The following is a 121,619-nucleotide window of genomic DNA, read 5'->3' as shown; positions in this document are numbered from 1 at the left end:
ACGGCAAAAAAAAATTGATGTTTTAAAACCCCAAACACTAGTTCCTCGGTATTTCCTCGAAATATTCCGATGAAATTCCGAGGAACAATATAAATTAATAGAAATACATGCACAGGATATTCTTTTTCCTCGAATTAATGAAAATATTCCGAGGAAATTCCGACGGATATTTAAGTGGCCGTCGGAATTTCCTCGGAATATTTAAGTGGCCGTCGGAATTTCCTCGGAATATTTTCATTTAACCGGGCAAACAAGCCGCCAAATATTTCGCGAAAATTGAAATTGAAAATACTGAGGGAATTCCGACGGAAAATATCCGTTACATAACACCCGTACTTGTTTTGCAATAGAGCATGTAAAAACTATATGGTTCACAGATTCCCCTCTGAACCCACATAGTTGAGAGCAAGGATCCACGCTTAGTCCTCTTTTGGCTAGAAGTTCCCCATCAAAAATATCATTCGAAAGTGCTCGCCACATGAATGATTTAATCTTAGCATTTGTATCCACTTTCCAAATAGCTTCTTTGAGCTCATTTAATGATGGTCTCGTTTCAGCTTGATGGCCTCATTTATGTAACATTCCTACCCCTTAATTACAATATGTTTCTCTATATATCATCTAGTAACCAAACTTTGACAGTATACATCCCATTTCTGTTATGGAGTCAAACCCAGTAGTCATCCTCGTCTGTCGTCGGTTTCATCTTCATTAACCTGGTTATGTTCTCCTCATATAACAGTTTCTAGAGTTTATCCATCTTCCATCCTCTGGTTTGATGATCTATAAGCTCACTGAACTTCTATCTGAAATCCCTAAAATCTTTTGCATTAGAGGTCTCCTCACTGGTTCACCATGAATTCATTTGGACACCCCACATTGTGATTGATTTTCCATTCCCCGCACATGTGTTTGAGGCCCTAAGCTAAGAGTTCTTTACCAAATTGTATGCTTCTCCAACCATAAAATGGTCTTAATTAATCGTATTTTGGCTGATAGGAAATCACTATTTTTGAAATATTTGCTTGTAAACTGATGTATCTTGGTATTTACTAATTATTTATATATATTGTTTTTAGTGATTTTTTTTTTGGTTTTTAGTCTTTTATCTATGTTTTCAGATACTAAAGGTGTAGATATAAGAGTTTAACTTAAACAATAAATAGATAATACATAGATATAGATATAAAAGTCTATTTATGTTAATGATTTAATTTTTTTGTATAATAATATTACAATTATTATTAAACCGTTTTAGCGGTGAATGATATTTATTTAAATTAAATCAATTTTAAATAATAAAACAGATTAATGTACTACTTTAATATAATTTTATCATAGTTAATGCATATGGTAATTTTATTTTAATATAATATAGACTATAATTATAAAACTTATAAGAGCAGCATAGAATTTTTTTTATTATATTACATATTACAAAATTAATTAATACAATAGTTTATAAAAACTATTTGAAAATTTTAATAAGCTTTTTGTTAGATTTTCTAAATAGGTTATGTTATAATTAAAAATATTATAGATATCTATTTATTAATGTGAATAATTAATAATAATGAAATGGTCATACTATGACTTTTGTACAATATATTTTTTTAGTGACTTTATATTTTTTTGGAATAAAAATGACTCTATTTTGATAAAATATATTTTAATAAAATAGATTAATAAATATGTAAGTCATATAAGACATAATTAATGTTTAACAATTATATTTTCATTTCAAAAATCATATCTAAAATCTTACCGCTGCAAAAATTACATAACATAAATTTAACAGCAAAAAAAATTAAAATCACGGCTTCAACCAATCAAGTCAAAACTCTTCAATTTTAGAGAGATCTATCAGCAGTTTTGATTCTTCTTTTTTTTTCAAAAATGGATATTCATAATTTAAAATGTGAAATAAGAAAGACCATTGTGGACAAAAAAATAGAAATAAGAAACACCTTTTACAAAAGCGATTGAGAGAAATCTTCACTCTTGTTTTTTTGGGGTCAAACTCTTGTTTATATTTTTTTTTGAGCAGCACTCTTGTTTATATATATATTTATATTAGGGATACATTATTTCCCTTGTAAAAGCACTTCTCCTTTCAGTTCTTCAATGGAGCCCGCCGTGGACAGAAAGGTTCCGTCGTCCCGTCCTTTTTGTACAGTTAAATCCGTTTTGACAGTGCTCAAATTTACTGATTTGCCTGGAAAAAAGTGATTTTTTGTTCTCTTAGGGCTTGGTTAATGCGCGATGATCATCTATGTGTGTTTAGGGTTTTTGTTTTGATTTAGGGTTTATGTTGGTTTTGGTTCTTCTTTAAATTTTTTTACTACGGTTTCTCTTTGCTTTTTCGCTTGATGGGTTAATTTGTTTTATCCGTTCCAGGTGAATCATCTTCGTCGTATTGATTTGTGCTACTAATTATTTTACCCAATAAAATTCTTCAATTCTTTAGCAAACATGAACATAGACCGAAACAACATCAAAATATAAATTTAGTAAAATTAGTATGCTTACCATAGACGTCACCTTTCAAATCACAGTTGGCCTCAAAATCCTCATACGAATGCATCCTGAAAAGGTCTTCATCTAAAGGGATTGGAATGTCGTGAAGGACCGACAACTCAGAGTTCCATGCGAAGGACACGGTTGTGATATGATCAGCAACCCGATACATCGGTTTGTTCTTCGATCCGTAGAAGTTGATGAGTTCGTAAACTGAACCTCGCTTCATCTCAGGCAAGTATTTCTTAATACGTCCTGGTGGGATGAATCCTTGAATGACAGTTCCCTATTGTCGAAAGTAATAACAAAAACACAAAAGGAGAATCAAACCTCGGATTTAAACAAAAACTATATCAAACCATACTAACTAACTAAATAACCGTATAACAAAACGTCAAAATCAAAGTATAAAATCTTATTAACATAACTAATTAACCATAGCTTCGTCTTCAAAGTTGAAAGAAACGTCCAAAGCACAACTTAAAGTTTAATTAACTATTCTAACATAATAACTAATGAACCCAAGCACGGATCTCACGGTCTAGAAACAATTTATATCGTCGGAAAAAAATAACAAACACAAAATGTATAATGAACCCAAGCACGGATCTCACGGTCTAGAAACAATTTATATCGTCGGAAAAAAAAAAACAAAACACAAACGACAAAATCACGGTTCCAGATTTAATTAACTAATCTAACATAACTAATTAGCTTTAACACAAATCGACCTCAAGGTGTAGATAAAACTTTTAGGAAGTTGACGTACCTGCTCGTCGATGAGAAGCATCTCCAGGCCAATAAGGGTCTTCTTCACCGGGTTCTGAGCCTCCCAGAAATGGATGAGTCGAAAGCGCAGACGGGTTTCATGGGGACCTAGAGAGACATCTCTGAAGAACATCACTTTTCGTAAGAGTCGGAAGAGGCAGGAGACTTTCCATTTCGTTTCATCGCCATAGCTTGAGATCTAAGTTTTTCAAGGGTTTTGCTTTTTACGGAGAAGAAAGATCAATCTATATAGGAGGAGGAAAAGAGGGAGGTGAAATGAAATCATAATGAAGGTATTGATTGATCGAAACAAAACTATTGATAGTGTAGGATTGAATCGATGGAGTCTACGGATTTTTTCTTTTCGATCGGAGAAACCGAAGTGATAATGGTGAGGAGAATCGTCACCTTTCGATGTCGGCTCATCTAAATGATTCTTGTCACAATCACGAAACAACCCGAAGCCCGAGTCGCAATCCCTTAAAACCCAAAGCGAAATCAGTAAGCCCGCCCAAAGCGAAATCAGTAAGCCCACGTAATTTTTTACTCGACTTTAGTCGGAGGAAAACCGTGTCTGACGTGGCGAAGCAAAAGAATCTGATTGGCCAAATAAAAAATCCTACGTGGCACTCTGTACGCTCTGCGTATTCGGCTTTTAGTAGTGTTAGATTATTTCCCTTGTAAAAGCACTTCTCCTTTCAGTTCGTCAATGGAGCCCGCCGTGGACAGAAAGGTTCCGTCGTCCCGTCCTTTTTGTACAGTTAAATCCGTTTTGACAGTGCTCAAATTTACTGATTTGCCTGGAAAAAAGTGATTTTTTGTTCTCTTAGGGCTTGGTTAATGCGCGATGATCATCTATGTGTGTTTAGGGTTTTTGTTTTGATTTAGGGTTTATGTTGGTTTTGGTTCTTCTTTAAATTTTTTTACTACGATTTCTCTTTGCTTTTTCGCTTGATGGGTTAATTTGTTTTATCCGTTCCAGGTGAATCATCTTCGTCGTATTGATTTGTGCTACTAAGTTGAAACTGATTCGATTTATTAGGTTATATGAAATCAAAAAGCTTACATATCTTTTACCAAAAAAAAAAAAGAGCTTACATACGTTTTGGTGCTTTTATCTTGCTGTAGGCTGGAATTCCTGAAGTGATCGATAAGAAGAACAAAGGGAAGTCTATACTAAACTATCAGCCTTGGTGGTTTCCGAATTTTAGCAGCAAGAGAACCTCAGCTCGAGCTAATTTTAAAAGATTTGACAGTGTTCAGCACTTCTCAGATCATCACTATGTTTCTAAGGGGAATGCTTCAAAGCAGGTGATGGTTACATTCTATCATTAAGTGGTTGTTTCTTTGATTTTCAACATGCTTTAAAGTTTAGCTGCCTCTCTTTTTAATCTTATCAGCACTCAAGGTATTGGGCGAACAAGATTCAAGCAGATTGGAAGATTCTTGAGAAGGATTTGCCAGGTTTGGTGTAATATACCAATGCTTGCAACATTTCTCTTCACCTATTTTTTTTTTTTTTAAGTTAACATTTTCTTTGCAAACAGAGACAATATTTGTGAGAGCCTGTGAATCAAGAATGGATCTTATGAGAGCTGTAATTATTGGAGCTGAAGGGACTCCTTACCATGACGGTCTTTTCTTTTTGGATATTCACTTCCCTGATACCTATCCTTCAGTGGCTCCAGTAATGTCCTCAAGAACTACTTTCTCAATGTGTTCTTTCTTAAAACACTTGATAACTTTTGGAGTTTCATTTTGTTGGTGACAGATGGTTCATTACCATTCTGGTGGGCTTACAATCAACCCTAATCTATACAACTCTGGTCATGTATGCCTGAGTCTTCTCGGTACCTGGTATGGTAATACGAGGGAGAACTGGCTCCCACAGGAGTCCACAATGCTTCTTGTCTCAATCCAAGGACTCATCTTGAATCGAAAACCGTACTATAACGAACCTTTCGTTGGGTGGACCAAGTGGACTCCATTAGGCGAGCCTTTTTCCAAAGGTTACAGTGAGAACGTATTCATATTGTCGTTACGAACAATGGTTTACATCATGAGGAAGCCACCAAATGCAAGTATCTAGTCAAAAGTTCAAAAACTTTGAGGTTCTTTGTTCTTTGAAGACTGTTAATAATAACAGTTGTGATGAAATGTGCAGCACTTTGAAGAGTTTGTTCGTAGCCATTACTTTGTAAGGGCTCGCGATATAGTGAAAGCAGCCAATGCTTATATAGACGGTGCTCCTGTTGGTTCCATAGTTAAAGGTACTAGCCAGGGCGGGTCCATGAAGTTTAGAACCGAAGTGGCTGTCTTTATGAAGACAGTTGTGGATGAATTCGTTAAACTAGGAGTCAAGGAGCTTCAAGATAAACTGAAACCACCACCTGTGATTCATACTAACACATCGAGGTAAGCCAAGTCAACCATTTTGTTTCATGTTATTGTTTGATCGGAAAACGGTAATAAAGAAGATATGAGTTTTAACAAAGACGTCTTATTTATGGTCGGAGAAAACGTTCAGTCGGTTACAAGGGAAACGAAGAGAGTGCGATAGAAAGGAAGTCGGTGGCTCGATGAGCTACCGGAAAAGTACAACTAACGGCGAGATGAAGCAAAGGTGAAAACCCTAATCTAGCCGCTAAGTGTTAGTCAGTGATTTCGGATCCTTCTCTCGTTGTCTCCACTTTCCCTTATATAGACATCCTGATGCTTCGTCTTTGACCTAATTTACGCCATCTTGGTGGGCCTCCTCTGCTGGGCCGAGAAGCCCGTAGGCGTCCGAGCAGCAGTTGAGCCGAATATACTTTAGTCGATGACGATCGACTAAAAGTACTCAAGAGTCAAGCCGAGAGACCTGACTCTTGAGCCAACCGATCGAGCCGTCGCTCTACCTAATCCGGGCCAGGCCTTTCTATTCCTCAGGCCTTGTGGGATGGTCGAATCCATCCTCTACAGTAAGTCCCCCCCCAGTCCATCAGTGAGCGAAGTGCTTTCTGGCTCGTGATGGATTCTAAGGTTTGAAGGTTTGAGGGAATAGAGGGCCTGTCGGAAGGTTGGAGCGGTTGGCCGATGAGTCGCACAGCGTCCTTCCCTCGGAGGCGAGCAGTAGAGGCCTTATCGCTTTTTTTTTTTTTGGTCGTTGTGTCGCTGGAAAGGTTCTGGAACATTTCCGCTTCAGGCCGATCAGCCGCGGATAATCGGTCCCGACTAACATATCTTGATTAACCGTTGGTTTATTCTGATTTTAAGATGACCAACGTTTGATTTAGACGTGAAGCTAAACCGTCGCGAGGGTCTCCTGGACATTTGGGAGAGTTTCGAGGCCCAAATGGGCCCGTTTGAATTTAATGGCGACGCCTCGAGATTCCCCCCCTTCTCTTCCTTACATAACATATCGAGAAGCGGAATCGTCACGAGGGTCCGCTGGGGTTTTAGGGTGGATTTCGAGGCCCGTTTAGGCCCGAATAGACCTAATGATGGCGCCTCGAGTTTCCCCCCCTCTCTTTTCCTTATAAATATGCAGATCCCCTCTCATTTCTTCAAGTTTTTCTCCGCGATCAAAGGTATTTTCTCTCTCTTTCCTTTATCTCTCTAAGCGTTGTTAGATTCATTCGAAGCATTCTTCACCGTTCCGTTCCGCGATGTCGTCGGGTCAGAGGCTATCGAAGCAGCAGAGGGGAAAGGCAGTCGCAGTGACGTCGAATCCGACAAGGAATCCCGACGGGGATCGTGTCGGAGATCCGGAGGAGATTCATCGCGCGGCGATGATGGGCACGGCGAATCTATCTCGTTCTCAGCGACTTCTGGTTGCGGACACTGCGAGACTCGCGAGAGAAGCAAGCCAGAGCGTCGTTGCAAGGGATGCAATGGAATGTTCGAGAGACGGGCAGAGCGGGGCGATGCCTGTTGACTCGGTCACCCTGAGAGCTCGACCTGCGGAGGGCGGTCCCTCGGAGGACGATGATTCTGAGGCTGAGTTCTTCCCGACTACTTACCCCGACGGAATTTTTGAAGAGCTTCCTCAACTCCGTCCCGACTTATTGTGTCCTGCCTTCTTGGCCGGTCAGGACTGGGAGGGCGTAGAGAAGACGAAGTCGACTCCTGGAAGTGTGAAGAGGGTTCTTCGGGCTTCGGGTGCCGTAGGCGTGACCTTCCTTGTGCCTACGGAAGCGCAGAGACCCTGGTCTCCTCCGATGGGGTACCAGACGGTGTACGAATCCTATTTTCAGGAAGACACTCGTTGCTGGTTCCCCATCCCGTGACTGATCACAGCATACGCCAGACGTCGAGATCTCGCGATCAGTCAGCTGCTGAATGGCTCGCTGCGACTAGCGGTCACTTTATCGGTTTTGGTGGAGCAGATCGATATGCCGATGAGCGTTAGGTCATTCGAGGAGATGACCTCGATAACCGATATGAAGGATGGCACCTACTCGGTGAAGATGCAACCGAACTGCAATGTGTGTGCCGGTCATCCGAATAAGACGCAGAACTGGCAGCGCTCCTACTTCTTCCTTAAGTCCGACAGCTCGGCCTTCGAGGAGCCTCCCCAAGATGATTATCGAGTTCTTTGGAACCATTCTTGCGGTAGAATATTCTGTCGCGAACCGTAAGCGATTTGTCGATTCTAACCAACCATTTTTTTGCTTTGTATGCAGTCGGCCATCCTACCTCCCCAGTTTATCCCGAAGATTTCTTGAGGAGTGTTCGTGCCGTCGCTCTGCTTCGAATCTAACGTTGGTCCGAGATCTCCGTCGAGAAGATCCGTGAGCTTAAAGATCGAATCGCTCGATGTACGTTCTCTCGCAGCTCTAGACTGTGGTCTTTTAGTCGCAAGTTTTATTTGTCGCGTCCTGACCCTTCTGCCTTATGTTTTCAGGAGAGTGAAGATCCGATCTTCCGACCGTTCTTCCCATTCGCGCTAAGCGACTAGACATCTTCCCGAGAGACATCCAAAAACAAGTTACCGAGGCAAAGAGGATGGGTACTCTTCCTGATCTGAGCGCAATAATAGCGGCCCAGCTGGGGCTGACTAGCGAGGAAGGACCCTCGATGGCGGTTCCTCGCGTTGACGAGGTTTTCCCTTCCGATGTCAGAAGTGCGGGGAAGGGAAAGAAAAGGAAAAGAGGCGATGGCTCGGGAGTCGAGAGGAGTACTGAGGAGACGAGTGATGCCCCTCCTTCCGGTGAACCCCGGAAGAAGAAAAAGAAGAGAAGGACAAAGAAGAAGTCCGCCGGCGAGCAGTTGGAGAATGCTGACGAGCTGATCCAGCAAGAGGAGGAGAATGCTTGAGAAGAACAACTTCAGCCCGAAGAGGGGGCTTCTGAGGCTGAAGCCTCGGAGGGACGGAATGACGAGGAAGGAGTAAGTGAAGGAGAGGAACGCGAGACTTCTCTTAATGTCGTCCGCTCGGGTGATTCCGAAGAAGATAGCTAAGGGTCACCACTCCTGATAAGGAGGGGAAATGACAAAGACGATGATGAGAGGCGGTCTCCTGTTCTGACGTCTCCTCGCGAGAGAACTCCAGTTCCCGTCGGGGGACGGGCCGTCCAGACCGATACTTCTTCCCGCGGCGCCGCTATCCTAAGATTCCTCATCACCGACCGAGCTAACGTAGCCTCTCTTCTGAGTGGTATTTCCACAGGAGGAATGCTGGCGGGGCTTGGGGCGGGTGTCGTTTGTTTGGGAGGGTCGCTGTTTCACTGCTGCTTCTTTTGCGAACTTTGCTCTGGTGTCTTCTTCTATGCGGATAAAGTTGTGTGAGCGAGCGATGGCGTCGGAGACAGATTTTGTCGGATATCGGTAGAGATCCTGGCGGAATGTGGAGTTGACGTGCAAGGTGTTCATCAAAGATTCGATGGCGATATGGTCGGGAATATCAATCTTCGAGACAATAGCTTTGAATTTCTCCATGAAGTCGCGGAGACTTTGGTCGCTGGCGTGAGTGAGGTTCCACAAATCTGACACGATCGCTTCCTGGTTGGTGAACATGATATAGTTCTTAAGTAAAGCCGTCGAGAGGTCGTGGAAACAGTCGACGGAGTTTTCTCTGAGGCCGGTGAACCAAGTAAGGGCCGGTCCTTCTAGGGTTTCGACGAAGAGTTGGCAAAAGCCGGCGTCTTTGTCTTCGTCGGTCAGGTTTGCGCGTCGCATCGCTATGTTGAAAGACGTGACGTGAGTAGAAGGGTCAGAGAGACCTTTGAAGGTTGGAAGACGGAGTTTCTCCATCTTCTGTAGCCGCACGCCGGTAACCTTTTGCGTGAAGGGAGTACGAAGAGATTCCGCGAGTACATGCTCGATTTGGGGCGCGGACGTCGTCACCTGGTGGATCTTCGAATTGATGTCGAGGACCGACTGCTTCAACGCGGCTAGATCGCTCGCGGTGTGCGCGTTGATGTCGTTACCGGCGCTTTGGTTATCGTTATCCCACGTAGGTGCTACGTCGGTGGTTCGTTCTGTGGCGAACAGGTGTCGACGATACTGCGCCGTTGAAGCTTCGGCGTTTGCAGCAAGAGGAGCAAGGATCTTTGCTATCGCCATGAATTGGTCAACTGCCGCCTTATGCGCCGCTTCTTGTAGGGCGAGGCGTGCCAGGATAGTTTCCATAGACGCAGGATGGGGAAGTGGAGTTACTGGTGTAGGCGTAGGTGTCACCTCTGGAGCCGGCGTCACCTCGAGAGCTTCGCGCTCCTCGCCTGACGAAGAACTGTCGTTGTTAACGACCATAGTTCTGACGTTACTTTGCTAGTTGTCCCACGGTGGGCGCTAACTGTTTGATCGGAAAACGGTAATAAAGAAGATATGGGTTTTAACAAAGACGTCTTATGGTCGGAGAAAACGTTCAGTCGGTTATAAGGGAAACGAAGAGAGTGCGATAGAAAGGAAGCAGGTGGCTCGATGAGCTACCGGAAAAGTACAACTAACGGCGAGATGAAGCAAAGGTGAAAACCCTAATCTGGCCGCCAAGGGTTAGTCAGTGATTTCGGATCCTTCTCTCGTTGTCTCCACTTTCCCTTATATAGACGTCCTGATGCTTTGTCCTTGACCTAATTTACGCCATCTTGGTGGGCCTCCTCTGCTGGGCCGAGAAGCCCGTAGGCGTCCGAGCAGCCGCTGAGCCGAATATACTTTAGTCGATGACGATCGACTAAAAGTACTCAAGAGTCAAGCCGAAAGACCTGACTCTTGAGCCGACCGATCGAGCCGTCGCTCTACCTAATCCGGGTCAGGCCTTTCTATTCCTCGGGCCTTGTGGGATGGTCGAATCCATCCTCTACCGTTATAAAGTCTTATTTTTACCATAATTTTATGATAATTAATCTTTATATGAATTATTATTGAGAAATTGAGAAATAATGATCAAATGCACATTTTAATTAGCACTTGTGTTTGATTAATTACTTTAAGATTTTAATCTTGATTTTCTTTTTTTTTTCTTTGTTCTGTCAACAGGTTGTGTTTTATATTTAGTATGCTATGTTTATTGTTTAATTTGTTGGTGGTGGTTCATGGTAGCATCGAAGACAAGTTATCAATACTCGCCTAACACGGACGGAGTAGAGCAATGCTTTTTTTTTTAGCTTTACTAGGTGGACAAGTAGTTTTTAAATTATTTATTTATCAGCAACTAAACCAGTGCCTTTAATCGATTCTTTTGTTTTGATTTGAAATCTCTCAACTTAATAAATAAATAAATAAAATACAACCCACGTTCGCATCACAACCAGCTCGCAATTCAGATCAGCCGCTTGCAAAGGCAACAGCTCGCGAAATAGATAAGAAGAAGACGCATCCCGATCGCGTCTGACTACCTCAGCACACATCCGTGACCAGACGCAAGACCATTCCAGACAGCTCGCGTCCCGTCCCATCTTGCGACCCGATAAGGAGCCAGCTCGCGTCCATGTGCAACTAGAGGTTCATCTGACTTTGGTGGTCCGGTTCAACCCTACAAAATAAAGGTAATTCGAAATCTGAAAACAAGAATCGAATTTGGTTGTTTTGTAAAGATTGAAACCTTAAAATATAATCTTTAAAACTAAAAGCCATAGGTTAAATAGATCATTCCCCTATGAGTAAATCGAAGCTCTATAAGTTCGATCTAAAACCTAAAAACGAGATTGATTCATTGATCTATTCAAATCAGAACCTTAAAGGTTTTTGAATCTCAAATCAAATCCCCTTGATCAAAGATCAAAGTTTTCGAAATCCCCTAAAACCCTAATTATGGAAAATCGGTTTTTAATTTTGATTTGAAACTTGAGTATTTGATTGATCGCCTAGAGCTATGATTAGGATTGTTTTAAAACTTGAATCTGGATCTTGTTTAAACTGAAACCCTAATCTCGAATTTAAAATCCTAAAGGCCTTGAAACCTTAAACTTTAAAGATTGAAAGTTTAATATTGTTTTGAATGAGAGTTAAGGTTGCTAGAGTGCTTGATTCTAAAATCTAATATTACCAACCTTGAATTTGGTAAAACTTAATAGATATGCAACTAAGAAATAGAATTGAATGCATCTAGATCCCGTTTTGTATATGGCCGTGTGGCCTAATACATTGTTCATACTTACGGCCTTGTGCCCTTGATTGATTAAAAGCCGTGTGGCTTAGTGAATATCAAAGTGACCGTGTGGCCTAGTATCCGGATGGTTATAAACCGGATTGCATCATGATCCGATCCTTAAGATCGTTGTATCACATAATAATCGTGAAGCCTAAGCATCACATTGCAAAGCCGTGTGGCTTAAGCATCATAAATAGACTTATGAAATCATGTGCACTGATTATTTAAATTAGTTGCAAGAATTCTAAATCATGAATTAATTGATGATTTCAGATGTCGAGATTTGAGCCTTCGGATTGTGCTGCCCTAGATATCTTTGGAACATATTATCCAGAATGAGAAATGAACACTTCAATTTCCCTGAAGTCTAGAGGACTCGGGAAATGTATCATTGAATGAAATGTTGAAATTGAAAGTGAAAAGCATAGAGCCATATCTATTATGCGCTATCATCTCACTGAGGAAATAAGAAATAAGTATGAAAATATTGAGGATCCTTATGATCTTTGGATAAAGCTAAAATCCATATATTCAATGGAATTATGGCGAAAAACCATGAATGATTGGAAGATTCTCAAGTTCCAGAATTTTGAATCCGTGGAAGAATATTCTGCTCTAATGAAAATCACCTATAGTCTTGAACTATGTGGTGAAGTGGTAACAGATGATGATTTAGTATATAAAACATACTCCACATTCCATCCAAAGGATGTACTATTATCACATAAGGCTAAGGGTTTCACAACATATAATGACCTATTGTCATATCTATTGGCAACTGAGCAAAGAAAGCAGAAAGTTAAAGATACCATTAACAGATTTGAGAAACTTCAGAAAAGATACATTGAGCAACGAAACAGTGAGATGAGATATCCTGAGGCATTGGATTAGGATGAATCCAAGGAAGTCGTGTGGGAAAATATAGATTGTGAGGCCGGCTTATACATTGACTAAAGAAAGATCTCGACATGATAATTTTATTTTAAGTCTATGATTTTGTGATTTGTTTTTAAACCTATTTGATGTTTCACAATTTTATATATATAATAGAATTGATTTTGAATTCATTATCTTGTCTGATCTTACTTGAACATATGAATGTTTTATTTGATAAAGAGTTGCCTAAAAGGCATAAAACCAAGTAAAAAATCATGAATGAGTATAGTAAGCATAGTAAATAAACTATGGCTAAGGCATTGCCTTAAAAGGCATTATACACACCCGAAAGAACATGTGACCCATTGAAGTTATAATGTATGGTTTCCAAGTAGAAACAATGGGTAAGGAAGGAAACAAGTTCCTTTAGACTTTAAGAAGAAAAACGCCTAAGACCTTAAAAGAAAGTGGTCGAGACTATACCAATGATCTCTACTGATCAAAACTATGCTACAGATCAGTATGATAAAGAGGCAAGAGATGTGGTAACCATATTGAGATAACACCACGAAATTCTACACTATATGGCATGATAGGATTAGCCATCCTAAAGTCTAAACCTGATGCAAAGATTGAAAAGGCGCAGAGTTATCCCGTAAAAGATCTCACGTTGTGAAACATATACACAAAGGGAAACTCATTAGGCTTAATTGTCCCAAGCACCACGACCTTATATTATGGTCATGAGGGGGGGGGGGGGGAGAGGATAAACCCATGATCAATACTACAAGTTCGTGTACCACTATGGTCTAAGACCATGTTATATGGCTCGGCCATTACTCGGCCATAAAGGACCATTCCTCGGCCGTAGAGGCCATGATACAAACTGCCAAACCAAAGAGGCCATTACCCGGCTGAAGAGACCATGAGAATAAACGGCTCGGCCGTAACTTGGTCGTGACTTGGCCGCATAGTGCAGGCTTGGCCGCACACGTTCCATTACCTATAAAAGGTTCGGCCATGTAAGCCATTATCTATAAGACTAAGATTCTAAAGTCTATAAGCGTGGAGACATTAAGTTTTACATGTATAGAATGATAATATGATCATATGCATCAGGCCATATAAGTGAGCATAGATATTCCCATCTCAGATTGAATACGGGTCATAAAACCAGACATACACCATCTTAAGAGATTTTGAATAAACCACCACATACATACATGTGCCGTCTAAAGATGGAACCTCGGAAGAGGATTGGGAATATATAAGAATAGAACTTTCTCCATGAAATCAAAAGGACCGAGAGCCAAAACATGGGTGATCAAATAGTGGCCAGGTACGGATTGCATGAAACAAATGAATCCAAATATTAAAGAAGAAAGATTATAAGCTGGATAAAGAATGTTAAAAGTACGAATGGTTTTAACCATCATTGTCTTGGCAAAGATCCTTGGACTAGAGATTATAATTTAAGACGTCCAAAGAAAGATTATATAACGCTAGCTAATTGAGAAGCTAATCGAAATGCCAGACACTGACCCGAGAAATGACTAACCAGCTTAGCACCAAATGAATGTCCTAGAAGAGACATAATCAAGTTGCTATAGAGTCTATACAAGATAGACCAAGTGTTCCATAAGATAAAGGAATCTCGGATAAAAAAATGGTGCATAGAATACAGATCCGAGATTATAAGAGAAACCATACCAGACATTGAGAAAAGGCTGCGCAGCTACACATCTAAGGTACCAAACCATGTAGTCTTGGGACGACAAGCTACTAGGTAATAAAGGTCCTGGATAATAAGATCTCAAATCTATAGATCATGTCTGGAACATAATGGAACCACATGAAAGTGTCGACACACACACACATTTGTATAAAGATACATAAAGTTATAGCACTTGAACATAAAGAGATGAACGAGGATCATGAACCCACGAAAGAGTACTCATACAATCATAAAAGATCATAGAGATTAGAAAAGATAAAACGTGGAGGTTCAAAGTATCTAAAAGAGAGATGGGAGTATTGGCCATATACATATACAGAAACGCCATCTGATAAACCAGTGAAATAGATGGATCTTGTGAGATAAAGAAACCGTGAGAAAAGGCACATGATCACGAGGTCTAGAGTGTTCATGTTTCCTAATAACAGCATTAGATCATAGCTTGTTACACAAGGTACTCACAGAGATCAAAGGAACAGATTATAAGGAGATGAACTCCTATGTGGTGGTTGCTGCTACAAGATTTCGAAATTGACAATGGTCTGGTCATAAGAAAGAAATTAGATACAAATGATGTAGTAAGCAGCATATGGATCACTGGATAAGATGAAAGAACAGCTTCGTTCCTAAGCTGATTCATGGACTGAAACATAAAAGCAGCTGCATACAGTATGTAAAAGAAATTTATCACGCATGATCATTGATCTTGGAGTTGTATAAAAGACAATCCAATACAGTCCATATATATTTGAAATTCCTTGTGATTATACTAAACCTAAAAGAGGTTAGTAGGCATAGAATAAATCTATGTAGGTGTCCGAACAAGAAGCGTCCGGCCCCGGCCCTTCAAAACTAAAGATGTCCGACTTTGTCCGTCTAAGGGCGTCCGGCTCTTCAGCAAAGAACATCTGGCTCTTCTACTAGACGCGTCCGACTTTTAAGACTAAAAGGCGTCTGGCCCTTCTTATTGATCACGGGCTAGTAGAGACAAAAGATCAACAGGATACAAATGTATTGTAGTCCATAAGCTTGTGTATGCCGAGATCTATGACCTAATAATATATATTTCAGTGTGTGATATAATCCACAGAAACAGAGGTCATGAGACACCATCAAGAGATGGATAAAGGACTACAATGTCCGAGATAGATATGGTACTGCCTAAAGCAAGAAATATCGATGTCCACATGAGAGTGTTTTCGGCCGCAGAGCCATAATAAGAGATTATAAACTCACATCAATGATCATTGATCTTGAACACTCATGAGACAAGTAGTGGACATGTATAGACGAGGTCTATGACCCAGACATGGATCTGCCAGATCGAGACATAGGTTCACGATAACTATGTCTAGTACATTGTCCATAAGTACTTATTTTGTCCGACCAAAGTAAAGAGTTAACAGTAGACGATCACATCTAGACTATGGACACATGCAAACATGATTTGCAAAGACCCAATAGTGATCCCCGAGAATAATATGGTTCACATTGTTTAGCACACATGCTTTACCGGGACACTCAATGTCAAAAGACATGAGAAAACGACCTAAGAAGTCGAAGTGGTGGAATTACGGTTCAGTAATGATACTGGCCGATTACTCCCATCCTATACATACAGGAAATATCACGCACCAAGATGCGTAGAATGTAGAACCTACACTGAGGTTCACATCAGGGGGAGTAGTGCATGTTGTACTCTTTTTCCTTCATCATGGTTTTGTCCCACTGGGTTTTTCCTGATAAGGTTTTAATGAGGCAACATGAAGCGTACTACAGATCCTGTATGGTTATGGCATCCAAGGGGGAGTGTTATAAATCATGGAGTGGATTGCCATTAACCAGGCCCGGTCCAAGACTGGCCCAATACCTAGAAGATGGAGAGACGGCCGAAGCCCTAGAGAGAGAGGAGAGAGAGAGCCGACTTTAGGAGAGAGAGAGACGGTCACAAAGCTTGGAGAAAAGGAAACTCTTTCATTTTTCCTAATAGATGTAATCTTTCCATTATTATGTATTAGTAGTTTTCCTAATCCTAGTGAGTTTAGGTTTAGGATACTTTCCATTTATCTTTATCTTGTAATCCTTATATAAAGGAACCTCTATTGATCATTAATAACATAGAAATATTCAGTCTCTAAACTCTCTAATTACAACACACTCTTGTTTTTTTGGGGTCAAACTCTTGTTTATATTTTTTTTTTGAGCAGCACTCTTGTTTTTATGTATATTTATATTAGGGATACACTAGGTTCTTTCTCCGCGCGATGCGCGGAATTGTGTTGATATCTAAATTTTGAACGTTAGTTTCTTTTTTTTTGTTTGAAATGAAGGCATTGTTTGCTCTAAAATGTCTGAAAACGGTAAATATTGATTGAACGCAGTTTTTAAAAGCTAGAAGAGTAGGTAAGTAAAGTAAATAATGTAAGAAACAATATAAGTCTTTTGGAGAGCAGAGCTTGTGTTGACGTTCATAAGAAAGAAAAAGCCTGAAATTGGATAAGAATAGTTAGTCAGCATAAAGTTAGGTAATTACAATAGTATTCCTATTTATGTTAAAAGGTTTGTACCTGGATTAGATGTGAAAAAACTGTGTGTAAGTCTTTTCTTTTTTGGATTGAATCATCGCTTGGTTGATACTTCGGGATGTTAATCTGTTAATATAATATTTTATCAGACCTTTGAAAATGATGGGATTGAAAACTACTAAGTTATTTAAAATTACCCTTGTCGGGATGAAGGCCTTTGAATATTTCTTTGTAGGCTATGTTCTTCAATTTCAACTGGTGGGAATCTTTGGCTTTTATGATCTTTAATCCTGATTTGATTGTGACACGTGATAGGGCCACGTAAAGTTAACCATGAGAGAAAACCGGTTTAGGCAGATATAAGATGACCTCTTTTAAGCTCTGGCCTTGACTTTTGTTGATTGTCATTGCGTAGCACAATCTGATAGGAAACTGCCGACGCCGTAATGTGAACGGTAACTTTGTTTCATCATACAAAAGTACAATCCTTGGGATCATGACCTCTTTTCCAATGTGTGAGCCAGTGGTTATCTCGGCCTTCAGAACGCGTTCGCCAACGTGTGTTAGGATCATTCGCGTACCATTGCATAATCCCATTTTTTTATTTATGTTTCTGAGAAGCATAACTGGGGCACCAACTTTCAGAGTAAGTTTGTTCGAAGGCAGACCCGAGAATTCCAATGAGTTGAGATACTCAACGGCGTATAGTGTATCATTTTGATCTGATGTAGTATCTGATAACTCAAAGCTGTCTGAGCTGAAGTAGTCCCTTGATACCCCGTCGGTCCGTGAGATGGTGTAAACATTGATTTCATTGACGGTTTCATTACGGGGAGTGAGGATAGCTTTATCGGTATAGGAAGTCTGGGAATTCATCGGGCTGCTTATCGGTCCATATGCGGCATCAACAACTCCTTCTAATGGGTCAACAAAACTCCAACAAATCAAAGATTCATCGATATCTATGAATTGGTCATGGTAGCCATCATCCTCATATGCTTGTCCCGATTCTAGACGACCTTCCCCGACTTTGAGAAGCCACTCAGAAAATTCTTTCTCATCCTGATTGACTCGCATATTTGTTTTCAAAGAGAACTTGTGGCAGCTATTCCATAGATATGAATGGCTTATCGAAGCTAATACAGTATCAGCTCTACTACCTTGTGGAATGACCGGTAGGGTCTGTCTGAAATCACCGCCTAACATAATTGTCTTGCCGCAAAAAGGCTGATTCTTTGCGGGTTTTTCATAGACATTATGTCCTTCAACGACTTGTCTAATGCTTCGAAAGCATGTTTGTGTGTCATAGGTGCCTCATCCCAAATTATGAGGTCCGTTTCCTCAATTAGTTCAGCCAGCATTGTACCTGGTTTGATGTTGCAGAGCTTATCTTTGTCGAGCTTCAACGGAATATTGAATCGAGAGTGAGCTGTTCTCCCATTTGGTAGAAGCAATGAGGCTATTCCCGAAGAAGCAACTGGTAGAACAATTTGTTTTCTTGAGCGGAGTCTGGATATGATAGTCTGGTAAAGGAATGTTTTTCCTATTCCTGCGCCATATACGAAGAAAAGTTTTCCCTCTTTTTTATCAACAGAGTCTAAGATTGATTCATAGATTGCAAGCTGTTCAGCATTGAGTAGGTTGTACTGCTAGCCATGTCTTAGTGTTTCCTCAACAAGATCGTAATCCATTTCTTGGTTCCACAGACTGTTCCCCAATTCTTTGAGCAAAACAGGGTTGATCTTCGGCATATCTTTAATATCATTTAAAGACCGATCTTGCATGCGCATCAACTTTTCTACTTCTATCAATGTGTTTTGCTCTAGGGTCTTATCGTCCAGCTCCAGATTTGCGTGACCCAAGATCCTTTGCCTCTTGTGAAGTATGTCCTCGCTCATTGATTTCCATGAGTGTTCCCATAGTCCTCTAGAGCTTGCGACGAAGCAATTGATTAGGAATGTGACGAACATATCACGAAGCTGGTATGGAGTGGCTGTTCGAGCACCCTCTGACATACTCTCGAGCCATTCAACATCATCGTCCAAAAGGCGTCGTGCGTGGCAAACTGATTTGAAGTCAGGGTATTTCACGTTGTTGTATGTTTTTAGCTCGTCGTAACTTTTAGGACCCTCAATTTTATTAATAAGGACCCTCAGATAGTATCGATCACCTGCTAAAGGATGGACAGCTACGACTCGGCCAATGGATTTTCCTTTCTTACGTTCAGTCCACACCTTAGCACTGTTGTTCCAGACAAAATATTGAGGAATCTGCACATATGTCAGTGTCCGGGCAAACGCTGACCTTCTGCATAAAACCATCCATTCCGTGAACATCGTCTTCTCGATACCCGGTTTGCGGATTACACGGCCGAGGTTGTCTGTTGATTTAACCGTAATATTATGTTCGCCTTCTAAGTGAATGATAAGCTTCTCAACTGATGGCTTTCTTTTGTGTATGTGGAATGCAAAAGTCCGCCACATAGAGTCACAAGCTGATAAATATCGGGCTTCGATGTAGTCTTGGATCTCATTGCGCTGGCTGACGACTTTCTCCTTTGATCCTCCGGATCCCGTGGCGTCAGATGTAGTTGTTGTATTTCCTTTCTCGATAACAGCGGTTGCTCGATCAACACCCTTTGTTATGTACTTGAATAAGTATTTCACCGCGCTTGTACGATTACACCATTCAACGTTGATATGAGCTTCGTACTTCTTCAGAAGCTTAATGTTATGAGGTACGACAAAAGTGTTGTCTAGTACAGCTCCAGCCTTTACTGTACACGTATCATCATTTCAGAGTCGACGATATAACACATACCCGGATTTGTCAATCGAAGTGTTGTCATTATTCGGCCGAGGATACTTTTTCGTGCACACGTTGTTTTCCATACATGGTGACTTCGGATTGAAGAGCCCACATGGACCATATGTTTTGTGACTAAGTCGTAAGCAGTTGGGTCTTCCTCTTTGTTGGGGAGCTCGGCATAAATTATTTCATCCACTTCTTCTGCACTCGGTGTTCTGGTAGAGGTTCCTAACCACAATAATATATGTTCATGAGGGAGACCTCTTTTTTTAAATTCTATACGGTGGAGAGCTGCCTTGTATGGCTTGAAGAAAGTTCCTGCTTTGAAATCCTTTAGCAGTTGGTCTAGCTTCAACTTAAAAACCCGACATTCAATGTCTGGTCTATCATTAGGAGAATCACCACCGTATTTCTGAAGATGTTCTTTAATCTCGCTCCAGTTGAGATTGGCCGTCATCGTGATAAACAAATCTGGATTGCCAAATTCCCTGCAAATAGCCATAGCATCATGGTATTTCTCAACTAAGTACCAGGGGCCTCCGGTGAAACTTGGCGGCAGTATAAATCTCTGCCCAATAATTTTAGCATCAGTGTCACCTTTGCTTACAGCATCAAGGACATTGCTGTAGAGCTCAGCCCGCAAGATCTCTTGGTTATTTCTCGCCCACCTCAGTCGATCTTCTCCAATTGCTGTATAAACGTCCACAATAAATTGATGGAGGAACGTCCACAATAAATTGATGGAGGAGGCGACCGCCTTTAATCAACGTCATTCCTTGGGTAGGACGTGTTTGGATTAGAGAAGCGTAGTATTGACGGATGGTCACGAATTGCCTCGTTTTTGAAGTACCTGTCTCAAGATGCAGGGGAATTTCAGGGTGAAACCCATATTCACCATACGGAAACAAAAAGGGTATTGGAGGCTCATATATAGAGGGTGATCGTCACGTATCTGCTGCAAAGTGTCAGATCGAAACTGGACCACTATATCTCGTTCTCCAATTGTTGATGTTATATCCCCCACGATAAGACCTGCCCCCTCGCTTGTACTTGGAAGATCGTATTCTTTCCCGTTCCCTTTATCTGGGACTAACCTAATAAAAAACTCTGACCCGACGTTTTCGTAGTGGTCTCGTGCACGACAAAATATCTTAGCTAGACAATTATTCTCGTCAATCATCTCGATGAGGAGAGCTAATGTTGGCTCGTCGAGATTACCTTCTGCTGAAGTTTGCCCCATTGCATTTAGGCGGTTTCTGAGTTCGTTGGCTGTGTCAAATATGTAAAGCTTGAGATATTCCGGGGGACAGCCTTGTCGTGGTATGAGCGAGTCAATTCTGTGGTGGGTTTGACCTTGGATCCGGATAGTATAAGGACCAGGTGCGTGGACCACATTATAATCCATCTTCATTCCGACGGATGTAAAAGCAAGTATAGAATTATATACTCGAATAGTATCTCGAAACCATTTGGTTTGAAGAAGTTTTTCTAACAGGGCTAGCGGCTGGTTGATTGGTGGAAGTTTGATTTGACCATGGTTACAGCAAAGGGTGAAAGTTGGTGCACCTGTGTTACGATCTGTATCGGTGCTTTCAGAAGTCCACATTAATGCACCACATTTCGAGCATGCTACGATTGGGTTTTCATCGAGTTGTGACGTCGAAGCTTTTTCTGAAAAAACGTTTGCTACGGAATCTTTAATTATTGTTTATATAACATCTTATGAATTTATCAGATGTCAAAGAATTATAAATCTACATTTTGTAAAATTAATTTTTTTTTATTTTGGTTTTTTCAATTTTTTATAGGATATGTTAAAATATATTATTTCTAAAGTTCATTTTCAGTTGATTTTTTAAAAAGTAGTTACGTTGGAAATACTTTTTTGAAATTAATTATTTTATTTTAGTAGTTATCTTATAATAATTTTTTTTTTATATTTTAGTATATTTTATTTTAAAAAATATGTTGTTTAATGGCAGATTTTTTATATGTTATTTACAGATATATTTACAAATATGGTTAGTTAGCAAATAAGGGAGTTTTAGTATGCACCTTTCTTCTTTGGTTGAGTGCGACCCATTCCTTGTGGATGTGGTGTAGCAAATGTATCTACGCATAAACAATGTATGTCAGGACCATAAATTTATTAAATCTAAGAAGATTTTATTAGCCATGATGTGTACCTCGGGACGGTGCTAAAGTCCGTTTCGATAGCAAGATGGCTTTTCTCATATTACGTGCATTTTTCTGCTTGACAATTAAGATTAATAGTAGTTAGTTTAAAAATAATAGCGTAAAAGAAATAAATTATAGTACTGTTGCTTACTGTAAGAGTCGCAGCCATCACAGCCACCTGTTATATTAAATCCGGGAAATTAGTTTGTTTAATGAATAAGGTTTGTTTAGAATATAATACTACGATACATAAAAGCTTACAATCGTAATATTTTGGTTTGAATGTCGGTTGGTCATTCACCAGATGAACTAAAAAGATACACAATTCAAGCAGTTGGATGAGACAATTTTGATATTAGTATTATTTATTTTTGATAGTAAATACATACCTTTTGGTTTATTTTGTGATCCACGTGGACGGCCCCGTTTTCGTTTTTGGGTGTGTCCTCATGTAATAAGTGTGTAATGAACATTAATTAACTATTTTTGTTAACTGTACGTTGTTGTATTAATTTTTCTAATTAAAATAATATAGAGGTGGTCTCAATTTCTTCCAATTGCATAATCCTAGTATCAGTTTAATCTAATATAGACTTTTAATCCAATATCCTAATTAAAATAAACACTGTTAAGTGTATAGTATTTATCTAATTTGATATTTTTAATGGTCATATCATACACGTCTTTGTTAAGTGTATAGTATTTATCTAATTTGATATTTTTAATGGTCATATCATACACGTCTTTGTTTATTCATATTAATAAATGTACTTCCATACACGTTGAGTCTAAATTAATGTAAATGAGATATGGTATTTCAAATATAGTAAGGATTATTTTTAATTTTCAGATAAAGTAACATGAGCCTTGGACTACGCCATGTGAAAATTGTGGCCACGTAGGGGTTTGATTGAATAAGGTGGGAGTAGCCTCGGACGGATCCGGATATCTGAGAAATTTAGGGTATCCGGATTTGGATCCGGATCCGTCAGATCCGGATCCGTCGGATCCGTGGATTTAATATCCAGATCCGGATTCGTGGTTTCCGGATATCCGGGTTTCGGATATCCGTCTCGATATTCTATTATCCGCGGATATCCGGATCTGGATCCGTCAAAATAATTAAAAATAATTTTTTAACAAAAAATATTAATTTTTTAACAAAAAATATTAATTTTTTAACAAAAAATACTAATTTTTTTTAATATAATACATAAATTAAATATTTATAAATATATTTATATACGTTTATAATATTGTAAAACTAAAATATAATATTATAAGATTAATTCATGTATAAATATTAATATATCAAATATAAATATTAATAAAATTTAAAAATTTAATGTATTTTAAAAATACGGATCCGGATCCGGATATCCGGACCTAAAAATTACGATATCCGGATCCGGATTCGGTTTGCACGGATCCAAGATTTTACTATCCGGATTCGTATCCGGGCACCCCGGATATCCTATTTTCGGAGCGGATCCGGAGCGGATCTCAGATCGAATCCGGATCTCGGATAATAAATCCCAGGCCTAGGTGGGAGGAAGAAGATTATTAAGGAAAGTAGAGACTGGAAACAAAAAATAATATAGTTATCTTTTCTCTCTTTAAAGCTTTCCTGTAAAACATAATGAAACAAATTGAAAACAATTTGAAAATTAGAATATTGCGTTTTCATATTGCTGTGAAGACTTTGAAACTAATATATATATATATATTATGTCTGTGAAAAATTGAAACTAACGTTCGTAATATTTAAGTATATGGTTATAGTTGTCTAAATAATTAAAGATTGTCTGTCTAAACAAACCCACTTAGCATACAATATACTGGTTTTTTATGAAACGATATTTATATAGCCACTATATATCATTGACTATAGAATTGTCCCTTATAAGAATGATATGGTGTTATTTAGTCTTTCAAAAACGTGTATAAAACTTAAATAATATAAATAATGTAACGTTTCTGGGTTGTTCTTATATAAAAAATTTTGAATTATAATATAGCTTTGCAACTTTCTTTGCTGAATGAGTACAATTGCCACCCAAACCAATTTATGTATGTTTGTGATGGCTACGTGGAGTTCAAATTGTATATGGGATATGGAAATAATTAAGTCTAGCGAGATATTTATGAGGCCAAATCATTTGGTTTGTATAAACGAATTCAAATTATGAAAACAATTGCTCTGAGAAAACTATATAGGAAGGATAGTTCAATCGATTAAAAGCCAAAGTCTGAAATGAAACGAAACAAAGCAAAGTCTTGTTAAAAACCAAAATAGTAATTAAACTGAAGCAAACGTTCAAAAACCAACATAATACTTGAAGTTCAATGCAAAGACTTAAGCATCATCGAACTGAATCATCATTTCTCACATCTTGCCCGTTTGACTCTCTCTGGATCAACACTGTCAAACGTTCTCTTACACTCTTCATCTGCAGAATCTCCACGGCTTTTTGAAGGCTCACACACGTCACTTCCAGTCTGCACTGCTTCCATGGACGGTTCAGCAATGGCGTTTCCAAGAGAGCCTTTTGTGGGTGATGGTGTCTCTAGAGGGAGGATCTTGGTGACAGTGATAGCTCGGGTGTTGCAAGAGAAGTTGTGGTCTGTAACTTTCACACAAAACTTATGGGTCTGTCCGATTATGCTGATCAGAGCTTCCGGGACAGGCACTTCATGGTCAGGGCCTTTGTCTTTATTGGCCGTGCATTCAAGAACAATAGTGTGAGTTTCAATCATTTAAGAGTATAAACTGATAGATATTTACCTCAAAGTAGCTGCTGACCAACTCAGATGCGTGCCTCCCAGTCAACTGAAAACCAGCATCACCAAGCAGGACAAAAAAACCTTGTTCACTGCTGTCATAAACCGAAATCTTTGCACGGTACCTGTTACGTAAGAATCAGAAGTTAATAATCTAAAACTAATATAAGAGAGAGTGTAATTGATCATCGAGGCCAATGAACATACTGTGCAACTCCAGCTGTGGTATCCTTCACACATCTTGGGTTCGTGCAAATCAATGAGTTTGCGCTTTTGGTAGCCTTACTATGACACCCAGTGCATGCAATATAGTACCAAGCAGATCCATGAACCACATCATCAATCGTAGCAGTGCACTCAAAAAAGGCATCCTGCAACAATCCAAAAGCATTTGATATAAACATATAAGCGTTTAAAATTTGCAAGTAATATTTAGCTTAGTATTTACCTTTGCAGATTCCAGAGTCATGTAGGAGAATATGTCAGATATAGTCATCGTCTCTCGCTTAGTGACCACCTCTGCACTAACCTGCTTAGCAATCTCTGGGTTTGAGGAGAGCCTAACAATAAATAGAAATCATAGCTTCAGTCAATAACTTCAATTTGCGTAAATGTGTGCTCAACATAAATTTCTATAGACGGTGGTACATACCAGGCGAAGTAATCAATTGTTGGTTGGACATCATAGTCCATGAAAACCCGTGTGGGAGACATAGAACTCAGTGCCATTGTACCTGTTAAATGACGGAAGAAGGATTAAAGATGATAGGAGTGTAAAGCTAGCAGCCAATTTAAAAGAACAAAACTTTTGTAGAATGTTTAATAACCTTAAAACATGACACAATAATCAGTCAAACGTGAAACCAAAGGGAAAAATGATTACCTCCGAGACGTTTAGTGTTAACGGCTGTGACCAAAACAACTGTGGGAGTGTTTTCGTAGGACTTAAACTTCTTGCAGAAGTCCGTTGCTGCCTGGTCCCAGAGGTAGAGCTTCATGACAGGTCCTCTGAAAAAATAATATCTTAGGGACTTAGGAACTAAAGAGAGATGGTGTATTGAAAATAGGAGAACACACTTACTCATGTGATTGCACATGAATCATAATGTGCCGAGTGGTAGCGATCTTCGCTTCATCAATAGTGGGACGCTCGGTAAGAATCTGTCCATCGACCAGCTTCATGTGGCCAAGAACATCTATAACATTTATCATTAAGAAAATAATTCTGATTTCTAATCTAACAATAAAAAAACGAAACACGTGAACTAATTATTTTACCCAATAAAATTCTTCAATTCTTTAGCAAACATGAACATAGACCGAAACAACATCAAAATATAAATTTAGTAAAATTAGTATGCTTACCATAGACGTCACCTTTCAGATCACAGTTGGCCTCAAAATCCTCATACAAATGCATCCTGAAAAGGTCTTCATCAAAAGGGATTGGAATGTCGTGAAGGACCGACAACTCAGATTTCCATGCGAAGGACACGGTTGTGATATGATCAGCAACCCGATACATCGGTTTGTTCTTCGATCCGTAGAAGTTGATGAGTTCGTAAACTGAACCTCGCTTCATCTCAGGCAAGTATTTCTTAATACGTCCTGGTGGGATGAATCCTTGAATGACAGTTCCCTATTGTCGAAAGTAATAACAAAAACACAAAAGGAGAATCAAACCTCGGATTTAAACAAAAACTATATCAAACCATACTAACTAACTAAATAACCGTATAACAAAACGTCAAAATCAAAGTATAAAATCTTATTAACATAACTAATTAACCATAGCTTCGTCTTCAAAGTTGAAAGAAACGTCAAAAGCACAGCTTAAAGTTTAATTAACTATTCTAACATAATAACTAATGAACCCAAGCACGGATCTCACGGTCTAGAAACAATTTATATCGTTGGAAAAAAATAACAAACACAAAATGTAAAATGAACCCAAGCACGGATCTCACGGTCTAGAAACAATTTATATCGTCGGAAAAAAAAAAACAAAACACAAACGACAAAATCACGGTTCCAGATTTAATTAACTAATCTAACATAACTAATTAGCTTTAACACAAATCGACCTCAAGGTGTAGATAAAACTTTTAGGAAGTTGACGTACCTGCTCGTCGATGAGAAGCATCTCCAGGCCAATAAGGGTCTTCTTCACCGGGTTCTGAGCCTCCCAGAAATGGATGAGTCGAAAGCGCAGACGAGTTTCATGGGGACCTAGAGAGACATCTCTGAAGAACATCACTTTTTCGTAAGAGTCGGAAGAGGCAGGAGACTTTCCATTTCGTTTCATCGCCATAGCTTGAGATCTAAGTTTTTCAAGGGTTTTGCTTTTTACGGAGAAGAAAGATCAATCTATATAGGAGGAGGAAAAGAGGGAGGTGAAATGAAATAATAATGAAGGTATTGATTGATCGAAACGAAACTTTTGATAGTGTAGGATTGAATCGATGGAGTCTACGGATTTTTTCTTTTCGATCGGAGAAACCGAAGTGATAATGGTGAGGAGAATCGTCATCTTTCGAGGTCGGCTCATCTAAATGATTCTTGTCACAATCACGAAACAACCCGAAGCCCGAGTCGCAATCCCTTAAAACCCAAAGCGAAATCACTAAGCCCGCCCAAAGCGAAATCAGTAAGCCCACGTAATTTTTTACTCGACTTTAGTCGGAGGAAAACCGTGTCTGACGTGGCGAAGCAAAAGAATCTGATTGGCCAAATAAAAAATCCTACGTGGCACTCTGTACGCTCTGCGTATTCGGCTTTTAGTAGTGTTAGATTATTTCCCTTGTAAAAGCACTTCTCCTTTCAGTTCGTCAATGGAGCCCGCCGTGGACAGAAAGGTTCCGTCGTCCCGTCCTTTTTGTACAGTTAAATCCGTTTTGACAGTGCTCAAATTTACTGATTTGCCTGGAAAAAAGTGATTTTTTGTTCTCTTAGGGCTTGGTTAATGCGCGATGATCATCTATGTGTGTTTAGGGTTTTTGTTTTGATTTAGGGTTTATGTTGGTTTTGGTTCTTCTTTAAATTTTTTTACTACGATTTCTCTTTGCTTTTTCGCTTGATGGGTTAATTTGTTTTATCCGTTCCAGGTGAATCATCTTCGTCGTATTGATTTGTGCTACTAAGTTGAAACTGATTCGATTTATTAGGTTATATGAAATCAAAAAGCTTACATATCTTTTACCAAAAAAAAAAAGAGCTTACATACGTTTTGGTGCTTTTATCTTGCTGTAGGCTGGAATTCCTGAAGTGATCGATAAGAAGAACAAAGGGAAGTCTATACTAAACTATCAGCCTTGGTGGTTTCCGAATTTTAGCAGCAAGAGAACCTCAGCTCGAGCTAATTTTAAAAGATTTGACAGTGTTCAGCACTTCTCAGATCATCACTATGTTTCTAAGGGGAATGCTTCAAAGCAGGTGATGGTTACATTCTATCATTAAGTGGTTGTTTCTTTGATTTTCAACATGCTTTAAAGTTTAGCTGCCTCTCTTTTTAATCTTATCAGCACTCAAGGTATTGGGCGAAAAAGATTCAAGCAGATTGGAAGATTCTTGAGAAGGATTTGCCAGGTTTGGTGTAATATACCAATGCTTGCAACATTTCTCTTCACCTATTTTTTTTTTTTTAAGTTAACATTTTCTTTGCAAACAGAGACAATATTTGTGAGAGCCTGTGAATCAAGAATGGATCTTATGAGAGCTGTAATTATTGGAGCTGAAGGGACTCCTTACCATGACGGTCTTTTCTTTTTGGATATTCACTTCCCTGATACCTATCCTTCAGTGGCTCCAGTAATGTCCTCAAGAACTACTTTCTCAATGTGTTCTTTCTTAAAACACTTGATAACTTTTGGAGTTTCATTTTGTTGGTGACAGATGGTTCATTACCATTCTGGTGGGCTTACAATCAACCCTAATCTATACAACTCTGGTCATGTATGCCTGAGTCTTTTCGGTACCTGGTATGGTAATACGAGGGAGAACTGGCTCCCACAGGAGTCCACAATGCTTCTTGTCTCAATCCAAGGACTCATCTTGAATCGAAAACCGTACTATAACGAACCTTTCGTTGGGTGGACCAAGTGGACTCCATTAGGCGAGCCTTTTTCCAAAGGTTACAGTGAGAACGTATTCATATTGTCGTTACGAACAATGGTATACATCATGAGGAAGCCACCAAATGCAAGTATCTAGTCAAAAGTTCAAAAACTTTGAGGTTCTTTGTTCTTTGAAGACTGTTAATAATAACAGTTGTGATGAAATGTGCAGCACTTTGAAGAGTTTGTTCGTAGCCATTACTTTGTAAGGGCTCGCGATATAGTGAAGGCAGCCAATGCTTATATAGACGGTGCTCCTGTTGGTTCCATAGTTAAAGGTACTAGCCAAAGCGGGTCCATGAAGTTTAGAACCGAAGTGGCTGTCTTTATGAAGACAGTTGTGGATGAGTTCGTTAAACTAGGAGTCAAGGAGCTTCAAGATAAACTGAAACCACCACCTGTGATTCATACTAACACATCGAGGTAAGCCAAGTCAACCATTTTGTTTCATGTTATAAAGTCTTATTTTTACCGTAATTTTATGATAATTAATCTTTATATGAATTATTACTGAGAAATTGAGAAATAATGATCAAATGCACATTTTAATTAGCACTTGTGTTTGATTAACTACTTTAAGATTTTAATCTTGATTTTCTTTTTTTTTTCTTTGTTCTGTCAACAGGCTGTGTTTTATATTTAGTATGCTATGTTTATTGTTTATTTTGTTGGTGGTGGTTCATGGTAGCATCGAAGACAAGTTATCAATACTCGCCTAACACGGACGGAGTAGAGCAATGCTTTTTTTTTTGGGAAATCTGTTTTTTTAGAGCAAAAAAATGGTAACTATGTCATTTTAGACTAATCTATACTACTTTATGTCCTATTAGACTAATTTTTTCCAAAATGGCAGTAATGTCCTTAAAATTGTAAATTTTTTAAAAGATATATATTGAGTTCAACAAGGGGGATCCATCGATCCCACTTTACAAGGTATAGTGGATCGATCGATCCTGATCATTATTCAGAACAAAAAAAACGCGAAATATATACTGATCGACCTGGTCCATTTCACTCGATCGGCGAAGGTCGATTTACACGGATCGACCGATCTGTAAGGATAGATCGATCGATCCCGTGCCCAGGAAAGAATCCCAAATCGAATTTTTTGGTTTTGTATGACTATATCCGGATTGATTCCCACTTGATTTGAACCGACCAAGCATGATTTCAACTATTTAAACTCGATTTCTCTGGGATGAAACCTATAATTTCCCATTCACGAACAAAGGGGGAGAAAATCAAATTCTCACCCAAGTTCATTAACCCTAACTCACTCAATTTCATTCTGATTTGGACGATTATTTGACCTAACCCATACGATTTCGTGAGCTTTTTACAAATCTATCACTCTTTAGTTCGTTCTGCAAAGGTATGAAACTCTATCTCCACTTCTTTTTAGAGTTTCATGATTTCAACTATTTAAACTCGATTTCTCTGGGATGAAACCTATAATTTCCCATTCACGAACAAAGGGGGAGAAAATCAAATTCTCACCCAAGTTCATTAACCCTAACTCACTCAATTTCATTCTGATTTGGACGATTATTTGACCTAACCCATACGATTTCGTGAGCTTTTTACAAATCTATCACTCTTTAGTTCGTTCTGCAAAGGTATGAAACTCTATCTCCACTTCTTTTTAGAGTTTGAAAATAGAAAGGTAAAAGGTAATTTTTTGAGTTAGTTAGGATGTTTAGGCTTCAATCATGTGTTAAGATGATGATTAGAGAAGATTTTGTACACAATCATGGCTTAAATCATATTTTTGGGATATATTTTGGAATTTTAGGTATTGTTTTTTAAAAAAAAAATCAAAACACCAGAAAATTGAAATTAATACAGTGAGAATGCTAATTCTTTGACATTGGTTATTGATAAAGTATTAAGAGACATTATTTAACTGAGCTGTGATATTTGTTATTAATAGATATATGTTGTATTGTATTCAATTTTAAGGTATGGAGTTGGAGTTGCCTAATCGTTTATACGGTGAGGGATTGGAACCTCAGGTTAAGAAGATTAATAACAGCTGCCGACTAAAACTTCTCGAGTTGCTGAAAGAAAAAATGGAGCCAGAATTCGATGAAGTTATGAAAGATCTCATTTTTTCACAGATTATGGTTATCCAGAAGAATGATCTAAAGTTTTCGGCGAGGTTGGTACACTCTTTCTTGTGTAAGGAGTTGATGACAAGCAAGAGACATGAGAAGTGGTTCACTTTCGCTAGGAGACCTCTGCGTTTTGGATTGCAAGAGTATCATGCTGTCACTGGTCTGAAAGTGAAGCGAGAGAATAACAGTGGGTTAGTGACATGGAAAGATGATGATGGGTTTTGGAGTAAGCAGATAAAGACAAATGGAAAAATAAATTTGCAGATCATAAAAAAGAAGCATTTGGAAGAGAGCAATACCTGGACTTGGGTTGATAGGGTGAGACTGGTATATCTTTGTGTTATTATGGGTGTGGTGATGGGGAAGGATGAGAAGGTGAATATCCCTCATCAGTACTAATGATTTGATTGTTTGTAGGGGATTTTGCATTCATTCATGGAATCCAACATAGATGGAGTGGTCCTTTTGGCAACTGATTTTGTACAGAAGGATGAGAAGAAAGATGAAAGAGTAGATCGCATTTTGGATATGATCAATAGCAAACATGATTGGAACAATCATGTTTGGGGAATAAAAGAAGCTACGAACTCTGAATTTGAGGAATCTGGCGAAGAGAAAGGAGAGGATCAAACAGCTGATACTGAGAGAGGTGAAAATAGTCATGTTGCAGGGAATGTTGATGGCACAGCTGATGTTTCGGGAAGAAACAAGAGAAAGCATGCAGACCGAGGAGGAGAGTCAAGGAAGAAGAATGTTTTGTGCCACCTAGCTGCTTCATCAAAAGGGAATATTGACCGAGGATGAAGCGCAGCTTATTCACTAGGGCTGCCATTAGCTCTCAGGCCGATGTATGACGTTGCAGATGAACCTCCAGCAGAGCTTTCGGTAAACATGGGAGCATTGTTTGCTCAGATGTTGTTTGAAAGGAAGTTTAGGGGTCTTCGTCCTCTTGATAGGAAGCCTTTGGAGGAGTCTATTGGCAGTCTACTTACTCGGATCTTCATGCACCATGGTATTGATCTTTCGGATACTCCTTGTGTGGATACGATTGACAGATTTGATGCCCAGTTCTTCCTAAACACCAAGATCCTTCAATCTGGTAAAATTTACCGTTTTACAATGCCTGATGGGAAAATCCTTCATTGCAAGCTTCCACAACCCGCTATCACATCTCTGCCGTCTGTGGAGAACATGGAGTTCATGCCTCCTGCTGAAGTTCTTTACACGCCTCCTCCACCAGCTTCAAAACGTCGTTGTGGTTCTTCTTCTTCTGGTCCTGCGCAGACACAATGTGAGGATAACACCATCCCGGATATCTCAGTTGATCATACTCCAAACCGTTCCATGGAGTATTTGTTACCACCATATACTGGTCAGTTTGATTCTGGAGCACCACCATTAGATGGTACACAGCAGCAGCAGTTCGCATGGACTGCCGATACATTATTCAAGCTCTCGACGATGATGCAGACTGTGTGGGGTGCACTCGCAAAGATTAGATGTCCACCTACTCCTTCCTGCTGCCGCGCTCCACAGACTACAGAGGCAGCTGGTATGACTAGAGACGACGCAGAAAATGAACCATCTGATGAAGCAACCGATGCAGAGCGAGGTTCACGCCTCCATAGGAGCAGACGAGCACCTGGACAGAGTAGGAGCTGCAGTCCTGACGACCACCAATGATCAGTATCAGTTATATCTTTCCATTGTATTCCACCGGTTTTTTTAAATTTTCTACGCATTTCGAATTCGGATCTGGGTTGTTTGCATGTTTTATATATCCAGTTTAGATTATAACTTTTATTAATTATATAACCTATAGTAAGTTACCATTCTATTAAGTATAGTCATGAAGGAGAAGATAAATGGAGGTTTTTATCCTATTCTCTCTATTTTGCTGAGTTAAATTCGGTTCAAATAAGATTTATCAGAGTACGGGATCGATCGTTTCATACGGCCGATCGATCGATCCAAATAGTCGATCGATCGGTCCAAATAGTCGATCGATCGGTCGGTACGAGATCGAGCTTTGCCGATCGAGAGAACTGTACCAGGTCGATCAAAAGATTGTCTGTGTTTTTGTCTGTTTTGCATATTGATCAGGATCGACCGACGGATCGACCGTTCAATATACAGATCGATCGATCCAAACGTAGCGGACATCACAGTTTGTCTAAGAATAAGTTATGAAAATTAAACAAAGTTCTCCCAAACTGAATCAAAGTTACTAAAATTCAAGCAAATATAATCTGAAAAACTGAAACAAAATTGTCACAAACAGAAACAAAGTTACTAGAAATCAAGCAAATGAAGTTTGGAAAACTTTCACTAAATTGTGAAGAACACAACAAACAAATCCACTATATTGGCATCTTGCAAGTTGCTTTATTATGACCACCAAGACCACATCTACTGCACTTACGAAGCTGATCCCCCTGTGATCCTTGTGATGATCGGATTTTGTCTTCAACAGTTTCATATCTGCGTTTTCTATTTCTTCCAAGAGATCTTCTTATCTCAGGCGGTAGCACTTCAGAATTTTCCACTACTTGTGGAACAGACCAACCATCTTCAGGAACTGAAATGGGATTTATGCTTTCTTGATAAGCTTCTCTCCAAGCTCCCATGGTATACAAAAAATCAGTCAATGTATATGGTTCTCTACCAACAAAGAAACCAGCTTTTATTGCGTGTCTACAAGGGATTTTCAAGAGGTCGTACTTCCCACAAGAACAAGTCCGTTTGTCCAAATCAACAAAGCAGTCAATTGTATCGCCTTTAACAAGCAGCTGGCTATCGGTTACACGGTAAACTCTGAAAGTTTCCCCCTTTCCAATTCTCCTATCAATCTTTTCCTCCACATTTATGGTCAAACGGTGGGTGTGCTTTAAAATCGATTGCTTACGCTTAAAAAACCAGCGTGTCAGCATTTCTCTAATACTGTCCAACAAAGGAATTACGGGAAACTCTCTCGGCGAACGCAACGCAGAATTTATCGACTCTGCAGGATTGTTTGTCCTAATGTCATACCTGTATCCATGAAATTGACATCTAGCCCACTTTTTGACATCTGCTTCCATAAGATAATTTCCAATTGCTGGACTGATATTGCAAACATGAGCAAACGTCTTCTTGAAATCAACCACTCTATAAGCCTTTGAAGCCTTAGAAATCAACCCAGCTAATCCCTTCCCCTTGAAATACGATATCGCATTATTCAACAAATGATGAATACAAATACCATGTCTCACTGGCGGATACACTTTCTCCAGTGCCTTCGCTATTGACACTTGTCTATCCGAAATAAAAGCCAAACCATTATCATTAGCAACAACAACTTTTAATTGTCTCATAAACCATTCCCAAGACTGTTCATTCTCAGAGTCTACTATCCCAAATGCAATAGGATATAAATTTGAATTTCCATCTATAGCAGTTGCAACCAGTAGCACCCCTTTGAATTTACTCTTCAAGAATGTTCCATCGACGACAATGACACGCCTCATGACTGTATTAAAACCTCTGATCGATTGACCAAACGCTATAAACAGATATCGAAATCTACCATCGACGTCAGTCTTGTAAGAGGAATGTGTACCCGGATTGACCTCTCGCAGCATGTGCAAGTATTTTGGTATTTTCCCATAACTTTCCTCTGGAATACCTCTAACAGCGTTGGCTGCATATTCACGGGAATCTCATGCTAAAGAATCAGAGATCTCACATCCATAATCATTACGCATAATCTGAACAATATCTTTCGCTTTAGGCCCTTCCTTGATACCTTCATATTTATGCATTAGCAGACTGCCTATCGTTTTCGCTGAAGCTGTCTTTCCGGCACTGGTTTTGTTTGAAGGTGCGCAGGAATGTACACCGACATACTTCTTAATAATAAAATATGTGGAGCCCTTCAAACACTCAGCTCGAGCACCCCAAAAGCACACCTTATCAGCGCATCTAATACACCAAACTGATTTATTGGAGTTGGTAACTGTGTAGTGAAAGTTATGCTTCATTGCACATAACTCAAACCTCGCTTTCAAAACTGTTTTGTTGAGGAAAAGATCTCCCGTCTTAACCAATTCCACCACCTGACTCTTTGCCAATTTTTCTCTGTTTTCTTTTTCAGAATTGATCTTGTCAGCATCATAATCATCTCCTTCAACCTCGTCTTGCTTCATCTTTCCTTTCTTCTTCTCGTTATGCTTGTCAGCATCATAATCATCTCCATCAACTTCACTTTGCTTCATCTTCCCTTTCCTCTTCTCGTTACGCTTAGCCCCCTTAACAATATTTGAAGCGGTCCCAATGTCACAAGGATTTCGCTCGTTTTCTTCACTAGTACTTGCATCAGTTGGCATCTTATTAAGATCAATGTCGATCTTATTTGGATTTCCTTGCTTTGCTTTATAGCTGACACACAATTGAGTTGATTGATGCTTCTTACAAAACCCTAGAAAATTTTGAACTTGCCTTGAGTTTCCAATGATCACTGGTGGACATTTTGATGAATTGATCAATCCAATAGGAAGGTAACTCAACTCCAAATCAGCATCTGTTTCTTCAAAACCAAAATCCTCTATAACGTTTTTCTGTAACTCTTCCAGAGAAGACCAAAATTCCAAAGCAAGTAACCTTCCCCCTTTCTTTTTATCAACATTAAAACTCCAACCTGAAGATACAACCAATTCCCAAACACCACATGAAGCATAGACATGAATCATGGTAGAAATAATGTGAAAATTTTGGGAAAATTTTGTGAACAATCAATGGAATATAGAAGACGGCGAAGAAGGTTGCCAAGGTTTTTTTGTCGCTTTTTTTTGTTCCTTTTTTCGTTTTTTTTTTTTTTTAAATCGATTTTTTTAAAAAATATAAAAGTGAATATTCTCAAATATTTTGTTTCCATATTTTTAGGAACTGATTTCTTATCCGTAGAATAAAACTAATATGTAGAAATCAGTTTCTACAGTTTTTTAGAATTATAGTAATGTTTAGAATTTGATTTCTACATGTTTTAGATTTATAGTAAATCTGTAGAAGTCGGTTTCTACATGTTTTAGAATTAGATTAATGTGTAGATTTTGATTTCTAAGAATTTTAGAATGGTAGGTTAAGCGCGGAATGTGTATTCTACATATTTGTAGAATAGTCCTATTTTCGTAGATCACGTATTCTAAACATTGTAGATTCAATGAAAAAAATAGATTTCGTTTTCTACTTCGTAGAATGTCATTTCTACTTTTTTTAGAACATAATCTGAAATTTATAATTTTAACTTTTTTATAACTGGAAAATATACCATTAAGTTCATATAGGTATTTTAACAAATATTACTATTTTTTCAAATTTTTTTTGTTTCTAAAACTATTTATTAAAATTATTTTCATAAATATTAAAGGGTATTATAGGAAAATATAACACAAAATATAGATTAGTCAGAGACATAGTTACTATTTTTTTGCTCTAAAAAAACAGTTTTCCTTTTTTTTTAGCTTTACTGGGTGGACAAATAGTTTTTAAATTATTTATTTATCAGCAACTAAACCAGTGCCTTTAATCGATTCTTTTGTTTTGATTTGAAATCTCTCAACTTAATAAATAAATAAATAAAATACAACCCGAATTGGTGGAGTGTCAGGCCATAACCTGGTGGTTCCTTATCCGGATCCGGGGTTTTCGAATATCCTTCTAAAAATTGCAATATCCGGCAGATATTTGGATTCGGATTTGGGTCCTTAAAATAAATAAAAAATAATATTAATATATATATAAAATATTAACAATAATTTAAAAAAAAATATATATAATGTCTTTAGTTATTTCTATGTATAATATTACAAAATTTACATAAAATTTATATATACTATTATAAAAATGAAAATATATTAAATAAAATTATTTTTTATATATAGATATTACTATTTTTGAAATATTTATTAATAAAACTTACGGATCCGGATATCCGGACTTAAAAATTAAGATATCCGGATCCAGATCCGGCTTTGACGAATCAAACATTTTACTATCCGGATTCGGCCCTTCCGAATATCCGGATTTTCTGATCGGATCCAGATCGAATCTCGGATCCAATCCGGATCTTGGATAAAAGTCCAGGCCTAGTGGTCATGTTCAAATAGACAAATATCGGGGTGGATTTGGATATTTATAAACCGTAACTCACTTGATAAAAATAAATAAAATAAACCGTAACTCATATTGGGTAGTCCGTACAGAACAATATTTTTTAAAATCTACTAGAGAATGGGTTGTTTGGAGGCTGGGTTGTCTCGATTAACATTTTCATGCTGAATCTTTTGATGTAATATAAAGATTATGAATAACTAGAGGTATTCCGGCGCGTAGCGCCGGGTTCGTATTTTTATTCTCTAATGAGTTTAAAATAGGACTAGGCAAATAAACCAAACCCGAAAATCCGAACCGAACCCGATCCGATAAAACTGAATCCGAACCGATCCGAACCCGACATAAATACCGAATGGATCCTGTTTTTTGGTATTTTGGGTTATGGGTATTATCCGAACCGAACCCGGACCTAAATGGATATCCGATAGAACCCGAAACATTTAAAATCATAAAAAGAACTTCTACCAAATATGATCTTAATTCTTAATATGTATCCAAAATATTTTAAGATATTATTGAACTTCTAAAATAATTATCTGTTACACGAAGGTTGATGGTGGAATGTGGCGGTTGAAGCCTGAAGTTTTTAGATTTTGGTTTTGTTTTCATTGAATAATGTTTCTCATTTCATGAGAACTTAGTTTTTGTTTTATGATTTCATGTATCTGGTTTCTTTTCTATCACTAAATATGTTTATCTTTCGCTTGATTTTGAATGATCACGTTTGATGTTTTTTTTTTTTTTTGAATCGATTTTAGTTATGTTTTGGCTATTAAAATATGTACAAATCATGTATTTTAAATCCGAAGAACCGATTTCATTTATGTTTTAGTTACAAAATAGGTTCAAATCATGTATTTTTAAATCGAAGAACCGATTGGGATCCGAACCCGAAAGTACAATGGGTTATACCGGTTTTTTGAAGATTTACTAACCCGATCCGAACCCGATAGAACCCGAACCGGTCCCGAACCGAACTTTTATATAACCCGAATGGGGTTGATTTTGATAAACCCGAAAAACCAAAACCCGAATGGATAAAACCGAAACCTGATTGGGACCCCGAATGCCCATGCCTAGTTTAAAATTGTTTTTTTATCCATTTGATAGTGGTTAGTGACAGTAGTGTAAGTGATAATTCAATAAAAGTATAATAAATACCTAATAGTTGCACCAAAGTAAATATAATGAAAATTAAAATATTTAAAAAGGTGTAATTATGTGATATTATGACAAAAAGACCGATTTGGCTCTCTGAATCGGGTGGTTTAGTTACCTAGTTATAGTTATTGTTGTAAAAAAAAAAAAGACAAAAAGGTATATCTATCTATCTTGCTCTCTATTTCTTATGCCACCTAGGATTCCACCTAGGAAATTCGAGCTCTGGAGTTGCGACACGTGTACACAAGCACAAACCGCATCGTTTCATTAAACATAATCGTATTGGGCTTCGATGTTATTGGGTTGTGGGTTTGAAAGCGTTCCTAACCCTAATTCTAATGAAACGAGGAGATGGATATCGATGGCGGTGACGCCTGAGCTTCTCCATACGCCATCTTCCATCTAAACACACACTTCATTTTTATTCAGACCCAGAATCTGAAACTGAGGCTGCTTCTTATTCTTCGATTACTTGCCACTTTGAGGTCCTTTTGTAACTCATGATTTAATTGAGTGTGCGGCATGTCACGAAAGTGAATGAGCAAGCGCAGTGGAGAGAGACAGATCAAGCGGGCGGAGTGCGATGGATTGCTGGCGGCGGAACAAGCGGCGTTGAGCTGATGGAGCAAGTCACGGAGAGAGCGAGATGGAAATCCTTGGAACAAACGACAGAGAGTGTGACAAGAGATAGCAAAGATAATTGATGCAGTTCAAGCTGTCACAGGGAAGGTCAATAGGCTCTCGGACAGGATAGGTTACAAGAGCTACAATCTTTTTTGGTTTCCTTTTTTTTGTACGAACTGAGGAATGAAGCTTTTGTTTAAGTTGATTTTTTTTTTTTTTGCAAAAATTAGGTTCTTGCTTTCGAAGTTTCTGTATATGGAGGGGTGAAGGTTTCGGGAATCAAACCAAATTCGAGAGCAGAATTTACGAAAATCTTATAGGAGTTCAAATTATGGCTTAGTAGCCTCACAGAAGATAAAAAGCATGCCGCAACGGTTTTTTTGTACTATAAAATGACGAAGTGAACCTCCTATAAGATGCTTCTCAATCTGATCATCTCGCCAACATCACAAAGCTTGATGATACTTGGTCACTTCACTGAGGTAGAATAACATGCACTTTCTTCATTGATACTAGCTATGTGTCTTGAAGTACTTCATTATATTTTTCCAGTTTTAGAAGCTGCTGCACAGAAAAGCTGAAGCATTCCTTTCAAATGACTACTATGACTCTATGAGTCACACCTTGCATGGATGGACTTGGTACATGTTCTTTGCCCATTCCTGTTTATAAATAAGTAATAAAAGAATAAGTTTTGTTAGGCGAGCTTTGGCTATTTTAATATCAAGTCTATAGTTTTGTGATTGGGAGATTGTTATTCACACGATAATTTTGACTCGCTATCAACTTATGTAGGAATCAAAGTTGGATATTAACATTGGTGTCCATATGAGACGTTATCATCTACCTTTACTTATACGCACAATCCTTGCATTTAACTTGGCATTTGTACATTAACCATTTGGATTTAAATTAAACATTAGGTTCTTGGCAAGATATTTCTCTGAATTCTGTATTTATTTTCCATTGCAGGCTTCATTTGAAGCTTTCATCGAGATGATAAAGCCACAGCTGATCTGAAACTCTTTTGGTGACAATCTAAAGGTACATTCCCCTCTTTTTGCTGCTTTGATCAATAAGTGTTCCAATTACTTACATTTTCCATTTTCTCTAAGATCATTTTTCATTTTCACTTTCCAATAGTTATTGGAAAACAATCTTTCGCTTGACAGTGTATACAAATCAAAAGATGTGCTGTTACTCCTATTCGTGTCTTTCAGTGACAAGAACTGGTTGTTGGTCGGATTTCACTGAGAATAAACAAAGATTTGAGAGCAGAAGTTCAAACTGAAGATTAGCAGCTGCGTAAGAGCCATGGGAGTCTTCGGAACACTGGTGGAAAAGGTTACCATCTCACTCTATCATTCGTGATTAAAAATAATTTCTTGAATGGAAAAGGAGAAGATGCTGTCATCGTTGGTAATGTTTAGGTAGATTTGGCCGTATGTTTCATTTATTTTTTACTACAGGACAGATCAATGTATATTCATGACTTAATTAAAATGAACTTGAGTACTGCGACCTTGAGGACGCATGCATAGCTGCATATCCATGTTTTTAGCCAGATAGTTCAGCTTTAAACCTTTCTGGAACTTGGTCGTTTTAATGGGAGTCTTCAGAACACTGGTGGAAAAGGTTACCATCTCACTCTGCCATTCGTGATTAAAAATAATTTCTTGAATGGAAAAGGAGAAGATGCTGGCATTGTTGGTAATGTTTAGGTAGATTTGGCCGTATATTTCATTTATTTTTTACTACAGGACAGATCAATATATATTCATGACTTAATTAAGATGAACTTGAGTACTGCGACCTTGAGGACACATGCATAGCTGCATATCCATGTTTTTAGCCAGATAGTTCAGCTTTAAGCCTTTCTGGAACTTGGTCGTTTTAATGTTTTAGTCACTACACCAATATCGCTCTTTCGTATACATTAACGTAAGAACATCGTTAATTTCTAATTGGTTTGGCATTATAGAACACACGACATAATATATTGAAGATATGAGTTTACACACAAAACACTAAAAGAGATTGAAAAGATAAAGTTTGAGAACACCGAGAAGCCATAAAATGAAAAAGAAGAGAAAAACATTAGTAGATGGAGTAAGCTTCTTACAACTACAATAAATTAATTCTTCTGGTATACCAAGTGCTGCTTTTATATTTTAATTTTTTTCGAAAGAGCGTCTATGTTTATGTTTCATAGTTTCTTACAAAATATAAAAAAATGATTTTTCATTCAGCTTTCTATAAACCAAACTTTCCACCATGAAAAAGAAAAAAATAATAAATAACTACAATAATGATTAAAATACATATTATTTCTAATTCAGTTTTTCTTCTATATTGAGAAAGTGTCAACGGCAGTATACGATTGTGATTTTTTTCTATTAACTATATAAACACATCACTACCTGAATAAAATAATCACTACATGAATACAATAATAATTCTTCTGGTATGCCAAATGCTGCTTTTAAATTTTAATTTTTTCGATAGAGCATCTACTTTTATGTTTCATAGTTTCTTACAAAATATATTTAAAAAAAAAGATTATTTATCCAGCTTCCTGTAAACCAAACTTTCCACCATGGAAAAGAAAAAAAATAAGAAATAACTATAATAATGATTAAAATACATATTATTTCTAATTTAGTTTTTCTTCTAAGCGACAGTATACGATTGTGATTTTTTCCTATTAACCATGTAAACACATCACTACGTGAATAAAATAATTAAAATGTGCATTGTGAGACCAAATATTTAACAATAATTTTTTTTACAAACTACATCAACATAAATTCAAAGCTCAACTTATAAAATAAATATCCCGCCGGGAAAATATTCTACTCCCAAAAAACTTTAAAACCATAACATAAAATACATGCAAATAATCGTAAACAATAATATAATAATATAAATCACAAGAAAATTAGATTCCGCGCGTAGCGCGGACCGACCCTAGTAATATATAATATAGATGTATAGTGTAATTATCTGACAGAATAACATTAAACGTTAAAATGTTGAGAAATGGATTTATTGTGGATAAATATAAACAATAGAATACTCTTATGTTTATATAAACTTGATATATAGTTATTATTAATTTATGATACTAATGAAACAATATATTTGTAAAAGATTCTTCAGAAATTTATTATCTTTTCAAATTTAACATTCCCAACTCGGTATCAGAAGAATCTATTAATTTATTGAGTAGTAATTTATAAGTTTTTACTATATATATATATTACCAAACAAAGTTAATGGTATACCATTCCAATATTATTCTAATTAAGTTCATCTTATGAGTAAGAAAGGGAAATAAATGTAAAATTGAAATATCTATTTTCGGAAGGAGAGCTTTCTCCTAACTTAAATTTAGAAATAGTTGATAGTTCGAACAATTTTTTCACCTTGAAGTTGTTCTGTCCAATATTGTTTGGCTTAGCCACTTGAGATTTTATCATCCGAAAGGATTTTATCGGCCTGAAAAATAATCAAGTTGATATTAACTTCACGTACAATTATTACAGGCACGTATTGGAGAACAACAAATTGGCATGTATATAAACTCAAACCAATTTATTTTTCTTTCAAAAATGCATATATCGGATGGATAAACTACTAAAACACATCAACTTTAGTTCAATCAAAAACCAGATATGTAAAAAGCGAGAGTTGCGTTTATATTTGGAGTTAGAAAATTAGAAAGCTAACTTATAATAATAACTGGGGGAAATTTTGTTAATTTTAGAGATTTTAGAAATATATATCGAAAATAGTGTTCAAACAACTTTACGAAATACGTCAACAGTAAAGGCCTTTTTATCATAGATATATGGTAGCTTTTACTGGTAGAAAGCAGCACATGTTCTACCAATGCATTAACCACTGCCAGTTCTTCATTTTACATTTGAACTCATGGTTTGAGACTTACTTGCTCTTCGTGTGCACAGCTTGTGACGTGCGTGATCAGGCACTTTGCATGGAAAGAGTGCCCACACGGAAAATACATAGAAAGGAGCCAGTGATCCAGCTGAAAAATATCCCTGGGCCATTCTGAAATCCCCAGTCATCGTTAAGATTTTACGTTTACAAACCTTATTTTACGTGTAACCTTAAAGTCATCATCAATTAAGGTAAAGTCGGGAAAGAATGGCAAAATATCTTCAATCTTTAGAAGACCATCCGTTTCCTTGAGAAATACAATAGCTTTCCTTATGTTTCCCTTTTGGCTCCTTTTTCCTGCTTGACGACATGCTTTGCAATCATCAGCCACAACTTCTTTCTCAAGTCTTCATCATCTTCAACCTTATCAGCTTCAGAAATAGCAAGCTCTGGGTCAATCTGTAAAAGAGAAAACACTTTTCAACCACTACCAGAAGAAAGCTCTATAAAAATGTTCAACCAAACCTAAAGAGACAAACTGGAACCATAAATGTAGTGAATTCAGTATATCTTTCAGTAGCAGTTTTGTTTCAAAATATCTCAATGATCTAAAGATTAGAAGACACAAAGAAATAATACCACTCTTTGATATAACGGAGTTATTACCTGAAAGGGCTACAGCCTCTTCATGCATAGACATCATGCTGTATATATGGACACAGGCACGACTTCTCTTTTCCTTGAGACACAAGCGCAACGCATGATGTGGGATCATAGAAAAATTCAGGACCGTTCTCTCGGCCTTTCCCAAATTTGCATTGCAGGAAACGGAGGAGAGCACTATCATCTTCCTAAATGGATATATAAAAAGAAAACCGTTATTTATCATGTTCATAACTTATTGTCATAATCTTACAAATGGAAAAGAAGACAGTGACCCACTATGTTGCTTTTTTGATTAAGAACATGCTATTAAGAGTTTATGACTAAGTCAAAGAAAAAATATTGAAGGGAACCAAAAAGACTAACATTGTGTCAAGCTCTTTCCACTCTCTGTCTTCTTCTCTACTAAGAAACTTCACAGAGATAGAAAGGCAGCAACCATAAAGATGCACTGTAATCTGTCTTCTCTATACACACAGCTGAACATATGAACAGGCTGAACATGTCAAAAGAACATTACTGATTCCATCTACCACTTTGGAGTTACCTATTTCCACTGAAACTATGGCGTTTCTCAGCTTTTTGGTGCCAGGAGATGAAGATAAGATTCTGAGGTGTCATCGATTTCATGTAACTGGAGCTTCGCACATGTAAAAAGTCAAGTCAGAAATCTTAGTTTGATGTGATTGAATGAGAATATTAGTGGTGAATCTAAAAACTTGAACATCAAAGTGAATTATGTCACTATTTATACATCTTATCATGAATGGTGATCTAAGAACTTACATTTCACCTATTAAGAACTCAAACAAAACAAAGATATATTACCTTTGTGACTATGATATCAAAGATATCAGTGTCGACCTCTGATGCCAATAGGTCAGCCCCTATATGATGGCTACAAACAAAGAATCAAATACACAAATTATAAGGATGGTGAAATCTACAAATTTGGAAAAGATCTGTTCACCTGAAGTAATAGCAGAGACCGAGAGGGATGGTGGATCAGTTTGTAGACTGCAGGGTCAAGGAAACCAATATGATATGGTTTTGGAGTAACGTCAACAGTCTGATCCTTTTCTACCACTGAAACGGAGCACCTAAAATCTATGCCCGCGGCGAAAGCGTTTGGCTGAACTTCTCAATGATACATCGTTTCTTCCCAACAAACAAAATAAAATGAAATTTATTAACACCTGATCATCAAGATTTGAACAGTGAATGAAATGGTCAATTTTTATGAGGTCAGATCTGACTAAATCTTGGTAAACATTAGTCTCAATCACGTTGAACCAAATGAAGGAGAAATTATTACAGATACTGGCTAAGTATCACAATCCCACCAATCACATACACAAACCCTTAGAAATTATGAATAAACTAAAAAGCGGAAATAATAGATGAGACAAATATCTAAATACTCAATGAGAACAAAAAAACAATCTTATACTGACAAAGAAATTTCTAGTGCTATGAGGAATTGAGAGGATGATGTTGAAGGTACGAAACTTTACCTTTAACTTTACGAAACTTTCTGGAAGGAGATAAGAATCAGTGATCGTGGTTGTAGTGAGTTGAGAGAGTTAAGAAGGCGTTAATGGCATTGAATCAATGCAACACGTTAGGGATTGGTAATGGCGTTGAATCAATGTAAAACGTTACGGCTTGGATGAGAAGAATCGCAAACGAAACAACACGAACCAAGCTAAATGCAGAGATTCATCACGGAGACACGTCTTACACAACCTTTCAGAACCTCCGTTATTGTTTGCCTAATCACAGTTTGCAGAAGAGGATGAACCCTACTAATCAATGGCGGCTTTTTATGAAGAAGAAAAGTCGACATACGGGCTCCGCTTTTGTTTATTTTTCAGACGAATTCATGTAATTAAAAGCCCACAAATAATTAACTCGTCAAAGCCCATTAGAAAGCCGAACAAAAGCAAGGATATTTTTTAATAAGAGGGTGCCACGTGTCCAAAAACGGTCCCATCCTCTTCGATGACGTGGAAGGCTGTGGGCAAAGCACAAGTCTACTTTATATATACTAGGGCCGGTATCCGCGCTTCGCGCGGATTACATGTTTAATTAAAGTACAGTTTTATTAAAATTGGGAGTTTTTAGTTTTTGGAAGAGTAAGTTAAGTTTTGTTTCTTTTAGAATGTGAAGACGTTGAAAGCAGTGGTCAATTTATATTTTTTAAACTAAAGTAAGTTTGAATAATAAATTGTGCTGAGGAATAAAATTTCGTAAAAAAAAATAGTATTTGAGTGTGCCTATTTAATTGACGTAGGAAGCGGTAACATAAAATTACGGTAGGTCGGGCCATAAGTATTTGAATCAGATCGAAGCATGAGTATTTAGAACTGTTAATTGTAAATTTGTTGGCTGGGTTTGATAGTATAATTTATAGTGACTGTGTGTGAATTTATGGGGTTGTGTTATCTTGGGCGGATAGTTTAAAGATGAAAGGAAATTTAGTCGGTTCACTCATTTTAAAAGAAAATAGTTGAAATAAAATAATGTCCGAAGGAAATAGAAATTGGTAGGTAACGGGGAAAAAAAGACGTAGACGATGTTTGCGAAGTGTATTGGGAATGGTCTTCCAGAGCCGGCACTTTCTATTGTGGGTGGACCTGTTGTTATAAAACAATTTTGTTAGTACAACTTCATTATTGAGTTTGAAGAGTTTTGGTCGGCCGACTTACTGGTAACTTGCATCTTATGGCATAGAAAGTTGTTCAAGATTCCTTTGAATTCTGCTTTAGGTGATCATCTGATCGTGATTCTGGAGGAGAGAGAGAAAGGAATTTAGTATTTTGCATAATGTTGTGTATTGGGTTGCAAATAATATTGGAATACCTGGTGAGTGCGGTAGATCGTTGTATATTTCTTTGTAGACTATGTTTTTAACCCTTCCTATCTTTTGATCCTTTCCTTGTATAATTTTTAGGCCTGATTTGGTAGTAACTCGGGAAAGACCAACGTAGAGCTGTCCATGGGTGAAAACGGGTTGTCGCAAGTACAGTACGACACCTTTCAAACTCTGACCCTGACTTTTGTTAATTTTCATTGCGTAACACAACCTGATTGGAAATTGCCGCCTTTGTAGGGTGAACGGATGCTTAGTTACTGATTCTGATAGTATGATTCTTGGAAGGAATACTTTATGTCCAATATGAGAGCCGGTAACGATTTCACCTTGGATAACACGCTCACCTAGGTAAGTGACAATCAGACGTGTTCCATTGCATAACCCCTTCTTTTGATTTAAATTCCTTAGGAGCATGAAAGGGGCACCCACTTTCAATGTAAGCTTATGTGCAGGCAGGCCTGGAAAGCTCAATGAGTTTAAATACTCCACTGGGTACAATGTCTCGTTGTTCTCAGAGTCGGTGTCTATTATACCGAAGCTATCGGAACTGAGATATTCCTTTCAAACACCGTCAGCTTCAGATATCATGTATTCATTAATCTCATCCACTGTTTCGTTCCTTGGTGTTAGGATAGCCCTTTCTGTATAGTCTTGCTTGGTTCCTTTCCATTGGTCAGTTCGCCCATAAGTAGTTCTAGAATTTGTTTGTGAGGATCTGAGCTGAGCACCTCGACCAACATTCGGTCAATAGAAATGAGTTGATCTTCTTCAGCCTCATCAAATTCATTGACCTCAGTAGGTAGGGGGTTTCCATCGCCAACCCTTAGGACGTAGTTGGAGAACTCTCTCTCATCTTCATTGAGGCGCATATTCTTCTGGAGTGTGAATTTGTGGCATGATTCCCATAAATATGAATGACTTATGGAAGCCGAGACAATATCAGCTCTGGTGCCTTGTGGGATGACTGGTAAGATCTGTCTAAAATCACCTCCTAAAAGAACCGTTTTTCCGCCGAATGGCAGAGTTTTGGCTTTGGGATCATGCAAAGAAAGAATGTCTCTCAAGGACTTATCGAGGGCTTCAAAAGCATGCCTATATGTCATAGGTGACTCATCCCATATGATTAGAGCTGCCTTTTCTATTAACTATGCGAGCATAGTTCCAGGTGTAATGTGGCAGGTTGACGTGGCCTTTAGATCGATTGGGATATTGAAACGTGAGTGGGCAGTTCTGCCACCTGGTAGTAGTAGGGCTGCTATTCCAGATGAAGCAACGGGAAGGACTATCTTTTTCTCTGACCGCAGTCTTGAAATGATTGTCTGGTATAAAAATGTTTTGCATGTGCCTCCAGCCCCATAGACGAGAAATAGCTTCCCATAGTCATCCTGAGTCGACTCAATAATTGCTTGATAGACGACCAATTGTTCACCGGTCAGCAAGTTGTACTGGGTGTCAAGTCTACTCTTCTCTTCGTTGACATTATACTGTAGCTCTTGTTGCCACAAAGTATTACCTAGCTCTTTAAGTAAGAGAGGATCTAGAGTAGGCATTCCTGGAAAATCAGTAAGGGTGTGTTCTTGGTTCCGCAAAACCTTCTCGAGTTCAAGTAATGTATACTGCTCGAGCTTTGCATCATCTATTTCTAGCTGCGCATGTTTGAATTCCTTACGTTTCTTGTAGAGGATGTCCTCACTCAATGATTTCCAGCACTTATCCCACAATTCCTTAGGGTTAGCAACATGACAATAGATAAGTAAGGTGACAAACATTTCTCGTAGCTGAGAAGGTGTACCCCATGTGTTGATTTCGGCCATACCTTCGTGCCATTCAGCATCATTAGCCAGAAGACCTCGTGCGCAGCAAGTGCTTTTGAAATCGGGATATGTGACCCCGTTAAAGGTTTTAAGCTCTGTATAACTTCTTGGGCCCTTCACTTTGTTTATCAGTATCCTCAAATAATAACGATCGCCTGAGGCAGTATGTACGTTAACAACTCGACTAATCGAAGTTCCTCTCTTTCTCTCTGACCATACTTTTGAGCTATTGTTCCATGTGAAGAATTCAGGAATCTGGACATATGTTAAGGTGTGGGCGAATTCGGATGTTCTGCATAGAACCATCCACTCGGTAAACATAGTCTTTTCAATGTCTGACTTGAGTATAACTCGGCCTAGGTTATACGTACTTTGATAGTCATATTATGTTCGCCTTCCAGATGGACTACCAACTTCATGACGAATGGTTGGCGTTTATGTATAGAATAAGCGAAAGTCCTCCACATGGATTCGCAAGCTGATAAGTATCGACAGTCGATATACTCTTGTATCTCATTCCTTGCTTTCTTGACCTTTTCCTTACCTTTCTCGGATGTCTGCGGGTCGATTACTTTCTTGAATGTCGGTGGGTCGGGTCCTTTCTCAATCAGAACTGTCGCCCTGTCGACTCCTTTTGTGATATATTTGAAAAGGTACTTGATAGCGGATGTTCTATTGCACCATTCCACGTTTATATGAGCTGCATACTTCTTGAGGATTTCTATGTTATGAGGGATGACAGAAGCATTATCTAGAAGAATTCCATCCTTTAAAACATTAGCATTTTCGTTCTTGCGGCGACGATATATTATGTACCCAGACTTATCAATTGATGTAGACTCAGTAAATGGGCGGGGAAATTTCTTCGCACACACATGATTCCCCATACATGGTGATCGAGGTCTATGGACTCCACATGGCCCATGGATCATGTGCTTTGAAACCAATTCATAGGCTTCGGGGTCTTTCTGGTTGTCAGGAAGTTCGGCGGAAATAATCTTGTCAATTTCTTCTGGGCTGGGGGTCCTTGAGTAGTCTCCAAACCACAACAAAATATGTGTATGGGGAAGACCTCTTTTTTGAAACTCAATCCTATGAAGAGCTGATATAGAAATGATTTCAATTTTGTTATAAGAAGCAAAATGTGAATTAAAATTTTCAATTTAAAGAGAGTACCTGCTGTGTATGGGGCGAAGAATGTACCCTTCTTAAAATCATCTAGCAGCTGGTCAAGTTTCATTTTGAAAACTCGGCACTCAATATCTGGTCTATCATTCGGGTTATCACCGCCGTATGTTAGCAAATGGTCTTTTATCTCTTTCCAATTTGGGTTTGCCGTCATTGTGATGAATAAATCAGGATTGTTAAATTGTCTGCATATCGCCATTGCGTCATGATATTTCTCAATCAAATAACGGGGCCCACCAGTAAAACTTGGTGGTAGAATAAACCTCTTACCAACCGTCCTCGCATCGGTGTCACCTTTTCCGACTGCATCACAAACATTACTGTATAATTCAGCCCTTAGAACGTCTTGATTGTTCCTTGCCCATCGAAGACGGTCTTCCTCGATCGCAGAATATACATCGACAACATATTGGTGGAGGAGGCATCCAGACTTAATGAGTGTCATTCCTTCCTTCAACCGAGTTTGTATTTGGGAGGCATAAAATTGCCGGATACTGAGGAATTTCCTTGTCCTCGAGCTTCCTTCCCCTAAATGCAAAGGAATTTCGGTATTGAAACCATACTCACCATAAGGGAACAAAAGTGGGTACTGTAGGCTCATGTATAGCGGATGATCATCTCGTATCTCCTTCAAATTAGTTGACTGAAACTGGACGACTATATCTCTCTCACAAATAGTGTCTGACATGTCGCCGACAATAAGTCCAGCTACCTCATTTGATTCAGGTAAGTCATATTGTTTGCTTTTCCCTTTATCAGATATGAGACTGATTGTAAAATCTTGTTCAGAGTACGCCTCATACCGATCTCGAACCCGCCTAAAAACCTTTACGAGGCAATTGTTGGCATCCATCATTTCTATAAGGACCTTTAATGTGGCTTCGTCTGCTTTGCCTTCAGAGGTCGTTTGACCTAAAGCTTCAAGCCGATTCTTAACTTCGTTTGCCGTATCAAAAATATAGAGCTGTAGGTACTTGGGTGGTAAACCTGGCTTAGGAATGAGGGATCCGATACGGTGGTAAGTCTGGCCTTGAATACGGAATGTAAATGGCCCTCTGCCGAAAACAACACTGTAATATAATTTCGCTCCAATAGATGTAAAAGCTAGGAGGGCATTGTAGACTCGGATTGTGTCGCGAAATTGTTTGCATTGCAGTAGCTTTTCTAACACAGGTGGAGGTTGTCTCAGAGGCGGAAGTTTTATCTGTCCTTGGTTGCAACAAATGCTGAAGCGTAACTCCTTTGTTATAGGGTCTCTTCCGGTGCTCTCGGATTGCCAAACCAAAGCACCACATGATGGACATTCTAAAATTGGGTTTGTTCTCGTTTCAGAGGAGGATGACACATCTGAAGGGGCTGGAAACATTAAATAGTCGAGACACGACTATTAGATGATTTAATAGTTATTTGGAACCCGTGGCAACTCCATTATCAGGTAAGTGGTTAGTTGACCCGAGTAAAATACTTATTATTTATTTTGTGTAAAACCGGTTTCTATAAACGACTCCCTAATAAATTTGTTTTTGTATACATTTTCACATCTTATTTTTCCTTCTCTAAACTTTCTGTAACTTAAAAAAAAATGTTTATTAAATGATTATATTAATAATTTTAATTGGGAAATACTCTAAGATAGCACTAAAAAAGTTTCTGTCACAAAAGTAGACTCAAATAATCAAAATGACAAAAATATTTCGTTAGAGAGGTAAACATACACCTATACCTCTAGGCTTAGGGTTAACTAATCCAAACGTTAGGGTTTATAGTTAAGGGGTCGGGATTTGGGATTGAGGTTTAAAATTTTGTAAAATAGAAAATAAATATTAAAAATTTGGAAATTAAAATTTCAAGAATAGTTTGGAAAAATTATTTTCAAATTACAAAAAGAAAATTTGGATAATTTTTTTTTAAAAATTCGAAAGTAAAAAAGTTTAAAAAGTATTAAAAAAATCGAATTTAAACACATATTATCTTAAACTATTATTAAAAAAATATCTTTTTTTTTATTTTATTTTTTTATATATTTAGGGTATTAGTGTCATTTTATCTATTTATGAGAATTGACCATTTTAATTTATTCTTTTAATATTTTTTCGATTTATTTAATTTAACAAAAAAGTATTGCACCATGAAAACTTTATATGATGCAAATTCTACTGATGGTTTAATATGTTAACATATAATGTATCTAAAGTAGGAAAATATGTACCTTTTCCTTTAGCTCTGCCGAGTTGTCGATTTTGTGCAGGCGTAGATGCGGTAGGTCCTATAAACAAACTTGTTGTTGGTTACTCCACATAATTAATTTGTAATGAGAAGCTGTAGTTGTAATTTGATGCTTACCTTCTATCCTTCTTGATGTACGTTTTGATAGTAATATTGCCTTTCGCATGCCACGTGCATTTTTTCTTGCCACTACATAGAGTTAAATGTAAATTGTGTGTTATAATCAGCTAGTCTATTTAACATAGACTAAAAATGTTATCCTTTAGGAATCTATGTACCGTGTAACGCACAAATGTCGCAGCCACCTATGGAGGATACATTTTTTCCCATAAAAACATTATTAGTAAAATATATGTCTCAACTTAACAAAACCACAAAACCATTGTAAATATATTTATATAGTATTAGTTCTTTGTAAGATATAGTTGGATAACTTACAGTCAAAGAATTGTGGGCGAAATGTTGTGGCACAATTCCTGCAGATGGAGCTGTTTGGGAAGAAGTAGATTAAATAAATAAAATCATTTTGTTCGACCAAGTAGTGGAGACATGTCTCTATTATATTTGGGCTTTTAATAATTAAATAATATAAACATTGCTGGATTTAGTGATTTTATTTTGTGTATACCTTTCACTTTATTCCGTACTCCTAGCGGCCGTCCACGTTTACGTTTCGTTGTGTTTGAACTTGATGACTCTGATGGTGGGAAGAAAATATTAATAATAAATAAAGTTATGTTTATAAAGAATACACAAATATATTAAATAATTGTAATCCACAGAGAACTTGATAAATGAATAGGGTGTAAATAATATTTTGGACTATATATCAAATACTAAGAGCCTCAATTGGATCAATAAACTTCCTTGGAAAATAATATCTCTTTTATGGAAAATTATTTGTATATAGAAACTACGGAAAATAATTTGTCTATAGAAACGTCTATTATGGTGGATTATCTACACTATAATTGTTTGCAATTAGGTATAAAAAACGTCAATAGAATCGTCTCCATCATAATCTCCTTTCTATAGAAACGATTGTTTTCTTAGTATAAATTAATATTTGTGTTAATAGATTCCAGCACGTTATCCTGGCACTACAAGAAAACGTGCCCGTAACAACGAACATTTACGAAGAAAATATTTCGTCGTAAATTTACATGATGTTTACAACGCAATTACGAGGAATCCAACTTTCGTCGTAAACGCAATGTAAATTTACGACGAATAGATTTCGTCGTAAACTCCATGTAAGTTTACGACGAATGTACGTGGAAAAAGAAATACGTCGTAATCATTACATCGACATTACAACGAAACATGTTACCGTTATATTTAGGTGAAAACGTGTATTCAAAGTGCTTTAACTTACCTAATTTCGTCGTAAAGTCGTTGTAAATAATATGTTAAAACCATGTAAAATCCATGTAAAATATTCCTTGTAAAATCGTTGTTATATTTCAACTACCCAACTCGAAAATTTCTCTATATATATGTCATTTCCCACAACTTTCTTCCTCACAACACACAAACGGGAGAAAAAAAAATCCGAAAAAAAATCAGAAAAAAAAAGATTTCAAAAAAAAAATCTAAGAAAAAAAGGCCGGTGGCGGTAGTATTTACGAGTTACGGAGTTGGATGTATTTGCACAAAGATTCCGACGGGAGGGTGACGAACGCATTTCGGAGCGGGCTAGAGACATTCATGCACCAGGCGGGCTGTACACCGATCACACAGGAAAGCGGTAAGATGTTCTGCCCCTGTCAGAAATGCAAGAATTCAAAATTTGCACGTAGTGAAACTGTATGGAAGCATTTAGTAAACAGGGGATTTACACCACAATACTACATTTGGTATCAACATGGAGAGGGTTATGGGGGAAATGAAGCTAGTAGTAGTAATAATAATTTTGAGGATGGTCATCATAGTAAAGAACCGAATCATTTGCATAATGAATATAATTATCATCAAGATCATGAACAAATGGTAGATCATGATAGGGTTCAAGATATGATTAGTGATGCATTTTTAGAAACAACTACAACAATAGCTGATGGAACTGGAAATGTAGAAGAACCTAATTTGGATGCAAAAAGGTTTTATGAAATGCTAGATGCTGCAAATCAACCAATCTACACTGGTTGTAGAGAAAGTCTCTCTAAATTGTCTCTAGCAGCTAGGATGATGAATATTAAAACGGATCATAATTTACCTGAGAATTGCATGGATGCATGGGCGAAGTTGTTTAAAGAGTATTTGCCAGAAGACAACGTGTCTGCTGAATCTTATTATGAGATTCAAAAATTGGTTTATAGTCTTGGGTTGCCTTCGGAGATGATTGATGTTTGCATCGACAACTGCATGATCTACTGGAAAGAAGATGACAAGTTAGAAGAGTGTCGATTCTGCAAAAAACCACGATTCAAACCGCAAGGCCGTGGGAGGAATAGGGTACCGTACCAAAGGATGTGGTACCTACCAATTACAGACAGATTGAAAAGATTATATCAATCTGAGAGGACTGCTGCGTTGATGAGGTGGCATGCGGAACATGTCCAGAGAGATGGTGAGGTTGCACATCCATCAGACGTAAGAGCGTGGAAACATTTCAACAAGGTACACGCAGATTTTGCTACAAATATTCGGAATGTCTATCTTGGGTTATGCACCGATGGATTTAGTCCATTTGGAATGTCTGGTAGACAATATTCTTTGTGGCCAGTCATTCTTACGCCGTACAATTTACCGCCGGATATGTGCATGGAACAAGAATTTCTATTTTTGACCATATTAATCCCTGGGCCGAAGCATCCAAAACGGTCTCTTGATGTTTTTCTTCAACCGTTGATAGAAGAGCTAAAGCAATTGTGGTCAGAAGGGGTGAGGACGTACGATTGTTCCTTGAAAAACAATTTTACGATGCGAGCAGTTCTGTTGTGGACGATAAGTGATTTCCCTGCTTATGGGATGTTGTCTGGCTGGAAAACACATGGAAGATTATCTTGTCCATATTGTCTTGGATCGACGGATGCTTTTCAACTGAAGAATGGTAGGAAGAGTTGTTGGTTTGACTGTCATCGTCGCTTTCTTCCACTTGCCCATCCGTACAGAAGAAATAAGACATTGTTTCGGCACAAAAAAATTGTCAGAGACGGTCCTCCTCCATATCTCACCGGCCAGCAGATCGAAGCAGACATTGATTATTACGGAGCTCAGGAAACAGTTAAAGTTGGAGGAAATTGGCATGTTCCTGGAAATATGCCTGATGGGTATGGTGTGTCTCACAATTGGCATAAGAAGAGTATATTTTGGGAGCTACCCTATTGGAAGGATCTTCTCTTACCCTATTGAGAAACTCTTCCGAACAGTGGCTGGTCGGATTGAAGAACGGGAGACGCAACTAACCAAGAAGTCTCCCGATGGATTACCAGTCACATTGTCCACCGAAGAGGTCGACAGAATCTTCGAAGAGGTAACTTAAAATTTTTGTTTACATTATTTTAAATATTTTAACATAATTAACTATATTAATATATGTTTTGATTTTATAGGTGGCTCCTAAAAAGAAGGGACGGATAGTCGGTATAGGCTCTGTTAACGAAGTTGCAAGGGCAACTTCGTCATACACTTCGAGACGGGATGAAAAGACTGCTCAGATGAAGGCTCGAATGGATAGCCAGCAGGTTCGTTTAGACTCTCTTGAGGATTTGCTAGACGTGATGGCCGTGGGAAATCCGGTTATGCAGAGAATGTTGAGTGAGAGACGAACCGCTCTTGGAATGCCACCACGAGATCCCCAAGAGTCCGATCCAACCCGTCAACAGCCGAGCAACCCCACCAACTACTTCGAGAATATGTAGTTTTTTTTATTTTTCTGTTTGTATTATGAATTTAAATATTATTGTATGACTTTTTAAAATATGTTTTCCAATTTCATATTTCGTTTTAAAATTTAAATTATTTTAAATTCTGAATATTCAATATAAATTAAAATCTATTATATACTAATTAATAATAATATAATAAGAAACAATGTAAACTCCTCGTAAACATTACATGGAGTTTACATCGAATGTTTACAAGTGATTAACATCGAAATATTTACGAGTGATTAACATCGAAATATTTACCAGGGTTTTGCATCGAAATGTTTACGAGTGATTTACAACGAAAGTATTTACGTGTGCTTTACATCGAAATAATTACGTGGGCTTTACGACGAATATTTACGTGTCTTTTACGACGAATCCTTTCCCTGCGTTTTACGAGGAATATATTTTGTCGTAAACGTAACGAGTCGTTTACGACGAAACCTCCGTTACGACGGACGTTTAACAACGAAACGTCTTTCGACGTTAATTCGTCGTAACACCCGGTTTACGACGAATTTACAACGAATACTGCCCTAGTAAAAAATATGTTTTCTTGTAGTGTGGGATTAAAACAATGGTGAAGAGGTTCCACATGTTTATGTAGAAAAAAATCATCATCTAAGAATCTTCATCATCACTTAAGTTCAAAAAAAAAAAAAAAAAGAATCTTCATCACCAAAATGTTAGTATTTATTTTTCTTTTTTTGCAAAAGTATTTAATTCTTCCTAAATGTGCCTTCTAGGGGTGAATGACCAAACTGTTGATACAGTTGGGAGCAGCGGGTTTTTATTAAGAACTAAATGTGGTTTCTTTCATAATTTGTATATTAAAATAAAAAGCATCTTCTACATAGTAGGAAAATCTACATTTGCAAACAATTATAATGATGAAATATATCAATACTAATAATGTTTATATTTGTTTTATTAGAGTTTTAGATTAAAGTATTAAATTAATATATGAATACTAATAATGTTTTTATTCAAAAATGAACTTGTAAATTCAAAATACCTCCTAGAAGCGGAGGGTCTTTGAAGGTTGGTTTGACCATGGTGTCGAGGGACAACCGTTCCTTAAACAAAATGAAGAGTAAATCCTTACACTTTCTTAGCCGTTCCTTAAACAAAAGAAATAACTTACACGGAATACTTTTTGAAAAAAAATATTCCACGAATAGATAGGAATGAAAGGCGATGAGTGGCCGGTGAATTTCTTCAAAGTGTGAAACGATGGATTTGTGGTCTTGAGATTAGAATAGTTGATCCTAATTTGACTGAATATGCTTAATGTGCGGGGGAGCAAAACATAGAGAGGTGCTTTAGGAACGAATGCAGTAGATCTTTTGCCTTAATGGTAGAATATATTTTATTTAATTCTCAATGAATGCGGTAGATATTTGGGGCATCAAATATTACAATTGCCTTAATATGCTCTTGGAATGAGAGTTGTACAATGAAAGAAGTTGTGGCCACGTTAGTTTCCTCAGTTTATACCACGTTTAATAATTAACAGCATGGACATAAACCAATCCATGCATGCAAACGGTTCTTAATTACGTATTCATTATGTAAATGCATGCTGATCATACAACTTTAATAAGATAGGAATGAAAACCAAACAACTTTAATATTATAATGCTGACCATTCTTAAAATTAATAACAAAGCTAGGAATGAAAACCAAACAACTTTAATAAGAACACCAAACCATTACGTTTTACCAGTACTAAACTGTCTTACCAAGAAGCAAAAACAAACTGATTAAAGAAAGATAAGTAGACTGTTATTTGGAACCATGATGACTGGGCAGTCTGTACCAGCAACTCATGGAGTGACCAGACTGCATGTGATCTAGCCACTACGCTTGATACGCTTTGCTTTCTTCTGGTCGTCAGTGGCTGAAGTACCACCACCACTGCTCTCAGCTAACTCTGAGTTTTCCACTTCAGTTCCTGGTGGCGCTTCGAGTGGAGGCTTCTTTGGTGGCAAAACTGCCGATGACACAATTTTGGTAGCTGTGAAGGATTGTCGCGAAGAGGTGAAATTGTAGGGGGCCACCTTGATCCTGAATTTCTTAGTCTGTCCGATTGTGTCGATAAAACACTGTGGTAGTGGAACCTCAAGCTCAGCCCCATCTCCACCATTTTCCTATTATAACAGAATTCATTTATCAAATTGGTAGCTCTTTAGGACTAAAATAAGTGTCAAGATTATCATTATTCACCAGAATAACACTTACCTCAACATAAGTGTCGATCAACTCTGTTGCTTTTCTGCCGGTGAGCTCTTTCCCAGCATCTCCGAGGATGATGAAAGTGCACTGCTCCTCATTATCATAGACAAACATCTCCACCCGGTAGCTGTTTAAATGGCAAGTTATTAGTATATACATACATTGTAGAATGGAAACATGTTTGAATGGAGAATCTTACTTGGCTACTGCAGTAGCATTTTCATTCCCGCATGTTGGACAAAGCAGTGTTGTAGGCCCACAGTTTAACTTTGTCTGACAATCCTTGCAGGCAATGTAATACCAGTCAGTACCAAGCTTGACATCATCAATTGTGGCAATGCAGTCAAAGTAGGCAACCTGAAATCACATACCAAAGGTTGTCAGCAACTAAATTCAGGAAATGTTTGATTTTAATAACCAAATGGGATCACCTTAGCAGGCTCACGTTTGATGAAGGCAGCAATCTCACTTATTGTGAGCGTCTCAGCTTTAACCACCTCAACAGAGTTGATCGAAGAAGTTGCACCAGGGTTCATGGTCAACCTTGCAAAAAAAATTTACAACAGGCGATCATCAAGGTTGTTAAAAATGGTGAAATAAAAAATATCTGAACCATAACTGAGTGTAACTGAGTGCGAGTGATTAGTGATAGGGTTATGTAAAATACTAACCAGGTCAAGTATTCCTTGGTAGGGTCGACCTCTTCGTCCAAAAACACTCTTGATGACGACATTGAACTTAGGCACAATTTCCCTGTCAATACATAAGCAGTTAGTGATAGGGTTATCTAATTGAATTTGAGTGATATGGAGTGTGAGAGATTACCACCAAGTCTCTTAGGATTGACCGTTGTAACCAAGAGAACCGTTGGAGTGGCTGCACATGCGTCAAACTTCACGCGGAAATTCTCCGCAGCCTCGTCCCATAGGTAGACGTTAATCACTGGACCACTGCAGAGTAAGAAATAATAGATGTTTCAATAAGGATCATAAATTAGAAAACAATGGCTGAATTATAGTAGCTTACTCTTTAAGCTGCAAATGAACCATCACTTTCCGAGAAGCTGAGTCGTCCTTGGTGCACAAAACCGGACGCTGATGGAGAGGCTGCCCGTCAACCAGCTTAAGGTGGCCAACAGCATCTACAACACACAGTCACACGCATTGTTACTCACCCGGTTAGAAACAATCAACTGAGAAGCTGTACTGGTTTAAACTTGGTAAGAAAACATCTAAACCCTTACCGTGAAGATCCCCTCTGAGATCGCAGTTGGCTTCAAAATCTGCAAAGGAATGGATTCTGAAGCGCTCTGTCAAAATGCCTTCAATGTCTTCTTCCACCTTCGTCAGCTCAGAGGCGTGTGAGATGCAAATTACCAGCCTCTGATCAGCAACATGGTACATCACCTTGCTGTTGGATGCATAGTAGTTTGTCAGTGTGTAGATGCTCCCACGTTTGAGCTCTTTCTCATATTGGTTGCGACGGCTCTGACCGATGAACCCCTGAGCCAAAGTACCCTACATAACAGAGAGATAATATTGGGTCAGTCGAATATCTAAAAGTCAAGAATGTTATTTGCGTATATATAAAACTATAACCGTTCAAATAGATAGATATAAGGCAACAAAAAACAATCTTTCCAGTTCTCGTATTACTCAAAGCCATGTTTTATATCAACATGATCTCTATCACAGAACTCTCAAACCAATAAATTAAATTTTATTTTTCACTCAGCTAATATAATAGATACATATATACAACAAACGGTTCAATCTCTATGACACAATCTCTATCACAGCATTCTTGACTATCCTCTCAACCCAATCAATCAAGTTTTATTTTTTTCAAGATACGCTACTAATCCTCTCAAACAAATCTTTATCAAGTTTTATTTTTTTCAAAATCCGGTAATATAATTACATCTCAACCCAATAAACCAAGATACACAAATATAATTCTCTGTTCGTATAATTCAGAAGCTATCAACGACATTAATAATGAGAGAGGAAGACATACCTCCGCATCGATCATAAGCATCTCGATCCCAAGAATGATGCCAGGTCCTCCTTTGACGTTCTTGCGAGCTTCCCAGAAATGAATCAGCCTAAACTGCATGGCGGAATCTCCTGGTCCTGGTGAAACGTGTCGGAAGAGAAGAGGAGAAGAAGCTTCGCCGGTGAGGATTGCGGTTTTCTTAGCCATGATAAAGGTTTGGATTTTACGATCTGAGGGAAAAGGGATAGGTAATGGTTTATATATAGTTTGAGAAGAAGAGAACACAAAGAGGTAGATCTCATCGAGACGGAGGAGAGATGTGGAGGGTCAATAGTCTTCTTGAATGGATGATTTATTGCAGACGATTCAAGTTCTATCACTTTCACCGGAGGCGTTATGCGGGAGGAGTTGGGGGGAGAGAAAGTGAATCGATGAGGGAGATATCGATTAGGTTACGGGGGAGGCTGGGTTCGATGAGGGAGATATCGATTAGGGTTACGGGGGAGGCTGAGTGTGTTTCCTTGAGACAGAGCTGAGTGAGTTTAGGCTTTTTAGGTTGAGTGAGTGAGTGAGTTGGGCCAGCCCGTTAGTGGGTAAGGCAAAACTGTTTCCAATTCATTGGGTTGAAGCCCAGTCCGTAGTGACAATGCAGATTGATTGGCCAGGATTATTTCTGCACATGTTGCAGTGTTTAGGAAGCTCTATTTTAGTCTCTTTTATATAGTAGTGATAAGATAAGATATAAGAAATACTTGTTTCCCTAAATTTTCTATTTTTATATAAAAAATTTGAGCCAGTTAAAATCAAACAAGTAATAAAAAGTCAATATGAAGCTCTCTAAGCTATGTCACCTAAGCAAAAAATTCGCAACCTATCAAATTGCCATCTCATCACAAATAACAAAAAAAAATCCAAGTCATCACAAATAACAAAAAAATCATTTTACGTCAATTTATTATTTTGCGATCTCTCTTTTTCGTTTTCTTCCTCAAATCAATTTTTCCCTTTAATATTCATCTTCTCAATCCTCGGCGGATCTGATTCCGATCTGTGTTTCTCTGTTACTTGATTCGATTACTCTGTTACTATGTTCTTTGTTACTGTTACTTGCTTTGTCCCATCAGTACGTTTAATCTTCCTGCTGCTTTTACGAGCCCGTAGAACGTTACGATTTCTTTGTTTCATCATAGGTTTTTTATTATTAAGCTTTTGTGAGATTGTTTTTGCTGATATTTTGTTTTGATTTGGTTTTTGACAGATCATTAACGATCGAGAGATGGGAAGGTCAAGGGGATTCGGATTCGTGACCTTCAAGGATGAGAAATCAATGAAGGATGCTATTGATGAGATGAACGGAAAGGAGCTCGACGGAAGTACCATCACCGTCAACGAGTCTCAGTCTAGAGGAAGCGGCGGTGGAGGAGGCCGTGGTGGAGGTGGATACGGTGGCCGTGGAGGTGGCGGTATGACACTTTTAGCTTTTCCGATTTATTAACGATTGATTTATATATAAGATTGTACGATGGCCAAATTAGATTCTCACTTTCTCTCGCTATAAGATTTCTGGATTATGATCTTTATTGGTTTCGACCCCCAAAATCAATGCGTGGAGGGATTCAGATTTGTTATCCTCATGTAATTTTAAGTTAGTTCTCTCATTATTGTATCTTTTCGCATGAACATTGTAATTGAGTTGTTTGTGTGTATGTCTTTTTGTAGATTGTGGATCACTGGATCAACATGGGTTTGCATGGGACAAAATATGGGCAATCGATGACAATCTACCTCCACAAGTTCTTAAAATCATCATTAGTTGATCTTCATCTCAAACCATCAGAAGAGGACTTAAAGCAATGGTCTGACAGGTAAAAGTAAAACCATCATCATCCTTTTATGTTCTTTATCTTTATAGATTCTGAATTTTATGTGTGTGTTTCCTTTTTGAGTTCTGGGTTTCACTTGCTATAGATGACCACTCAACATTGATTTCTTTAGAAACATCAATGGCAAACCCTTCAGATTCTTATTTGCATATCATACTTACCTCGCTGTCTCAGATATAAGGTAATTTGTACTCTTTATAAAATATATATCATCAGCAAAATATTCTGTTTTTGATGAATCATTCAACGATTGAAGGGTTAGAAACATTTGAGCACTTGGAGAACCTCAGCAAAAAGGAGCTTTTAACAGAACAAGGCGACATCAATAACCTTTAAATCTGAGGTAAAGATGTAATCATTGATAGTGACGAACAAGTATCGTTGGTTAACGCATATAAGAATGTTATTTTTATTTCAGATGGACCAGACTTACCTTGGATTGCCCAAAATGGTAGCAGTTCTTGATCATGAACGGAAAAGAACACATGTTATTGGAAAAGAATGACTTCTAAACACGGTAAAGAATCATAGAATTTTTTTTTTTTTTTGTTATTACTAGCTCTTCACACGATATGGTTTTCATTAATTATGATAGTGATGATGCAGTTGTATGTAAACCATGGGAAAGGTGAATTTAGGGGACGATGAGTACAAAAGCATACTTTGTGTGGATGGTTATTACTTTGAAGCCATGAGAAGATTGGACAACAGAGCAGTATGCTTTTAATCGTTGTTAAGATCAGTCTCTGCTTTGATCAACTTGAACAACAGAGAAAAGGATTCTGATTCTGTCTGTTTTGGAATCTCATCCTAAAAAAAATCATCCACTACAGAGATCATGCAGAAGAATAAGCTTGATAATGTATTTCACTAAAATCTTATTGCAGGTGCTGGCTTTTTCTTACCAGTCTTACAAGAAAGGCCCAGTTCCAAGAAGCTGAGCTGGAAAAACAGCCAAGCAGCTCAAAGAGGTGTTTACAATCTCTAGCGAAGAAACGACCAGATGTGCGGCAACAAAAAAAGGTTATCATATCTCTTACCGCATAAGTAATTTCAAAGATCAAAATTAGTAATATGCTTTATGCAAGTACGAGTGATTTCTTATGACTCCGTTATCAGCATAACTGAAATTATGTAGGTGAAATACATGGCTGAAATATTACCCGTTCGATCAGCTCGAACTGTGAAGTCTCCTCCGTCCCTTGATTCATTTCCTTCCAGTCCAGGCCGCATTGACCGTTATAATATCTTAAACCAACCAAATGGGAACGCGGGCAAAATGGTGTAAATACCACAATGTTTTCTAATTGGACCATTACACATGTACTTGGAAATGGAAAAGCATCGACTGAAGCACATAACAAGAATGAATGGGTTGAGAAAGATGCGCCTGACATCTACATCAATCTTACAGCCTTAGCCAGTGGTGTTACCGACCTCAAACGTGTCCGTTTCAGGTACAATCATATTTTATTTCCCCTAGAAAAACATCAGTTGTAGTTTTGCTGACTCTTCTATTTTATGACAGCCGAAAAGTGAGAAACAAACGTAATAGTGGTGGCCAGATAACAGAGGAAGAGTCTACGAACAATACAATATACGAATGGTCGACAAAACCAGTACGGAAATGCCTCACTGAGACTCTTTTACCCAACCACTTCTCTGATTTTCCCAAGCCCCCGAGGCATCTGAGTGCAAATATTGGGATATAACATATCTTCTATATATAAAGAGAAAATTTAAAGTTTTGAAAGTGTTTTACGTATTCTTTCATTGTAGTTTGGGGGCTCTGTGGTTTGTACGTATGTTGATGTCATCACAAATAATATAATGAAAATACACAAAACACCAGTCTTTATGTGAATAGAAGTTCCAAAAAAAAAGTTTAAATAGCAATGTCATATACTCCGTCTGTTTCTAAATATATGATGTTTTAAAACGTTAATGTTGTTTCAAAATATATGATGTTTGGAAATTTTAGGGTTAACTTTATAATTGGTTGAATGATTTTAAAATTATATCTTTAAAAGTGATTTTTAGAAGAACGTAGTTTTCTTAATCTTTGTGCACTAAGTCAAAACATCATATATTATGAAAGTGAAGGAGTATACTACAAAACGTTTGTTGCTGTAAAATATTTTTTTTAATACTAACAATTCTGATTCCTTATACTAAAATACATCTAAAATTATAGTGATTTGTCAAGTTTAAAACCTACGCACATGGAGTATATCAATATACCAAAATTGGGTTATGGTTTTAGTATTGTCTTATGAAATCAAAGCAATCTGATTACTCAATTAAAAACAGAAAATTATTTCAAACCACCATCCCGTTTTATATAAAAGTATATTGTAGATCAAGTGGTTAAGTAAATCTCTATGGGACAATTAAATATCGCAGTCCAAAGAATATGTAGTCGAAAAATAAAGTTGTGACATCACAAGCATTATATATTAAAGAAAAATAAACACATATTTTTAAAAGTAATGCATTATAATAAACTGATTCAAATTTACAGAGAAACTTTTACTGGCTTCATCATCAACTACACGATTTTACATTTTACTTTGACAACACAAAAAAACATAATCGTGAACTTACATACAAGAGCTGAAGCAAAACATTACACCTACAACTAAAAAGAAAAGCATCAAGAAAATCATACCGAAAAGAACCATTGTTCTTCTCTTTCAATTGTTTAAGAATTTAAACGTACATAGGTTTGTTTTCCACAAGAATTAATAAAAAATATCATAATTCCCTATAAATAAGAAACTTTTGTGCATATATTTTATATACATTTTATATAAGTATAAACCAACCATTATAATGTTTGTTTTCCATTCATAATTGAATTATCTTTATATTTCTTAACACTTAATATATTTGGACGAGGTTTAGTAAAATTATATCTAAAACCGCTTTCAATGAGACATATATTATATACACCAATAATATAATAAAACTAATATAAATTTCGAATTTCAAAAAGTTAATTAATTTATATACACTAAAATTAAATATTTTTATTTAATAAAAAATATATCTTAAAATAGAAAAATCTAAAACGGAAACTTTTTGTAAATTAATAACTTTATAAATTAATAAATACCAAAATACCAATATTATTAATTTGTAGAATTTTTACTGTATATATATATATATATATATATATATCTAAAGTAGGTTTTTATCCTTTTTTATTACATCAAATAAGCAAGCAATGTACCAAAAATTGAACCATAAGCACATTTCTTAAAAACAACCAATATTTTAGTTAATTATCTATACAAAATTAAAACTCAGCTGGGTATATTTCGTATATCAGGTACAGCAACTTTAATAAACATATTTTATATTCAAATAATCTGTATGAGGTAGTTAGGTACTTTTTAAGAAACAATATTTCTGAATGCCTAAATATATCTTTTGAAATTTATTTTAGAAAATTCGTTTTGTTTAGATCCGATTTTTGAATACTATTTTCTAAAATTTATAGTTGCTTGAAAGACACAATGCATATTATAATATTTCAACTCTTTTTAGTCGCACATACTTAAGAAAAATATTTTTATAAGTTTACAAAAACAAATATTCTAAAATGTATAAATTTACTTTAAACATAAATTTAAAAGACAAAATCCGCGCGTAGCGCGGAAAAAAGATCTATTAATGATAAAGACAAAAACAAGAAAAACACAGCAACAAAAAGATATCCAAAGAAAATCACATTTCATATCTCCTTTTGTTTTGTCTAACGATTATATTGATGAAGCAACAAATACAATTTAGTTCAGAGACACAAATAACCACGAGGAGAACTTGATTCGAATCTTTTCCAAAGATCACCAGAGTGCTTTTCCGCATAACTTGCATTAACGAAGACGGGCTTCAGTCACTTGGCGATGATTCAAGAACCAGACATAGCATCCTCCTTAAAGATGAGTCTCATAAAACGAATTGCAAGGTTTAAGCTTATCTTGAGTTGGAGTTGAGCGAGCTTGAACCTCCACCGTTGAACAAACGAAACCCGCAACCACCATTGCTTCATCACAACATAAACATTCAGCATGACGACATCACTACGATGAAAATGCAGTTTGATGAGATGTTATGTATCAGTTCGTGCAGCACTACACGAGTTAGTACGACCGTGTGTGATGGGTTTTGTTGGAGTTCGTGTTTTGTGATGAGTATGAGCTTGCTGAGCTTAGAAAAGGAAAGATGATAGTGCCTGAAGACATAACGACGTTTTTCATAAAGAAAAAAAGAGTTTTCTTGAAGTTAAAGTCTTCCAATAAAGAAATGGAAAGTTGCTTTAAGTGTATTTGGAAGACTTGGAGAACAAGTTAAAGACGTGGAGATCAAGTTCTGGTCTGCTATATAAGGAGGAACGTGTCTTATGAGAAAGCCATATCCTAGAGAAGAAATAGAGAGAGGTTTCTTTGGTGTGTGTTACTGCTTAGTGTCGAAGTATATTTTGAAGCATTGTCTGATGGAGTCTGACGTGGACTTAGTTTGGTGGTGTTAGTGTTGACGCTTTATGTGGTGGAGCCGGCCACTACTTGGAGTTTGTGGTGAGCTTTGTGTGTGCTTGGGTAATTAATTTTGGTGTCACTGGTGTGCGTTGGATGTTAACGTACTTGGTGAAATATTTTCGAGATGTGGAAGATTGAAACCTAGACTCAGGGCGAGTTTAATTTCATTGTGGTGGTATGTGAAAATTGCATATGTAGAATGAGCTCCATTGCGCGGAATAGTGATCTATGCATGCGTGCTTGATTCCTATCTTCATAAATTATTTACTTAGAAAAGAGTGGTAGTAGACACTAGTGTGTGTTGTACCATATAGCAATTGTATTTGGTTTCATAAAATTGTTGATGTTAAAATATCTAATATCTATTTGGTTTTATTTTTAAATCTACCACAAACAAGATTTCTATTTAGAATGTGATTTATATAATTTTCACTTAGTGTTGATTTCACAAAAAAAAAAACCAAATATGTAGTTTTATATGGAAATTTTTTAAAACATTAAGTAGTTCTAATTGAAATTATATTTAGAAAATTTCTCTAAGATATCACTAAAATATTTTTATCATAAATATAGCACACAATAGCACAATTACCAAAATGCATCATTAAAGAGGTAAGTAGACACTTATACCATTAATGTTAACTAGTCTAGATTTAAAATTTAGGTTTGAAGGATGGGTGGAGTTTTGGGAGGTACTGTTTAGGATGTTTTTTCTTTAATAAAATTTATAATTTAATATAATTTTTTTAAAATAATTTCAAATAGGATTTTTGGATTTCAAAATAAAATTTTGAAAAAATCAAAAAGTTTGAATTGAAAAACATATTATTTAAAAAATAATAAAATTTTTACCTTTTTTTATTCAAATAATTTTTTATATTTATATATGTAGAAAGTAGGTGTAAAAAGATTCTTTACCTCTTTAATGAAAATAGTTTAGTCATTTTCCCCTTTCTGTGCTATTTTGTTAAAAAAACTCATTTGGTGTCTTTTAAGAGAATTTCTCTTATATTTATGTAATTTTAAATATAAAAAAACTTTGTTGGTGTTTTAAGTTAACAACTTTGATTTAGATGATAAATCTTCAATTTAATTGATAGTTAAATTTTTTACAATTTAACTGAACTGGGAAGAGACAGAATCAACAGCACTATATATCACATTTTCCCCTGATTATATATCACAGCAATATATATCACATTTTTCCTTGACTTCCACGAATTTGGACTCGGGACGGACTCGACGCACCACCTTTCACGGCCAATTCGTCTGTATTCACTACCGTGTATACTCAGCTCAATAAACTCGCCGACTCACTCGAGAAAAAACATAAATAAATAGGAGCCTAAGTCAATGACATGATTACTCAAAGTGGCTTCTGCTACCATGGCGAGTAGAGTGGTACTGAGGATTCGTTCCGAGTCAAACTGAGTCAGAATCGCCTCTCATTTTGTAATACATTGCTCTCTTTTTTTGTTGAAAACATGTTAGAGATTCACACCAAATTTTCAAAAATTTACAGAGTTTGTTGCAAGTAATTTATTAGAAGAAGATGAAAAACAGACAAGTCTGATGAAACATAGCAGTATTGTCAACAAAGAAGATGGAAAACAGACTGAGAGTGAGGTGAGCATCCTTAGTTGAAAAGTGCAATGAAGCAGAATTAGATCTCGAGCATAGAGTGAGCTGTAGACGACGTAGCCGGAATGGAGAGAAGCTTGTCCTTCATTGATCGCTCGCTCCGAAGAGGAAGTTTGTCTGAAAGTCCTGCAGTTATGTTCTCTCCACATATTATACGTGAAGAGTTGTAGTATGAAGATTTTTTCACTGGCCGATGATGGGTTGATGTCTAGCTGGTTCCCTATGAATATTTTCCACAATCCAACCGTGAAAGGGCTGTGGAAGAAGATGGGATTATGTGCTATCTGTACATAGAGCATAGCTTCCCGAGACCGTCAACTTGTTAAACATTTATATGTTTTTAAAAACTGAACGAAAGATACTGACCTTGGAGAAGTTGGAGATGCATTCTTTCTTTTCATTCTCCACCATGTCTAGTTCACGTCTCAGGACTTGATGAACTGTATACAAAAGAAAAAAATATATTATTATAGTAAACATGGTAATACTCTGGTTTCCAAAATATATATATATATTACATTCATTGGTTCACCTGATTGATACAATCTTTTGCACCGTTAAAGTTGGAGTCTTTTAGCACCTAAACCACAGATTTTTGTTACAGGGATTAGAGTTTGACAAAGGGAACCTGATGAAGCAAGTAAGTAAATGGTCCTAGCAGGATCTTTGAGGACAAACAGTTGCCAGCAAATAGAACACTCTCTGCTCCTCTGTGACCTATGTAAACCCAAATTACAAATCATTCACTGATAAATATTCAACTCTAAACTGAGATAAATAAGATGAAAAAAAGGATAGAATGTGAGGACCATTCAATGTCGCGCTTAAGGTGATATTCATGCTTGCAACTTGTAACCTGAAAAGGAAAAACCAATCAGAATATGACACATTGGAATATGGGTAAAATAACAACATTGGCATTGTCATAATCATCCCTTTTGATGCTTTCAAGGATGGTTCAAGAACAAATGAGCAAGTTCAGAATCCGCCAAAAGAAATAGCACAGAGATAATCAAACAATCTAGGACAAGAGTTAAAGCAAAATCCAATAATCCCAAATTTCAAGATTTGAAGGCAAAGGGAGAAGGAGATGATAAAACCCATGATCGAATATAGAATCTTACAGTGGCGGTTCTGGAAAGTGAAAGGCACGAAACAGATGCCGCAAGCGTCATCATCATAATGTTTGAGAGGAAGAAAGTGATGAATTTTCGTCAAAAAAAAAAAAAAAAAGAAAGTGATGAATTAACTGAAGCTAGGGTCGGTGTAGCTTCTTGGAGCATTTAAGGAAAAAAATATCATTTCTCTATTTATAGAAATAAATATAGCATTCCTCTATTTTTGACTCTATTTTAAATATCTCTATTATAGAGATAGGTCGGAGATGGTCTTAATCATGGAAGAAAGAAGGGTGAATAAATGAGACGGAGTGGGAAGAGAAGGTGGGTGTAGTTTAATGATTGGATTAATGGTGGAGTTAAAGAGAGAAAAACGTTTCAATTTTTTTTTATCAGAAATCATGGCCATCTAAATCTGAATGTTTACGGGGCTGAGTAACAAAGAGAATGCGCTAAGAAAACCCTAAAAGAAATCTGGGGCGGAGATATAATAATGGGCTCAACCAAATAAAACAAAGAAAACTTTCAGGCTTTCGAAATAGACGAGTCCATATAAATTCATTAACGAAACAAAAGCTGCAGATTCAGGAGCTGCCACATGTCGTAATTAGGAACAACCTCTGCTGAGCTGGCGCAAGGAAGAGGGACACAAGCTAACTTTATTATAACTAGATCATTTTTCCGCGCTACGCGTGGATAATATACTTTTTTTCACATTTTATCACATGCAAATTATCATCTTAATTTAAGATTAATTGTGTTTATTTGATCATCAATTGCAACTTTATATTTTTACTTTCATGGTAAATCTTTTGTATAAATGAGGAAATTTAGTTTTAAAATTTTATTTCTCGTTTTAAAATTTTATTTATATTAGTCTCAAATAAGTTTCTATTATATGAAATGAAAAAGAGTAACCTGACTTTCACAGTAAAATTAGGAAGATAGTTTGAATTACTTTTCTTTTATTATGTTTGGCAAACTTTACTTCTGTATAAGATTTGAAACATTTTAAGGATCAAAATTTCATATAAGTAAAACACATCAGAACAAAAAAATTTGTTCAATAATGCACATGCATTTATTATTATTGTTTTACGTAAATTTTATAAAATCGATGATTGATAACCATTTAAAATTTGTCTATGCATTATTAAATCATAAAAATATTAAATTATAAAATAATATTAATATTTATTGGAAGTGATGTAGTAATACTATTGTTAGTGACCAATAATTTAAATATAGAAAAATTATTGATCTATACTTTGATATTTTTTAGAAAAATTATTTATTCACCTACCAATAAAAGTCTGCGAGCTCATATTCAGTAGTTGAATAAAAAGAAACAAAATAATAAGAATTCGCCAAATTATATTATGTTTTTAAAATAAAAAAAAAAAGTAAAAATAAATAAAAATAGTACAAATTTTTTTTAACCATTGTTAACGCAGTCATCAAAACAATAAACCCTAAATCCTAAACTTTAAACCCTAAAAACTAAACCTTACATTTTTGGGTAAATTCTAAACCCTTGGGTAAACCCTTAATCTTTGGGTAAACCCTAAATCCTTGGGTAAACTCTAAACCCTTGGGTAAACCCTAAACTATAGGGTAAATCTTAAATCCTAGGGTTTAGGGCTAAGATTAGAGTTTTAATGACGGCGTTTAGGATTTAGTGTTTAGGATTTATTGTTTAGTGTTTATGATTTAGAGTTTATGATTTACCCAATGGTTTAGGGTTTAATGGTTAGACTTTAGGATTTAGTGTAATTTTATTGACAACGTTAATAATGTTTTAAAAAAAAACTCATTTTTTGCAGCTAGTACTATTTTTTAATTTATTTTTACTTTTTTTAATTTAAAAAACACAATACAACTTAGCAAATTTTTGTTAATTTGCTTTTTCTAAAAAAATTAAATATGATATGACATGCTATAATTGGCTGGTGAACCTACGCCTTCTGGGTAAACCAAAAAAAAAAACTTTTCTTAGAAAGTGTAGATGTTGTTTTTGTAAATTTGTTCTAATATAATTTTGATAACATTATAGTAAATAAGTCTTATTTGGCGTTGGAGTTCTGTAAATTGAAACACAATTATGGATAAACTGTTTTCTAATTAAATACAACGCATAATAGTGTATGAACCAAAATTTCTTTTGAAAAAATAAATTTAAATATATGGAAGGAATAAACATTAGAAGCTCCAATTAGACATGAACATCCCTTTTTAGAATTTTTGGAGAAACAAATGTATGTTATGATTTCCGAGAGAATTTTAATTTTAGCTTTTACCCCAAATTTGATATCATTATTTAAATTTATCTTTAAGAGAAAATCATTTTCATAATTACTTTAAATTTCCAAAATTAAAACTGACATTATAAATCATTTAAAAATGTTTAAAATCATTTATAAAATATTTATAAAGGTTCATAAATTCAAACTCAATCCATAAATAATCTACTAAGGCAACATAAAACAAAAACTGATAATATACTTTTATCAACCGTGACCATGACTGGAGCAACATCATGACCATGACTCTTTCTCTCTGTATCTTCAACAGTGCTCTGAAATCGTTTATCCTCAAAGATGATGTTATTGTCATCAGAAACATAGCTTGTGTGTGAACTCGATGAAGCCAAGCTTGACTGTTTCTTGAGCTGAACATCTTCTGAACAGCTATCGTTGACATCATCTTTAATTGGCTGCTGCTTCGCTCTGCCTCATCTCCAATGAGTTATCTCGAGAATGACCTCTCTTCCATGAAGCATTTTCTGATTGTTCATCAACATTTTTCTTAGAAAGCTCTGCCCTGGTAGTAAATTGATATTCTTCTTCCCTATAAATGCTTCTTGGCATTTCTTCTTTTAACAAAACCTCCGCTTTGCACATTTGAGCTACTATGTCTATGTGAAGGTTCGTTTCTTATATTATCATAAGAGGATGAGTTCGGCGACTCTGTGGAACTCTGCATCGTCATCCTCATCCTTTTTTTACTTGAAAGCTCAGAAGCTGCACGTGCAGCAAAACTCACTCTTTCAGCAGATTCAGCAGCTGCATGTGCAGCAGTCGTAGCATCAGCAAATTCTGTTTCGTATGGAGATGAATCCACATAACCTGGATGAGGGTCTGTGTTCTCTGCCACCATTCTTATCTCATGTATAAAAGAAGAAACGATTTGTTACATCTAACGCTTCAACACAGATAGAACAAACATTAAACAAAAAGTTTTTTTTATGAAAAAAAACTAACCAGAAAGTCTTGGATCTTGACGATAGTGATCAGTAGAAGCAGTGCGGCTGGAAGATATTCTACCAGTTTCATATAAGTTATGCTCCACGTTAGCAGTAGATGGAGCTTGAAACTCTGGAGGTTGATTGTTTGGATTATTGAAGAATACTTCGTTTATTCCACTCACGGACTGAGTGGCAGAGGAGAAGAGAGAAGACGAAGTGGTAGAGGAGGCGAGAAGAGACACGCGACTTCAGCTCCGCGTCATAGACCTAGTTCTAATTATTAGATGATCTAAAAGGCCAATCCCAAATCAAAAGAAGCCCACACGCATAAGTCAATTCAGAAAAAAATTTAAGCCCAGCCTGAAAACGAAATGTTCTGATTGGAGGATTATTTATGTTGACGTGGACAGGCTAGAATTGGAGATTATCTCCCTTTTAGTATTGTGATCCCCTGAATATTAAATGAGAAGTCACTTAAGTGATTTTCGCTTATGTGTCAATCAGTGGTGAAGTTTCAAGAAATTGTTATAATTTGATTGGTCGATGATTTTTAATTTTTATTTATTTTAATTAGATATAAAATTAACGCTAAGTTTATAAGCAAATAATATCACTTACCAAATAATCTATAGAATATTGTAGATAATAACTTATGGTAACTAACTTTTGAAATTATAAAAAGATTAATAATGTTTGATCAATTATTTTTTAATATTTATAAACTATATAATATAATGAACAAATATTTATATAAAATAAGTAAAAAAGTTTTATATTTTAAATAATGAATTATATTCGCGTATAATTTTATAATAACTATTAAAATCTTTTAAAATCTACAAATGCTTTATAAATTATTAATAATGTTTTTTAAAAAAAAAATCAAATATATTAATCATATTTTCTGAAATCAATTTTAGTAAGTTTAAAATTCTTTATAAAATCATATATTTCATTTATATAAATAAAATTCATCCTATATATTAAATGAGAAAACACTTAAGTGACTTTCGCTTATGTGTCGATAACGGGCAAAGTTTCAAGAAGTTGTTATAATTTGATTGGTCGATGATTTTTAATTTTTATTTATTTTAGTTAGATCTAAAATTAATGGTAAGCTTATAAGAAATTAATATCACTTACCGAATAATCTATAGAATATTGCAGATAATAACTAATGATAACTAACTGTTGAAATTATAGAAATATTAATAATGTTTAATCAATTATTTTTAATATTTATAAACTATATAAAATAAGTAAAATAGTTTTGTATTTACATAATGAATTATATAAAATGAATTATATAGGAGGATAATGAATTTGTATTCTTACTTAAAAGCATTATATTTTATATAAATTATCATAATAACTATTAACATTTTCTGAAGTTCATATTACATGTTTTATAAAACATATATAAAATTGTTTATCAATTTTTTTATCTTGGCTTATTGTATATTTTAAATTATCATAAGAGTTTGTAAGTCATCTATAAGAGTTTATAAATTAATTTATAAAATATATTTTTAAAATCTCATCCTACTATCCTACTATATATTAATTGAGAAATCACCTAAGAGATTTTTGCTTATGTGTCGATCATTTATGAAATCTTTAAAAAAACGTTATAAATTAATTGATCGATAATTTTTAATTTTTATTTATCTTTTTTATTAGATTTTAAAAAAGTCTATAAACAATTAATATCACTTGCCAAAAATCTATATAATATTACAAATAATTATTTATGGTAACTATTTGTTGAAACTATAGAAAGAACAATAATGTTTGATCATTTTTTTATATTTGTAAACTACATAAAATGATAAACAATTTTTTTATTAAAATTGATATTTTGATTTTATATTATTCTATAAAGCCTTATATTTGTATATAAAGTATTATAATAACTATTAATGTCTAATAAAATTCATACAAACTTTATAAATCATTTATAAAAATTATAAATATATTTATAAAATCATTTATCTTAGATTATCATATGTTTTAAATTATGATAAGAGGTTTTAAGTCTTTTATACAAGCTTATGAATTAATTTATAAAAACTATTTTGAAATTTCATTTTATATTAAATGAAAAATCACTTAATTATTTTTTTTGTTAGGTGTCGATCATATAGAGAGTTTGAGAAATAATATTTTAATTTGATTTGTTAATGATTTTAATTTGTTTTATTTTATGAGTAAGAAAATCAGTTCTAGAACCAGTTTTATAATCATTATCCAAACGACCTAAATATATTGCACAAAAATAATTTATGGTAATTAAATACGTGATTTATATAATATATATAATGCTTCATAAAATAATTTTTAGGAATCAAGTATTTCTAAACTATATAAAATATTTCAAAAGTTTCAGTATTATACATTCAAAACTTAATTAATTTTATTAAAAACTGAATCATGAATATTATATATAACTAATTTTAGTACAATTATCATTACAAAATATCAAAAAGTATTTAAAATAGTCTTATTTATCCTTTTTAAAAAACAATCATTCTTAGAAAAATATTTAATAAAAAACACATAATGATAAAATCATATTTTAATTTGAAAAATTATAATAAATATATTCTTACAAAACATTCAAATCTGCGAAATCGCGGGCATCCACCTAGTATATATATAAATCATATTTCATGAAATATTATGTAGTATTGATAATATAATGATAGTCTACACCGCATGTCTTAACCTAGTAGAATATTTAAAAGAAAAACTAATAAATGAAATGTTATGAATCTTTCGGTTGTATATAACGAGGAGTAGAAGATGGAGGGTTGCTAGAAAAATCGATATATAGTGTGTCATTAAACTATTGTAAGCTGGAAAAACAATACGTAACATTTTCTATTCTATAATAAAAAGTTTGCCGACAAAAAAAAAACTAAATAAGGAGTAAATAGTTTGTTTGACAAAAAAAAAAGGAGTAAATAGTTTGTAATTGGTGAAAGATATCTTCCTGTAGAGAAAGAAGACACGGAAGAGACGAAGGAGAGATAAAACGGAAGAGACGAAGGAGTAAATAGTTTGTTTAACCTAATTGACTGGAATTTCTACATTGATGTGGTTATTTCTATCCCATATATTTCCTTTTAGTATTAGAGATATTTATTAATTAAAATTAATATTTTTTTTAATACAACAAAAAAATATTCAATAAAATACTCTTAATGGAATATGTCTTTTATATTGGAATTGATAAATGGTCTTTTGAACAAAATATAGTTTCTTAGCTCAAGTATACATCCACAAATTAATAAATGTAATTTAATATTATTACTAGTGTAAAATCTGCACTTTTTGTTAAATGAACATTTTATATAAAAACTATTTTAAGTTTTATTATTTGTTTAACGTTTTTTCATATCATGAAACAAATTAATAAATATATTGAAAAACTATTGAACTGTTATGTATATAACTAAATTGACACAAGAAATCAATTTTGTTTATTTACAATCATTTTGGATAAATAAATTTAAATAATTATTTTCTCTATTTTATATTGTATGTAATTAAATTTAAATAATATTAACATATATATATATATATATATAGTATATTTTTAGTATGAATGTCTATTAAATGAAACTTCCTAATAATATGGTTTTATGATCATAAATATTTTGAACACATTTTTTAAACTATTAATAACAAAACTTTTAGTATGATACTCTTAATATTTTTATTAATTAATAATTCTTTTTGAAAATTCAATGCAAATTTCAAAATTATAATACTAAGGCTTCGATTGGTGACCATGTTGAAGAAAAAAATTATGTTGAATTTGTTGCTCAAAAATTATACCAATTAGATTGAATTTTTTATCAAATTATTAGTTGGTAGGTCCCACACTTTTCTTCTAAATTCTTCAAAGATTAATGAATTTATAAAGAAAAATATTTCTCTACAATTTTGATATGGAACAAAATGAACAAAAATTCTTTTTTTTTTTTTTTGTCAATTCCTCAAACGAATTTTTTTTTTTTCATTTTATTCATTTTTTCCATTCATGTAGTAGTCACCGATCGAAGCTTAAGTTCTTAATACTTGTTCAATGCAAAATTTTAAACTAAAATATAGATAGTTTAATATATATATATATATAAATGAAAGTTGTATTGAAATTTTAAAACTATTTATATGAGAAACCAATTTTGTTTTTGTTAAAACGATATATGATAAGTAAAAGTTTTCGTTAAGTAAGCCCACTGTTCAAGTCGTCTTTTTTTTTCAAAAAAAAAGTTTTAGTTAAGTAAGAAAAGTTAAAGACGGTTGTACTACCTTAACTTTTTGTTTTACTTTTTGTCGAGGAACATTCGCGAACGTTGAGAAGTCCTACTCCTTACGAGCTAAGTAAGCTAAACTAACTTCTGTCACATACCACTTTTCCTTGTTCCTTTATAAAAAGACCAAAGACCTCTCTCTCTCGGATTCAGTTAGTTCACAAGTTAAAAGCAATCACATAAGAAAGTTTCCTCTATTAATCAAATCGTTCCGAGTTTCTCCCGATCAGATCCAATCAACATGGAGAGAGGTGGTTACCGTGGAGGTCGTGGAGGTGATGGCCGTGGCAGAGGCGGCGGAGGCCGTGGTGACGGCAGTGGTCGTGGTTATGGTGCTGGCGGCGGCGGCGGCGGAGATCGCGGTCGTGGTTATGGAGCTGGCGGAGATCGAGGTCGTGGCTATGGTTCTCGCGGCGGCGGAGATCGCGGGCGTGGTTATGGTGCTCGCGGCGGCGATTTTGGAAATCGTGGACAGAGTTCCGGTGGGAGTGGTGGCGGATACGATCGGAATCAACAGGAAGTCCGAAGCCAGAGCCAGTGGGGACCACCGCCGGGTCACGGTGGCCGTGGAACGCAGTCGCAGCAGCAGCCTCCACCGCAGGCGGTCCAACAACCGCCACAGGCTCAAGTGAGTCAACCAGGAGGCGTCGGGAGAGGCGCGTGGGGTCGTAAGCCACAGATTTTTTCTGATACGGCGGCGGCGGCGGTCCCGCCTTCTTCTCCGTCAACCGTGTCAGTTTCTGAAACGGCTCGTGGTATGCACAAATAAAACCTAATTTATAGCAATTTTTACACGGTTCCTGTATCAATGATTGGAACGTGATTTACATTAACCGTTTCTATTTGAATTAGTCAATAGCTTTTGCTTAATGTTTCTTTGATTAACAATCAGTTTCATGTTTTTTTAATTTGACAGGTCCTGAAATGACGAATCCGGAAGCTTCTTCTTCTTCTTCTTCTTCGGAGAAGAAGGTTCAAGTTGCTTCTACCGAGAGGAAAGTACCAATGAGACGTCCTGATAAAGGCGGTGTTGTTGCTGTTCGTCGTGTAAACCTCTTTGTCAACCACTTCCGAGTGCACATTGATCCCGAAAGTGTCATAAAGCATTACGATGTTGACATCAAACGAGAAATTTCCTCTAAGAAGATATCAAGGTTCGAGCTTTGTATGGTCAGGGACAAGCTGTTCACCGACAATCCCGGCGAGTTTCCACTCGACATGACTGCCTATGATGGTCAGAAGAATATCTTCAGCGCAGCGCAACTGCCTACTGGTTCGTATAAGGTGGATTTTCCCAAGACGGAAGAGACGAGAGCTCGAAGCTATACGTTCACCATCAAGCAGGTGAATGAGCTCAAGCTCCGTGACCTGAAAGAGTACATGACAGGGGGCTCGTCTCTCAACCCTCGTGATGTACTGCAAGGGATGGATGTTGTGATGAAGGAGCATCCTTCGAAGTGTATGATAACCGTCGGTAAAAGCTTCTTCACCCGCGAGACTGAGAGGGATGATGACTTAGGCTTCGGTCTTGCAGCTGCCAGAGGATACAAACATGCTCTGAAGCCGACAGCGCAAGGTTTATCCTTGTGCTTGGACTACTCGGTGTTGGCGTTCCGGAAGTCCATGTCTGTCATCGAGTATCTGAAACATTACTTTGGCTGGTCTGATGTGCAGCGTCAGTTCAACAGACGCGATGTGGAAATGGAATTGACTGGGTTGAAAGTCACTGTCACTCACCGGAAGAACAAACAGAAACTCACCATTGTAGGGCTGAGTAGGAAAGACACTAAAGACGAAGGATTCGAGCTAATCGATGAAACGGGGAATGAGCCGCCGAGGAAGACGTCTATTGTTGAGTATTTCAGGATTAAGTATGGAAAAGACATTGTTCACAAGAACATTCCTTGCCTGGATTTGGGTAAAAACGGACGGCAAAACTTGGTGCCCATGGAGCTGTGCATTTTGGTTGAAGGACAGATTTACCCAAAGGAAGGCTTGGATAGAGATTCAGCCTTGTGGTTGAAAACGCTGTCACTAGTGAATCCACAGCAAAGGCAGAGGAATATACTCAAGATGATAGAGTCCAGTGCTGGTCCTAGCGGTGGAGAGATTATTGGCAACTTTGGAATGAAAGTCGATACAAAGATGACACCTGTGGTAGGTCGTGTTCTCAAGGCTCCGGCGTTGAAGTTGGCAGAGAGAGGCAAACCTGTCCGTGAGGAACCGGGACGTAACAATCAATGGAACCTTATGAAGAAGGGAGTCACGAGGGGTTCAGTAGTCAAGCATTGGGCTGTTCTTGACTTCACTGCCTTTGAGAGGAACACCAACTCCAGGATGGCTAACGACTTTGTGGGCCTCCTTATTAATCGTTGTGGGACACTTGGGATGCAGCTGGAGGATCCCATCATTTTCAAATCAGCAAGAATGGATTTGCTTTCTAAAGCTAATGCTCTCGAGGATTTGCTTCGACAAGTGATTGACGAGGCTAGTCATAAGCATGGTGGGGCTCGCCCAACTCTTGTTCTGTGTGCTATGTCTGCGAGGGTTGATGGCTACAAGACTCTCAAATGGATAGCCGAGACCAAGCTTGGTCTGGTGACTCAGTGTTTCTTGACCAATTCCGCCAACAGAGGAGGTGACCAGTATCGGGCAAATCTCGCCCTCAAGATCAATGCAAAAGTTGGCGGAAGTAATGTTGAGCTGATGGATACTGGCTACTCTTTCTTCAAAAGAGAGGACGAGGTCATGTTCATTGGTGCTGACGTCAACCATCCTGCTGCTCGAGACCAGACGAGCCCCTCCATTGTTGCTGTTGTGGGCACTCTAAACTGGCCTGAAGCTAACCGTTACGCAGCTAGAGTCATTGCACAGCCTCGCCGGAAAGAGGAGATTGAAGGATTTGGTGACACGTGCCTTGAGCTTGTTAAAGCTCATTTTCAGGCCACAAAGAAACGGCCTAACAAGATCGTTATCTTCCGTGATGGTGTCAGTGATGGTCAGTTCGACATGGTTCTTAATAGTGAGTTGCTTGATGTGAAGCTTACTTTTGGGAGGAACAACTACTTCCCCAAGATTACTGTAATCGTGGCGCAGAAACGTCATCAAACCCGTTTCTTCCCTGCTACACCCAATGACGCAAGTGACAAGGGAAATGTTCCTTCAGGTACGGTGGTCGATACCAAAGTCATCCACCCGTTTGAGTACGATTTCTACCTCTGCAGTCACCATGGAGGCATAGGGACAAGCAAGCCCACTCATTATTATGCCCTTTGGGACGAACTCGACTTCACTTCAGATCAGATGCAGAAGCTTATCTTCGACATGTGCTTCACTTTCACTCGCTGCACCAAACCTGTGTCTCTCGTTCCTCCAGTCTACTATGCGGACATGGTCGCATTTAGAGGAAGAATGTACCACGAGGCGAGTTCACGGGAGAAGAACATTAGGCAGCCACGAGGAGCGCCTCCCCCACCGGCCGATTCACTTTCTGCTCTGACCTTGGAGGACAAAGCAATATTCAAGTTGCACAAGGAGCTTGAGAACGTTATGTTCTTTGTCTGAAAAAAAGGTTTGGGGGGTTATTATATTTGTGTTTTTGGGTACCTAAGCTGAAGTTAAAAATGCTATTATATTGAATATCGGAACAGCCCTAATAACGCAGTTTTACTCCTTTTTCTGGTAGAAAGGAGTTTGTGCGTGAATCTAATTGGGTTTATTGCAGTGTGTTTCTCTTTGTTTTAAAGTCTTTGTGTTGAAATCGGTTTGTGTTTGGTATTGTATTGCTCTTTCGAGCAGAGACTGCATTATGTAATGGTATTTTATTATATAATTATATAATTAAGAATCTGGGTTTTATTAGTAGTTCATACTCCGTTATCGTCTTCTCAAATTTTGTTTCTGGGTTTTGCTTCTTTTGATGTCAGAGATATGTTCTCTCAAGTTTTGTTTGTGTTCTGCATTTTCTAAAGTATAGCTTCTTGGAGAATCAATATCTATTTGGTTATTTGTAGGATTGATTATGCATTTGATCATGCAATCTATGCGGCAAAAAGCTGAAGGATAAGTCTATGAGAGACATAACTATACATAGTGAAGCTTTTCGTTGCTTTTGATTTTATTCAGTCGTTGGCGCTCTGTTTTTCTTCTTAGTGGTGCTCACTGATTTTTTCCTGGTATTATGAAACCATTAGATGTTAATTTAATATATTCACAAGTGAAAGATTGAACAAATTTCAAATTTTTGGTACTAAAATTATAATTGTAACCACGTGGTGGTGGTCAGTGGTTTCCAATAGTGGAAGAGTTGCCATGTTGGTTTAAGCCAGTGATCGACTCTTTTCTAGTGCGAAATTATTAGCTCTACATGTGGCCACGCGGATATGAGTCTCTGCTTACGATCCATTTGAATACTCGAGAGATGATCCATCCATGGGTTGCACTTCCCACCCGAAATTAGGTCTGTGTCTTTAATAAATCCGGGTTTAACCCTTTTAAGTTCAAAAAAAAAATTATAATTGTATGTACTCTTCAAAGTTTGGTACTGAAGTTATAATTGGTAGAATAACTGCTGATAATACATTTAAAGCTCTAGTTTCACTTAAATTTTTTTTTTTTATAAAAAAAATATGAACATAAAAGTGGAAGATAACACTTCGAACAACCGTTGTTTTGTAATTTTGATCAGTTGTGTCAATTTTGTTTGATTTTGTTGAAGAATATATCAATCTTTTATGTGAATATCCAGAAAGGAAAAACAAATTATATTATTTTCAGAAAAAAAACTATATCCGTAAATCTGGGAAGAAGGTCATTAAAACCCCTAAATATTTTAAACTAAATTTTAACCCGCACGTTTGTGCGGATATTTTTTTATTTTATAAATGTATTTGATATTATAATAATTTTTAAAATATATAATTTTTATTTTAGTATTATATTGTGTAACTCTATAATATTATTATTTATATTTATTATTCGGCGTTATTAATATATAGTGATTTGTTTAGTACATTTTACTTTATTATTAATTTTTATTACTTATTAATATATTTTCGAGTTAGGAAAAATAAAATAACAATATGAAATACTCAAATAAATAACCTCCTTCAAAATATGTGTTTTCTTTAATTTATACATTTTGCTATAATACATTTTAAAATTTATTTATATTATAGAAAAGAAATATGTTTAAGATAATTTATATTTACATGTTGTGTTTTAGAAAATATACTTTAACATATATTATTTTAGTATTTTACAGGATTTTATAAGTAGAAACATTGTTTTGTTTAAATAATATAGCCCTATTATTTTAGTAAATTTTGTACATAGTATCACCTATCATATTATTTTAGAAACTTTTATTGGTATATGATAATTCTGGATATTATAATATTAATTTGTATTTTCATTTTTCATAAAGATTTCAAAATATTAGATTACTTTAATTTTTTCAACATGTATAGTTTGTTTTTTCGTGGTTCATTTCAAAAAGTTATTCTTTATTATCAATGATTTTATCTTTTGTAAAATTTGAAATATTATCATTTTGAGATTGAATATTTATTTTTAAAATTTTATTTATTTTCAAGAAAACTTTGAAAAATACACTACTATTTTTGAGTTTAGAAGATTACATGAATTATGAATTTGTTTTTGTTATTACATTAATACATTATTTTATAAAACAAATATTTGAATTTTTGGTAATAGTTTCTAAATGTTTTCAACATATTCCTTATAATTGAAATAAATAATAATTTATCATTAAAATTGGATTTGTCATTAATATTTTAAATAAATTACTAAAATTTCATAGTTTTCTTACACCATATTTTAAAAATATTATATGAACTAAAGGTTATTATATACTATTATATTTTGTTGATATAAATAAAAGATAATATATAGTTATAGATATAAAATTTTAACATATGTTAATAAATTTATTTTTATATATAAATATTATATAGTTTACAAATTTTAACTCATTTTAATGATAAGTGATAATTTATTTAAATGAAACAATTTAAAGAATTATAGAATTTACCTATTTAATATAATTTTGTCATATTTAATTCATATAACACTTTTATTTTTATATAATTCATAATATAATTATAGAATTTATTAAAAATATATAATTTCTATTTTCTTATTCTATAATAAAATTTTAGTTAACCTTGATTTAAAACAATAATATATTACTAATTACGAAATTAATTAAAATGTTATTTTATAAAAATATTTTAAATTTTAAATAAAATTTTGTTAGCTTCTTTCTCAAAAATTTTTGTTATAACTAAAAATAATAAAATTCAAATTTATAGTTTGTTTATTATTAATGTAAATAATCAAATATATCATATTAACTAATTCTTTAAATGGTCTTACTATGACTTGTTAATGGTGATAAAAATTGGACCTTAAGTTAATAGATTAGATTAGAAACTTACCTAAATATCCTAAATTTACTCATATGTGATATTTTCATAACAGAAACAAATAAACAATATTCATATAAACAATATCATTCCTAAGAAAATATATGAATATTAAGAAAATATACATATAAATATGGGAAATACACTAGGATATCACTAAAAAAGTTTATGCTACAAATATAGATTCTAGGGATCAGAATGACCAAAATGTTTAATTAAAGAGGTAAATATACATTTATACCCCTAGGGTTAACTAATCCAAACCTTAGGTTTAGAGTTAATTGGTGAAATTTAGGATTGAGATTTAAAATTTTATAAAATAAAAAATAAATATTAAAAATTTAAAAATAAAAATTTTAAAAATAGTTTCAAAAAATAAAATAAAAATTCAATTTTTTTTTTAAAAAAAATTATAAAAAAGTACGAATTTAAAAACATATAATCTAAAACTATTAAAAAAATTATTTATTTTATTTATTTATGTTATTTATTATTTTTATATATATCTAGGGTATTAGGGTCTTTTTATCTATTAAACATTTTGGTCATTTTCCTCCTTGTGGTCTATTTTTGTGATCAAAACTTGAAAATTGTCTATTTAGGAGAATTGCCCTATAAATATATTTCCATTATGCTATTATTTTTTTATTGTTAACATATATATATATATATCAGTAATTAATTTTAAAATTAAACTATTAATATGATGTTAAAATTAGTTGAAGAAATATAAGTCTATTAATGGATGCTGAGCTGATTAACATTAATTGAAAAAAGTTTGAAACATATACAAATGCAAAACATATGTCAAGAAGAACATAAATCGATAGCTCCAACAAATGAGATATGGCAAGTATAGTTCTAAATTATGAATCTTGCTTTAAAGCATCGATGCTTTAATATAGGATAACAGTTATTAGCAAATATTAAGGTATATATTTAATATTCATAGATTAAGGATACGTAGAAATAATATAAATGTTAATTAACAGATAAGTTCCAACATTTTCGATAGGTCCAAAAAAAAATCATGCCAAGGTAATTTTCAAATATGACTCTCTTTTAATAGATTAGATTAGCCAAACTAACCACGAAAATTTTTCAGCTCTAAAAACCTTGAAGTTTAAGTTGATTGGGCTAATTTCAACTTTAAAAAATTCAACGTGAACAATGATGTTAACTTATCAAAAAATTCGTTAGCCTCTTTTTCCAAAACTCAATTTTAGATACCCTAAATTTATTACTCCCTCCCTCCGTTCCCAAAAGTAAGATGTTTTAGATTTTTTACTTGTACCACAAAGATAGATTTTTTTATATGTTTAAGGTAATTTTTATATTTTTAAGAAACATTAAATGAAAATATTTGAATTGATTAAATTTTATTGATGAAAAATTATTGGAAAATTTTATTATATAAATTTTGGTTCTTCAAAGTTGCTAATTAACATGACGATGACACATGACAATTAAAAATTTAAGATGATGACATGTGTTAAAATCTATCATAATTAATAATATAAATATAATAAGATAATAACACAAAAAAAATTATTTAATGGTAATTTTCTCTTTTTAAAAATACTAAACAAAGATAATAATAGCAAAAGATTATTTGATGGTTTTTAGTTGACAATAATTTCCTTTTTACAATTCCTAAACAAAATATATGTATAATAATTTACTTAATAATAATTTTCCTTTTGTAAAATCATTTTTAAATACTAAATAAAGATAATAGCAAAAGATTATTTGATAGTTTTTTTAGTTGACGATAATTTCATATTTCTAATTTTGTTTTCCTTTTTACAATTCCTAATAAAATATGTAAGATAATTTACTTAATTCTAATTTTCGTTTTCTAAAAAAAAGTATAATTGTGAAAATTTGTTTGATAGTAGTTATCCATTTATAAAATCCTCTACAAGACAAAATTGTTAAAGAGTGTTTAATTGTAGTTTTATTTTTTTTCTTCAAATCTAAAAAAATGTAAAATAAGTATTTCAAATATTTTCATATAATAATAGACTATATTATTTAAATAGTAAATTTTCTGTTTAAGAAATCATAATCCAAAATGGATTACAATTTTTTTTTGTAACTGAAAGGATTACAATTATTCACATCTATATATAAGATTAAATTCTCCTATATTTTGTCACCAAACATACTTGATTTCTTATTATATAAAGTTTGGTTCTTCAAAGTTGCTAATTAACATGACGATGACACATGGCAATTAAAAATTTAAGATGATGACATGTGTTAAAATCTATCATAATTAATAATATAAATATAATAAGATAATAACGCAAAAAAATTGTTTAATGGTAATTTTCCCTTTTTTAAAATACTAAACAAAGATAATAATAGCAAAAAATTATTTGATGGTTTTTAGTTGACAAGAATTTCCTTTTTACAATTCCTAAACAAAATATATGTTTAATAATTTACTTAATAATAATTTTCCTTTTGTAAAATCATTTTTAAATACTAAATAAATATAATAGCAAAAGATTATTTGATAGTTTTTTTAGTTGACGATAATTTCATTTTTCTAATTTTGTTTCCTTTTTACAATTCCTAATAAAATATGTAAGATAATTTACTTAATTCTAATTTTTGTTTTCTAAAAAAAAGTATAATTGTGAAAATTTGTTTGATAGTAATTATCCGTTTATAAAACCCTCTACAAGACAAAATTGTTAAAGAGTGTTTAATTATAGTTTTATTTTTTTTCTTCAAATCTAAAAAAAAATTAAAATCAGTATTTCAAATATGTTCATATAATAATAGACTCTATTATTTAAATAGTAAATTTTCTGTTTAAGAAATCATAATCCAAAAAGGATTACAATTTTTTTTGTAACTGAAAGGATTACAGTTATTCACATCTATATATAAGATTAAATTCTCCTATATTTTGTCACCAAACATAATTGCTTAATATATCATAATTAATAATATAAGTATAATAAGATAATAATGCAAGAATTATTTAATAGTAATTTTCATTTTTTAAAATCCTAAACAAAGTTAATAGCAAAAGATTATTTGATAGTTTTTAGTTGACAATAATTTTCTTTTTCTATTTTTTTCCTTTTGATAATTCTTAAACAAAACAATATGTATAATAATTTACTTAATACTAATTTTCGTTTTCTATAAAATCATAAAGAAAATATAATTGTAAAAATATGTTTGATAGTAATTATCCTTTTATCAAATCTTCTACAAAATAAAATTGTTAAAGACTGTTTAATTGTATTTTTATTTTTTCTTCAAATCTAAACAAAAATGTAAAACAAGTATTTCAAATATTTTCATATAATAATAAACTTTCTTATTTAAATAGTAAATTTTATGTTTAAGAAATCATAATCCAAAAAGATTACAATTTTTTTTTTGTAATTGAAAGGATTACAACTATTCACATCTATATATAAGATTAAACTCTCATGTATTTTGTCATCAAACATAATTGATTAAAATCAGAAACTCTCTAATACCAGAAAAAAATTAGGTGTGTTTTTTTTATATAGCTTTAAATTTTTTTACCTTTATTCTTACTAGAGAGTAAAGACTGTCACAATTATCATAAAATATGATGTTGTTGTACGTAAGTTACTGACACAATTATGTGTTATTTCTTATAGACGATATAAAATTGGTTTTTTTGTCATAGTAAGTCAATGTCCACATCAATTTGTTATGTTACGTCAACAATGATTGATCAAAACAGTATAAACAGTTTATTATAGTTATGCGAGTTAGATAATAATTTTAAAATCAACAACAATTGTTATGATTTTGATTGTCATCAGAGTTTAGTCAAAAGGTTAACTAGACACGTCTTACAATAACACTATGTTTGAAAAAAGTATATTTAATATTTTCTAACTAAAATTGTTACTTAATTTGCTATCATGCATTATCAAGAAAACAATGAATTCATAAGGTTATTTAACACTAAATCATTTAAAAATATTAAAATGTAGGAAATTTGAAAAAAAAAAATAATGAACGTATAGGAAGGAATATCTCATACTCAATAAAGGTAAACTTTTAAAAAATCTTTTATAACATTTTATTCAAATTGATTTTTTATTATATAGAAAAATACAATCAAGGTTGTGTGCATCATTCTCTTCTTGAAAAGCTTGGAGATAAACTATGTGAAGGAATTATTATCGATATCTTCTATTTATAACGTGCAAAATTGCAGTAAGAACTATAAAGGCTCCGATCATAAATTTCAGATAAGAGTGATTGAGAGAATAACAACTGCATATGTGTGAAACAACCATTACCTCAAATACTCTCTGAAAAAAATTCGATTTCAACTACAAAGATTTTGCTCAACTTAAAGATACAAAAAAATATTAATTAGATGATATATATATATTTTTTTTTGTCGACACTATTAATTAGATGATAATATTCATGCATATATATATATATCTTTTTTTTGTTACAGATGTGTAATTGATATATCAATAATATTAAAAAGCTGATGTTCATAGTCAGACTACACCCGTTCTCTGAAGAGTTACTCTAACCTAATTGTTAAGGAGGTATTTTTCTATAAATAACCGTAGCACTTTTTCTCTATTAATAATTAGTCCAATTCCATTAAGCAATTTCAGTTTTTTTTTTACAAAAACTCTATTCTATATAGTGAAATTGAAATACAAGCAACATTATGAGCTGGACAAGTATAACTATTTGAAGATATATATCGCGCTGTGAAATGTGATAATATTTTTATTATCATGAAAGTCTTTTATCAAGAGATATCAAGGTGTAAATTTTTTATCAGCATCTTCTAAACTAAATTCTAATGAAAAAAATTCGGATGTTTATTTTATTAGGTAACTCTAGTTAGTTGAAGAAAATTTAATATACTATTTTTATTATTTCTATTAGTTTCAGCTATGATGATGGTTGCTTAGTTAAAAATTCTTAAATGAATAATGAATTTTATGAAGCTCAATATTAGTTAATATATATATATATATATATATATTTATGTTAACTTAAATGAGTTAACTATATTTAGTTAACATAAAAAAAATTTAAAAAATTAAGTATTTATTTATATATTTATTAGAATCATAAATTTCATATTCCTAAAACCTACCCCACCCCTCAATTCTAAACCCTTAGTCTAGATTAGTTAACCTTAGGATTATAAGTGCTTTTTTCTTTTTAAAAGTGAGAATAAAAGTGGTATGAAGAATGTAGTATTTTTGGTAATTTCATGTATAATATTGTCACTAACTAGATTGACTTTATTTAGCTTTCAATTTTTTCATTTTAATTTTTACTTTGGTTGAGTTTGGTTTAAATTTTTAGGTATGAGTGTTTTCTCTAGCCTTAAATACAAAATTGATAACAATTTACCTATGCACCATGATTATAAATACAAATACTAATTGGAATTTAAGTATGTAAATGAGTTTGTAATTATAAAATAAATATCTCACAACTTATGCAAACAAAAAAAAAATCTCAATCTATAATAAAATGATTTATTATATTTATGTTTTTACTAAAACATCAAACATAACCCGTTGCAACGCACGGGCCTTATCTAGTGTATAATAAAGTAAAATAAAAATTAAATTATAAATACTTATTGAATTCTTAATAAAGGTGAACATTTTAGAAATAAAAATTTTTACTTTCAGGAACATAAGGAGTATAAAACTAGTTCCCAACTTGGCATACTGATAAGCTGGTGCTTATCTTCGTAACAAGAAGGAGAGAGAAGAGATAAGAGAGAGTATTAATTTGTTAATTGATCATTTGATAAGGTTTTCCATAAGGGACACTCCCCCTTTAATAGAGATGAAATACCAAAACGACATAGCATCATCTAATAATACTTATCCTTTATTCAAACCCTCCTTCTCACAAGGAGTCTCTTCTCACTCTCATGCTTTACTCAGCCACTTCTCTTCTCACTCTCATGCTTTACTCAGCCACTTCTCTTCTTCTGGCTTCTACTCTTCTTCTGCACAAACGCCAATGGAACAGCTAGCTTATCAATACCCCCCCCCCCCCCCCCCCCAAAGAAGACTCAGCTTGTCCTCAAGCTGGAACTCTGGATACTGCTCTGTTATCACCTTGATAGGCTCCCATGTACTCTCAAACTCAGGCAGACCTCTCCATTTGATTAACACCTCCGCTTGTTTGCTTACTTCCGATCTCCTTATGCTCAACACTTCTTCAGGTTCCGTGTTCCACTCAAATGAAGAAGACAGGATCAACGGAAGTTCCTGAACTCTGGCCTACGGCTCAACCGCTTGCTTCAGTTGAGAGACATGAAAGACTGAGTGGATTTGACTATGCGCAGGTAGAGCCAACTTGTAAGCTACTTTTCCCACACGCTTCTCGATGAGATATGGCCCAAAGAACCGAGGTGCCAGCTTCTCTGCCTTACGCATCGCCACCGTTGTTTGTCTATAAGGCCGTAACTTCAGATAGACCCAGTCTCCAACTTCAAACTCAACAGCTCTGCGATGCTTGTTCGCCGAAGCGTGCATTCTCGCTTGCGCTGTCACCAAATTGTCTCGCAACTCCTGCAACAATACATCTCGATTCAGAATCAGCTCCTCTACCTCTGCAGTCGCTGACGGTATATCCCCAAACCTCAACAATCTTGGAGGATCTCTCCCATACAAAGCACGGAACGGTGTGGTATTGAACGAAGAATGGTGTGATGTATTGTACCAATACTCCGCCCAAGGAAGCCACTGACTCCAAGACGAAGGCTTACGCCATGCGAAACACCTCAAATACGCCTCCAAACACCTATTGACCACTTCTGTTTGGCCATCAGATTGCGGATGGTAAGCGGTACTCTTGTGCAATGCAGTTCCCTGACTCTGAAAGAGAGCTGACCAGAATTTGCTCAAGAAGACCTTGTCTCTATCAGATACCATAGTCTCAGGAAACCCATGTAGTTTAATCACCTCTTTCACAAAAACTCCTGCCACAGACTTCGCCGTAAACGGATGCTTCAATGGTATGAAGTGAGCATACTTAGTCAATCTGTCGACCACAACCAATATCACCTCGAACCCCTTTGAACTTGGTAATCCTTCCACAAAATCCAGACTTATATCAGACCAAACCTGCTCCGGTATTGGTAACGGAGAAAGTAACCCCGCCGGCGACAAGGTCGAATACTTGTTCCTCTGACAAACTTCACAAGCCTTTATAAACGCAGTCACATCACTTCTCATCCCTTTCCAATAAACCTCTCTCGCCATTCTCTTAAAAGTTTTAAGAACCCCTTCATGCCCTCCTATCGCACTCGCATGAAATTGGCTCAGCAACGTAGGTATGAAAGGTGAACTGGTGGGAATCACCAAACGTCGATCTTTAAACAGAACACCCTCCTTCACATGATAACCGTCAAACTCTGGTTCACCCTTTCCAACGCCCTTAATGATGGCTTGTAAAGCCTCATCTCGCTCCACTTGCAATGCCAATTCCTCCATATCAATTGACAATGGTGCTGTCAGCTGAAACTCTTTGAACTCAGTGAGCTCTACTCGTCTTGATAGTGCGTCAGCCACTCTATTTTCCTTGCCAGGCCTGTACTCAATCGTGTAATTCAATCCCAACAACTTAGAAGCCCATTTCTGTTGTTCCACCGTGACCGCTTTCTGTTCTAGCAAGTGCCTCAGACTCTTCTGATCAGTTCGAATTGTGAACTGATGCCCCGTCAGATAATGTCTCCATTTGGTGACGCAAACACTATGGCCAGTAGCTCTCTCTCGTAAACCGACTTCACACGACCCTTGCTAGAGAATCCCTTACTGATATACGCGATTGGTCTGTCATCTTGAGATAAAACCGCACCAATGCCAACTCCTGAAGCATCAGTTTCTACTACAAAAGGCTTAGTGAAATTCGGAAGCCTCAATACTGGTAACTTGCACATTGCTTCCTTTAGCTTAGCGAAAGCCTTCTGAGCTGCCTCTGACCAACAAAACCCTTCTTTTTTAAGCAAATCTGTTAGAGGCCGTGCAATCTTTCCATAACTCAATACAAATCTCCGGTAGTATCCAGTCAAGCCAAGAAACCCACGCAAAGCCGTAACATTCTTGGGTACTGCCCAGCTTCTCATTGCTTCTATCTTCTCTGGGTCAGCTGATACTCCTTCTTTTGATATCACATGGCCCAGATAAGCTACCTCCCTCTGTGCAAAGGCACACTTCTTTTCGTTCGCATAGAAGCTGTGTTCCTTCAAGATTTGTAACACAATCTTCAGATGCTTCTGGTGTTCCTTCTCATCACAACTGTATACTAAGATGTCGTCGAAGAACACTAAGACGAACTTCCTCAGATATGGCTTGAATATTTCGTTCATTACAGATTGAAAAGTCGCCGGTGCGTTAGTGAGGCCGAACGGCATCACTAAGAACTCATAATGACCTTCATGCGTCTTGAAAGCTGTCTTACCCACATCACTCTCCTTAACCCTTATCTGGTGGTAACATGACTTGAGGTCTAACTTGGAGAAGATCGACGCTCCTGCTAATTCGTCCAACAACTCTTCAATGACCGGAATTGGGTAACGATCAGGTATCGTGCTCTTGTTAACAGCCCTGTAATCCACGCAGAATCTCACCCCTCCATCTTTCTTCTTCACTAAGAGTACGGGACTCGAAAAGGGACTGATGCTGGGTTGGATTATCCCAGCTTGCAACATCTCCCGCACTAGCTTCTCAATCTCGTTCTTCTGTAGATGGGAGTATCGATAGGGTCGGATATTGATAGGTGAAGTTCCCTCCTGTAATGTGATCGCATGCTCTCGTGTTCTCTTGGGAGGTAAGCCCTGTGGCATGTTGAAGACTGAGTGGTACTTCTTCAACAGCTTCTTGATAGCGGGAATTTCCACTGGAGTTTTATCTGTTACTTCCTCATTATCAAATAAAGCTTGTAACTCCAGCAGATATAACCTGGCTCTGATACCAATGATAAGCTGGTGCTTATCTTCGTAACAAGAAGGAGAGAGAAGAGATAAGAGAGAGTATTAATTTGTTAATTGATCATTTGATAAGGTTTCCATAAGGGACACTCCAGCAGATATAACCTGGCTCTGATACCAATGATAAGCTGGTGCTTATCTTCGTAACAAGAAGGAGAGAGAAGAGATAAGAGAGAGTATTAATTTGTTAATTGATCATTTGATAAAGTTTTCCATAAGGGACACTCCCTCTTTAATAGAGATGAAATACCAAAACAACATAGCATCATCTAATAATACTTATCCTTTATTCAAACCCTCCTTCTCACAAGGAGTCTCTTCTCACTCTCATGCTTTACTCAGCCACTTCTCTTCTTCTGGCTTCTACTCTTCTTCTGCACAAACCCCAATGGAACAGCTAGCTTATCACATACCCAACGACCAAATATCAATGGCCTCTGTCCACGTATGCAAATTGTGAAAAGAAACTGTGTGGTTTTAGATGGGGTCCATGAGCAGAGACCATAGTTGAAGTCTTATTCGACTTTAAACAATAAACTCAAAAATGGAAATTAATAATTAAAAATGTTAAATTTTGTAAAGATTTTTCTTACAAAGAGATTGAGAGAAATCTTTACTCTGTTAGGGTGGTGTGTAGTATATATACTGAGGCACGAGTGAATGTGAAGAGACCCAACAAAGATTATACAATCGCGAGAGGCTTCTCTGTCTAGTTGTGAAACAGAAGAAAGAATCAATCTTTCGTCAATGGAGCCTGACGTGGTGGAGATCGCTCCTCCTCTGTTCCCTTCTGGTTCGAGAACTCGTAAACCTAGAAAGGTTCCATCTTTTCTCTCCTTTTATCGGTTTAACTGTGCTCAATTCTACTGATTTACCTGGAACAAAATGTGAACTTTTTGTCCTCATTACGGCTTCGTTGATTGCGTGATGATCATCTTGTGTGTTTTAGGGTTTATGTGGGTTTTGGTTACTCACGTTTAGGGTGGTTGATCTTGTTGTAGGCTGGAATTCCTGAAGTGATCGATGTGGAACACTATGAGTTTCGCAATGGTGGTCTTGTTAGTAATAACAACAATGCTAACCTTGTCGATAAGAAGAACAAAGGGAAGTCTATACAAGACGGCTCCTTTTATGATCATTTGGCTGATGAAGAAGTGGTGATGTCTACTACTCACCCTTGGGGGTTTCCGAGTTCTAGCAGCAAGAGATCAAGAAGAAGCAGTTCTAGACCTTTTAATCGTGACGCTTCCGCTAGCTCTTCTCGTCCTAGAGCTGCTGTGGAGGTTGTTGTTTCTTCAGCCCAGGCTAACTTTCTGCGGGACTTTAAAAGATTTGACACTGTTGATAATTTCTCACAACATCACTATGCTTCTCAGGGGAACGCTTCAAAGCAGGTGATGGTTATTAACATTCTATAGGATTAATGTTTTACTAATTGTTACTACTTTTGATATTTAGCTGCCTCTCTCTTTTTATCTTATCAGCACTCAAGGACTTGGGTGAAAAAGGTTCAAGCAGACTGGAAGATTCTTGAGAATGATTTGCCAGGTTAGTGTATATACTTATGCAGATCAATGCTTGCTACATTATTCACTTTTTTTTTTTGGTTGCAAACAGAGGCAATATCTGTGAGAGCCTGTGAATCAAGAATGGATCTTATGAGAGCTGTAATTGTTGGAGCAGAGGGGACTCCTTACCATGACGGTGTTTTCTTTTTCGACATTCACTTCCCTGACACCTATCCTTCAGTGCCACCAGTAATGTCCTCAAGAACTACTTTCTCAACATGTCTTCTGTTTTTTTTTTCTTTTCTTCTGATGATGACTTTTGATTTTGTTGGTGACAGATGGTTCATTACCATTCTGGTGGGCTTAGAATCAACCCAAATCTATACAACTGTGGTAAAGTATGCTTGAGTCTTCTCGGTACCTGGAATGGTAACGCTAGGGAGCAATGGCTACCACAGGAGTCCACAATGTTACAGCTTCTCGTCTCAATCCAAGCACTCATCTTGAATCAAAAGCCTTACTTTAACGAACCTGCCTACGGGAGGACCAAGGGGACTCCATCAGGCGAGGCTCATTCCAAATTTTACAGTGAGAACGTATACGTTTTGTCGTTGAGGACAATGGTTTACAGCATGAGAAAACCACCCAAGGTAAAATAATCTAGTAAAAAACTGTGTGTTTCTTGGATTTTTATTATTAAACTGTGCTGTGTGATGAAATGTGCAGCACTTTGAAGAGTTTGTTCGTAGCCATTACTTTGAGCGGGCTCACGATATAGTGAAAGCGAGCAATGCTTATATAGATGGAGCTCCTGTTGGTTCTATAGTTAAAGGCGGTGTTCAAGACATTGAAGAAAGTAGCGAGAGTGGGTCCATGAAGTTTAGGACCGAAGTGGCTACCTTTATGAAGACAGTTGTGGAAGAGTTGGTTAAGTTAGGAGTGAAGGAGCTCGACGATAAACTGAAACCACCACCTAACGCAGAGAGCAGTAACAAGTCAAACTGTAAGAGAAGCAGATCATCGAGGTGAGCCAAGTCCAACTATTTTGTTTCATTAATCATCTCCAAGCAGAAGAAGGAACTCATCTTCTTATGATTTATTACTCATCATTTTAAGTTGATGATTTTTTTTTTTCATTTTCTTTTCCAGTCGTATGTGTTATTAGCATTCAATATCTGATTGATTACTTTTAGATTTTAATTTATTTTATTTTTAATTTCTGTCAACAGGTTGAGTCTTTATATTTATTGTTTTGTTGTTGTTGGTTATTTGGTGGTAACATCAAAAAACTTCTCTCGAATATTGGACGCTACCTCTCATCTAACACGGACGGAGTAGAGAAATCGTGACTCTTTTTTTTCTTTATCGTTTTTTTTATATCTTTACTATGTGAACAAGTGGTTTATAATTATTAATTTAGGTTTTCTTTTTGAAAAAAAAAGAACTAGGTTTTAGTTTTACGTTTATGATTTCATTGACAAAGTAGAGAGATTTCAAATCAAAACACAAGAATTGATTATACTTATAGGTACTAATAATTTGGTTGCTGTTTCTACTTTACTGAGTAACCAGATTTAAAAAGTAGGTGAATGGGAGCTTAACGGTTAGGTTATTTAGGTATTATGTTATATATCTGAAACGATATAAAAAAATTGTGTTCAAATTTATAGGTATTTTTCTGAATATTTCATATATTTTAATATATTTTAAAATACATTTGTGTAGATATTTTTAAAAAGATTTTTAGATTTCAGAATTTTGATATAACTCAATCCGAACCCAATACCGAAATAAAATATATGAACATGATATCGAAAATTTGTTTGTTTTGTTATTTGTCAACCTTATGTTATTTGATTTATAAGTATTTACTTATTTATGTATCTCAAAATTATACGAAACAATTAGGAAGATAATAACACTAACGAACTTAAATATGATCCATATATATTTTTAAATGACAAATAGTCTTTTCGGTTTTGAAAACAACAACGGAACTGATTTTTTTTTTCTTTTATTATATATATATATATAAATATATAGTTTTTAAACCAATATCTTCAAAAATTTACGAGAAAAAGACAAAAATACCATTAAATCAAGTTTTTGTTTCCAAACTAGCAATTAAGGTCAAAAGTCACAAAAATAGCATTTAATGTTTTATCAAAAGTCACAAACTTAGGGTTTAGAGTTAAAGGGTGGGATTTAGGATTTAGGGTTTAGGGTTTAGGGTTTAGGGTTTAGAGTTTAGGGTTTAGGGTTTAGGGTTTAGAGTTTAGGGTTTAGGGTTTAGAGTTGAGAAATGAGGTTTTGGGGATAAGATTTCAAATTTTGAAAAATAAAAAAATTAAAATTTTCAAAAGATAAAATGCTATTTTGGTCATTTTAGTTTTTGAGTGCTATTTTTGTGATATAAACTTAGAAATGTGCTATTTTGGAGATTTGTCCAAATTTTATCACATATTTTGAATTATTAATGGAAAATTATCTTAAATAGATATTTTCAAGTTTTGGTCACAAAATAGATCACAAGGAAGAAAATGACCAAAATGTTTTATTTAATAGGTAAAATGACACTAATACCCTAGGTATATAAAATTTTTTTTTTTTTATATAGTTTTAGTTTATATGTTTTCAAATTCAAACTTTTTTATAAAATTTTTCTTTTTTGAAATTTCTTTTTTTTCGAATTTTTTTTTAATTTTTTTTTTTCAATTTTTTTTTGTAATTCGAAAATACTTTTTGAAACTATTTTTAAAATTTTTTATTTCAAATTTTAAATATTTATTTTTTATTTTATAAAATTTTAAACCTCAATCCCAAATCTCCATCCCTTAACTTTAAATCCTAAAATTTGGATTAGTTAATCCTAGGGGTATAAATGTATATTTACCTCTTTAATAAAATATTTTGATCTTTAGAATTTAAATTTGTGACAAAAACTTTTTGAGTGCTATCGAAGGTATTTCTCGTGATTTATTACTAACTAGTGTTGACCCAGTGCGTAGCACTGAGATAATATAATCAATTTTTTTTGCTGTAAATAAAACCAAATTATATACACATAACTAAAAGTTACATGTATAAAACTTAGCCAAAGAAAATACAAATAAATATAAAAACAGTAAAACATTTATCTTTACAAAATATAAACACATTTATCTATAAAAACATTAACATATTTATCAATTAACCACAAACATATAAGAAAGTTACATTGTTATAAATTCTTTTTTTACAACATTAAAATCTTGTTAAACTTCATTACAGGGGAACATAACGTGTGGTTGGAAGAGACTTATGATGAAGTCTGAACCAATATGCTAACTTGTCTTTCGTTTGTTATAAATTATTTAGTTTTAGATAAAATGGTAGTTTGAAGTTTTCTTAATTTACTTATGTCTTGCTCTTTCTTTCGGTACATTTTTCTTCTTATTAACATGATGTATGCAATATATGTCTTTGGCTTCTTACATCAAGTAATTCATTCAACATCTAAATAATCTTACAAATTAGTTAAATCATTAAAAACAGTAAAAGTCGGCATGTAAACATAATTCTTTGAAAACAAATCAGTCCATAACAATGAAAAATAATTTAAGTAATCAAAATTATTTATACTTTAGTTTGAGAATAGGTGATCTTTACTATTTAATGTATACTGCTATATTTTTAAAATCTAAATTACATAAATGACTAAAACATTGAGTAAATACTAACTGAAATGACATTGCGAAAAATATGTTCCTAATTGACACTTGAACTAAGTAAACCTTACCAGAGTTATTGACACTTACATAATCATAGTCATATTCTTTACTGACACTTACATTATAACCGAAGAAATATGATCATGTGAATTAGCGATGACACTCACATGTGGTTTTGCAGCTCCTTGATGATATAGAGTAACTAATTAATAGCTTAATAGGTAGTCAACCAGAAAGCACAAGTGCGAGATGTTTCTTCTTGTGTAGTTAAGAGCAAAGCAGTCAATGTGGAAAATGGACTTTACATGAGTTCATATTAAGTTATAACGTGGATTTATATCCAAACCAAACATGATTAAAGGTGTAGTTTTCGTGAAGGTGGTGAGTAAGGGAAGGATAATTATCTAGCCGAGTAACATATTTTCCTAATCAAAATGAATTTTATTTTTAGCTATTCTGAACCTGGTTTGAGATCATGTGTATATTGCCATTATCCAAAGAAATATAACCAACCCATGAAAATATGATCAACATAACGTTAAAACTCACCTGAAAACTATAAGTTGAAAATCTAACAACTTTCAAGCTTTTCATCTTCCCTTCTTTCTAGAAAGCTTCAGCTGAAACCGTGGAGTATATGAATAGACCATGGAATCGAGTTGAAGAGAAGTGGAGAGCAGGACCTCTCTTGCGTTACAAACTTACAGACCATGGAGAGCAATGAAAGTTAAAGACTTGACGTGCAGTTTAATCTCTCCCCTATTTGTCAAATTTAGGAGATATAGAAGTATGGGGATGAAGAAATAAGATCGTGGGTCGTGGAATATTTTGAGAAACTGGTGATAGGATGTGTTTTTTTCTAAAAATTATCTTGTTTTAATTGATTATGTTTCTTAAATTTTATAAAATCCAAATGGCAAATTTTGATTTGTTACGTGATTGTGATTTTTATTTTACCTTTGTTTAGAATCAATGTTATTTAGCAAATTGAATCCAATCAAACCGGGCCAGACCGGTCTATTTTTTAAGAGAACAAAGCAAACGAACTCTCCTCTCCCTTCTTCACTGAGAAGTGAGAAGCCTCAACGGAGCAAAGTGAAAGACGCTAATGGCACTCTGTTCTTCATCTTCTCAGAAGACATGGATTGTTCACGGGATCTTGGCTGGAACGGCAATTGCTGCGGCGATTGGCGCACACGCGTATCTGGGTCGATCCAGGAAATTCCGGAGCCGGGTCGTGGGAATCATCCCCGCCCGTTACGCTTCCTCTAGATTCGAGGGCAAGCCCCTCGTGCAAATCCTCGGAAAACCCATGATCCAGGTTCCTCCACTATCTCTGTCTATCTAAAGTAACCACCTTTACGAGTTCTGTTACCTTGTCAATCTGTGGATCTTCCCATTTTTTTTCAAAACAGAGAACTTGGGAGAGGTCTAAGTTAGCCTCTACGCTTGATCACGTTGGTAAATGTGGCTCACGTCTCTAAAAAGATGTCTACTTTATGGATCTAACATCTCTTCTATGATCATCTGTCGTGGCCACCGATGATGAAAGGATCGCGGATTGCTGTCGTGGATTCGGTGCTGATGTCATCATGACTTCAGAGTCTTGCAGAAACGGTCTGTTTACACCATTTTGCTTCAGTCCCCTGTTGTTTTCTTTGCTTTTTTAAGCTCTGCATCGTTTGGTGAATCCGTAGGCACTGAGCGTTGCAACGAAGCACTAGAGAAGCTGGAGAAGGAGTATGATGTGGTTGTTAACATTCAAGGCGATGAACCCCTCTTTGAGCCTGAGATTATTGACGGTGTTGTCAAAGCACTTCAGGTAGCACCTGACGCAGTGTTTAGCACAGCCGTGACATCGTTGAAACCAGAAGACGGGCTTGACCCTAACCGAGTCTAATGTGTTGTAGACAACCGTGGCTATGCTATCTATTTCTCCAGAGGCTTGATTCCTTACAACAAGTAATTTTTCTTTGGTCTTCTGTGTATTGGTAAAATGAACAAGTAGTCTCTTATGTTTTTGTCTTCTGTGTATTGGAAACCTTTAGTGTTCCTATGGTTGTGTATATTATACGCTATGTAACAAGTAATCACTTACGTTTCTTTTTTTTTTTGCGGTTTAGGAGTGGTGGAGTCAATCTAGATTTCCCGTATATGCTTCATCTTGGTATTCAGGTACTGTGAGAGCAGCCCGTTTCTCATATTCTGTTTTATGATCTAACTCTCCATGTTTTGTTGTTTCAGAGCTTTGATTCCAAGTTTCTGAAAGTATATTCGGAGCTTCAACCAACGCCATTGCAGCTAAAAGAGGATCTAGAGCAGCTCAAAGTCCTTGAGAATGGCTACAAGATGAAGGTAACAGAACCCTTTCCAACTATTATGATAAACTCTTTCACCTAAAACTAAACTATTAAACATAATATATATATATCATCATCCCAAAGAATAGACTCTTTACTCGGAGATTATAAGAGAGACTTGTAAGTCAAGGCACTAAGGTTGAATTTTTTGTTGTTGTCACAGGTTATAAAGGTGGACCATGAAGCGCATGGAGTTGATACACCCGAAGATGTTGAAAAGATTGAATCTTTTAATGCGTGAAAGAAACCTGTCCTAGTCCTCAAAAATACACATCTTCCCCTCACATTTTATGCATGAACTCTTTTCCTTTTAATTTTTATTTTTTTATGATATGGTTCTTCCCTGTTTTTTACTCTGTAATTTGAACTGATTCTTGGACCACGAGTTAATTTACACCTATATTTCGTAATCTAATGGTATACTGAAGAAATGTGGAAGCTTGTGTTTGGTACATCGATCCAAGAAAAAATAGTGATTAAGGAGTGAGGGACATGTTGATATTATTATATAATCATTGGCTTATTTCGGAAAACTTGCTAAATGCCTTGAAGGCTGTTTCCTTTATGTGAGAGAGATCTGAGATCTGGAGGATTGGTCATTGACCTTAAAGATGCTTTATAAAAAGAGGTCTTTTGTAAACCTGCAAGAGCAAGTCACACTTAAAGAGAGAGAGAAAGATAATGGAGGAAACTAGCATTTTGTACCGTTTGGTAGCAACCGTAAGTGCTTTGTGTTTTTAGGGTTTAGTAGTGTTGGGATGTGCTCAGAGTCAGATGCCTTGATCAAGACGTATGTGCCTTCACCACGGTCTGATGAGTTGATTGGTTCCGTTAATCTCAAAGGTTTGTGACCTGCACAGGATTTGCAAAATATCACTGTATATATATATGTATCTAGATTTAATGTGTTGTTTGTTTGCATCCATTGTGTTATAGTCCCTTCTATCACTGTAGACGACTGGGATTCACTCGTGTTGGAGTCCAAAGTCACGGTGATGATTATGTTCACAGCTACGTGGTGCGGATCATGTGGTCAAATGAGCCTCATATTAGACCAACTGGACTCAGATTATAGAGGGAGCTTCAAGTTCTACACAGTCGATGTTATCAACGGTCAATTCATCGCAGATCAATACAGTGTACGGGATCTTCCGACCACCACTATCTTCAAAGATGGAGAAAAATATAGCTTCTTTCATTGGACCTCTTTCAGCGAAGAGATTGAAAGAATTCGTCGAGCAATACCTGTAACTCTCTGGACTTGCCTCGAGTCTCTTTATTTGTGTTTGACTGTCATGTGTCTTTTAAGTTATTACTTTTTTTTTGTAGACTTTTTATTACTTATTTCTCAAATTTTTTTTTTTATACTAAAATTCTTTAAACATTAGACGTCACAGGAGAGATACAAGATCGAATATAAAAGCCTGTGGAACATGAAGAAATCCCCGAAAGCAAAAGTCCAAAAAAGGGAGATTTAGTAGGGGTTATTAGTTGTTGTATTTTAATGGATTTGAAAATCCGAACTAAATCTAGTGTTATTGGTTCTATGATTTTCAAATCTGTATTAAAATCATGTGTTATTGGTTTAATGATTCATAAATTCTGTATCAAATCAAGTGTTATTCAATCATACGGATTTACTAATATATTTGATTTTATAATGGATTTGAATGGATTTGTTTGGATTTTTTAGTTAAAAATACAAAGACTCAAATCCGAAGAAAAACTTCCGGATTTGCATATTTTACTTGGATTTACAAATACTATATGGATTTCTAAATCAATCAAAATATATAAACCAATAACACCTCCTTAGGGGATGTATTCAATTTAACATTTGATGTGATTTGATTTTTAATGGGGTTTTAGATGATTTCAATAAGTTGCAGAGATTTAAGTGATTTTTGTTAAACTACTCTAAAATATCACTTAAAATTATGAGATTTGAGTTTAAATTTTTTTAACTAAGAAATCCTACTCAAACACCCTAAAATCACCTGAAAACTTTAAAACTTCACAACTTAAAATATTTTCAATAACAGTGATTTTAGAGTACTTTAAGAAATGTCAAATTCAATAACAGTGGATTTGTCATTTTAATACAAATCAACTGAAACTCTCAGTTGAATACATCCTTCTTTCGTTTCTGAATAAGTGTCACTTTGCCACTTTTCATACAAACTAAGAAAGTAACGGAAATATATGTAAGTTGTTATTAATTACATCTTTTTGACCAATAATATTTGAGATAAATAAAATTATTTATAAAACCAATGCAGTTTGCAATTAATTTTCAGCTGAAAGTAAGTATAATTTGCATCGGAATTGTAAAGTGACATTTTTTTGTGTAACAAGAAAAAAAACTAGAATGACACTTATTATAAAACATAGGGAGTACTAATCAACAACAATAGATTTAGATTTAAAACACGAGATTGATCCTCTAAAAAGAGATAGTGGCACTAGAACTGGGAATGATAAACCAAAAACTACTTGCCACCTTTCCATAGAACCCGGTAACACCGAAGGTGAACTAAAAATCAAAAGCTTGAGCATTTCCCAACCCTAAAGGGATCAACATCAGCCAAAGTAGAAAACAAACAAATGGCATGAATGATAGCAAAAGGCTAATTCAACACCAACACCAGTAGCTACTACCAACCAAAATTTGTAGGACAAAGACCATCACTGCACCTAAGATACAAGTACGAAGGAACTTGAAACACCACTCAGGAAAACGACAGAGAAGACCACCAGGTCTTACACGCAGACCCTCGCTAGACAGCCAAGTGACCTACAAAACAAAGATGCTCATGTCCTCGCAAGAGAAGAACTGAAGATCAAGTTAACTGCTTCGTCAGAAATCAAACCTAAATCCGCAACAGACTAAAGAAAGATCTTGTCCATACCTCCACAGCGAACACCAATCACAAAGGCGAACACAAACAACGAACCTAGACAAGAATCTTGGAAGGAGCAGAAGTACCACAACCACAATCTAGAACCAACTTGCCAAAGCCACTACGCTGAACCAAACTAAAGCAAGAGAAGGGAGTACATCCCACCGTCAATCAATTATATCCGAAACTCCGGCTTCAGCAGAGCGAAGAAGAAGACCACATCTAAACCCTTGAACCTCTCCAACAACCATAGCGCTTCAAACTACAATCTCGAACACCGACTAAACAAAATAGGGCTTTGGATGTGAGACCGGCTCCGATGCTAATGAAGCCATCCGGTCTCCGACAAGATTGACGGCGAAACCCAAGGATTAGAGTTTGACAGCTCTCTACAAATGTTTTTGCTTTAGTCGAAAAAAATTAAAATCCACTTATTTTTCAAAATCTATATTATGTAAAAGTTGAGCCTATAAGCCATTGAAACTGTAAAATCTATACTATTAAAACAGAAGGTTTTTTTTTACGTCCCTTATGTTTTTATATTTACAAATGTGTCATTGGAATATATTTAAACATTAACAAATTAAATTGCTTACAATATCTTGACAAGATCTTTAGAATATTTAAACAAAAATATTCTTTAAATAACTAAATGTCAATATCTTAAAATTTTAAATTTCCTAATATGGTCCGTAAGCTTTTTTTTTTCTTCTATCGGACTTACTTTTTTATTTCCTTTATTTAAATATATATTGTACTCATAATTAACATGATTGGGTGGGTTTTAGATATGATTATAACTTACACATATCAGTTTCTATGATATGAAAATAAATTTGAAACCATAGATGATACTATAGAATATGCTATTAGTTTTTTTACACATTCCAAAATAAGTGTTCAGTTTCTATTCTTAAATCAAAATTGGAAGCAATATGTTTAGAATTTTAATAAAATACAAAATAACATTTCTAATAAATGATTTCTCATCTAACTTAAAAATGGAAGAAAAATTTGAATATACCACCTAAAATAACATACACAATTTTTTAAAATAGAAAAATAAAAAAATATAGTTTTATTATAGTTTGTCAACCATAAGTTAATTTGGCGTTTTAAAAACAGTTAAACACGGATCAAAATCTTTAAATTTTCAACTGAAACATATAAACAAAATAAGACCTCTAATCAAAACATGGGTCACCAGTCGCCAAGATAAGCCATTTCGAAAAATACTCTGTTTAGATATATGGTAGGAGAAACTCATATTAATTTTGAAATCGATAATCCATATCAGAATTGCATTATAATAATGAAAATTTTCTTATAATAAAAATTCGTATCATTTTAATGTCTTTGAATTAGATTATAACATAAGAAAATTTTAAAACTACCAATTATATTATAATAAATTTTAATTTGAATTTTTTTTTAAAATGATAATATTTCCAAAAAAATGTTTATTTCAAAATAAAATAAAAATAAATATCAAATATGGTAAACTAACAAAAATAAAAATATTAGATATAATTTAACTTGATACATATGGTAATTTTTGAATTTAACATAAATATCACTAATAATTATATTAATTAATTTAAAATGCACTACTTTCAAAAAGTTATAACTATATAAATTTAACACATGATTTTCAAAATTTATGCTATATGCTATTGAAAGTATCCACAAATAACTTATAATATATCTAAGTTGAGGCTTTAAGTTATCGAGAATTTCCACATATTATTTTAAAACGCCAAGAATAATATTTCAAATCATTTATTATTATAAAAAATTTCAATATTTCTAAAAAAATGTTTATTTCAAAATAAAAGGTAAATAATATTAAATTTAGTAAAAAAATAAATCAAAATTATTAAAGGAAAATCAATTTGATAGGTATATTAAATCTTTGGAAGATTTGTATAAAACGAAAAAAAAAACTTTATGTCCACAACTTTCTTTTACTATAGGAACTATATGCTACTAAAAGTATTCGCATTTAATTTAAAATACCAAAAAATATGCTAAATCAGCATAGTTGTTTACTAATACAATTTATAATATCTGCCTGTTCCAACTCATGGGTATTATTTCATGCTCTGTATTTTGAATACAGTTCTTGGCACCACCACTTAATATATTACATCTCTAATCTCAAGGTAATCAATCCCCCTTAGCTAAGAGATTTCTACGAGGATAATATTGAGGCTTATAATATTAGGGAATATGTCAAAAAACTCATTTTGAGTACTTAGACCATCTCCAATGGTTCATCCTATTTTTACTCTAAAATAGAATAATTCTATAATAAAGTTGTGATATACTCTAATTGTACTTTATTTTAGAGCGGAAAATAGAGTGATGAATTTTTACTCATTTATAGCATAGAAAGAATATCATTGAATCATTTTTATTTTAAACTCTATTTTAGAGTGAAAAATAAAGTGGGATTGAAGATACCCTAGAATTAATTAACACGTAAGATTGCGACTTTTTTTTTGGTAAAAATGTAAAGATATTATTACCAAGTTTTATGTTTTTGACAGAAATACATGGATTAACACGAAGCGGAGAAAAGAAAAAAACTAAACACAGACTCAATGAAGTTATGAAAGGCAAGACAAACACAACTACTAGCACCGCAATCTCGAGGCTCGACCAATCCGCACTAACAGCTTGCCGCAAAAAGATGAACCAAATTCAACCGAGAGTCGGAACCCGGTAATTTTGGCCTCCCCGATAAATCCGCTCTTAAAGATAATGGCACACCTGAGAACAGCTCGCCGAGAACTTCGAAGCACCAGCCTACATGAACTAACAGCAACAGCAGCGACCTTTCCTACCCTCAACAACAAAACCGAGCATTTATTAGGCCCCGATACGACCTGTAAAGGATGCCGATCCAAGCAAAAAGGACTGCAATCTCCGTACTCCATACACCGAGCCCATCCTGCACACAACTGCCACACTCACCACCACATGAAGCTCAAACAAACCTGTGAGGTGCTGGGATGTGAGTGAAGACCGAACTCTAGACGTAGCGGTCAACGACACGAGAACCACCACAGGCCCGAAGCTGTCGGAACCGATAAGATAAAATTGGTGATGTTAGAGCCATCACTTGCCAACGCAATGACGAAAATAAGAACAAGGGCACAATCCCAAGTGATACGCTTCCAAATTCGACATAACATAACAACTGCTGATTTTGGAGAGAAACCAACTCAGGATATCAGAGCATGAACTGCGAATTTTAGGTCCACAGTGAGGAGGCATAGCAAGCGGCCACTGAAACGGCATAGACGACCACTCTTTAACACTCACGCTAGACCTTACGCGAGTCGGACACTGAGCCCGAGCACCAACCACCTGCGTGCTCCAACCCACAACCCACTGCCGTGGTAATAAGATCCACCAGCACACACCGAGCCAAGAGGGAGAGACCTCGAGCTCGACGAAACAACGAGAGCTAAGAATCGCCATCCCTAGCCGAATGCCTCCCAAGACCAAAGCAGCGAACTGCTGACGACCCGGAGGAGCCACTCCGTCCCTCCCACTCATAGACATAGAGAAGCCAGACGAGATCTGAGATTTGAAAATCGATCTCGAAGCACAACCCAAAAAAGCCGACTGCAACTAACACCACCCGCTAGCCCTCCTCGCCGAAGTCCCAGAGAAACAGAGAGACCACCTGAGACGAAGCACCTCTGCAGCGGAGCACTCCCCGGCGCCAAACCGCATCCCACGACGCCGCACATATCGAAGGGGAGACAGACAGGTGAAGCAGCAGCAAAACGAGAAAGCCTAACCTAGAAGCAGAGCCCTCCGGACGCCGGTACGCGCCGCCACGCGCCGTCCGGACCGGAGGCAAACAAGCACAAGTCGAAGACTCTCAAGAGATAAGGTGGAGAGAGGAGAGAGAGGAGAGAGAGAGAGCTCCCGGTTTCACTCTGTCATGTTATCTCTCCCTCAAATTCATAAGGTTGTAAGATTGTGACTTATCCAGGAGAATGTGATAAATGCATTGAAAGAGCTGTGTTGTTCAAACCAGGTTCCATCCTCATCGATCTAAACAGCATGTCCAGCCTGGCTACCTGAAACTTAGCGTTTCTCGGAAGGCCATTAAAATCAAAATCCAATATAACATAGAGCTCATGAAGAGTCAAGTGCTGGTCATAGCCTTGACCAAAATATTGGTCAATTATCTTGAATCATTAATATGACAACTTAAACAATAATTGCTTCAGCTTCTTCCTTGATTTTTGATGACCTTAGAAAATGTATTAATAAGAATAAAATTCTTGCTAGAGTGGTTCAGTTCTGGGAAGCATGTACCATCAAACGGGTACTTTACTTGTTGTTTGGCATCATCCTTTGAAGTTATTTCTTTTGCTTGGATTCCTCGAAATAAAAATAGGGAAGCTGATGCCTTGGCTAAGCAGGGCCTGTGTGATGAATCTATTGTATGTGCTCCCTTGAACACTGAAGTTTAAGTTTAAGGCAAGTTTGTGTTACAAAAAAAGCTCACATTTAAATTGAAATGAAAGTTAGCTGATTAGAAAAAACGAGACAATGTAAGTAAAAACAAGACCTATACGCTACTCTTAATAATTTACTAGACTTTGACCCGCGCACCTGCGCGGGTTTATATTTTGAAAAATATGTTGATATTTGTTTTTCATGTAATTATTAATGTTTGGCAAAATGAATCCGAGGAACAGAACCGATACCGATCCAAAAATATAGTACCAAACCCGAACATAAATTGATTAAATATTCGAGTTATTCAAAATTTTGTTATTTAGAGAACCGAATCTGATCCGAACCGAAGTATTCGGGTACCCGAATTATCTAAAAATAGATTTATATACTTATATATATATATTAATTAGATTTAACGTATATAAAACATCAAGAATGATACTTTTAAATTAGTTTAAATACTTCAAAATATGTGTTTTATTTTTCTTATATATATTGACAACATTTTTGTATAATGGTTATTGAAAAATAGTTTAGTAAAAATCCATTTTGGAATATATATATATATATATATATTTTAATCAATTTTTTGATATAAATCAACTTTGAATTATTATTTTGATTTGAAATATGTATATAAAGTTTAAATTTTGTTTTATGGTTAGTTTGGAAAATAAAAGTTTTAGGCAATTAGATTGAACCATTTTCGTATATTTTAAAACTGGCTGAGATAGATAGTTTCTTATAATATGATGTACTTTTAATTTTTTTTAATAACATAAGTCCATTACTTTTTTTCTTAATACTACTATTCTTGTTTCCAAACAAAATTAGTTTTTTTTTAAAAGACTACAATCCATGTTTCCAAACACTCCAATTTTTTTTAATAGTCCTATTCAAGTCTCCAAACACTCCAATTTTGTACTTGAGTTTTAATAATATAGATAAGATACGGACAAAATACAGGTAAGAATGATTTAATTAAGGAAAATTAAGGAGTGACATAAATGTGGTGATTTTTTCATGTTGATAACACTGATGATGCGACTTTAAAGAAGCTTCGTGGAAGGTTGATCAAAAAAAAAAAGCTTCGTGGAAGAGAATGAAACGTGTACATTTATTTACTAAATAATTAAACCAAAGTAGTGTGCAAGTGAGATGTAATGCAGAGCGCTGAGAGCACCTCCATCAATAGTATGAGATATAGTAGTATGAGATAGAGGTTCTAAAAGTGATTAGTTGCTAATTAAAGCAAAAGTGACTGATGGGTTTCTAATACCCATCCAATAAAGTTTCAAACTCTCTTTTGAAACTTTGCTGGATGGCTAGCATCCCCATTAGTGAAATTTGGGGGGACTCGATTCCCAAAGTAACATAATTGATTATTATTATTTTTATTTTTTTTCGTTTGATTTAAAAAAAATAAAAATAAGTAAAAATAACCGAGCCAATCGCGAGCGGCCACGTGGCATGGGGCCCGCGAAACGGTGATGAAACGGATTCACAAAGAAGCACCTATGCGAGCCAGGTTCATAAAATGAGTGGAATCCATAAATATTATAATATTTTTTTTTTGGAAAATGTGAGATTGGGAAGTGAACCCTAATGGGGATGTTCTTAGAACTCCATCGATCACTTTTGGTTTAATTAACCACTAATCACTTTTTGAGAACCATCATCTCATACCATTGATGGAAGTGCTCTTATAAAAGTAGACTAGAGGGCTTTGCTCTCATAAGGACAATTAAAACAGCTACAGAGACAAACATAGAGATATCTGAAAGTATCGATGGAGAAAATTAACGTTCTTTCCCGTTTGGCAGTAATGGTAGCGTGCTTGATGTGTTTAGGGTTTAGTGTTGGGATGTGTTCAGAGTCAGATCCCTTGATCAAGACAGTAGTGTCATCATCACTACCGTCTAATAACGGGGACTTGCTCTATTCCGCTAAGCTCCATACGGGTACCTTATAACAAATTTTATATTTTTTGCATTGATTTATATAGCCTATAGTTTTAACTCTCTTTTTTTTTGTCGTCCGTTGATGTATGTAGTACATAATATCACGGAATCGGAATGAGATCACTAGTGATGAGTTCTGATGAACTCCCAGTGCTGGTTCAGTTCACAGCCGATGAATGCAAACAATGTCGCTGCATGGACTTCAGACTAGAGAACCTGGACGTTAGATACGCGGGTAGGATTAAATTCTACAAAATGGACATTCACAAGGCGCCAGTCATCGCAAAAAAAATCCACGTAACCACGGTTCCGACCAGTATTATCTTCAGAGGCGGAGGCATAATGGGTGAAGTCTTGGGATATAATCCAGCGAAAGTAATGAAACTAGTGGAGCGATATGCACATAAATGAGACTCTTCTCATGTCTTCTTGAGACAACCATGTTGTATAATGTTGTTTACCTTCTTTAATGTATAATTTCGCAGAAGAAAACAAGAATAAAACGAGATCAAAACTACAAGATTAACAACTTTTAGAATAACTATTGCAAATTTCTTTTTCTCTCTCTCCTCTTGAATTTTCCACTCCTCTCCTCTAGGTCTTCGTTTCAGATCTTGCTCCTCCGGCGGTCGCCGCCGCGTCCTTCTCGCGACTGCCGGAGCTCCATCCTTTTGTTTTTCTTCTTCACGTTGTCTGTGTTGTTTTCTCCCTCTGTTGTGTCCTTCTGTTTTCTCTTTCTTCGGCGGGTTTAGTGCAGCGCGTCTCAGATCCGGTTCAGATCCGGTCTTTCTATTGCTTGTCTAGTCGGTTTCTAGGTGGTAGTGCTGCTTGAGGACGGCGGTTGTGCTATCTAGTCTTCGGCGGCGGCTTGCTCTAGGGTTTCCGTCCGGTACTTTTTTTCCAGAGTTCGGCCGTTCTTCTGTGCGAGTGGTGCGGCGTTAGCGTCGAGAAGCGTTGCTGCGCTGCGTGTTCCGTGTACCGGCGTCTCGGTGAGTCGGTGGTGTACGTGGCTGTGGTTTCGTCTAGGTCTGAGATCTCGCGAGTCTCAGATCTATCTCCTGAAGCTCCTCTGGTGGTCTCTGGTGGAGGCGCGTGGGTTTGTCGGTGGTCGTGCTGCGTCTCGATTTCCCGATTTTACTTGTGGCGGCGCGTGGTGTTGGTGGAGGCACGTGGTGGCAGCGCGTGGTAGGTCCGGCGGCGCCTGGTGGTGGCGCGTGTTGCCGGAGTTGTGAAAATTTTGGCTCCGTTCGTGATCTATTCCGGTTTCCGGTGGTGTTTCCTTCCCACTTCCTTGGAGTTCTCGGCGGTGTGGCCTTGCGCCCCACTCTCTCTTCCCTTTTATTGAACGGCTTGACTTGTTGACCTCGGTGGCGGTTGCTGTGCTTTAGTTTCCATGCGGCACTGGACATTCGGTCTGCTAATTCTCTTGTTGGTGTGTTCCCGGAGGGGGGATTTCTATGCGGTCTGCTCCTTCTATATGTGGGTTCGGTTAAATGGGTGTAGACGGTCACGACGGATCGGGTTTGGAGACGGCATTCTTCAGATCTGCCTTTCGAACGACGGCATCGTCGCGTGGGAACTCTCTCTCGTGCCGTCGGGGGTGCGTCTGTCTGGTGTTTTTGGTAGGTTCGTGCGTTGATTCTTCGTGCTGGTTTGTGTTGCGTCGGGTTGCGGAAGCTGCAGGAGCTGTAGCTTCTAGGTTTGAGGGCTCCTATCTCTCGGTAGCTCGTGGCGACCGTCTCTTCTTCTTCGACCTTCCGGTCTGCTTTTGGCCCTCACCCGTTTCCGCTGTTTAGCTGGTAGTTAGACTAGCTTTTCCGCTTCGGTTTCTTGTCTTTGTTGTTTTTCGTTGTATTGTTTAGTTTAGTTTATGCATTCCGGTACTTGTTGTCTTTGTAATTTCTGTCAAAAATTGAAAACTTGGTATAATATTTAACATTTTAACAAAAAAAAGAGAAAACTATTGCAAATTTTGTTAAAGTCTAGAGTTTTTTTTTCCGTTGGTCTGTTAAACTACATTATAAAATATTTTCCTTAACATACTTTATCATACAATCATTTGTAAGCTCTAATGCTTACTTTATGCTTTCTTTTAAAATGGAGTAACTTCGTAATTATAAAGATAAAATTTAGAGTAAAGAATTCAGTTATGAGAAAAATTAATGGATTACACTATTTTGGAGTAATCCTGTTTTTTTATCAAGCTTGAAAGTTTTTTTGACATATATATGAAGCTTGTGAGTTAAGCAAGTTTCAGTAGAATGCGTAATTAAAGATAAGACAGCGTTTCTTGTGAGTATGTGGCAAAATACGACCTTTTTATAAATGAAAAATATAAAATAATTGTTATATACTTCTTCATTTTTAAATATTCTACGTTTTAGAATTTTTTGTTTCAAATTAAATGATAAATTTTCAATGTAAAATTTATTGAATTTTTATATTAAAAGTTATTTTTATTAGGTAATCTATCTTATTAAAATAGAAATACAAAATGAAAATATCCCTTAGTTTTTCTACTTATTTACATCAATCAGATTTTAGATTTTTTAGCCAAAACTGCTAGATCCTTCCATATAGAATTATTTTTTATTGGTTGTTTTATTCTGATCTAGTTATCCAGGCTACCTCAAATTTGAGTAATACAATGGGCGTTCGACGTAAAAAAAACTAAAATAATGAATCTAATAAAATCGCCAACCTTAACTACTTATGTTAGGTGAACAATTTTAATGAATCTAATAAAATCGTAGTTAAGCTCTACGTGATCAAGCGCTAAATAAATATGACATGGTCAAAGTGTAGGCAATTTTTACGTGATCAAGCTCTAAATTGACATTCTACTTATAACATAGCTTTATTAAATGAATCTAATAAAATCGCGAACAATAACAATTTATGTTACGTGATTATAAGAGAGACTGAGGTTGTCACAAAAATTTACGAAATCATAAAACTCCAACATTCTTCAATTCATTTTATTCCTAACGCATAACAAAGCAAATATGTACAAACAAAACAACGAACGAATGAAAGGTTGAATAAATGGAATTCTTTATATTAATCAAAATTTCTCTACATAATATCGTATAAGTTTAGTTCATTTATATACACACAAGATCAATATATGAAAAAATTGAACAAAATATATAAATAGAATCTATTTAACCAAGTTTAAATCCATACATTCAGTTTCACAATAATAATCTTTTAATAACAATAAAATCCAGAAAGTTAAACACACGATTTCAACTAATTAGGAGACAAAACCTTAGAGTCCTAAATTAATTAATTTGTTTCCGCATTCGTATCTATCCCTTAACTTGCAGAACAGTCTTTAAATAGTATTGAAATGTGATTTTTTAAAATTTTCTTTAAAAAATCTACACCCTCCCTAATTTGGCAACAATGGAAATAAGTACATAGTGTTAGTTGTTAATAATGTTTAAATATTTACATTACTTTCTTACAAAATTTAATTGGCCGTTTTTATATGTTAATTTTTTATAGAAGTTTAATAATCATTGTATTTTCTTCAAAATTTTATAACTAATTTATCATTTTTTTTCTATGGCATATTAAATCATAGTTCTCTATTTCTTCATATTTTAAATTCATAAACATTGATTTTTATATATTTTAGACAAATGTCTAATTAATTATATATGTTGGATTTGTTTATATGATCGAACATGGGTCATAATTATGACTTAGCCAATGTAATACAACCCAATATTACAAATACATCATTTAGTACAAAAAAATTAAAAACAGAAAATAAATACCCGCACGGTCGTGCGGATCAAGTTCTAGTTACAATTAAGCGACAAGAACACATAATATGAAATAAGAACTTTATAGTTTATAGCGTGTAACTTCAATATTATTATATAATGTATAACGCCTATTATAGTAATTGGAGATCCCTTATATTGAAGTATATATAGTCATTATGTATTTATTATACAGACCATAATGAATGTTGAAACAATAATTTGATCTTAAGTAAATCTATGTTAGCTTTATCAAGCGTTTATATTGTAAAATAATATTTTTATTTAAAATAAAATGTTTTTTATTTATTTTAAACTATGATCTAGCATTGTAATATAGGCTATAACTAAACCTAACATTGTTGTATTAATTTAAGACTAAAAACAAAACCTCTAAAATATAATATACCAATGTTTAAAAAACAAAACCTCTAAAATATAATATACCAATGTTTAAAACTGGATTACTTTCTGGGTTATCATGTCACTAGATCAACTCTGGTTAAATTTTAATTTTTCATTTTTTCATGAAGAACAAACCATTTGATTATTTTTAATATTAAATTAGAAATTTTGGCAAAATGTTAAGATAATAAGATAATAAATAATTATTAGTCATATTTAAAATAAATTGTTATGTATATAATGTCCATTTAATAATATTGATACAAAATTGATGAACAAGTTAATTATCCTTTCTAAACATATTTTTGATAAATTTAAAGCCCTGCACAAGTACAAAAATAATCAATAAAAATGTTTTAAAAAATACATTCCTTCACTTTGCAAAACATTATAATTTTAAAGTTTTAATGACTAAATAATCAACCGAAAATATATCCGCTTTTTGAAAAAAGGGGTCAAAATCTAGTTTGTTTTATTATTGATCAAATTATGGTTGAATAAATAACTAATGATATCTTTATTAAATACGTAAAAATAAATGTTTTCTAATATTTTTTTTTTAACACTGATTAGATTAACTTTCAAAGAAACCATAAGGTTCTAACAACAAAAACCGACCATAAAGGCCAATTTGGCAGATCACCCAAAGAAAAATAAAAATTGAAACAACTAAAAGACACTGAGCTCAACATAGGATAGATGTCAATAGACATTCCCGAGCCTGAAAAAAGTTCAGAGATAGGTGACTTGTTCCTGCAGTTCACGTCCGAGCTTCAAGCTCAATACTATGTTGCAGCCATGAGGGTCCGCCTGCTGCTATATAGGAGTGATAGCGATGATCGTTAGTAACACTCTTCGCTACCTCTTGAGCCACAATATTCCTCTCCTGCACACAATGATGGAAACTCCAATCTTGTAAGTGACGGAGTCGGGAAGAAGTCTCATACATGATGTGCTGATGCTGATAGAATCCAGATGGATTTAGGAACGTTTCCTTTGCCAAAGCACAATTTGATTCAAACAGAATCCTCTGCTGGCGGGTATTCATCATATCACTTACAGCCCAGTGAATGGCCATAAGCTCAGCTTCTCTTTTTGTCTCTACGTTAGAGAAGGACCTTCGACTATGAAGAGTTGGTTTTCCTTTGTTGTCACGTAGAATCCAAGCAACTCCACAATTAGTTTGGGCATTTAGCCAAGAAACGCCAATATTGCATTTTCAGTATCCATAAGGAGGTTTCGACCATGCCATGATACTTGTTGTCCCGTTTCCTGAGTGTTGTACCTACTCAGTCTGAGCCGTATTAAGTTCAAACCAAACCGCCGCTTCTGCTCTAGCTTTACTCAGGACTGAAACAGAGGAGTAGTGTATTTTCTCAAAGGCCAGACTATTTCTCGCCTTCCATAGATGCCAGAGTATCAAAGGGAAAGAAATCGTATCGCTATCTTTTGGAGACTTCCTGCTCATTTCCAGGAGATGATACATATTGAGGAAAACAGAGTTCTGAGAGAAACCTGCCACCGGGAGTTTGATCGAGGACCTTTCCCAAGAGTCCTTCGCCATAGGGCAAGAAAAAAGTAGATGACAGATCAATTCAATACCACCATTACATACTTTGCAAGCAGAGTCTACTTGAATACCTCTACTACGAAGTCGTTCCATGACCGCTAGAGCCCCAGAGAGAGCTTTCCAAAGGAAATGCTTGATTTTTGGAGGAGCACGGATCTTCCACAGAGATTTCCAAAGGTATTTCTCCAGGGGAGGAAGAGAAGTTGAAGTGCTACCATCTTCCTTAGGAAAAGAGTCGACAAATCTGTAGCCACTCCGTGATGTGTAGATTCCATCTTTTGTGAAACCCCACTTATACCCATCTTCCTGCATCCTGTTCGGCTTCAGGCGAAGGATGATCTCAGTATCATGATTAGTAAACGTTCTTCTGACAAGAGCTGCATCCCAGGCAGATGAGTTAGGGAGCAGCAGGTCTGAGATTGTCAGCGTCAGATCAATGACACTGTCCTGTCTGTAGTTAGGAGTCCTTGGTATCGGGTCAATAATCCAATTCTCGTGCCACACATTAGAACTCCTTCCATAACCAATGTCTCTAATCAAACCTTTGCTCAGCAGCTCTCTACCATGTAAAATGCTTCCCCATGCGTATGACGGCCTCGAGCCTAAACTGCTTTGCAAGAAATCATTGTTTGCAAAGTATCTACTTTTGAGGACACGAGCCACCAGAGAGTTGGGGTTATTCATGATCCTCCATGCTTGCTTTGCCAAAAGAGATTGATTAAATTTGGTGATGTCATGAAAACCCAAGCCACCTTCTCTCTTTTGCCTACACAGTTTCTTCCACGCCACCCAAGGAATTTTCCTTTTACCATTACCTCCACCCCACCAGAATTCTGTCATGGCGCTAGTAATTCTTGTACACACATCTTTAGGGAGTTTAAAGATGGACATTGCGTATACAGGAAGCGACATGGCTATGGATTTGAGTAGCACCTCTCTCCCGCCGAGAGATAGTGATTTTGCAAACCATCCATGAAGCCGAGCTTGCAGTTTCTCTCTTATAAAGCTCAGAAGGTCTCTTTTAGACCCTTTGAAACACTCTGGAAGGCCCAAGTAAGTCCCTTCTCCACCTTCTGTTGTGATGCTCAATATATGCTTGACTCGCTCTTTCACCGTGTTGGGAACCTGAGCTCCAAAGATGATAGAAGATTTTTGGAAATTGATCCTCTGGCCCGACGCCTCTCCATAAGCCTTGAGACATTCAACAACTTCTTTGCTTTCCAGTTCGTCCGCTTTACACATAAGTAAACTATCGTCTGCAAAGAGCAGATGATGAACCCTTGGTCCATAGGAAGACAATCCAATGCCAGTGAGGCGACCACTTGCTTCAGAATGATTGAGTCTGCTCACTAAAGCTTCAGCACAAAGTATACAGAGAAAGGGAGACAAAGGATCACCTTGTCTTATCCCACGCTCCGGTTTAATAAAACCATGGGCTTTACCGTTGAGCAAAATGGAGTAGGAGACAGTTGTGATACACGCCATAACCCATCGAATCCAACTCCGAGCAAACCCCATATTCTCTAACAACTCTTCTAAGAAACACCACTCTACTCTATCATAGGCCTTGGACATGTCAGTCTTGATGGCCATGAAATCTTTGGAGATCGCCGCGTTAGTCCTCAGTCCATGTACTAACTCATGAGCAATCACAATGTTATCCGAGATGAGGCGACCTTGAACGAAGGCTCCTTGAGTGTCAGAGATAATGTCAGGGAGAATGCATTTCAAACAATCACAGAGTATCTTCGAAATGATCTTGTACTGCACAGAGCACAAACTGATTGGTCTCATATCACCCATCCGTGTTGGATTTGTGATCTTAGGGAGTAGGCTCAACTGCGTGTGGTTCCAGCCTGGAGGGATGATCGAGCTCTGAAAGAAACCTTGAATCTCTTCGACCAGCTGAGTACCGACTACGTGCCAGTACTGTTGATAGAAAATACCAGAGAAACCGTCTTCGCCTGGAGCACTATTACCACGAATTGAGAAAGCGGCTCTGCGTATCTCCTCAGTTGTTATCTCCTTACACAAAGCTTCATTCATCTCTGGAGTGATACGTTCAGGGAAACCTGTGAATAAACTCTCAAGGTCATGAGGGTTTGAGCTCATGAACAAGTCACGATAAAACTCGCTACGTAGCGACCGAGCTCAAGCCAACTCTCCACTCGCTACGTAGCGACCTGCAAGGCCTCAGAAAGGTCCTTCTTTGCGTTTTCGTTTGAATCCTCATCGAAACGCTTTTCGTTTCGTCTCAATCGGAGTTTCCGTTGAGATTTTACGACGAAAACAAGTATGACTCTTCTTGGCTTGCTTCCACTCGCTACGTAGCGACCTGTCAGAACTTCACTCGCTACATAGCTTCCTGTCAGGCCTCAGAAAGGTCCTCCTTTAGGTTCTATTTTGAATCCTCATCGAAACGCTTTTCGTTTCGTCTCAATCGGAGTTTCCGTTGAGATTTTACAACGAAAACAAGTAGGACTCTTCTTGGCTTGCTTCCACTCGCTACGTAGCGACCTGTCAGACCTTCACTCGCTACATAGCGACCTGTCAGGTGTCAGAAAGGTCCTCCTTTAGGTTCTCTCTTGCATCCTCATCGAAACGCTTTTCGTTTCGTTTCAATCGGAGTTTCTGTTGAGATTTTACGACAAAAACAAGTAAGACTCGTCTAAACTCCTTCGCTTGCTCCTATTCGCCCTTACCTCCATCTTTGTGTTCTCCTTCAAATCTCTATCGAAACGTCTCTTGTTTCGTCTTGATTGGAGTTACCATTGAAACTTTACGATAAAAAAACCCGCAAGAACTTGTTTTCTCGCTTGGATTCAGATTAATCGTATAAAACAGCAACGGTTAACTTAACACCTTAGCCACCTCAACTATACGATTACGTTGAACCTTTTTATAAAAATTGACGTCGTATCTAAGGAGAAGATAACAGCCAAGTTCGGAAGATAAATGTCAAGTTTAAAGGATAAAGACCAATATCGAAAATGGCGAACATACACGAGAAGAGGAAGGAGAAATAAGCAAGCAAAACTGAGAAGAGACAAAACTGCGTCTTCGAGAGAACTAAGGTATTTCCGACTTGAAATTTTTGAAATCAGACTTGGAATTTTCGTAGGAAATTACTAAGAACTAAAAACGCCTTTGAGACTGCCATAGAACTTTAGGGAACGTAAAACCTAGGTGGATAGTCTAGCGAACTAAGTCTTAGGCGATTTTTCTTGTCTCGATATATCGTTCCATAACTGTTCAGCCAGATCTTGCAAACCGATCTAAACTCTCCGAAAATCGAGAAAGAATCGCCACGCATATCAAGCTCGCTTCCTAAAGAGAGAAAAAACTAGAGACATGAACGTCGTCTTAAAACCGATTCATTTCTAGCAATTTTCTCGGAACCGACATATTTCAAGTCGTCAAAGTGGAAACAAACCAAATCACAGTCCAAGCGTCGTCTTTAAATCGTTCAGGATTATTGATCATTTCAAACCTTAGAAGAAGAAACGTACACAACCCTTCAAAGTATCGGTTCAACTGTTTTCTTTCGTAAAAAAAAAAGGGGGAGTAGGTATGTATACTATACTCGTATACTCCCAAACTTCAAAAACTTTGGCAAATAGTCAGGAAAACGATTTTGTCAAAGCAAATAGTCTCAAATAGGCAAACGACAATCTAAAATTCGTCTAAACGCTAGCAACATATCCAGACGATCATGAACATAATCTCAAAGACTATACATCATTTCTTGTCGCAATCATGCGTACAGAAAACATATACCAATATCAAACTGAAACTCGAAGATTAGCCAAAGTATTGAAGCCCTTTCTAGTTTTAGAAAGCCAGTTTCGTTTAAAAATTTCTACGAGAAATCACCAAAGCATTTCTTTCAGTTTCCGTTGTACCAAGTGAGCAACGGAAAAGCATCGAAAACATTTGTGACGAAGAAAACTCGAGAATAGATGTAGCATCGTGCACAAAGAGACGCTTTCCTCCCGATGGTGGCTAGATCCACCTCTGGTCGACCAATTCGTTCCAGAAACGAATGTGTCATGAGAATCCTTTCATAAAACCTATGAAAAACGTTCTGCGACTAGATCGTAATGAAATAAACTTCGGTAACACTCCATGAGTAACTCCAAGCAACTTTCACCTAGGATCGAAATCACGGCAGAAACGTTTCTCGTGAACCCACGGAAACAACGCTACTTTAACATATGTTTACATATCACCGATGTACAACCTTCGTAAAACCGGTCCTCGTTACTTACGCGAAAAATCCTTCGTATAATCAGACCAAGTCTTACGAAGAAACTTTCTAAAGTTAACATAACAGGCTTTATGAAGAACCATGCAGCTCGCTGGCTTCTGTTTTCTTTTCCCTCGGTCACATCCGAGAAGGCAGTCGTCCCGCCACTGACTCCACACTGGTTATGTAGCAAACCTCTTGGGCTTCGTCTTCCTCAGGCAAAATAGATTCGATTTTCATAAGACTATAGGTCACATTATACGAAATATTCGTCGTATAACTGAAACCTAGAGCGGAGAATCGTTTTCTACGACTATCGGCCATATTAGCATGGATAACCCTGACAAACTTGGCCTATCAATCTCGACAAGCGCTCTTTGGCCCTCGGTCATTTACGCCTTCCACTAAAGGTCCAAACCAATATTTGCCATCCCCTTTAAGGACGATCGTAAACTAACATGACCTTAAATGTTAAAGTACCATGGTCTAATCCTTGACCTACAACATCCTTGGCTATCTGAGTGAACACATCCCTCACGCCAAGCCAAACTATTTGAGAAACCATAGCTCCATCACTTAACGGCTAAACGACAATCTACGATTTGTCTAAAAACGTCGTGTGATTATTAAGAGAATAATTATTGTATAGCCTACAGTCGGAAGTCATATGATAAATTCTTCGTAACGAAACTCAGTCCTAACAACCAAATAGTTAAAGGAAGATCTAATCTTTTTGAAAATTGACCGAGTTCAATACGCTCCACAATGCACTTTAAGACCGCAACGTTTTACCCATTATACGCGGCATGTAAGAAAAAATTCGTAACAAAGCTTCTAGAGCTATACGAAACATCCTAAAAAATGCACGAAATAGATCTCGGTAAGCCAACGCTTCACAAAGCACTATGAAGGAAAACGCTTCTTCCCATGGAAAAATTTACGCGACACCTCAGTCCTAATTCCTCGATCGCAAATCAAATTATTAGCATCCAAACAGAAACAACAATTTTGGCTGCGAACATCCGCAGTCAAACAGGAACGTTTCTCAAACGCAGGGCTAAGACTAAACCCTTGCAACATCGCAAAACATCTTCAAGCCCGCGAAAATTTCAAGCACGAAACGTGGCATACAAAAGAATAACAAATCTTCAGCCTCGCGAGACGTCGCAGACGCCTGAAGATTTGTTCTTCGACGAAATTTCCTTCCTCGATAAAAACACTTTATGGAAGATGAGACAGTCATACGCACTAACATCTTCTCAAAACATATCCTTCGCGAAGACTCGAAATGGTATTTTTTACCATTAAGTTTGTTGCTGATCACAACGAACTCTTAACGTCCTAAACAGACTTAGCCATCTCGTGGAGATGACTCTCGTACATTCGACACAAGGATAATAGCGCTATAAAAGAAACCCAAAATTTTTGGTCAGCACTTCCAGGAGGCTTAAAAATTGTCCTTGGAGAGATGCTCGGTTCCAACCATACAAGTCGTATAAGCCGAGAACCTATCGCGGACTTTAAATCGGTATGGAATCAAGATGAAACTGAGACGGGATACGTAAATCGAATTAGTCATCACACCCTCTAAAACCAGGAGTAAACCTAGGTCTTTCCCTAAACCCAGCGCACTGGTCTCTAACATCTCTAGGCATAGTATCAAAAACCTTGATACGAGATCCCAAAATTAGTCTCTTTGCCAATATATGAGCGTCTTCAGAAATCCCGCAAGATTTACACACTGCGGAAAACTATCGAAAGAGATCACGGATATAGCAGTTCACACAGAGTTAGATTACGAGATGACAACTCGTAGTCTTCCTTCTACACCCATATAAAATGCCATCAGCAGCAACACGCCTGATAACCGCTACATAAAAACTAGACCGTAAAGGTCTCGCTGGAAAACAAGTCATAAGAACCTTAACTCAAGAGACGAACTACGAAAGGCTTGATCCCTTCAACAAGGGTACGTAGGCAGCCGTCATAAAGCACAGCCCCAATCTTATCGCGTTCTACTCTTAGAAGAGCGAGAAGACCACTTACCACGAACCTTTTCGACCATTAATTCCGCCTAACTCACCTAACTTGCCAAGCCACTCGCTAAAACCTCACGCTAGAAGCTCATGGTTCTAACGAGCTGGGGGGCTAACTGTTGGGGTTAAAATCGGTCACGACGGAATCAATGTCTGAAAGTCCGTAAAAATCGGCATGATCGTTTTTACGAAAAATAAATCTTAGAAAAAGATTTATTTTTACGAAGAATCTTGCGGAGAAAACACATTCATGAAAAATCGGACAAGAGCTCGAAGAGGGTCGCTACGCAGCAACCGAACGCATGTTCCGCTCGGTCGCTACGTAGCGACCGAGCTCAAGCCAAAGCTCGGTCGCTACGTAGCGACCGAGCTCTTCCAAAACGTCGATACGACATTAGTCCATGCATTCTCGACTACCCTTCGATGCTATCTCCCGAAGACCGTAGCGAACCCATTTCACGCCCCCCACCATTCTAAGTTATCGATCAAACTTTACCGTAAAAACCACGGAAAGTTTGTTCTTTATCGAAAAGAAACCGTAATAAACGCTTCGAGTCAGAAGACGGCCCAAAGATACCTAAGACATGACTCGAGGCCCAACTTACGATTTCTTAACCAACAGCCCGTAAGCCGCATGACGGTTTACGCTTGGTTCGCAAGGAAAGATAAATGTCAAGATATCTTGTTGTAAACGCTCAAACGCAGATTCGGAATAAGAACTATCTTGCTCTCTTTTTCGATTTCTTATTTTATTACTGTTCTCGTTTCGTATTCTGATTGCTT

At 35.8% G+C, this 121,619-nt stretch overlaps 11 protein-coding genes and 4 long non-coding RNA genes across 26 annotated transcripts in view; 6 read left to right on the top strand and 9 right to left on the bottom strand.

The window, feature by feature from the left end:
- Positions 1 to 17,320: 17,320 nt before the first annotated feature.
- LOC125588378 lies at positions 17,321 to 18,199 on the bottom strand. The gene has a single exon (XM_048759695.1). The coding sequence runs from the start codon at positions 18,197 to 18,199 to the stop codon at positions 17,321 to 17,323; it is 879 nt and encodes a 292-aa protein (XP_048615652.1).
- A 443-nt stretch (positions 18,200 to 18,642) lies between these two features.
- On the bottom strand, positions 18,643 to 21,206 carry LOC125588377. Its single transcript, XM_048759694.1, has 4 exons — positions 20,636 to 21,206; positions 20,332 to 20,491; positions 20,084 to 20,289; positions 18,643 to 19,769 (listed from the first exon to the last, which is right to left on the bottom strand). Exons 1-4 carry the CDS (start codon positions 21,204 to 21,206, stop codon positions 18,643 to 18,645), a joined length of 2,064 nt encoding a protein of 687 aa, XP_048615651.1.
- A 3,966-nt stretch (positions 21,207 to 25,172) lies between these two features.
- On the bottom strand, positions 25,173 to 27,071 carry LOC125588376. Its single transcript, XM_048759693.1, has 6 exons — positions 26,883 to 27,071; positions 26,126 to 26,399; positions 25,842 to 25,956; positions 25,644 to 25,768; positions 25,413 to 25,494; positions 25,173 to 25,320 (listed from the first exon to the last, which is right to left on the bottom strand). Exons 1-6 carry the CDS (start codon positions 27,069 to 27,071, stop codon positions 25,173 to 25,175), a joined length of 933 nt encoding a protein of 310 aa, XP_048615650.1.
- A 1,209-nt stretch (positions 27,072 to 28,280) lies between these two features.
- Positions 28,281 to 29,618, top strand: LOC106407972. Its single transcript, XR_007325003.1, has 3 exons — positions 28,281 to 28,345; positions 28,428 to 29,295; positions 29,498 to 29,618. It is a non-coding gene; the product is annotated as an uncharacterized LOC106407972 (long non-coding RNA).
- Positions 29,619 to 33,346: 3,728 nt separating this feature from the next.
- On the bottom strand, positions 33,347 to 35,170 carry LOC106407973. The gene is made up of 2 exons (XM_048759692.1): positions 34,711 to 35,170; positions 33,347 to 34,665 (listed from the first exon to the last, which is right to left on the bottom strand). Exons 1-2 carry the CDS (start codon positions 35,168 to 35,170, stop codon positions 33,347 to 33,349), a joined length of 1,779 nt encoding a protein of 592 aa, XP_048615649.1.
- Positions 35,171 to 38,612: 3,442 nt separating this feature from the next.
- LOC125588830 lies at positions 38,613 to 41,952 on the top strand. The gene is made up of 5 exons (XR_007325002.1): positions 38,613 to 39,051; positions 39,152 to 39,403; positions 39,474 to 39,562; positions 39,894 to 39,965; positions 40,065 to 41,952. It is a non-coding gene; the product is annotated as an uncharacterized LOC125588830 (long non-coding RNA).
- A 256-nt stretch (positions 41,953 to 42,208) lies between these two features.
- Positions 42,209 to 45,398, bottom strand: LOC106431968. Of its 3 annotated transcripts, none has more exons than XR_007325001.1 (7): positions 44,999 to 45,398; positions 44,455 to 44,642; positions 44,313 to 44,382; positions 43,851 to 44,124; positions 43,488 to 43,672; positions 42,871 to 43,280; positions 42,209 to 42,419 (listed from the first exon to the last, which is right to left on the bottom strand). It is a non-coding gene; the product is annotated as an uncharacterized LOC106431968 (long non-coding RNA). The 3 variants fall into 3 exon arrangements; XR_001286305.3 differs by lacking the exon at positions 42,209 to 42,419 and having other exon boundaries at positions 42,926 to 43,280; positions 43,851 to 43,963; positions 44,032 to 44,124; positions 44,999 to 45,397; XR_001286304.3 differs by lacking the exon at positions 42,209 to 42,419 and having other exon boundaries at positions 42,926 to 43,280; positions 43,851 to 43,951; positions 44,032 to 44,124; positions 44,999 to 45,397.
- A 2,106-nt stretch (positions 45,399 to 47,504) lies between these two features.
- On the bottom strand, positions 47,505 to 50,727 carry LOC125588375. The gene is made up of 3 exons (XM_048759691.1): positions 49,350 to 50,727; positions 48,678 to 48,924; positions 47,505 to 48,465 (listed from the first exon to the last, which is right to left on the bottom strand). The coding sequence occupies exons 1-3, from the start codon at positions 50,725 to 50,727 to the stop codon at positions 47,505 to 47,507; spliced, it is 2,586 nt and encodes an 861-aa protein (XP_048615648.1).
- A 6,585-nt stretch (positions 50,728 to 57,312) lies between these two features.
- On the bottom strand, positions 57,313 to 58,367 carry LOC106440200. Its single transcript, XM_048759690.1, has 4 exons — positions 58,126 to 58,367; positions 57,894 to 58,051; positions 57,701 to 57,821; positions 57,313 to 57,609 (listed from the first exon to the last, which is right to left on the bottom strand). Exons 1-4 carry the CDS (start codon positions 58,228 to 58,230, stop codon positions 57,313 to 57,315), a joined length of 681 nt encoding a protein of 226 aa, XP_048615647.1. The 5' UTR covers positions 58,231 to 58,367.
- A 2,275-nt stretch (positions 58,368 to 60,642) lies between these two features.
- On the top strand, positions 60,643 to 63,517 carry LOC111208721. Of its 4 annotated transcripts, XR_007324999.1 has the most exons (9): positions 60,643 to 60,812; positions 60,948 to 61,152; positions 61,409 to 61,554; positions 61,658 to 61,753; positions 61,829 to 61,915; positions 61,991 to 62,089; positions 62,179 to 62,287; positions 62,460 to 63,029; positions 63,101 to 63,517. It is a non-coding gene; the product is annotated as an uncharacterized LOC111208721 (long non-coding RNA). The 4 variants fall into 4 exon arrangements; XR_007324997.1 differs by having other exon boundaries at positions 62,179 to 63,029; XR_007325000.1 differs by having other exon boundaries at positions 61,409 to 61,753; positions 62,179 to 62,595; positions 62,711 to 63,029.
- A 3,849-nt stretch (positions 63,518 to 67,366) lies between these two features.
- LOC106431985 (E3 ubiquitin-protein ligase RHF1A) lies at positions 67,367 to 68,968 on the bottom strand. Of its 6 annotated transcripts, none has more exons than XM_048760680.1 (5): positions 68,879 to 68,962; positions 68,564 to 68,610; positions 68,383 to 68,471; positions 68,121 to 68,194; positions 67,367 to 68,009 (listed from the first exon to the last, which is right to left on the bottom strand). In XM_048760680.1, the coding sequence occupies exons 1-5, from the start codon at positions 68,933 to 68,935 to the stop codon at positions 67,938 to 67,940; spliced, it is 339 nt and encodes a 112-aa protein (XP_048616637.1). In that variant the 5' UTR covers positions 68,936 to 68,962; the 3' UTR covers positions 67,367 to 67,937. The 6 variants fall into 6 exon arrangements, 2 of the variants coding, with proteins under 2 accessions (XP_048616637.1, XP_022563164.2); XM_022707443.2 differs by having other exon boundaries at positions 67,370 to 68,038; XR_002660348.2 differs by having other exon boundaries at positions 67,373 to 67,974; positions 68,287 to 68,471; positions 68,879 to 68,968.
- Positions 68,969 to 76,532: 7,564 nt separating this feature from the next.
- Positions 76,533 to 80,282, top strand: LOC106432003 (protein argonaute 2). Of its 2 annotated transcripts, XM_048760679.1 has the most exons (3): positions 76,543 to 76,785; positions 76,822 to 77,190; positions 77,352 to 80,282. In XM_048760679.1, exons 1-3 carry the CDS (start codon positions 76,677 to 76,679, stop codon positions 79,997 to 79,999), a joined length of 3,126 nt encoding a protein of 1,041 aa, XP_048616636.1. In that variant the 5' UTR covers positions 76,543 to 76,676; the 3' UTR covers positions 80,000 to 80,282. The 2 variants fall into 2 exon arrangements, with proteins under 2 accessions (XP_048616635.1, XP_048616636.1); XM_048760678.1 differs by having other exon boundaries at positions 76,533 to 77,190.
- Positions 80,283 to 91,998: 11,716 nt separating this feature from the next.
- On the top strand, positions 91,999 to 94,753 carry LOC106431999 (putative ubiquitin-conjugating enzyme E2 38). The gene is made up of 7 exons (XM_013872837.3): positions 91,999 to 92,701; positions 92,884 to 93,276; positions 93,367 to 93,430; positions 93,500 to 93,639; positions 93,729 to 94,040; positions 94,117 to 94,415; positions 94,620 to 94,753. Exons 1-7 carry the CDS (start codon positions 92,630 to 92,632, stop codon positions 94,726 to 94,728), a joined length of 1,389 nt encoding a protein of 462 aa, XP_013728291.2. The 5' UTR covers positions 91,999 to 92,629; the 3' UTR covers positions 94,729 to 94,753.
- A 1,457-nt stretch (positions 94,754 to 96,210) lies between these two features.
- Positions 96,211 to 99,870, top strand: LOC106382100 (3-deoxy-manno-octulosonate cytidylyltransferase, mitochondrial). The gene is given in 7 exon segments (XM_048760677.1): positions 96,211 to 98,421; positions 98,516 to 98,717; positions 98,798 to 99,062; positions 99,224 to 99,275; positions 99,345 to 99,455; positions 99,624 to 99,689; positions 99,691 to 99,870. Coding segments are annotated over 7 exon segments (936 nt in total). The 5' UTR covers positions 96,211 to 98,208; the 3' UTR covers positions 99,718 to 99,870.
- Positions 99,871 to 114,269: 14,399 nt separating this feature from the next.
- Positions 114,270 to 121,619, bottom strand: part of LOC106378653 — an 8,055-nt gene continuing 705 nt past the window's right edge. Inside the window, exon 2 of the mRNA XM_013818751.2 lies at positions 114,270 to 116,626. Within this exon, the coding sequence (XP_013674205.2) occupies positions 114,270 to 116,626 (2,357 nt within the window). The remainder of the gene's footprint in view (positions 116,627 to 121,619) is intronic.

The sequence above is a fragment of the Brassica napus genome, chromosome C6 (genome assembly GCF_020379485.1).
Source record: "Brassica napus cultivar Da-Ae chromosome C6, Da-Ae, whole genome shotgun sequence".
Taxonomy (NCBI): domain Eukaryota; kingdom Viridiplantae; phylum Streptophyta; class Magnoliopsida; order Brassicales; family Brassicaceae; genus Brassica; species Brassica napus.
The sequence above is the reverse complement of the archived record's forward strand: the minus strand, read 5'-3'. Positions and strand labels throughout refer to the sequence as shown.

What these genes read in the sequence shown, in the direction of transcription:
- LOC125588378 (XM_048759695.1), bottom strand. Translation starts at nt 18,199, where the DNA reads ATGTTAGGCGGTGATTTCAGACAGACCCTACCGGTCATTCCACAAGGT.
- LOC125588377 (XM_048759694.1), bottom strand. Translation starts at nt 21,206, where the DNA reads ATGGATTATAATGTGGTCCACGCACCTGGTCCTTATACTATCCGGATC. An exon ending in ACAGGTACTTCAAAAACGAG is followed by an intron (nt 20,492 to 20,635) that starts GCAATTCGTGAC and finishes ACGTTTATACAG; the next exon opens with CAATTGGAGAAGATCGACTG. An exon ending in ATACAAGGCAGCTCTCCACC is followed by an intron (nt 19,770 to 20,083) that starts GTATAGAATTTA and finishes ATACGTGTACAG; the next exon opens with TAAAGGCTGGAGCTGTACTA.
- LOC125588376 (XM_048759693.1), bottom strand. Translation starts at nt 27,071, where the DNA reads ATGGCGATGAAACGAAATGGAAAGTCTCCTGCCTCTTCCGACTCTTAC. An exon ending in ATTCATGTGCAATCACATGA is followed by an intron (nt 25,769 to 25,841) that starts GTAAGTGTGTTC and finishes TTATTTTTTCAG; the next exon opens with AGGACCTGTCATGAAGCTCT. An exon ending in ACAATTGATTACTTCGCCTG is followed by an intron (nt 25,321 to 25,412) that starts GTATGTACCACC and finishes ATTTATTGTTAG; the next exon opens with GCTCTCCTCAAACCCAGAGA.
- LOC106407973 (XM_048759692.1), bottom strand. Translation starts at nt 35,170, where the DNA reads ATGAAGCAAGACGAGGTTGAAGGAGATGATTATGATGCTGACAAGATC. An exon ending in TATGCGTAATGATTATGGAT is followed by an intron (nt 34,666 to 34,710) that starts GTGAGATCTCTG and finishes GTGAATATGCAG; the next exon opens with CCAACGCTGTTAGAGGTATT.
- LOC125588375 (XM_048759691.1), bottom strand. Translation starts at nt 50,727, where the DNA reads ATGTTTCCAGCCCCTTCAGATGTGTCATCCTCCTCTGAAACGAGAACA. An exon ending in CTTCGCCCCATACACAGCAG is followed by an intron (nt 48,925 to 49,349) that starts GTACTCTCTTTA and finishes GAATTCTTCTAG; the next exon opens with ATAATGCTTCTGTCATCCCT. An exon ending in GCAAGGAATGAGATACAAGA is followed by an intron (nt 48,466 to 48,677) that starts GTATATCGACTG and finishes GGTTCTATGCAG; the next exon opens with AACATCCGAATTCGCCCACA.
- LOC106440200 (XM_048759690.1), bottom strand. Translation starts at nt 58,230, where the DNA reads ATGAACCCTGGTGCAACTTCTTCGATCAACTCTGTTGAGGTGGTTAAA. An exon ending in TCAAACGTGAGCCTGCTAAG is followed by an intron (nt 58,052 to 58,125) that starts GTGATCCCATTT and finishes ATGTGATTTCAG; the next exon opens with GTTGCCTACTTTGACTGCAT. An exon ending in AATGCTACTGCAGTAGCCAA is followed by an intron (nt 57,822 to 57,893) that starts GTAAGATTCTCC and finishes CCATTTAAACAG; the next exon opens with CTACCGGGTGGAGATGTTTG.
- LOC106431985 (XM_022707443.2), bottom strand. Translation starts at nt 68,935, where the DNA reads ATGATGATGACGCTTGCGGCATCTGTTTCGTGCCTTTCACTTTCCAGA. An exon ending in TTACTTACTTGCTTCATCAG is followed by an intron (nt 68,195 to 68,382) that starts GTTCCCTTTGTC and finishes TTTTGTATACAG; the next exon opens with TTCATCAAGTCCTGAGACGT. An exon ending in GCATCTCCAACTTCTCCAAG is followed by an intron (nt 68,039 to 68,120) that starts GTCAGTATCTTT and finishes CTCTATGTACAG; the next exon opens with ATAGCACATAATCCCATCTT.
- LOC106432003 (XM_048760678.1), top strand. Translation starts at nt 76,677, where the DNA reads ATGGAGAGAGGTGGTTACCGTGGAGGTCGTGGAGGTGATGGCCGTGGC. An exon ending in AGTTTCTGAAACGGCTCGTG is followed by an intron (nt 77,191 to 77,351) that starts GTATGCACAAAT and finishes TTAATTTGACAG; the next exon opens with GTCCTGAAATGACGAATCCG.
- LOC106431999 (XM_013872837.3), top strand. Translation starts at nt 92,630, where the DNA reads ATGGAGCCTGACGTGGTGGAGATCGCTCCTCCTCTGTTCCCTTCTGGT. An exon ending in AGGGGAACGCTTCAAAGCAG is followed by an intron (nt 93,277 to 93,366) that starts GTGATGGTTATT and finishes TTATCTTATCAG; the next exon opens with CACTCAAGGACTTGGGTGAA. An exon ending in GCATGAGAAAACCACCCAAG is followed by an intron (nt 94,041 to 94,116) that starts GTAAAATAATCT and finishes TGAAATGTGCAG; the next exon opens with CACTTTGAAGAGTTTGTTCG.